We start from the raw sequence: 144,179 nt of genomic DNA on the forward strand, positions 1-144,179 counted from the left end.
AAGAGTGTAGTCTCATTAGGAGCAAGACAAGGTAACGTAGAAATTTAATTAGTAGATTGCAATATATTGTTGGAATTTTTTTTTACTTTTTCATTGTACTTTTCTTAAAAGTCATTTTAAAATCTCGTCTCGTTCTCGTAGACCCATATAACTCTGAAAATGAGTCAACCCACAGCCACTGTGCCCACGGTCAAGCATGAGGATGGTCGCGTCAGAGTCCAGGGTTTCACGAGTGCTGCTGGCACTGGGGAGCTGCGGTTCATCGAGGGGAAAGATGGATTCTAACATGTACAGTACTGTGGCATTGTGAAGCAGAAAATGAACACCTTCCATTTTCTTCTGGAAATGAATGAGGCATAACAGCATGCAGCATATCAGGCATTGTCTTTCTGATAGGAACATCAAAGCATCCGCACTTCTGTTCACTGTTCATAGATCTTGGCCACCAAAATTATCAATAGTGACAAAACTAGCAACTGTTTCTGGTCTTTTGGCGAGATAATTAAGTCTTGCTACAGTGAATCAGGGTGGTTGTGGCATGCACGAGTGCTTCCAGCACTGGGAAGCTGTGATTGATTGAGAGAAAGGTTACCAACATGTACTGTGACACTGTGAAGCAGAAACTAGGCTGCATCTATCTCCTCAATGAGCCGCAGCTCCCGTAGTGCAAAACTGGAGCAGCACTCGAGCATCCCCATACCATGAGACCACCACCACCATGCTTGAGTAGTGATACAATTATTTTGCTACTCACTTCCCAGCTGTTTAGGCAATAATGCTTTCCTCAATGAACTGCGGCTCCCCTGTCTAAGTAGCACTCATGCAGCCCCAGACCTTGACACTAACACCACCATGCTTGATTGTAGGCAAGACACAATTATCTTGCTGCTCTTGTGTTGCCAGCTATTTACACAATAATTGTTGTGTGTTGACTTATTTTCAGTGGATGGTGAATCTATACTGCTACACAAGCTGTACACTGACTATTCTAAAGAATATCTAGGTTTATTGTAGTATTATCCCTGGACAAGACAGAATAAAATGCTTGCTGAAATGTGAGAGCTGGGAGATTTTGTATGCAGTCATGTATGTGGACAAACAAGTCTGTCCTGTGTGTACACATAAACACACATTTCTATATTTGTATGTGTGTATTTATGTTCGCATGTGTAGTTTTTCTTGTGTGGTTGGTTCTGGTATGAGTGTGCACAAATAACCAGTGGGGTTCTTAGTTACTGGTATTCATCCATGAACAGCAACCACCAGTTGAGTTCTGTCAGGATACAGACATTGAGGACCAGGTCCAAATCCAAAGTGGCTTAGTCTGAGATTTTGAGGACACGACCATCAAAACGTTAATGGCAAAATGTTTTAAGGAGACCTTTCCGGTCCAAACTGTGTGTCAATCTAACTTGACGGTACATTCTTAGTTGTCACAACATCTTAAGGGTGAGAATGCAGTCAGGCGTCTCCCAGCACACCTGAGTCCAAAATTCCGACTCTGCCTTACAACGTCCAACCAGGAATGTCTCGACAGGCCCGACATAGCCCACCACTCACTGTCACGCCAGCTCTTAGACGTGGACATTACGTAAGGGGAGGGGCTAACTTGAAATTATGGGTGCTGAGGAGCAACTTGTAGCAGTGGAAAATAGTGAACACACCATGTACTAAATGTACTAAGTACGCAGTGTACTTATTGAAGTATACTGACAGAAGGATTCCATCTGAGACACAGCAACAGTGTCACAATAAAGTAAACAGCAATGAATTACATCTTTCGTCTTCCCATTCCCTGTCCACCAATCGACATGCTGCCCTGTGTCTAGCTCATGCACAATGCACATCCAACTGAGCTTAAATGGGCACTTGATTGGACCGGTGATATCATGGACCAGGGTGTGACTCCAGTATCGGTGTCGTGAGCCATCAGATATGGCAGGTTTATAAATTCCTGCTAGCAACACCTGTGGCAAAAGTGTGCAGAAGTTCAGTAGTTTTGTCTGCGTTGTGTGTCTCCTTTGCTCCACACTCCAGTGAGAAACACAAGTGTTGCACGTCTGTCCTGTGCTGTGCTGCCAAAAAGCCAATCAGGACACGTTGAGATGATTCCTGGCAACTCCTTATTCATTTCCTACTGATAAGTACTAATGAAAATGCTTGGTGGAGGTAATAATTCATCATCCAGAGCACATTTGATGGACATTTTACATCCATCTATTACGGCTGTAGGTTCCAAAATGGGCTGATATGATCCAGGAAGTGCTCCAGGTCCACAGATTAGAGACTCCTTACCAGTCCCAGCAGACGAGCCCAAGGTTGCACGGTACAAGCTACAAGTTAAGAGTAAAAATATATTATGATTGAAGCGCTTGAGGCTTGATGCATGTTGAAGATATCTCCAGCGTGCCACAGCATGTCTCAGCTGATCTGTCCTCATTTTCTATCGCCCTGGGTTAAAACTTTTTGGACCTCATCTCTTGCATTGTGGTGACTAGGAAATGATTGTCTCATGTACTTGTTTACATCAGCAACATTCAAGGTGTGTTCAAATAAAGCACCTGAAGGAAAGTATACACCAGAGTCACAATATTAGAAACATTCCGCGGTCCCATTTGTCTGTGAGTTATCCATCCATCTATTTTCTATGCCGCCTATTCTCACTAGGGTGGCGGGGGTATGATGGAGCCTATCCCGGCTGACTTCGGACTAGAGGCGGGGTACACCCTGGACTGGTCGCCAGCCAATCGCAGGGCACATATAGACAAACAAGCATTCACACTCACATTCATACCTATGGACAATTTAGAGTCTCCAATTAACCTAACATGCATGTTTTTGGAATGTGGGAGGAAACCGGAGTACCCGGAGAAAACCCACGCACGGGGAGAACATGTAAACAGAGATGCCCAAGCGAAGACTTGAACGTAGGTCTTCCAGATCCCCCGACTGCGTGGCCCGCATGCTAACCACTCGGCCACTCAGCATATTTCACATCGCTTATGATTTTGCTGCAGGTATTTTGGCTGCGTGTGACTCACAATGAGTCCTCCTGAGGTGTGTTATTAGGGTAGATGTTGCACTTTACAATCATCGCAAATGCATATTTACAATCCAAAGGCCAAACTTCAAAATAATTCCAGACTGCGGACATACTGAGCAAGCAAGCTTGTTGCTGTGTGGAGCATGTCGTCACTCATGCATCGATATCATCAGCAGCAGAAAAACTGATACCGATATGAACAGATATCTGATTTTCATGGCAACATCGACCAACAACATCGGCGATATTATGGGACGTCCCTAATATTTTATTGTTGTTCGACTTTTGGGCTTTCTGATATTGCAGAAATGATGCCAATGAAGCCCAAAATGCGGTGTGAAAGTTACAGATGGATTGCACATTCTTGCAGACGTTGCTGCTCTTGAGACATAAAATGTTTCAGAGCATGTCCGGGCTGATGTCACACTGTCTGGACATGCTGACATTTTGCAATGCATGTTGCGTTTGACACAAGCAGTGGTGGGTCCAAAAATTGAGAAGACAAATAGTCCTCTTCTGTTCTTCATGCACCTTGAAGGCAAACCTACTCTGCTGTTAAGCAAAAGCACTCATCAACGGTGCATCATCGTCATCATCTGCCACTCAACACACACACTTGGCATTTGCCAGGAAATAGATGCATCCTTCAGGAGCTTACTCATACTTTTAATCCTGAAACAAATGCACTCGGCCTGAGACACACCCAGCACACACACACACGTACAAGACAGTTGCAAATAAGTGTTTAAAGATGTCAGCTTCTCCTTTCCTCGATGCTCCGTCAGCCTGGGGCAGGCAGAGGAATGCAGGCCTGCCTGGCGTTCTCTTGGCAAAAACAAGATGTGTGCGAGAAGAGCATAGAACGAGCCTATCACAGGAATGTTCCTGCAGGAGGAGGCCGAATTTCACTAAATAACACGGAAAAAAAAACAACTCAACCAAGGATGATAAAATGTGCTTTTTATGTGTCCAATCAGTGGATGACGCCGACCTACAACAATTACACATGCAGCAACATGTGAACTCAAAAGTTGCCGTCTAGAATCATATCCAAGGCAAATGCAGTACATTAAAAAAACATGGAGACACTGTGCTGGCTCACATTTTGCCATTTTGGCTTGCAGTACCAACAGTGAGCAAACTTTAATGCAATAACGCACCCACTTGGATCATATCTTCTAAGTCCTGTGGAAGCTCCAGCGCTTCTGCAATTATCTATTTTTAGTTTGTTACAAAAAAAAATGTGCTTATAAAGTCACACAAAACCGTGGAGAATTCTGTTTTGAAAGAAGAAGAAGAAGAAGAAGGTGAGAAGACAAGAAGAAAGAGAAGAATGTAGCCGCTATCTCAATTAGTAGCAAAGTTAGCATTTTATACGATTAACAAATGCTTGACTTGAACTCATAAAGTCCCGAAGTGACGCACTGGAAACATTATGGAGTGGTTGTCATGTGACTATCCCAGGATATGGCTTCCCCAAAATGGCAGTTTGTCAGGTAAGCTAGCTCATTTCCAAAAGTTGATTTTTTGCCATTAACGCTCATTTCAAACCTATGTAACAATTCAAACGCTTTAATAGTGTGTCAAACGTGAAAACTCAACTGTTCCTACGATATTTCTGCAATTAAATCATATAAAACAAGTTTGGAAAATATCGCTATCAGGCTGTTATCTGTCACAATAGCAAGCATGTTCAAAAAGACACTTAATAAATGTCACCATTTCACTGATTTTCAACCATCATATGTTCATTTATGGTACTAAGCACAAAAAAGTACCAAGTTGACTTTTCAAACGCAGCATCATCAGTAGTATTTAAAAAAAAAAAAAGGTGTTCTATGTGTTGTATATGGTCTGTGCTATATCCACCATCATTTTCCTTTATGCAAAAATGGGTTATGGGTTAAGCTAGACAAACTGCTTTCTACACCTGTGCTACAGTAAAAATGTTTTAAAAATCACACGTGCGGTGCATCTGCCATGTAATTAAAGTTTATTGTGTTCATGTTTCTAATAGTGCTTCACTTCCTTTTACACTTGCATGACAGCTAAGAATGTGACTGAAAACATTTAACGCTTTTAGCATGGCCACAGTTTAACCCTGGATCTGATTTTTTCATATTGTGGCAGAATTTTTGTAATGGATCTGATTCGTTTGTGTTCCTAATCAAGTGGCCAGATGTCTGCAAACACATGGTGGGAAATGGGGACACACACATATGCAGCCTTGCTGGTAGTTTTCCAAAGAATTCCGTCCTCCTGAATGATGCATTCACATTGGAAGCCCACGTCTGGAAGCGTCTCAAAAGAGCACAAAGCTTCTTTTTAAGCCGGCGGGAAAGAATTTGTTGTTTTGTTGATGCTACCTGCCGGCCCCGCCCCCTTCTGGATGGAACATGTGGGGTGGTCCCCTCTCATGAATGTTTATCTTATCATTACAACTTCATATTGATCCGAAATGATGCCCATATATGGGCAGAGTTAATGTTAATGTAGTTGCTTTTGTGTTGCTGTGCTTTTTTTTAAGGCCGCCTGGTTGTGCTGGCAAAGTTGGCAGCAGGCATGAGAATGTAATTCCCTTTGAATCCAAAATGCTGAGGAATCTCCTTGTGAGGAGCAGAGGGAGCGTCACCGAGCGGCAGCCATGTTGTCCTCCTCCCAGCTGGCTAAAAATGTCCTGACTTACTGTGTAATTACCAGGCACGACTCGCCTTCACTCTCACACAGGCAACGCTCTGTTACCTGCGCACACTCCACCTTGGGCAAAATGGCTGCCGCAGGATATTTTTAGAGATTTTTTTTTTTTCTTTCCACAAACTGACTCCAAACCAACAAGAGCTGCAGGATGCCCACGGAAGGGAGACACGTCTCCCAAACCAAAAGACCACCAAGTGCAATGTCAACATGGATGTCAGGATTAAAGTAGTCAGTCACTTTAAAAAGGCACATATTACCTCATAACAACTCTACTCAATTCTTCCCAGAGGAGTGGAAGCTGTTGAAGTGGAAAAGACATCAGACATTGTCTCCACTTTTCACCTCCTGCAGCTGCTCCAACACAGCAGAACCAGCTTGAGTCAGTGCCGCTTATGTCAGCATCCTGTCTATGAGGCCCAGCTCACCAAGTCCCGCTCCACCGTGCTGTTCATATTACAAAAAAGTACCTACTTAAGTCGACATCAACATACAGGTTGGACCACTTTAGTCGACATAAAATGTGAAAGCCAAAGGAGTCATTTATGTCGATATCCTGTCTATGTCGACCATCTCCCGGTCCACGACGTTGTTCTTATTACAAAGAAGTGCCCACTTGTGTTGATGTCGACATACAGTACATGATCGACCGCTTATGTCGACATAAAATGTGACAGTCAAAGTGATTTCCATGAAAAATGGGTCAGTTTATGTTGACATCCTGACTATGTAGATCAACTCATCAGGTCCCAGGCCACCGTGTTCTCATTACTAAAATGTGCCTGCTTAAGTCGATGTCGACATAAATGGCAGACCGCTTTTGTTGAAATAAAATGTGAAAGCCAAAGGGATCATTTCCATAAGAAATGGGTCAGTTTATGTTGACATCATGTCTATGTCAACCAACTCATCAAGTCCTGGTCCACTGTGGCCTTCTTATTACTAAAAAGTGCCTGCTTAAGTCGACATTGACTGCTTTTGTAGACATAAAATGTAAAAGCCAAAAGCGTAATTTCTGTGAAAAACTAGTCAGTTTTTGTCAACGTCCTGTCAATGTGGAGCAACTCATCAACTAAAAAGTGCCCGTTTAAGTCGCCATTGACATATATGGTTGACCGCTTTTGTCGACATAAAAATTGTGAGACAAATGGGTCATTTCTATAAAAAAACGGTCAGTTTATGTGACATCCTGTCTATGTCGACCAACTCATCAAGTCTCAGGGTACCCTATTCTTATTGCTAAAAAGTGCCCGCTTAAGTCGACGTGGATATACAGGTACATGATCGATTGCTTACGTCGGCATAAAATGTGACCCGTTTATGTTGATGTGTTGCATTGTTAACTTCATCATTATCGCGAAGCAGCGTGAAACCATAACAGCAACAAAACTCCTGTCTCGTGACAAAACATTACAACATGCACACGGTGACTTCCTGTTCAGTGCAAAGTAAGCTTCAAAATAAAAGCATGGCAGTATTAACCTGGATTCTGCAAGGATCAAAATAAAAAAACGCACAGATGGAGGATGGCCCAAGTCACAAGTAAATGTGCAAGCAATGGTTATGTCCGCTTATGTCGACGTCTGAAGTGTGGGCGTAAGTGGGTTCCCACTGTAGTTTTGAAAGTGGTTTCATCAGTTCGCAGAGACATGGATGAGGATGAAGAGCAGTACAAGTAAGGAATGAAAGAAGACACCATGAAAGACTTCCTCTTGATCATGCAGACGTTCACACACTGGTTTCCTGATAACCCAAGCAGGCAGAGTGTGTTTTATTATTGTTGTATCCAAGGCAAAGCAGCCGTCTCCAAGCTGCCATCCTCCTCCTCCTCCTCCTTATTTGGAGCGACAATTTCCTGAACCCGGGCCAGGAAAGTGTGCGTCGGCCGCTGTGCTTGAGAGCCAGCGAAGGATTGTGGGAAGAAGGGAGAGCCAGTGAGGCTTTTTATAGACAGCATTGTTAGCGTCTACATGCTAACAGCACACGCATGCAGTCATATTAGCACAACACACTCGTGTCATTAAAAGTGCATACACGTTGGATGGAAGTGATGCTAAGCTAGCGCTAATGCTAAAGCTCAGTAGCTGATTGTTGACCTGAGAGCATGCTGTCAGACCGGGGGGCCTGAGGGTCCGCGATAAAGCGTTTGGCCGTGCGACAACAAAGGGCACGCTTCCTGTTAGCTGTCATTAATTAGCCACGGCCATTAGCGTTACATTTCTGAGATCGTATGGCTGATGTTCACACAAAAACAAATACGCACCACGCCTCGTTATCTCAGCTACACACTTCCCGAGTGGAACGTTGTGGACGGTCTGAGTGTTTGACAATGTGTGTGAGAATTCCTACAGTGTGAGCTCATCACACACGTCAGGTGACCTTGTCGACTTGATCACTAAGTTTGTAGTTTTTGTCCGCATATTGACGGTGTATTGCCAGCACGTCTCCATGCTAGCAACATGCTAGCAACATGCTCATCTGGCCTACACCTTTAGAATGATGGTATACCTGTAGGATTTTATGTTTAGATACATTGAACACAACACTCATCATTCATATCTGCTAAGTCAGCAGCTGTGAACTCTTGACCCCTGAGAACCTCACCCGGCCTCCCACAAGCGCTGAAGTGCAGCAAGAAAGTGTGAAATGTCCTCCACTCCTCTTTTTCCTGGAATGTTCAACAGAAGCACATGGGAGGAGAAAGACCTCCAACATGGAACATCAGGAACCACCAGCACTCCAAACATCCCATAATACTCCAACACCATGCAGATGTTTGTTATGCAGCACGCATGGAAGATGATTGCCTTGCTTTTAAACATGACCCCACCAAACCTGTTCAATAAAAGCATGGACATCTCCACTGTACTAGCATGGTGACTGACTCACCAAAATAAAAGCATGGACATCTCCACTGTACTAGCATGGTGACTGACTCACCAAAATAAAAGCATGGACATCTCCACTGTACTAGCATGGTGACTGACTCACCAAAATAAAACCATGGACATTTCCACTATACTGGTATGGTGACTGACTCACCACAATAAAAGCATGGACATCTAGCATTATCACGACTGACTCACCAAAATAAAAGCTTGGATATCTCCACTGTATGTGGCCTGGTCAAGAAAATAAAAGCATGGACATCTCCACTGTACTAGTATGGTGACTGACTCACCAAAATAAAAGCATGACCATCTCGCATTATCATGACTGACTCAACAAAATAAAAACGTGGACATCTCCACTTTGTAGTGAGAGATTCAACAAAATAAAAGCGTGAACATTTTCACTCTTTGTGTCCTATTTAAAAAAGTAAAAGCATAGAAATCTCCACTCTAACAGTATGGACATCTTCACTATATGGAGCGTATTCAACAAAATAGAAGCATGGACATCTCTACTGTACGGGCACTGATTTAACAAAATAAAAGCATGGACATCTCCACTGTATGTGACTTATTCAGCGAAATAAAAGCACAAACATCTCCAATGTACATGACTTATTCAACAAAATAAACGCATGCACTTCACTGTATGTGGCCTATTCAACAAGATAAAGGCACGAACATCTCCACTATAAGTGACTTATTGAACCACAATGTATGGCGTAGTCAACAAAATAAAAGCATGGACACTTTGTGGTGAATGATTCAACAAAACACAACAATAGACATCTCCATTTTAGGGTGACTGATTTAACAAAATAAAAGCATGGACATGTCCACTGTATGGTGACTGATTCAACAAAATAAAAGCATAAACATCTCCATGATATGTGACCTATTAAACAAAATCAAACCAAAAACATACTGTATCCACTAAATGCGACTTATTCAACAAAATAAAAGCACGGACATCTCCACTTGATGGTGTTCTCTGCCTTCAGATGTGTGCGGTGTCTGTCTGGAGTACATCAAAGTAAGTTGGGGGACATAAACCAGAACACGTCCTCTCTTTGGGCTGTCTTGTAGTCAGAGGTGTAAACCTACTGAGGAGATGGATGCACCATTTGCGCTCAAAAACAAATCAAAGCTCTCCAGTGGTGCGGAGCAGCCAGAAGAGTGTAAATATTTCACATTTGAAGCACACTTTTCCCCTAACCGACCTCATAAAATGCACAAATACTACTTTCCTCTCTCTGCTCAATGAGTCACATTTCCCTTCTTCCTCATACAAGCATGCTATGTATTTACTCAGCCTCTTCAAGCTTCACAGAATGACCAAAGTGATGTAACAAGCGCACACACACCAGACAAGCCACAATGCAGGAGGCAGAATTCCCCGCAGTTGATGTCAATCGCCACAAAAATTCACTCCAACTTTTTTTCACCTCTGGTGTGGAGAATGTTGGTAGCTGGTTGTCATGGCAACAAGATTACATAACAGAGGGATGACAGGCTCTTTCCCCGCCCGCTAGCTGCTTCACTTTGGCGGCCTGAGTGAAATGTTAACGCAATGAAGTCCACCCGTTATTCAGCTTTCAAGTTTTTGATGAGAAGAGAACAGAACGTAAGTAAAAGTGGCCTCAATGAGATGATGCAGTGGTCGTGTGACACAGGCGGCCATGTTGGATGCTGCATCTGTGATCTTTCACCATTTTTCTGTGAATTTTGAGCCATTATTGCTTCATGTTTGAACAAGGACATTGCACAAAGACTTGGAGAGCCAACCAACAGTAGATGGTTGAAGTAGACAAGGTCCATTTCTACTTTATTTTCCAACAAAAAGTCTGGATGACTGAAAATGGCTAAAATGACTTTAAAAGGGACACTTCAAACCCAAATGGCCCAACCTGTATACAGTACAGTATGGTATGGGTTCTTGAGACTTTTTTGCCAATCGGTGGCTTTTGCTAACACTTCAGAGTGGTGCTATAAGAGTGAGTTTTGGGAGGGCTGCATCCGGGACCCCTAAAATACATACATCAGAATAAATGCACCTGCAAAACGTTGTGAGTTTTTGAGTATGTCAACACCCCCCAAAAAATAATTTTGCATATTTACCAACAATTTTATTTCTGTTTTACTATAAATTGTAAATGTGTTGTCTTCAAAAAAATAAAACGTCCCACTTCCTGTGTGTTTTTGAGCATGCGTTATTGAGACTTTTACATGTGTCCTGTCATGGTGAACCAGCGTACCGAGTTCCGTGTCAATCAGACAAACTGGCGAGGGGGGCCAATTTTACTTTTACAGCCCCGAGTGTCGTTCAAACACGCCATATGCTATGTTATGAACTCTGACGAGCAAAAAAAAAATCTCAGCGGTTATTTTGATTTATGTTGTTTTGTCGGTTAGCTAGCAAAAATTGTTTTTATAAAAAAAAGTCATGCGTTGTATACTTTTCTATGTAGAACAGTGGGAGATGCATTGTAATTACATGTAGACTAAATTGTATGTACCTTGACAACCTAAGTGGTTTTCATATAAACTGGACATTTCCATTACCAGCCACCAGGGGGCGAATGGAGCTCCACTTGAGTTGATTTTTGATGGTTTCTGTTGTTTATCCAAGGAAAAGTTACATGTCAAATACGCATGAGAGGAAAAACAGACAAATTTCTTCAGCGTTATCTTTCACAATGTTATTCTTAAAGTAACACTTTAGGAAAATGTTTGGATGTGAAGCACTAAGGAGGGAGGAGGAAGGAAAGAGTAATGATGCCTTTTGCCATATGTGCGGGAATTCCGTGTTGGAAAGAGGAGAGTTTGTCAAAAGGCTGACAGGGAAACCCTCTCATTCCATGGAATTCCTTCCAAAGCCTTTCACCACAGACAAACACACACACACACACACACACGCACAGAGTGACACAATCTCACATCTGCTCTCCAACATAAAAAAGGGAAAACCCACAGAGAGAAATCGGCAAATGGGAGCGTCAAACATCTGAGGACACCCCCGCGGCCACGTGGTGGCCCCGCTCCAGATGGAACGACGTTGGAGGAATGATGTTTGTGTGTGCAGGGATTTCCTCACACGCCCTCGTCCTCCAGTTCTAACAATGTCCTCAATCCAACTATTGTGTTGCCGTCCCAGGGATGTGATTGCGTGTTCCGCTAAAAAACGACACTCCAGGGAGGTTCGCTTTTGGAACCTCGACGAGCCAGGAATCAGCTGGCTGCTTCCACGTATTGTCACTGGGAAGATTCTCTTCCACAGTCCAACCAGGAAAATATCCCAACGACGTCCGAGCTAAGAGCAAAGGCCGGAATGTTATGTTTGGAAAAGAGTCACCACAGGAGGACATCCCTGAGCCGAAATCACATCATGGAAGCCCCAGAAAGACATGAACAAAAGTATTGGGACCGCTACAGGAAGTGAACAGTTTGTAGTCTTCGCTGCTAGGAGTCAATATGTTGCACTACGTCTGTGGGACGTTTTGTCCATTTGTTGGGACAGAGGTCACTGATGGTCCATCCAATCTCTCTTCCGGTTCTTTCCAAAGCTGTTCTTCTGCCATCATAAAGAAAGTTCAAGTTGGACAAGAACAGAATGGAGAGAGTAGGCAGTGAATGGAACGAGGAGCAGGTCAAGCTCATGGAAGCTCATGGAAGCTGTCGTCAGAGTGCAAACTTTCCAAAAGCACCTGAGCGTTGGAATGCAGTGAATGTCCTGACAGGCCAAAGGAAAACAGCTGAAACAATAGCTGGAGATGAGAGACTGGCTGGGCGGGGCTCACACACACTCACACAATGGCTGTAAAGTGCAATAACACACACACACACACACACAGTTCATTCCTTGTACAGCTCCATGGTACTCGTCTTTGTGAGTCTTCAGGATTTACTGAGGACATTTAGGAGGCCAAAGTGGATCCTGATGGGAGCATAAACACTGAGCCTCCTGTTCATGTGTCCTCTTCCCCAAACAAGAATGATATCCTGACACGGAATGACGTGGGAACCTTTGGGGCGACAACACTACACCGCCATTCTGCCGTCAACAGTCTGTGAATATTACTCAAACAACTACTCCTTCAGAAGCAGCTGCTTGACACATCACAGCATATCATAGTAATCCCCAGATATCACGCACATATGTCCCCTAGTGGCTGTGGATGGCATTGCTTTTCTGTCAATGATCCACTTATTGAAAAATCAAAATACTCCAAACCCAAAAAGCATTTGGACCAAAATAAAAGCTCGCCTGTGCCAAATGAAACAAGAACAAAAAAAACATGCTAAACACATTTTCAAACAATATTACAAACAATATTACATACACTCCTGATCAAAATCTTAAGACCAGGTGAAAAATTGCTAGAGTGAGACAAAAAGCATTTTGAAAAAGTATTTCATGGAAAGCAACAATTAAACTGAAATAGGCTGTTTATCAGCTGATCAAAAGTTTAAGACCATCTCTCAAAAAATAACAAAAAAACTCTCCAAACCAGAACAAAAAATGTTCTCAGTAGGACTCAGTAATGAGTAGCTCCATCGTTCTTGTTCATCACTTCAAAAATTGCCTTGGGCATGCTTGATGGGAGTGTTTCCAGGAGGCTAGTGGGAACATTGCTCCAAGTGGTGAAGATGGCTTCACGAAGGGCATCAACTGTCTGGAACTGATGGCCATTTTTATAAACTTCCCTTGCCATCCATCCCCAAATGTTGTCTATGAGATTTAAATGCGGGGAACATGCAGGATGGTCCAAAAGAGTGATGTTATTCTCCCTGAAGAAGTCCTTGGTCAAGCGAGCATTGTGAACTGCAGTGTTGTCCTGTTGAAAAACCCAGCTGTTACCACACAGACGAGGGCCCTCAGTCATGAGGGATGCCCGCTGCAACATCTGCATCCGTTTGACGACCCTGCACCACCTGAAGCTCCAGTGTTCCACTGAATGGAAAACCACCCCAGACCATGATGGACCCCCCTTCCACTGTGCCGGGTAGAAAACATCTCAGGTGGGATCTCCTTGTCATGCCAGTAACGTTGGAAGCCATCTGGACCATCAAGGTTACACTTTTTCTCATCAGAGAATAAAACTTTTTTCCACCTTTCAATGTCCCGTGTTTGATGCTCCCTGGCAAAGTCTAAACGGGCAGTTTTGTGGCATTGAAGGAGACGAGGTCTTTGAATTTGTTTTGTTGTTTTTTCAAGCCTTTTTCCACAGATGCCGTCTGATGGTTATTGTGCTGCAGTTGGCACCAGTCAAGGGTCTTAATTTGGGTGGAAGACCGCCCTGTGTCTCGATGGACAGCCAATCGGATCCTCCGGCTCAGCGCAGGTGTGATTTTTTTGGGGTCTACCACTTGACTTTTTTGTTCCATAATGCTCAGGATCTTTCAAAAAATGAAGAATGACTGATTTACTGCACCCAACCTCAGCAGCAATGGCACGCTGCGAGAGGTCTTGCTTATGCAGCTCAACAATCCGACCACGTTCAAAAAGAGAAAGCTTCTTAGCTTTAGCAATCAGGAGGGCATTACAGTGTGAATGCCTGACAGAAAATGAACATTTTGAGCAGATTTTGGCTTTTTATAGCCTGTGGTCTTAAACTTTTGATCAGCTGATAAACAGCCTATTTCATTTTGTTTTCAATAAATTACTTTTTGAAAATGTTTTTTGTCTCACTCCCCCTTCTTGTTTTTGCATATTGTAGCTCTACTTATAACCTCATTAAGATCCAAATGTACAAAATGCAAATTCTAGCAATTTTTCAACTGGTCTTAAGATTTTGATCAGGAGTGTATTACATCATGCGATTGACCTGCTCTAGCGACCCCTGACAGGGAAAAGCCAAAAACGAGAAAAAATGGCCATTAAGGAGCTGACATTATTGGCCTTGGTGAAGGTTTGCATTCGCTTGTTAGGGGCTGAACACAGACGTCCAAGGATCCTCTTGAAACCGCTTTTCTTTTTCTTCTTCTTTAACATTTTAATTATTCAAAATCTACCTTTTGAGATCTTTACCATACTGAAAAACTCACCAAATTTTGGGCACAGTTTTACACTGGAACAGATTATTTCTTTTTCCATTATTTGCTACAGAAAAGTAAGATTCCTTAAAGTTATTATGTAAAATGTGGAAAAACAGTGATTAGGTCGGTCAAAGGAAGCAACAGCATTGTAGCTATAAAGCTAAACATCACGCTTAGGAGGTTTTTGTTCACTTTCAACCGGGATGCTTTGGATAGGACCACCTAAGGGGTCTCAAATGTAAGATATGAGGCTAGTAGTGGGCATAGTGTCACATTCTTTATGTTGTATTTCTATGCCTATGGTTGGTGCAGAATGTTCCGCCAACTGGGTCAAAGCAGTCGTCCACACCGGCAGCCCTGAAAGGGAGCCCTCCCAACCCCCTACATTTTGAAAACAGGCTTCCATTGAGCGGTCAGACAAAGTTTCCACAATGTCACAAAGCAGCATGAACATGTCGAAGTGTCCCGCCATGATTGGACCCAATTTAATGTTTTTCAGGCATGAAAGCTGGGCCTCGGGAGAACAACGTTACACATGATGTCATTGTTGTACATTTTCCACTTTTTTTTCCAATTTGCAGTGTGCCTCATGACTCACTGGAGCACTTTGGCTTCATAGCTTGGAAAAAGTGTTCCTTCCAGAGAGTTCTAATGCGGAGATGGCACCGCTTCATGACTTGAACATTCCTCAGTAATCCTGCTGACGTTTTGGCAAAGATACTCCTCACACACCCTCACGTGACTCACTCTAAGTCATCTTTCCGTCTCCAGGTGGTACCATAGCTTGCAAGTTCCGTCTCAGGGCGGTACTGCAAGATTGAGAACACACAAACTCAACACAGTCAGTGATGACATGAAGCAGCTGCGTGCTTCTGTTCTAACGCACAGTTAAGGTCAAGGTAAACTTTATCGTCCCGGGGGGGTAATTTGATCCACAGCCAGAAGTACCACATGGACAACAAACCAACAATAAATACAATATTAAAAACAAAAACAATAAGTACAGCACAAACATTACAAAGAGTTATTCAGCAGAACAATGGCTGCCGGAACCAAAGAATTCGATCCTATTGATCCTACATTTTAGGAACCGTATCCGCGATCCGATGGAAGCAATCTGAACTCATCATGCAGGGGGTGACTGGGATCATCAAGGACTGACTGAGCCTTCTTCAGAGTCCGCCTCCGATATCACACAGCTCATTTAGTGTGGTGCCAGCAATTCTACTGCACACTTTAGTGATGCCCTGTAACCGCTTCCTGTTTTTCTTCGATGAAGACTAATAACTTGGCGAAACAATCACTTCCATTCATTTTCTATACCAGCTGTCCTCATTAGGGTCCCACGTGAGCTGGAACCTATTCCCGCTGACTTTGGGCGCACCTTGGACTGATCACCAGTCAACCACAGGACACATACAGCAAAGGTGTAGACTCCAGACACATTTTATCATCAAAGACTTGCAACTCCACTTGGACTTCATCACCGAGAATGTTTACATGCACAACAAAAAAACTAATTATTGCATGAATTGGCGTAAACTAGCTTTTAAACACGCATGTAAACACCTTAATTAGATTGTGTTTGTCTTTTAAAAAGACAGATTAACAAACCTAGATTATGCGATTGGAAACTTGTTTTCTCTCTTGCGTGTGTGTGCTACTGGAGCGGAGCCGTCATTGTGCGCACGTGCTAGTCTAAGGACTCCATGGAGTTTCTTTTATTTGAGATTATATTGTTAAAAATAAGCATCACATGACTGTACTTGCATTCATCTAAAAGTATGACAGTTCTTATGTTTGTGATGCTAAAAACGCATGTCTTTCAAATCTCTGATACAAATGTGATGCAAAATTGTTTGATACCTATGTGGCCTACCTATGACATGCATTATATGATACAAGGTGGTTGTACAGAGAAAAAATGGATAAATTTAGTAGACTGGTATGTAAATAAAACTCGAGAAAGCCTACCAGAGTCGAGTTGATAAAGTGTCCTCTGCGATCTTCTCAGCCTTTTCAAGTGCAGGCTGGCTTATGTCCAAAAGAACTTGACATCCGTCCAGGATATGACCCGGAATTAATTGTGGCCAAGTGGTGTCATGATGGTGTATAAATTGCTAACTGTCCACTGTTTGCACATTGCTAGTAGCTGTTCAAGCTAGTAAACGTCCATATTCGGTGTTGCTCGGTAGCCCATGAATGTGGAGAAAAACAGACAACTATGTCTACCGTTAGTGGCTATTGAAGACATAGTACAGCACATATGAATGGAGGGAGCTAACGGTCGTACTTTGTGATGTAAAAAAGTAGCCATCACAATGTGGCGACCTGTATTGTTTCTGTACAATATGACAGTCATCCAGGTCAAGATGCTTGTCATAAATTGAATAGAGGGCAACAGTTGTGTCTGGCTGGTAACTGATTTGGCTAATCACTTCAACGGAGACATAGTTGATGGCGCAATGTAGCTTGGAGAATTTCCTTCTCATGCACATTTGCAGCCGAGACACGGCTGGTCTTGCGAGAGAAAGAGAAAGAGGCGACTAGCTCTCTGAATGCCGGACCAAAACAACAGGGAACTTGGGACATAACAGGTCAACCAAAAAAGCCACATTTTTACCTGCGCTAAAAAGGGCATAAGCGCCATGTAGCGTTTTGTGAGGCACATCTACACGTTTATTTGGGCTTCTGAACAAACTAATTGAAGTAATACCTTGTTTATTGTGGTTAAGTGGTTCCAGGCCCGACGGTGATAAATGAATGCTGTTATAAATGGAATATTTTCATAGTTAGAGCATAGAAAACTTATTTATTACACCCCCTCAACACATCAACACCCTTATAGTCACCAATACACTGGCATTACCAAATATAGCAGACATAAGATAAGAGCAAATGGGCCATTTAAGACAATACTCATGCTCATGTGTAACTGTAAATGAGGGATGGTCAGGAAGTGACGTTGGGGGTTCAGATTTGAGATGAGTGGGTAATGGCCGTAAAAGTAGCCTCTGTTATATTATTATTATTATTATTTATTCGGGATTATTGTGCCAGTTGCGAGATGACTCAAACCTGCAATTAAAAGGCTGTTGTTGGGGTGTAATGACGAGATGTGCGCCCTCGTCGATGTGTGCCACCACCAAAAACAGCTGTTTTGAGTATTGTAACCCTCAACATATGCACCTCTTTTGAAGACGAGTAGACTCTTTAGACAAAATAACCCAGCATTAATGAACCTTGTCATTTAATATACATATGAAAATACATAAATATTGGGTTATTTTGATCAAGTCTGAGCCTTGTGTGACTCACCAAATACTAGTGGCGACACCTAGTGACGAGTGTAGAATACTACATTTCATCATTGAATGCGTCTTTATATGCCTTACATTTGTATTTTAGTTCATTTAGTCATGTTTATGCTTGAAAATGCTTAATTTAGGCAAAAAATATGTACCATTTGCTTAAATATGCTTGTTTTGACTAACAGGCCATATTCAACCACAAAACAATATGATTGATTTGTTAATATAATTTTGAAAAACAGTGTGAAAGTGTGATTTGGTAAATACTAAACAGCGCTTATGACACGCAAGGACTATGGCCTTGGACCTGACTTGGACTTGCACTTCTTAACTTGAGACTTGACTTGAAACTTGGAATTAAAGACTTGAGACTTGCTGGACTGACTTTCTCCCTCCTGTGGCATACAGGATACAAACAAGCATTCACACCTGTGGACAATGTAGAATATCCCATTAACATAACATGCACGTTTTGGGAACGTGGGTACTCAGAGTACCCACAGAACACGTGCCACCCTTGGCCAAATTCGGGCCCTAAGCAGAACTAGTCAGTGGATTCTGTCCTTCCACTATAAATCTACACTGATGATGAGCTTAGACTCAAAGAATGAAAGCGCGAGGATGCTGCCAAGTCGAACCTCCATCAGAATAACATCTCTGTGGTCGAACTTCAAACATTTGAAGATTAGTGCTTCAATTTCCCACCTTCTCTGTCCAAAATAAAGACTCTGGTTAGCGTGTGTTCAAAGTGGGCTAAGCGTTACAAAAACGAACCCGTTTCATTCCTTCACCTTGTAGGTATGACAGCCACGCACTTGTTAGCCGGTTGGACCAAAACTCACCATGCAAGACTTGATGTAAGAGACACGCTGGGAATGACAAGAGAGTAAACAAAATAGTTTTAGAAACACATACTATGCACTCAGCAAACCCTTCAGTCTAAACCACAGCAGTAACGATGTAATTAGACAAAAGCAGCTACTGATTAATTAGCTGCCGTGATGGGAGAAGGCCCCAGAAGGGACAAAAGCAGTGATTACAATTCCAATATGACATCAATACAGTCCTGGTGTGTGTGTGTGTGTGTGTGTGTGTGTGCGTGTGCGAGCGTGCACATCACCTCCATGTGAGCTTCTTCGTTCGGTGGAAGTGTGGATTTTGGCACCAGCCCGAGGTCAAAGGTGGCAAGGTAAGTGCAGGGACACGAGGTGTCGTCGTTCAGTCATGGAATTTGTGAACGAGTGTGGAAGCAAGACAGAAGATTCGTTGTTCATCAACAATCTTGAAGGACAATATAATCCAAAGACTCCATGAGGGTCCGAATGATCGCCTTGTGGTCTTTTTACTTCATGATGAGCACAAATTGACCTCTTGGGTCGACAGTTTGACACTTAGCTCAAGCAAAGTATGTTAGCATGACCTCTTTTTTTTTTTTTTTTTTTACAATTGGGCTGTACAGCCCACCTCAGCTGCCCCCTGCTGTGTTGAGAGCTAACTGATCACTAAATTAAGACTTATGCACCTTAGTTGGGACATAAACTCACAGAAGTTGAACTTTTAGTATTTTTTAACCTTACTATACAGGTGTCTCTAACGTCTGGACTTATAATATACACATTATTTTGAAACTATTAAAATGATTTAATTTGACACATTAAGAAAATCAATACACAAACGATGTGTGTAACGGATGGCAGCCTGTGAGGCTGTGCAAGCACACGTTGGTAAATCTCACTCCCAATTGCTTGAGAGCTGCGCTGAACACACAGGCGACAGCTTTTGGCCATGTGGTCATCGCTCTCGTCTCCCATTACGAAGGTCGTGTGTTCGAGCCCCGGTGCGGCCAGGGCGAAGCAGGACGGGTTACATGTGCAATATAAAATATATGTTACAATAAATTCAAAAGACAATACGAATGTACTGTATATTATAACGTGTATCTTTATTTTTGTTTTTTTAATACATCTGCAAACATTTGAAAATAACTTGATGTTGTTATTATCGGGTGTTGTGTGTAGAATTTTGAGGAAAATGTGAATGAGGTTGTAACATAGCTAAATGTTGAAAACGTGATGCCGCTTGTGGGGCAGTGTCCCATCAGATCCAGCAGATGGCGCAGGATTGAAAAAAAGCTTACTGTTTAGCAGTCGACGCCCACTTTGTACCACGCATTAATGCCACCGACAGGACTGGGGTGGAACAGCAGCACCAGATTATTAGTTTTATTTATTGATCCTCCGTTTTGTGCCTTTTCCAGAATTGTTTTCCTCTTCAGACTCCTCGTTGGCTCAAATACAGGTACTAGTTATAGTGGCGTTGCTGACAGCTTGAGAATGTGTTTTTAATGTGGCACGACATTGAAATGAATGTTAGGATGTGTGCCTGTTGTCTTGTGTGGTCATGCTCGCACGCTGGAATGTGCTCATTAAAACCAAACTTCTCTGTTGGAGTGGTCAGTTCATCTCTCTCCTTTGTGAGAACGTACAGTATGAGAAGCAGAAGGGATCTTCCAGTGAAGGTTATAAAAAAAAATAGAAGAGAGGCAGCGGGCCATTTTTATGACCATACAAGGCTTCAGCACATTCCTGCCTCACTTTGCCACGCTCGTCCACTACTTCTCCTCCTCGGGAGGAGGAGGTGGTCTTATCTGGGGGCCACACTCATGGAGAGGGATGAGTGCAGGTCAACGGTTAATGAGGGCAAGTAAGCGTGTAAAGAACGTGAGGTCAAAGAAACGTGAGGGAGGGAGTGTCTGCAATGGGAAATTTCCTTCTGATAAGCAAGCTGAGGATACCAAGTTGCTGGAGGAGGTGATTTTTGCATGCGGCGGCAAGATGATTCCCTTACAAAGTTCTCATTTCTTTGCAAAATTAGTGTGTATGGATGAATTTAATGAATTATTTTGTGTTTAACAGGTGTTTTCCTTAAAAATCCAACATCCTGCACATGCCGCCTCTCCCTGTCCTTTCTCAGCAAGGACGTTGAGGGACATCACAGACCAAGACTGGCCTATTTTCATTCTGGAATTGAATGGGCTGTGGTGCATAAATAATTTGCCCGCACGATTTCTGCCAAGCAACAAATTCATTGGAAGTTTTATAATGAGTGTGCTGTCATACACTAAGTGGGGGGGAATGGTTTCAGCTTAGTCAAAAATTTTTACTTGGATTTGCACCAAAATGTAATGGAACTCTTTTTTTAAACACAACAATACCTGTCACCTTGAATCATGCCAACAGTTGCATTGTATATTGTAACTTGCACATGCACTACATCACTACACAATGGACTCACTCATCACAGCATAGCTGCTAAAGGCTCTTGAATGTATTGCTTGACTGGAGTTCCACTGCACCTTTTTTTTTCCACTTTCCATGCTTGCCAGTGCAGTTGAGACAATGGCAGGAAAGGAAAACATGTAATGGGAAGTGTGTGTGTGTGGTGGGGTGTGTACAATGCAAACAAACAGCGCCACAGTCTGGCCTAACTGAGTACAAAGGTTGCTTGTCATGGGAACACGCAGCACACTGAAACACTGATTAGTTAGCATCTGAACTTACTGTGAAATGTAAACAGTCCCAGTCATCAATTTCATTTGGAAAGAATAAAGAATGTTTCCTTGCTTACCACATCCTGTGTAGGTACGAAGCACTGTGGTAGTGTACCTAAAGGGCGGAGCTAGACAGTGTGGCGTGTTGAATGATGGACAGAGAATGGACACTTCAAAATGGGAACAACATGCTGCAGCTCTGTTTCAGGGTGTTGGCAATCTTTTTATTGCCTAGCACATATTTATGTAGCGCAACATTTATTTTCCACATCGTCAGAAAGTTCTTTGCCGTCAAGTGCCATGTTGAACTTCCAGGAACCAACATGAGAAAGTGTGAGTGATAAGGCCAAATTGAACACACCTCCTCCCCATTCCACTCGTAAGACCTTGTAACCCCAGGGAGAAAAAATGACTAATTGGGACCAATTTGTGCAATTTACCATAGGGGTGTACTCACTGTTGCCACTCCTCAGTAAGAAAAGTAGCTTTTGGCTGTCCTAGAAGTCACTAGATGATGCCATCGGCTAATTTGCATATGATGTTGTAACAGATGCTGTAGGAAAAAAAGCATGACCTCGTAGGATAGACAAAAAAAGTGATAAAAACACCTTCATTACATTTAGAACTACAAATAAACTTGATTCTTGGTTTGTTAATTTAAAATTGACCATCACTTCATCAAAATAAAATAATATTTTATCTTGGCCAGGGCCTCTCAAAGACAGCGTAATAATTACATCCGGACTCGCCTCAATGCAGTCAGGGCTACTTGTTTAATCACCCATTGAATCTCCCATCACATGTTCTGACAGACTGACAGTCAAGTGACCGAGTCCGAATGAGGCTTAGTCATTTAATGAAGATTAAGAAACATTTATGTTTTAGATCCTGCTCTGTAAAACAGGGCGTGATCCACCCCAGTAGCATCGCGCCTCACGCCTGGTGATTCATTTGCACTTTCTACACAGCCTTTCATGAGCTGGGTATTTGAGTTGGCCACTGTATTTGCAGTATAAAGTATCATTTGTGTGCTGCTTCAATGTTGGCAATAAGATCAACGTAACTTATTGTTTTACTTACCTGAGAAGTCCAGCGCAGCGCGTCAAAAATAGGGCACTCTGTACACTGTGAATCACCCTCCTTTGCATGGTATGATGGCTTTCTTTTTTTTTTTTTTTGCAGAATTTCACCTAAACTTTCAAGCGCCGTTGCACACTGTCCATGGTTGAAATGGATGAACACAAACGCTTCTTCTTCGTTGGTGTTATGCTTTCATTTTTTCCGGCTGGCGGGCTGGTCGATCACCAAAAGTAGGAATCTAAAATTTAAAAAAAAAAAAAAAAAAAGATTCCAGGAGAATCGGAATGTTAGTCCCTCGATGCCCAACCCTAACTATGCTCTCAGTGTGCCACGGGAGCTGACAGAGCACTGACCACTTGTGACTACTTTGGGAGCGGGCCTCTCAGCAGCACCAGCTCTTGCTCCTAAGTCTCCAACTACCAGAAAAGTCTCCAACGACCCCAGGAAAAGTTGCTAGATTTGTTGCTAATTGCTTTTGAGAAAATATGTTGTTAAGAGGGTTTGGAGAATCGTCAGATGTGGCAACAAATTCGCCAAGTTGACAACACTCGGTCGACTCACTATCGCTGCCAGTAGTTTAGACTTTAATGGTTGTGTGTTTATTTAAATTTACACAGTTACACAAGCTACATGTACATACCGACTACTTTACACTGTATGAAAGTGGTGTTTCTTTAGTGTTGCCCCACGAAAAAAGATATAAAATATTTGTAGAAATGTGAGGGGTGTATTCACTTTTGTAGCATAGTGTATCTGATGCTACCCAGACACGACACATCACCATTTAGACTTCCCAACCCCCCACTGGCTTGGAAGGCTTGATGAAAATGTGGTTCTCATAGAATCAGTAGAGATGCTTTGGATGAGGTGTGTTAGACATTTGTTCAACAGGTGCTCTTATATAAAACTGGGGGATTGTGGAAAAAACATTATGTACTGGTCCAACAAGCATGTTTGCAGTTCATGTACGTAAAGAGGAACATATGAAGGCTGGACTACTTTGTTTTTTAGTCCTACAGGATCATGAACATTGTTTGCACATCATGCAAATTCTTGCCAGACGATGCAAATCTTTGGCTCCAAACAATATAAAATGCAAAACTGAACATGACATCAGCCACAACAACCGAACATCACACCATACTACCACATTTAACCAACCTCTTTCAAAAGATAAGCAAGGGGAGCTCAAGTCAAATGCATACTTTGAGTAAAATACCCCTCTAAAGTCACACAAACCTTTACTTCCACAGTTCCAACCACCTACATGAACATATTTTGACATGAGCCGCTACGTGGCTACCTGTCAATCACAAGGTGACCACGCCCTCAGCCATTTCTTGTGTTATGAAAGCATTGACAGGTAAATCTCCCTGCAGGGTAAAGTTAGATGACAGCTTCTTGCAAACACCGTCGCCCCCTAGAGGCCATTAGAGTAAATGCAGCCAGTGATGGACTGCTTTGTCCAAACGCTGACGTACTGTACACTGGTTGTCATGTGGTCCAGTCACATCAGGCCTAGACATGGCGGTCCAAGAAAGAGAGAGGATAAGCAGCGGTGCAGCTTGATGCCGGGCACCATGGGAGACAATGGAGGTCGTCAGAGATGAAGCTTCCTTGAATTGTCCACCAAGAAGGTTTCCACCAAAAAGGAGAAAACACGAAAGCTCCACAGGAACCTCCATTGTGACTTATTTGACACCTAACTTAATGTCAGTGTTATGCTTGTATTTGTCCTGAGTTAAAAGGATGAATTTTAGCTTTTTTAAAAGACTTTTATTACAGAAGATTTCAATGAAAAACAGTCATCCTGTCATTGTATCGCATTTGTCTTTCATACTGTATGTACAGTGGCTTGAAAAAGTATTCATACCCCTTGAACTTTCCCACATTTTGTCATGTTCCGACCACAAACATAAATATATTTTATTGGCATTTTAGATGAAAGATCAACACAAGGCGACACACAATTGTGAAGTAGAAGGAAAATTGTACATGACTTTCAAATTTTTTTTTTAATAAAAAACTGAAAAATGTGGCGTGCAAAAGTATTCAGCCCCCTTTTCTCTGAGTGTAACCAGTTGCCTTCAGAGGTTGCCTGATGATTGCTGAATGATCAGCTGTTGACCTAATGATCAAATGGAGTCCACCTGTGTGTAATCTAACCTTAGTATAAATACAGCTGTTCTGTGATGGCCTCAGAGGTTTGCTAAGAGGACACTGGTCAGTGAACAGCATCATGAAGTCCAAGGAACACACTAAACAGGTCAGGGATAAAGTTGTGGAGAAGTTTAAAGCAGGGTTAGGTTATAAAAAGATTTCCCAAGCTTTGAACATCTCACGGAGCACTGTTCAATCCATCATCAAGAAATGGAAAGGGTATGGCACAACTGCAAACCTACCAAGACATGGCCGTCCACCGAAACTTACATGCCACAGAAGGAGAGCACTGATCAGAGACGCAGCCAAGACGCCCACGGTAACTCTGGAAGAGCTGCAGAGATCCACATCTCAGGTGGGGGAGTCTGTCCATAGGACAACAATTAGTCGTGCACTGCACAAAACTGGCCTTTATGGAAGAGTGGCAAGAAGAAAGCCATTGTTGAAAGAAAGCCATAAGAAGTCTTGTTTGCAGTTTGCCAGAAGCCATGTGGGGGACACAGCAAACGTGTGGAAGAAGGTGCTCTGATCAGATGAGACCAAAGTGGTACTTTTTGGCCTAAATGCAAAACGTTATGTGTGGTGGAAACCTAACACTGCACATCACTCTCAACACACCATCCCCACTGTCAAACATGGTGGTGGCAGCATCATGTTGTGGGGCTGCTTTTCTTCAGCAGGGACAGGGAAGCTGGTCAGAGTTGATGGGAAGATGGATGGAGCCAAATACAGGACAATCTTGGAAGAAAACCTGCTAGAATCTGCAAAAGACTTGAGAATGGGGCGGAGGTTCACCATCCAGCAGGACATCGACCCTCAACATAAAGCCAGAGCTACAATGGAATGGTTTAAAACAAAACATATTCCTGTGTTAGAATGGCCCAGTCAAAGTCCAGACCTAAATCTAGTCGAGAATTTGTGGCAAGATCTGAAAACTGCTGTTCACAAACGCTCTCCATCTAATCTTGCTGAGCTTGAGCTGTTCTGCAAAGAAGAATGGGCAAAAATTCCAGTCTCTAGATGTGCAAAGCTGCTAGAGACATTCCCCAAAAGACTTGCAGCTGTAATTTCAGCGAGAGGTGGTTCCACCAAGTATTGACACGGGGGGCTGAATACTTTTGCACCCCACATTTTTCAGTTTTTTTATTTAAAAAAAAAAAATTGAAAGTCATGTACAATTTTCCTTCGACTTCGCAATTGTGTGTCGCTTTGTGTTGATCTTTCATCTAAAATGCCAATAAAATATATTTATGTTTGTGGTCGGAACGTGACAAAATGTGGGAAAGTTCAAGGGGTATGAATACTTTTTCAAGCCACTGTACATAATGATGCATTCGTGTATGCATTAACTATAGCTGAGTAATGGCAGCCGTCTTGACTTTAACATTGACATGGTGTAGCAGGCCATGTATCGTCCTCACAATGCTTCCTGAGGAATTGTCATGAAAAAAATCCACCCAATTTGGCAAACAGTATGTGATCAGAAAGTATTCAGTCATTATGAAATGTAGAAATTCATATTTTAATCCGGCAATAAGAAGCTATAGGAATGTTGCATGGTAACAATCAGTAGTTGCCAGGGTCAGAAAGTTGTGTTGCCACTTTATCAGTGCCATTACGGTAATATGAGAGCTGAAGTAGAAAAAAAAAGTGCAGTAGACTTTAAGGCACAACGCCATTTGGCTCTTTTTGTAGGCTAACTGACATGTTTACCTCACCACGACTGTCACGGAGTTCTGGTTCCTAGTTGAGCGTGTTGCACCTTTATGAGCATCTAGGCAGCGCTGTTCTTCTTGCACTCCACGGAGCAGAAGAGGCAAGCCTGCGCTGCCATGAAGCGCTGGCCAATCAGACACTTGCTGCAGCCCGAGCACTTGAAGCACTGAGGCGCCGCGTGCCAGTGGTAGTCGCCGTACGACACACGCTGGGCTTCTGGTTCCACTGACTGCTGGCAGGACGAGCATTTCTGTCCAGATCAAAGACGCACGTCAGCAAATTCTTTAACATACATTTGACTTAAATTTACCTGTCATGTCTGAAATGATTGAAACAGCAGTTCCGTATCAGTGATGTTACATTAATCTATAAGAATGCCAATACGACAATACGAGAGTACTACAGACAGACCAAGTGCAGGGTGTTCTGTCTCTCACCACAGCGTAGTTGTTCATGTAGCAGGGCGTGCAGACAGGCTTGTCCTGTTCCATCACGTAGGTCTCTCCCGCCAGGATGAGGTCGCATTCAAAGCAGCAGAAGTGCTTCAGGTGCCAGTTGTGACCCTCGGCCTGAGTGTACTCGTTACAGAAGATCAGCTGTGGATGCACAACAACACACAATGAGTGATATAACATGCTTGCATGTTAGCGTCGCGCTAACAACATCTGCCTTTTTACCTCGTCGCAACCGGCGCAGCGCGGCTTCTCGCTGTCGCCGTAGTGACGACCGCAGTAGAGCTTGCCCCTCTTCCAGAAGTAGATCATGTCCACCAGCAGCTCGTTGCACGTGCAGCACACAAAGCACGCTGGGTGCCACAGCTTGTCGTAGCCGGCGCGCTCTGCGTACACAGCAGGGTCACCCATACGCATCGGCTGCTCGCAGTGGCGGCACGACTGGGAGGAAAGATGACAACAACATGAAGGTCATGTGGCGCTACCTTGTTTTTTTTTTTTTTTTTTACTACATTATTAAGCTTTTTTAGCCAGAAGCCTGAAGAAAATCATTTGTAGAAATGATACAATACCAGCAGTGTTCATTTGGACAGCAGTTTTTCATTTAGTTTTAGTCATTTATTTGACTTTTAGTCATACTTTACAAATTTTAATTTATTTGGTTTTAGACGACTAAATTTCACAACATTTTATTCAACTAAAATACACTCAACAAAAATATTAAAGTAAATATAAACATTTTTTGCTGTCATCTTCCACGAGCTGAACTCAAAGATACAAAACATTTTCTATGTACACAAAAAACACTTGCGACATCTGTGGCATTGTGCCGCTGTGTGGTAAAACTACACACTTTGGAGTGGCCTTTTATTGTGGACAGCCTCAGTCATGCTGTCGAATCAGCACCTTGCTATGCCACACCTGTGAGGTGGATGGATGATTTCGGTAAAGGAGAAGTGCTCACTAATACAGATCTAGACATATTTGCGGACAATACTTGACAGAAATAGGCTTTTTGTGTACTGTCTGTTTTGATTAGTTGGCATCTTGTATTTCGTCGTTTACAAAGCTATGACCAAAATTATTCGTCAACAAAATGATCACTGGTCCAGCGATGGCAGAAATAGTCAGAGAGAGGCCAAAATGCACAGAATGACAGGAAGTATCAACTAAATAACAACTAATTGTCGCTGAAAGGTTAATCACCCTAGCGGGTTGTAGTCATTGTTAGGCCACTAACAAAACGCCACTTTGGTGCCAAGAAGCACACAATGCATTGCTCACAAACAGTGCAACATCTGTCACTGGGTCAACATCAGTGTCAAAGTGGACCACTTTGATGTGGCAAAAGAAAGATTTGACCTTTCAACTTACAATCATAGAACTTCCTATTTGGGTGAAAGGGTGTGGGTTACATTGTGATCTTAAATTAGGGCTACACGAGGGAAATAATTCTGGACTGTCAAGTGGCTCCATCTCGTGTCTGCTGAGGTGACATTTACTTCAAGCTTTTTTTTTTTTTTTTTTTTAAATCACAAAATGAAACAAATGTTGAGGAGAAAAGTAAATGTTCTTACAAAGTTTTGCTGTGAGGGTCTAGTTTGTTGGGCTCCAGGGGCAACCATGGCTCCAGCGGTGGCTGCAGTACCCACAGCGCCTCCAGCTGGACTTGAACTTCCTGACGTGGCGCCAGCTCCAGTCCCTGCAGCTCCAGGAGCACCCTTTGGGCCCACTCTGCTGGATACGGCTCCAGCTTTAGGCCCTCCAGCTGCACCAGCACCACCTGGTCCAACCTGACCCGCTGCCGCCTGCACCAGAACCATCTCCTCAGGCAGCCTGACGTCCCCGATCCCCAGGGCCTCGTCCTTGTACTTGCGCACGTACTGCTGCATCTGCTTGACCTCCGCCGGGCTAAGCTGGTGGCATTTGGCGGGGTCCTGGTCGTGTTCAGGTAGCTGGTGGGCCATCTGCTGACGACGGTACGCGGCTCCTTCCGAGCCGGCCACGGGCCGCTTCTCTGGTGGGAGCAGCTCAATGTAGCGCACCGCCTGCGAAACAAGGAGAACGGTGATAAAGGACAATGGTTGAAGGACAGCAGAGGACAAGGAAAACAACTTTCTAATAAGATATGACCTGAGACTAAACAAATACAGACACCTCAGCATCTCATTATGTGGTAGCAGAGGCAAGTTTATAAATACATAGTATTAAGACTTGAGCTTTCAGTTTCTAAATGTTACTAAGTAGACGTTTAGTAGATTTTTATTTTAATATTGTCACCTAGCGCTTACTACCGTTTCTACTAAATTCCTGGTTGAATTCCGGCGCCCTCTAGCGTTCAATGACTGTCATGGTGACATGAAGCAGTACAAATATGAGAACAAAATTAGAAACTATAGGACAGATTAAGATCATTTCTGGAAAAAAGAAATAAGCTACGCACACACTGGAAACAACTTAATCTGCCTTTGTTGGGTATTACGGTCATTCAGTATGACGAATATGAACGGTATATTTGCTGATGGTGTGCAAACACTTACCACACATTTGTTTGCCACAGGGGGGGCCCAATCATACGTGACAGACTTCAGAGGCGTGTCTTTGGTGACCGGCACAACATCAGCTGTAGACGAACCGATGGAAATTGTCGCTGTGCTCACTTTGAGGGGGGTGACGGCAGCTGGGGCAAGCTGAGCCTGCCCAACGCCGGACGCCGCCCCCCCAAAGGCTGCAGCGGGTCGGACAGAAGCAGCTGCGGTGGCTGGAGTCACGGTGGCTGTGGATGAGGCTGCATGAGGCACGGCAATGGATGCGACGGCGGGTAACACTGTGTGAGCGGTGGCCGGGCTGGCTAAAGTGATAGTGACTGCATTGCCGTGGTACACGGGGACTCCATCCGTCTTGAGCTTGGTGATGAGGCCGGTGTACTTGGTGTCCTCGAACAGCTTGCCGACCTTCTTGTTCTCCTCAGAGTTCATCTGCACGTTGTGCTCCGTCAGGCCACATTTGCAATTACGACAAATTTTTCTGTAACAGACCAACAATTCTTACCACTCTTTCTTTAACTTTGTCACACTCAGCTTGTAAAATTACACCTTGAACCTTTAAAGTTCAGATTGTTACTAAGAATAAATGCATTATTGCGCTTACATTTTAAAATGAATGCTGCTTCACTTCTTCTTATACCATTAAAGCTGTAAGAACTTGACAGCAGATGTCATATTTTGTGGTGTCAGACTGTGTGAAGCATAACTGTTCATTTCTTTTTACAAACACCAAAAAGCCAAAACGAGACCAGAGTTTAATTTTCAGAAAGTGCGAGCAGTTGCGCATCGACAGCTGAGCAAGTCGAAATAACGCCAGCTATAATGATGAGCATGACTGAGAACTCCTTTACTGACACGTTTAAAAGGAACATCATGAGCAGTGACCCGTAGCGTTTCTTTGTGTTGTGACAATCACTCGAACACGGAGACGAGCCAAGTGTGGCTAACTGGAGCCCAGACAGAAGCGCTTTTTAATGTGCTACTGGCCCCAAGCACGCACGTGCAAGCGCACACCGACACACACAAACAACACAGCACGGCAACACTGTGGAATCTTATTATGCGTCACTTTTTCCTATGTGTGACACACTGTTCTGTTTAAGAAAGTACAGCCTGAAGTCAAATGTCTACACAGGTCCTGTCTTGCAATATTTCAACAAGGGTCTTGTCACTGTGTTAAATAAAGTTTGACAATATTCCCTGCACTGAACAAGCAAGCTGCTTACACAAATGCCTGCTTCAATGCTGACTTTGTACTATATACACACACTAGGCTATATTTTCACTTTACCTATTCTACTTTGTATTTATGCATTACCGGAGACGAGTTGCAGTAACACACCAGGCTCAATAAAGTATTCAGATTACTCCGACATGTTAAACTGGTACAAACCTCCAGAAGTGAAGCTCAAAGCCTTCACACTTGTCTTTACACTTCAAGCAGGCCGCTCCGGCCCCAAACTCGTGACCCAGCGTCATCTGCAACAGAAAGAGCACAAAGCAGGTTACAAGTGACAACATACAGTAGATCATAATAATGATGATGATGATGATGGAGCACACGGCTATAGTCATTTGAAGAAATTCATCCATCAATGGGAAAATCAGAAATGCATGATTGTAGGCGACCACAACGTATCCCACAGAGCTTGCGAACGCTTACATTTACACCAACTGGCCACTCCAATACGTACGCCTGCAAAGTCGACCACAGTGACTCGCCGTGCTCTCTCAATACGCTGACTCATGCTTCCACTTGATGAAGTTTCATGTGCAACAATGGCAGACAAAGTCTACTTTTTACAAGACACTTTATGAGTTAGAGTTCACAAGCCTCGCTTCCTCTTTAGCCAAAACTCACCAGCCACTTCATTAGGCAAACAATATACAGTAATGAGGTCCAATACAAAAACTCAGCATTTGTTAATGGAAACATTAATCTTACATTATGAGATAAAGAGGCCAAGAAAGACATCTGAAGAATATTTCAAACTTCACGTGTCTAAAGATGCTGAGATGTTTAGGAGGGTGATTTCCTTCATTCTTGTTGCAGATGTTCCCATCAAACATCTATTTAAGCCTTGATGAGCAACCACAGCTGCATGGATGATTATTTACACAGTATTGCATATTTTATGGATGAACCTAAGATGTCAGTGTATGAAGAAGCACAGCAGATCATTAGTCATGGCCACCAGCAGCATTTTTTTTAAGTATTTATCTCCACAGATTAAAATCCCATCTGCAGCCTGTCTGGGTCATCCAAGTCACAATAAAGCATCATCTATGACACAAAGAGCGCACTAACAGACGGGCATTATTAGATACTTTATTAATCTCCAAGATAAATTAAAAAAAAGACATTCACAAGCTGCTAAAATGGTTCTAACTGCTAACTTCTGCTATGTTTTGTGTTTTTTTATCTCAACAAAGCATTAATGAATAGAGGACTACAATTCTAGTAAATACTCTACTGTATCACAACAGATCCTAGCAATTCCCTACTGGCTGCAAAGAGCATGGCGATGACATCAGATTTGTCCAGTAATTTCCAGTGGCATCATTGTTCTTGGTTTGTGCTCTCATATTGAACCTTTCATGGGGAAAAATGCAATATTTATGGACTTTGGCTTGAGAAAAATAAAAACTATGGAAAGAACAGCGCCTTTTAGTAACAGTGTCAATGCATGTATGTGGTCATCAAGTCTTCCATAGGCTTTAAATGTATGCTATATAAAAGAAAAATGTCTGTCACCTTTGGGGTAGACAATGCATTTTTTTAATTGTTCATAATCCACACAGCAGGAATGTTTAAATTGCTATAAAATGGAGGTCGTTTGTTGGTTAAATAGTTTAACTCGATACTATTTGCTAGTTAGCTAATTTAGCTAAGTCATTTTAAATCTAACTCAGTGTAATTCAGCAAACACCAAACATGAATGTCATGTTAATTAACCACATTAACAAAGAAAGAGTTACTTTAGGGACACGTTGAGAATAAAAGTGTGAAAATTGCAACTGTAACAACTTATCAACTTATCAACTTTTTTGACCACCTGATGTTTGCGTGCGCACCTTAACTGGGCGTTGACCCGCCGGAAACTCACCTTCTTCACTTCCTTCTCGATCTCCATGTTTGCTTTTGGATACAAAGCACACCAACAAAACCGAGGTGATTCCAAGGAGGAGGACGCCGTCAACGACACAAAACACACACAAGTAGTTGGACCGGAGACGGCAGACGTGCCGGTTCGAACACAGCCTTTCACTTCTGAATATCAGCCGGCTCCGTACGCAGGTCAAGTTAGCTATAACTACAGGCAGCAACAACCGGTTTGAAGTCACAAAATTAAGATCAACACGTCGGAGCGTTGACTAAATGTAAACGTTGTACACTACAATTAATATTATTAGGTATTATACATATAATTCCATTGTGGATTTTATACACAAAGATGATCCAATGTGATTTACACTAATTATGAGTGGCGGGAGACGTTTTATTTTGAAATCAACGGCCTTTTTCTTTCGTTCCCCGCTAATAATCTTTCCGCACATTACACTCAGCAGGTCTTTGTTACTTTCACTTTGAAGCGGCGCTTCCGCATTGACAGACGTTGCTTTGAACCAATAAAAACGTGCAAGACACAGCCGTGGACTCAAAGGCAGCCAATCAGTGTGTAGTAAAGGCGGGGCCTCATCCTAACAAAGAGTCAAAGGAGTTAGATAAATTCAACCTGCAGTTTTTCCATCGTTTCTTCACCCAAACACAATTGTTTTTATGTTTTCTTCCACACGTTTAAAGACAGACACTTTCGTTAAACCACAGCTGTTGTGATGTCATTTTTTTAGGAAATCATGTGGTTTCCTTTGAGGGCGACGCCCTAAAAGGACAGATAATCATGTCAGTTGTTATTATGCAATATGATCTGTCTGCGCTGCTGTTGTGCAATTACATATTCTGGTCTCAGCTTACTAATATTTTAAACTATACTCATCATTTGCAATCGATGGTATTAATGATGTTGTAAGCAGGAGTGCTAGTTCATCAGGCAAGGAAGGCAACTGCTTAGTACCCCAACCCAGTTGGAGGCCCTCGAGGGCTGACAAACTTTAAATTTAAACTCCTACAGCAGTGGATCCATGCAAATAGTCTGTGGTTGTTTACACTCCATGAACGTACACACTGTGAAAAAATCTACTAGTAATGTCAATAATGTAAGTAATGGAAATAACATGTTGAAATAAAGGAAGTTGTGTGTCATAATGCTGTCTCACAGTCACTAGAATTACAGCAGGGCATGTCTCAGTGGGAGACAGCGACCTGATGTCCACAGTGAGCAGGTGAGAGAACATACTGATTGGTGGTCCATTTGTGTGTGTGAGTGTGTGTGTGTGTGTGTGCGTGTGTGTATGTGCGTGCGTGCGTGCGTGTGTGTGACTCTGACAGGTGTTTTTATCACCTGGCTCTCTTTGCTATATTGATATCAGTTGTCTTACATAACAAAGCTGCAGCTTGTCAGGCATGCTGTAGGTTTAGTTAACTAGGCTACTAAAATAAACTTGTTATGAGCGAGCGAAGGAATGTCCAATATTTGAACATTGCCAGTAGAAGGCAGGCGGTAAACATATATTTAAGCGTGTGTTATCAGAATGTTTCATTTGGTCCTGTAAGGAGACTCTGCCAATGGAGCACATGTTCTTTCACACTAACATGCACTCAAGGTTCGTCTTTTTTTCACCTAATTCGGACTTTTGTGTTTGAAGTGAAGCGGCGAGGCCAGAAAAGAGGAAGATGCTACTGTAGGTGTCTTCTCCTTCCTGTATTTGCTTACTTTATTTGGTCAATGAATTACTGTTGTGCATTTACTGTATGTATTTCATTTCTTGATGTTTCTGGATAATCTTCAACGGGAGTTTCCACAGTGCAGCCCCAGGCGACATTTGCACCATGCTGCTCCTTCAATCAGAAATATTTTTTAACAAAAAAACAGCAGTAATATAATGTATTTCCAGCATATTTTCAATGAAATAGTCTCCAGCATTCTTTGATTTTTCATTATGTGGCCCTCCGTGTAAAATGTTTCGACATCCCTCTGTACAAGGTCACACAATAAATTAACACAATGATGCAATATTGTTATGAATAAGTAATACAGCTCTGGAAAAATATTTTTTTATCCATTATATTGCTTATTTTGTGTATCTAGGTTTTTATCTATTGGATTTCATATTTTCTTTAATTTTAGCGTAGAATTAATATTACAGCAGTTAAGGTAAATACTGAATAAAAGCTACTGTTTTGTCTGCTAATCTGCACATTAAGAGTTGACTAGTGAAGAGTGGTCCGAAGGATCCAGATCCAGGACAACCTTGGCGCTCGAACTACACAGGTGTGCGACGTGGGAATTGGAGCAGCCGCTGACACACCTCCCTGTCACTGAGCAAGGTTGTTTATTTGGCTCACGTGACCCGCTTGGCCGGTCCATAAAGGTGCGAGCTGGGATACCGGGTGTGCTCATGTGGTCTGTCATAATGAGGGGGCTTTTTGTGTTGGCCGCGCTGCTCGTTGCTACTCTGGGCAAGGAGACGTTTGAGGGGTGAGTTGGTGACGTGTAATTATATTTGATCACAATGTACGTATACTGTACTGTATGTACAGTATGTAAACTGTATGTAGACGCCAGTACTACAATAATAATACTGATGTGTGTTGTAGTTGTGTCAAAATTGGTGTTTCTTCCTAAAAGGCATCAGGTCCTTCGCATGGTAGCAAAGGATGAACTCCAGTTGTCTCTTCTCACTCAGCTGGAAGACATGGAGGAGTTTGGGGTCAGACAACATCACCTTAAAGAAAAACTAAAAACTAGCGCCTGTTTTATTCAATTGACTTCTATTGAGTGTGTGGGTGTGTGTGTGTGATGTTGTCAGCTCGACTTCTGGATGGAGGTGACTGACGTGAACACTTACGCGGATGTCCGAGTTCCTCTCCACAGTCTGGAGGCTGTCAAGCTTTTCCTGGAGAGCAACGGCATTGACTACTCCATCATGATTGAAGACCTACAGGTGGGACAACCGTCGTTGTAGTCATTTGTTCATGAGACAGTCTTTCGTTCATACTTACTTTCATTAGTAAATGAGTTAGCTTGTTGGTCCACTGGTTAGTTGGTTGTTCATTTGTTTGTTAGTGGTTTGTTTGTTGATTGCTTTGCTGGTTATTTGATTGTTCGTAAGTCAGTCATTGTTCATTTGTTTGTCTGTTAGTTGTTAGTTCATTTGTTCCTTAATTATTGGTTTGTTAATGTGTTTATTGCTTCTTTAGTTATTTGTTTGTTTGTCAGTCAGTTCTTCAGGAGTCAGTCTTTGTTAATTTGTTTATTAGTTGGTGTGTTTGTTTTGTCCTTATTTGGTTAGTTCTTTGTTCATTTGCTCGTCAGTTTGTTAATTTCTTTGTTTATTTTTCTGTTCATTAGTTAGTTTCTTGTTGATTTGTTCATTCTGTCAGCCATTTGTCAATGAATTGTTCATCCGTTGGTTTGTTAGTCAGTGAGTCAATCTCCCGTACATCAGTCAGTTATTTATTTGTTCTTTTTTGTTGGTTTATTTGTTTGTACATTAGAGTGTTAGGTTCGGACACCATGACTTTGTAATGCACAAGTGTAGGACTGGAGTGGAACTGTACCACTCAACAGACGTGTTTAGGTTTTGTTCAGCCTTGGCAGAAGTAAGCGCTATACTAAGAGACATTGCTTGTGTTCTCTGGTCCTCAGAACATCCTGGATGAGGAGCAGGAGGAGATGGACGCTTCTACTCGTACAGCTGAGCCCAGAAACACCGACAACTTTGAATTTTCCAGATACCACAGCATCAGTGAGGTTGGAGTGACAGCAACACTCAAACTATTTATTTCTTTGCTATTACTGACTCTGAGACTGGTGATTTGGTCTTGTTGTGGTAGCTGTACCGGTTCCAGGACATGCTGGTTGCTGAGAATCCCAAACTGGTCAGCAAACTGGTGATTGGTCAGAGTTACGAGCGTCGTCCCCTCAACGTGCTCAAGGTTAACGCAACAGCAATGCAGACTGACCTTGGAACAAAATTACTGATCTTTACCTTCATGACACTGACTGACAAGCTTTCTTTCTGTTTTTAGTTCAGTACCGGTGGAAGAAATCGTCCCTCCATCTGGATTGACACTGGGATCCACTCCAGGGAATGGGTGACCCAGGCTAGCGGCGCCTGGTTTGCCAAGAAGGTGCTGTAAAAAGTCTGTCAGTGCCATTTTCATGTTCTGACAGTCGTTTACGTTGCTTTCAGATCGTGACCGACTACGGCCGTGACCCCGTGCTCACCGCCATCCTGAACAAGATGGACATCTTCCTGGAGATGGTCACCAACCCTGACGGTTACTACTACACCCACACTAGTGTGAGCTGGGAATACCCTGTCTTTCTCAGTAAGACCAACTGCAAGACTTGACATTACGTGTACGTGATGTTTCCAGAACCGCATGTGGCGCAAGACCAGGAAGCCCAATCCTGGTACCAGCTGTGTCGGAGTTGACCCCAACAGGAACTGGGATGCTGGTTTTGGAGGTAACATCTCAGATGCTTTGACTCCCAAGTAACTTACGTTTCTCAAGATCAGATTTAGGATTTAGGAATTGTTGTTGAAAGTTGTCTTAAGAAGTGGTTATGTTTTCCCTATCATGACTGTAGGACCTGGGGCCAGCGGTAACGCTTGCTCCGAGACCTACCGTGGACCCAGGGCCCACTCTGAGTCGGAGGTCAAATCGATCGTGGACTTTGTGAAGTCTCACGGCAACATCAAGGCCTTTGTGTCCATCCACTCGTACTCACAGATGTTGCTGTACCCTTACGGCTACACCAGGACCCCCGTCAGGGACCAGGCTGAACTGGTACAAGCGAAATGTTGACCGCCATGGTCTCATTTGTACTGGTGCTACTCATACATACAATAACAAGCGTTTCATTGTGTTTTCTGCAGCACAGTCTGGCAAGGAAAGCCATCACTGACTTGGCCTCTCTGTACGGCACTCATTACAGATATGGAAGCATCATCAACACCATCTGTGAGTTCTTTTTACTTCCACCAAAGAACACTTTTGTCATCATCAAGGCTTTGTTGGTGTCCAACCTCCTGTTGTCTAATTATACAATAATGCAAGTAGAGCGCGGGCCGCATGGTGGCCTAGTGGTTAGCATGTTGGCCACACGGTCAGGGGATCGGGAAGATCTTGGTTTGAATCTCCGTTGGGCTCTGTCTGTGTGGAGTTTGCATGTTCTCCCTGTGCGTGTGCTGGTTTTCTCCCACATTCCAAAAACATGCATGTTAGGTTAATTGGTGACTCTAAATTGTCCATAGGTATGAATGTGAGTGTGAATGGTTGTTTGTCTATATGTGCCCTACGATTGGTTGACGACCAGACCAGGGTGTACCCCGCCTCTCGTCCGAAGTCCGCTGGGATAGGCTCCAGCATACTCGCGAGGAAAAGCCGTGACCCTAGTGAGTTTCCTGGGAAACTCCAGTATTTTGCCCTTCTTTCTCAACGTCCTCCCTTTACCGAAATTTTTTTTAAAAATCTTCTCCGGTAGTGCCGGCAGCCAAAGAAAGCAGCGCAGCTTCCGGTCCTCTCAGCCTCGGCAATACTTATTTTCTCTTATATTCCCAATTTTCAATTGCAAATGTTGACATGTATGGCATGGATCATCTTACACATGTTCGTCTGACTCATTTAATTGAAAAACCTTTATGTTCCACTCCAGTCCTGTAGGTGGCGGTAATCCACATTACAAAATGCCACACACAGCAAACTTTTTTCGCGCCACAGCTCTCTATCTGCCTGATCTGGTGGTTCACTTGCCCAATTAATATTATTGTACATTGGTTTTATAAAGTGTTTTTTGAGATACTTAGGAACCCTTTAGTAACTAAAAACCTTTTTTTGTGCCAAGATGACAGATTGGCCATAGTATTCCACTTTAATGACATCATACAGAGAATGAATTCTTTTGAACAAATTGATAGAAAACCTGCTTTGATTTCATATGTCAACATGACAAACTGATATTCAAGTATTTATGATAGCAAAAAAAATGCTTGGAATACGTTTCATGACCAGACAATACTAAAGTTGAAAAGATATACTTTATCTACAGGAGAAATGCAGTTGCACACATTATAATGTTTCTTTCAAAATTGAAAGAACAAATACATTGAGCAAGGCGATACTTACCACACACTTCCAGGCTTTCATGGGCCACATAAAATGTGGTGGGCCAGATCTGGCCCCCAAGCCTTGAGTTTGAGCCCCGTGTCCCAGATGGTCCGTCACTGATTTCGCAGATAAGTCAATTTTTAATCCTTTTCTGCAACAGACCAAGCCAGTGGCGGCACTATCGACTGGACCTACAACCAGGGTATCAAGTACTCGTTCACCTTCGAGCTGAGGGACACGGGACGCTACGGCTTCATGCTGCCCGCCAACCAGATCATCCCCACGGCCAGGGAGACGTGGCTGGCCCTCATGGCCATCATGGACCACACCTCCAAAAACCTGTACTAATTTAAGAGCGCCATTGTGGCAGGTATTGTGACTCCTCCAATGTGATCAGACCATTAAAAAACCGCAAGTTTCTGACTGTTGGCAGTCTTTTGTATAGAAACATGGTTAGGAGTAATCAAATTCATCATCTCATGTCTCTAAAGGACATGGCCCTCTAAATATTAGGAACAGCTCTGCGTATGTTGCAAAATCAGAAATTTGCATCTTTGAAAATGTGGAATGGATAGATTTTTAGATTGTGCCGGTACAAGTAAAACATAACAGCAGGGGATTAGTGTTACAGGACATCGATAATTAGTGAAGGCCATAAATACTTTTAGGATCTGTAGTTTATTGGTTATTGTGTAAAACTGCTCAAACTATTGAGTTTATCATCCACATTTAAACAGATTGCACAAATCAAAGCTGAGAAAGATTATAAATTACCAACATGTTTCTCCATGTAGCTTCTTTTCAAAAAATATTTAATAAAAAAAAATTAAATAACCACACAATGACATCAAATGATTCCAGCAAACACTTTTATTTAAATGAGGAGACCAGGCCATTTCAAGTCCATGTAGAAGACAAAAAAGAATCACTTCTGATCACATGATCTTTTGAGATGCAAATCCAACAAGGAAGGCAGCAAGACTTTCTATTACACTGTTAATGCAGCAGTGAACCAATCACACGTACACTCATTCAAACACAATCAGTCTGCATAAAACAGCTTCATCACCGAATAAAATCGTAAAGACACTTCTGTGATATGTGAAGCACTTTATATGTGAAGTACAGCATAAAAAACGTGTCTTATCATACGAACATTCAGATTTAGGAAGGTGGCATGCGCGCACGCACACACACACACACACACACACACACAGGCGCACACGCACACAGATGTTTTGTCCCAGCTGCCAGCGTGCACATTAAATATTAATAAAATACTTACATGATCCACAGATCTGAGTAGTGACATCTTCATTGGAGTGCAAACACATTCATTGACTGTGTTAGCAGAAACTAATGCAGCCAGCAGGAGAAAATACTTCACACAGCGGTGGGGGGTTGGGTGGGGTTACTTCCAGGGCCTCTGAACCCGACCGCTGTCCCTCCCGGACAGAGAGGACATCTGACGGCTGTGAACACTGGAGGCTTTGGACAGACTGCTGCAGGTGGACATGCGACTGGACGTACGACCTGAACGAAACCAATGTTGGATGCATGAAAGTGTTCAGAAACGGTGCATGAGTGTGTGCAGAACGTCATGAGTAGTTAGACCTGTGCTACCAAGTTACCTTAAAACTAACAATTAACAAGTGCATTTACAATCATTAGTGCTGCTGTATCACTTACATACTAATAAAACATACTAATAGATGAAAATCATAATTCTCATTTATTCATCCTGTAGTACTAAACTATAGAACTGAAGAAAATGCAATAAACCATGATTATGTTCAGTAGAAAACCTACTGCAGAAAACAAATTTACAAAAAGACTTAAAAACAACATATGAATGAGGCAGAGTTTTCACTACTGACTTATTAATTTATTATTTAATATGTTGTCGCTGTCCCAAACAAAGCATCATCAGTTTTTTTTTTTTAAGTTTTAGGGAGGTGATAGTGAGGTAGATGGACATATATAAATATAAAAGAGGGAATATAAAAATATACCGTAATTTGTGGTGTATAAACCGCTACTTTTTCCTCAAACTTTGAACCCTGCGGCTTATACATTTGTGCGACTAATGCAGTATGTGGTCATGTTCTTGTGACATCTGGTATACTCCAGAACTACTACAAATTGTTTAAATATGTACTTCGGAAAATGCTATTACTAAGATCAGTGTCATCCATCATAACGGCTAAAAGAAGCTCAGGAAACAACCAAAAAATGCAGAGAAGCCCCATTTTTCTGCATTTGCTAACCCTGTCACTGGTTGAGTGGCGCCGTGTATGCACATGCTGCCGTTTACCGTGAGCAACAACAAGCACAATTTATACTGAAATCAAATGTAAATCATTGTTGGATTTGCATTATTAAATCAACATCATAAATACACCGCCAAAAATTGCAAAGCGTGTTATGTTGATAAACACAAAGAGGGAAAGCAACATATAACAGCGCGTACATATTGAATTTGCACAAACATGTCACAGAAAAGGAGCACTTGATGTGCTCACCCTACAGCACTGTAAGGGCTTTTATCAGTTATCGGAGCTATTCTTTAATGTTATTGAGTATGACGTTGTATAATTAGTAGAGTAGTATATACACTTAAATGTAATGTAGGGCAATCATTGTTTGGGAGTAAAATTATGTATTGTTGTAGTATTTCCCATAGGTTCCATAGGGTACATTTTCCAGTAAATATTTAGTCATGGCCCTCCCCTCATTTGCTGTTGTGTTGTATCGCATGAGGACATAAAAAAAGAAATATACACAAATGCTAATCTTACTGCTGCTACTCGTGATGGCAATGTTGTCCAGGTGGCCCTCGATCCTGGCAAGCTCGTCCGCAGTAAACCTCCATCTTTTCTCCGCCACCTGTGAGGATGGCGGCGGTGGTGGTGGAATGCACTTCTTCCACTTCGTCGGTTCGAGAGGAGGCAGGCAGGTAGGAGGCAAGGGCCCCGTCGTCATCCCCTCCGGGAATTTCTGCGCAATTACCCTGAGACCTGTAACGGAAGACACCACGTTGGAACAACGTTGCCTCAGTGATGTGATATGGTGACGTGCTCAGGCTCCACTTTACCTCCACTGAGCAGAAAGAGATTGTCAAAGCCTCGCTGATGCATGATGGTGGCCGCTTGGCTGGCGATGCGTTCGTCCTCGTCGTACACGATGATAATCTTGCCAGCAGCATTTTTCTACACACGCACAGGTTTAAAGGTCAAGGTGATTAAACTGAAATTTGGATTCACACGCCATTGCTGTCTTGTGAAACAAATACGGAGATTGTATGATTGGGTATTGGACAACATTTGGTTACCACTTGTTATCAAATCTAAGCTAGACTTCACACTGCTTCACTTAGTTTTACACCGATTAAGACAGTTAAGAATAGTAAAAAGAAAATTAAATGTGGGAATTGTCTTTACATCTAAATAGTAATATTGCTTCATTTATTTTGCACTTGTATGACAGTTGTGAATGGTAAAAAAAAGTTTTAAATATGCCTGTTTTGTTTTTACATCTTAATACTGTATTAACACTGCAGAACTTCTTTTTTGGTTGATACCAGGCTTAAGTCCTTATATTAACGTTGCTTCACTTATTTTCACACTTATATGACAGAACGGTAAAAAAGTATACATGCATGTTTTGTTTTTACGTCTTAACACTAGTGATGTTACGCTCGAAGCAGACGCTCGAGACAAGTGTCGAGAGCTCGCGGCAGAAGTATCACAATCAGTCGTCCCGATGTCTCGCTGGATCCGGTAGAACAGCTAGTGACGTCACGTGGAGTAGATGCTCGAGACAAGTGTCGAGCGCTCGCGGCAACAAGTATCCCGATACGTTGTACCGATGTCTCGCTTCATTCAGTGGAAAATCACCTGGCCGGGGAAGCGAAGCGTTGTGACGTCACATGCGTGTCGGCCGTGACCGTCTACGTGTCACTCAGGTAGGGAGGGGTCGAGTCAGTCAATTTGGTTCATTCAAACTCACAATGCTTATAAAACGGGGAAATATCCCTCAAAATGTTGTGGGTTGTGAGGAGAGCTTTTGTGCGCATTACGTCATATTGAGAACGAGGGAGAGTAAAGTGAAGTTAGATCAGATTACACATTAATTTGCAATTGCACATAGTATAGGCATTCATTGACACACTATACACTGATTTATATAATACGCACACACAAGTTAGTTTTTGTGTCTGTCAGTTTTTGTGTTTGTCTGTCTGCCAGTTTGTATATTTGTTCGTTTGTCTGTTTGTTTGTGTGAGAGTATTAAGTGTGTGAGTGATTGTGTAGTTGTAGAGAGTGAGGCGAAATAGGGAGAATGGAGGGATGGCCAACTAACAGAGCCAGGTCATATGTGTGGGAGCACTTTGACCTTATTGCACCAAAAAGGGTCAAGTGTCAGATCTGTGCTCAAGAGTTGGCATTCACTAATAACACATCCTCAATTTTAAGGCACTTGCGCTCTAAACACCCCGAAACAACACCCAATCCAGCTACTCCTACTGCTCCAGCTGCTTCTGGAGTAAGTAGACAAGGTAAGCCTATGGCAACTGTCGTGTATTTATATAGTATAGTCAAAAGATAAAACAAAGCTTAAAATATAAAATATACATGACGTTATATTATATTATAAGTTATATGTAAGTAACTATTTATATTGGTCACATTGTTTAAAGGACGACAGGCTGAGCTGGATGAGGCCTTGGTGGACATGATTGTGCAGGACTGCCAGCCATTTTCTATGGTTGAGGATAAAGGATTTAGAGCATTTGAAATTCTGGAACTCTAGGGCAGCCATTTATCCCAATCTTGCAGAGTTGTCAAAGATTTATTTGCATATGCCTGCCACCGCTGTGCCATGTGAGAGAATATTCTCAAAAGCTGGAGAGGTCATTAGCAAAAAGAGGAACCGGCTGAAACCAAATGCTGCTGAGATGATTTTGTTTTTAAATAAAAATGTGTGAAACACCCAAATCCCCATCCCAGTGTCACTAGCATTCTATACACCTACCATCAAGAGTTCCCTATTGCACAAGCATTTCCGTTTTTCATTTAAAAGTAACACAACAGCTTTTTTTTGTTATCGTTTATTTTTTTTTTAATTAATCTGGGGGAAGAATAAAAAATAAATTTCAAACCAGGAGTCGAACCTGCTACTGTTTGAATATTAGGCAAGTTATGTAACCACCATACCACCCACAGATTTAGTTGTTCAGATGACACTTTGTCCTTTGGTTATATGAAAGTTCAATATATTTTTGTCCAGCAGAGGTCACCACACTGAATTGTGTCAAATGCCTCGAAGCACTGAACCATTTCAACACATTTGCTTTAGTGGTACAGAAAGCAGTGGTGAAGCAGTGTCGTGACTCACCACACTGATTCGTGGCAAATGCTTCATAACACTGAACCACATTGCTTCATATTGATTCACTGCTTCAGAAAGCTTCGGTTTCTCCACTACTTAACACTGCTTCACTCATTTTTACACTTGTGTGAGTTAATGTTAAGAAAATTAAAAGTACATGTTTTGTCTTTGCAGCTTAATATTAACACTAAATTTGTTTTTGCACTTGTATGACAGTTAAGGGTAAAAAAAGTAAATCTGCGTGTTTTGTCTTTACGTCATAATATTAACATTGTTTCACTTACTTTGACACTTGTAAGACAGAATGGTAAAAAAAAATTAAATGTGTATTTTTTGGTTACATCTTAATATTAACACTGCAAAACTTCTTTTTAAACTTGTAGTTAATGGTAACAGTTAATGGTAAAAAAAAAAAAATGAAATATGCGTGTTTTGTCTTAATGGCTTAACTTAGTTTTACACTTATATGACAGTTAACGGTAAAGAATGAAATATGCATGTTTTGTCTTCATGGCTTAACACTGCTTAACTTATTTTGCGTGTTTCATCTTTACATCTGAATATAAACACTGCTTTACTTATTGTTACACATGTATGACAAGGATACATAGTCCAGTACTTCCTTGGTGTAGGGGTTCATGGTTCGCGACAGCATGGCAATGGGGAAACTGTGGGCTGCAGGGAGGATAAAAGACAAAAGTTGACATGTTCTTGTGGTAGCACGAGGAGGGGGCGATACCACCTACCGCTGATTATGTGGCATTGTTCGTACTGATCACGCTCACGCACGTCGAGCAGCAAGTAGGGGCACTCTGGGTACGGCTTATCAGCATCTGGGTCGTCCAGCGGCTTGGCTTTGTCCCCGTTCATGTTCAGCTCGCCGACACCATTGATGACGCTGCGAGAAAGCGTACGGTCCTACATCACTTAGCGTAGATGTCTCACCAAACATCAGGCAGTTCTTTGCATGTTTGCACACTAACAGGTTTTGAAACGCTACCTTAGCAGCGTGGACCTGGGGGTCTGGCTGGGTTCCTGGTCCTGTGCGCCGTGCTGAGGCTCGGACGGTGGTGACGTCTCTGTTGAGCCGTTAGCGTCTTTGGACTCCATTGCGGCATCACCTTCTGCTTAAGAGATAGTAGTCAACCTGGGTGGTATCCTGTTATTGTTAAATTTTGTGCGTTACCGTGAAGGCTGTGACACGAATCGCCACTGACGCTTTCAGTGAGGTCTGACACAGACGCCACCTGAAGTATCTGATGTGGGAAAACTAGTGTCAAAGTCAAACACCAGGAAATACACTCTACATTGACACGTCTTCACTTCTTTTTACACTCGTATAACTAAGAATGTTAAAATGTCACCTAAAACATTGCATGTACACTTAATAAAGCTTTTATGTCTTTCTCTTTTCGTCATTTCCCACGAGAAAATTAAACCAATCTCAACAAATTGGAGGTTTTTGTTGAAGATAATAAGGCTCAGTTTTTATGGACACTGTTATAACAACATGTTTATTAATGTAGTGTAGTTTGTAGTGGTGTGAAACTTCACTGCATCATAGTGAGTAATCTTTTGACCCTCTCATGTAGACAAAAAGGCAACCAAAAGCTCCCAGCACCACACTCTTTCAGACAACTCATGTATTGGATCTGCAAGTGTGTGCCACATTAGCAGGACATTGTTACTATGACTTTCATTCCAAAATACTTTAATGAAGCCTCACCAGTTCTGCAAATGTTGACACTTTAAAGCGTTTGAAGATTTCACCTCTGTTGCACTTGTAGTCTGAATGTCAAAAACAAACAAAGTGAAATGTGTCGATCATTGTCATGTGACATGACATGTACACAGCTATAAAAAACAACAACTGCGTGTGGTGCATATCTCACTCTTTTTAATGTCCTCCAGACGCTCTAAATGCTTCGTGAGGCTGACTCCTGTGTCAAGACGCAAACATGCATGTTTAAAAGACATTAGAAAACACTAACTATATTGTTATGATTATTGAAGACCAAACCTGTGTCCAGTTTTGTTTTGATGTGCTGATACTTTGCATTCTTCGGTATGCGTTTTCTCATGTACTTTGATCCAAGAAAAGACAATTAAATGTGAAAGTTTTTTGTCATTTAAAGGCTGAGCTGGGGCGTCAGAATAGTTTGCAGGTGCTCTGTGGTTGGCATGGCAACAGCTACAACGGCAACTAGCCAGCTAGGATAGCTTCTGTCCGTTAATCATCGCATTAGCTTAAATGTACACACATTCTACTACGTTATTAGCCAGATAAATATGTAAAATACAAGTACTGATAGTTCAAATTACCTGATCGCCGCCGATGCCCCTGTACAGCGACATCTTCCACTCCCAAGACTCGAGACCAAATGCGACGTTTGTTCACACCTAAATATACTTTAAAAATTAAAATAACTTTGCTCTGAAAAATTGTGCTTCAAAAGGCGATCTTGTGATTTTTATTTAAACTGTCGATTTTTTTGACCGGAGAGTTCCTTCTCTAACGTGCAGAACTGACTAACCGAAAGACGAGTTATCGCTCCACAGTCACGCTAGCCCGCGCTCCGTGATGTAAAGCGAACGTCAGCAACACAACAAGGGGACGAGGTTTTAAGACAATTTCGCCTTTACATCATCACAGTCATTACATCAACGACAACCCGACGTCTTCATTGAGACATCATGCTCGTGTCAGATAGCTTAAGCTATTATTAGCGCTTAGCTAGCTAGCAGTCAGTCCTCTCGGAAGTACGCAAACAATCGATGAAAGACACATTCCTCTCTGTAGTGTCCAAATGTCTTCTTCACCTAACATTGCAGCGTGACAAACATTTAAAACCTTTTAAAAGTCAAAAGAACGAAAAACCAAAACACGCCAGAGTGTACGATGTATCGTGTGCAACAATAGTTTAAAACAATAGTTTCAAAGGCCTCGTAAAGATAGGAAAGCTATGTGCATCCTTCGGAGAGCATTTTGGACCAAACCGTTAATACCTTAACCATAAAGTAACATCTGCAGCGTCTTTTGTAAAAGCAAATTCAACTGGGAATTTAAACGTCCAAGTCTCTTCAACTGTTGCGCTGATTGGGCAGTGTTAGCGTCTTTAACCAATCACAGACGCCGATACTACCTCACAGGCCAGTATGGTTGCTAAGAGGCGGAAAACATTTTACTTCATTGAAGATGCGGCTACATCATTTTTGAGCTGTTTTCTCTGGATATGAAGTCACATCGTCATCCACTTTCGATGATTGTGTCACTTGACGAGCCCTGTTCATTCAATTTGTCATTATGCACGAATGCAGTAGATATTGCATTCGCAATGATGACTTAGTTTTCTCGTACTTGTCTCGTGGGAAGAGTTATGGTGTGTGCAATCCACCTGCTAGCTGTCGTGAAAAGTGTAGAACTTCTACTGCAGGAATGCATTTAAATTAAAGCGCAAACACGTTTACTGGGAAGGCGTTATTATTTGATCTGGTTTCGACTGGTCTGGTCTAGGGAGTTTCCTGAGGGCGCAATGTTTGACTGTCATGGAGGAAGCGTTCAAGTAATACAACTTTAAGGCTGTCGCACGATGGCCTCAGTAATGGTAATTTTTTGGGCGTTTGTGAACGAATGGAAATTAAGTAGTTAAATGAATAAAGTAGCTGACTAAGCGACATTGCTAGCTACTGTGTGCTAAGAGGATTTGCAAAGTGGAGCTGTGTTCATGTTCCACTTCCTCGTGACTGCATTAAAATGCTGCTGGCTGCTAAATTTGTTCTGAGCATTGAACACAGTTTGTACTTTTCTTTTGCCTCCTGAGCTTGAGTGACACTAAACGGTGCACAAATGACAAAAAACATTGTAAGTATGTTTGCGTTCCTTGCAGGAGGATCCTTGCATGGAAAGGACCTTGAAGGGCCACAAAGATGCTGTTACCTGTGCACATTTCAGTCCAAGCGCTAAACAACTGGGTAACGTCAGCGGCTACCATTGTGTCTTATTTTATTATTGATTATTGATTCTATGCAGCTATAGTAATATTTTTTTTCTAGAGCATTTTCAGTGAAACTCTTTTTAAGAAGACCTGATAAGATGTAATAACATCACAAATGAGCACCACTGTGTCTTTAAATAACAGTTAATATACAGTTATTTTATTATTGATATATATTAGTTAACTTAGTTTTACATTAAATGATCAGAGAATGAACAGCTAAAAGTTTATGTCTACATGATTTACATCTGTGTAAAGCAGTGTTTCTTAGGTTTCAACGACATTTCTCTGGTGTTCTCTTAGCCTCTGGCTCAGCTGACAAGAGCTTGATGATCTGGAATCTGGCCCCCAAGGGGAGGTCTCTGCGCTTCATCAACCATCAGGACATCGTCACCGCGGTCCAGTTCTGTCCTGTGGGAAACCTGGTGGCGACCTCCTCCAAGGACAGGATGGTGCGACTGTGGAAGCCGACAATGTAGGTCACTTTAAACTACAGTATGGGGCTCCCCCAAGGGATGCAAGATAATATTTCAGCGTGTGCAAAAATTATGGTTTTGAAGTACACATAGAACACATTTTTGCTGAAATTTACTGTAAAATTGCCTGTTCTTAATTATCAGATGCTACTATTTAGTGTGCACAATGACGAGTCAAGTGAGTATTTAGAGCAGGGGTGCCCATTGTGGACCATTTGTGGCTAGCGACTTGTTTTTTGTTGGCCGGTGGAACATTGTAGAAATAAAAATAACCAAAAAAACAGCAGAAATCTGAAAAATTGAGTAAAAAGGCATACCGTAAAGCACTGTGTATTAACCGCACCCCCATTTTCAGGCTCACGGCAGGGAAAAAACATTTTTTAGTTCATAAATGCTTGCCAACTCTTTCATCTCAAATCAACATGCGTAAAGGTACTAAGCAATTTCAAAAAGAAGAAGAAAGGAGAAATCTGCCGTCCATCAATTCATCTGCAATGGAATTACATAATGCTGCATTGCGTTGTTGGAGCGGTGATGTACTTTGCCGTGGCGGAAAATTGGCCGCTCGTAATATTTTGTGCAGCTCAAAACTTTCGGAGTGGTCGGAGGGACCATCAGCGGTGGCCGAGCGGATACGCCGTTGCCTTAACGGGGTCCAACTTCTGTTAAACGGTGGTGAACGAGCGGTGATTAATTTTTTTCACCACTCCAGGAATGCTACAGCAAAGTTCAGGCGGTGTGACCGGGCTTGTAGTACGAGTGATCTTCCGCTGAAGCGTTGTAGAAGCGTTGTCTGATATTGTTTTGGTTTGTTTGGTCACAGACCTGTCATCGTGTATGAACCGCACCCCGATTTTTTGCTTCTTAGAGGTGGAAAAAAAGTGCGGTTTATCCACGGTGCTTTACGATAATGTAAAAAGAAGAAACTGAAATGTTGATACTAAGAGTGTCACAGAATCTCCTGTCTCAAGATCTTGTGAGATTAAACTATTTCTCGTTCAGAAAAAGAAGCGTTTCATGGGCACTGGGCCTGTGACCATAATAAATAAATTCAATTAATCACACAATAAATGAAAATGAACTCGATAATTTGAATATAAATTTAATCTCAATAAATTGCCATGTGGATGCATGTCTGTTTTCCTCATCTCTCACCTCCAAACAGGGAAGAAGAGGGTTCACCTGAGGTGTGGCGCTTTTGTTGCATAGAACAATGGCATGAACGGAGTGAGCCCTTTTGTCAGTCATGCTTTGTTAGTCTTTGTCTCAGTGGGTGGAGGAAGGGTTGGTCGCATACACACAGAGTGCAGAAGGGTGCAATGTAGTAGAAATTCAATTAGTAGATTGCAATACAATATATTGGCATGTATTTTTATACTTTTTCATTGCACATTTCTTACAAGTTATATTAAAATATCATCTTGTTCTCGTTGACCCAATCTTGTATATCATCTCGTCTCGTGAACTGAGTGTCTTGTGACACCCATAGTTGATACTAAACATCCATCCATCCATTTTCCTCCGCTTGTCCTGGTCCGGGTGGCGGGGGCAGCACTCTCAGTAGGGAAGCCCAGACTTTCCGGTCCCTGGCCACCTCCTCCAGATCCACCAGGAGGACACCAAGGTGTTCCCAAGCCAGCTGTGAGACATAATCCCTCCAGCGTGTCCTAGGTCTGCCCCGGGGCCTTCTCACGGCTGGGCATGCCCAGAACACCTCAGCAGAGAGGCGTCCGGGAGGCATCCGGACTAAATGCCCGAGCCACCTCAACTGGCTCCTCTCGATGTAAAGGAGCAGCGGCTCTACTCTGAGCTCCTCCCGGTTCTTTTGGCCACAACCCAAAGACCATAGGTGAGAGTGGGAACATAGATCGATTGGTAAATTGAGAGCTTTGCCTTCCGGCTCAGCTCTCTCTTCACCATGATGGTCCGGTACAGCGACTGCATAACTGCAGACGCTGTGCCGATTCGCCTGTCGACCTCACACTCCAACCTTCCCTCACTTGTGAACAAGACCCCGAGATACTTGAACTCCTCCACCTGGGGCAGGATCTCATTCCCATCTCGGAGGGAGCAATCCACCCTTTTCTGATTGAGAACCATGGCCTTGGATTTAGAGGTGCTCAGTCTCATCCCAGAAGCTTCACACTCAGATGCAAACTTCCCCCCTGTAGGTCACAGCCCGATGAGGCCCTCAGGACCACATCATCTGCAAATAGCAGAGATGTGATCCTAAGGCTACCGAACTGGACTCCCTCGACGCCTTGGCAGCGCCTAGAAATTCTGTCCATGAAAATTATGAACAGAATCCGTGACAAAGGGCAGCCTTGGCGGAGGCCAACGTTCACCGGAAACAGGCTTGACTTACTGGTGGCAATGCGAACCAGACTCCTGCTCTGGTTGTATAAGGACCGAATGGCGCAAAGTAGCGCGCCACCAATCCCGTATTCCCCGAGCACCCCCCACAAGACACCGTGAGGGACACGGTCGAATGCCTTTTCCAAGTCCACAAAGCACATGTAGACCGGTTGGGAAAACTCCCAAGTACCCTCCAGTAACATTGCAAGGGTGTAGCGCTAGTCCATTGTTTTGCGACCAGGACAAAAACCACATTGCACCTCCGAGGTTTGACTAACGGTCGTACCCTTCTCTCCAGCACCCTGGAATAGACTTTCCCATGGAGGCTGAGGAGTGTGATCCCCCTATAGTTGGAACACACCCTCCGGTCACCCTCCCTGAAAAGGGGGACCACCACGCCGGTCTGCCAATCCAGAGGTACTGACTTCCACGCAATGTTGAAGAGACGTGCTAACATCAGGAGCCTTGAGGAATTCAGGGTGAAACTTGTCCACTCCCGGAGCTTTGCCACTGAGGAGCATTTTGACTACCTCAGATACCTCAGCCACGGTGATGGAACTGTCCACGTTTGTGTCCTCAGACTCTGCTTCCTCTATGGAAGGTATGTCAGTGGGATTGAGAAGGGCCTTAAACTATTCCTTCCACCGTCCGACTATATCCTCAGTTGAGATCAGCAGGCCCCCGTCCCCACTGTAAACAGTGTGGACTGTTCCTCCCAATCACGCCCCTCCAGGTCACACTGTCATTGCCCACATGGGCTTTGAAGTCTCCCAGTAAAATGACAGAGTCACCAGTTGGGGTGCTCTCCAGCACCCCTCTGATGGACTCCAAGAAGGCTGATACTCTGAACTGCCATTCGGCGCATACGCACAAACGACAGTCAAGACCCTTTCCACAACTCGAAGGCGTAGGGATATGACCCTCTTGTTCACCGGGGTTGACTCCAACACACTGTCACCGAGCCGGGGGGGGGGGGCTATTAATAAGCCCACACCAGCTCGCCGCCTCTCCCCTGCAGCAACTCCAGAGTAAAACATGGTTCAGCCCCTCTCAAGGTGTTTGGTTCCAGACCCCAAACTGTGGGTCAAGGTGAGCCCAACTATATCTAGTTGGAATGTCTAAACCTCCCTCACAAGTTTGGGCTCCTTCCCCACAAGAGAAGTGACATTCCATGTGTCAATAACCAGATTTGGCCGCTGAAGAGCAGGTCGCCCAGGCACCCGCCCTTCACTGCCACCCAAAGCACAATGCACCAGACCCTTATGCTTTTCCCCGCAGGTGGAGGGTGGAGATCCCGTGTGGCTTGTTCGGGCTGGGCCCAGCCGGGCCACACGTGTGAGGGTCCGACCACCAGGCACTCGCCTGCAAGCCCCTCCCCCATGCCTGGCACCAGGGTGAGGCCCCGGTATCGCATGACCGGGCGAGGTGCAGTTCCCCCTCTTGTGTTTATTCATAAGGTCTTCTGAATCACTCTTGGTTTGGCCCGTAATCTAGGACCTGTTTGCCTTGGGAGACCCTACCAGGGGCCTATAGCCCTAGACAACATAGCTCTTAGTATCACTCGGGCACACAAACCCCTCCACAATGATAAGGTGGTAATTCACCTTACTATACTAAAATACTAAAAATAACACAAAGCTTTGTCTTAAAGAAATATGCATGTATACTCGGTATAATGTATGTCTTTTGTCTTTTGTCTTGTATGTCTTTTTTTAAAGCTTTTTTTTTTACAAAATAAAAAAAAAATTACTGTATATGAAAATCTCGAAGCCCCTGCACCTTCTAATTTTCAGCATGTGGCCCTCGGTGGAAAAAGTTTGGGCGGCCCTAATTTATTTTGTACAATGATTTTTCAGCATAAAGAAGTGAGAAGTTCAACGTTTGTTTTTTCATAATATGGCTTTATTCACATTTTGGATTGAGAGCACTGTCGCTGTTAATTAAAAATAAAAATAAAAAATAAAAAAACACTTGACTAACTTTAAATCAGAGTGCTGTCGAAGCCTTGAGTTCATTTTTATGCCCTTAATAGGAAAGGAGAGTCGACAGTGTTCAAAGCGCACACGGCCACCGTACGCAGCGTCGCCTTCTCCCACGATGGACAGAGGCTGGTGACGGCGTCCGATGACAAGACTCTGAAAGTGTGGAGCGTCAGCCGGCGATGTTTCATCTACTCGCTCAACCAGCACACCAACTGGGTGCGATGCGCCAGGTAACGTAACGTAACTGTTTGAATAGTAGTAATACACCATGAGGACATAAAGTATTGGATTTTAATTAGGAATGTCCGATATTGGCTTTTTTGTCAATATTTGATATACTGATATTGTCAAACTCTCAATTCTCAAAAGATGGCCAGTGGGGTGGCCGGAGAGTGACCAGGGGTAGCCACAGCCACCACTGGCCACAGCAGTGTGTTGAGGACATGTTTTCAATGCATAGTTTATGGATTCTGCTCCTCATCATTGCAGCCAAATACGGAAGTGGATGCACGTGATCGGCACTCATGTTTTAGCTCATTATATATTACCGGACATCCATAATCTTAATAGGAGTTCTGACAGCAATGTGTCAGAGAAAGTGAAAATGAAAAATGAAGTAAAATTAGACATTGTAAAATGCTCCGAAAGTGGAGAAATGCTGGTCAAAGCCACTGGCTCAAATGTTGCAACCTTCGTGAAGGATAAAAATGGTATCTTTGAACATGTGAAAGGATCTGCTCCTATGAAATGGACAGTGATAACCAAGCAGCGCATTGGTCTCATTATTGACACTCACTCCAAAGTCCATAAAGGGTCTTAATAGAATTTTGACACCATTGCCTGTTCTAGTTTTGTTGTTGTTTAAAGTGCTGATTGTGACTTTTTCCCTTGCAGATTTTCTCCCGATGGGCGCCTTATTGTTTCCTGTGGGGACGACCGCACCGTCAGGCTGTGGGACACGTACAGCAAAAACTGCATCAACTGTTTCAGCGATTACAGCGGGTAAAAAAAAACAGTACAAAAAAGACCCCAACATTTTGTCAGTTTTTGTTCCTTCAAAGCACTTCTGAGCCTTCTCTGTGTATTCTTCATATTCCAGATCAGCAACATTTGTGGACTTCAACTCAAGAGGCACCTGTGTCGCATCCTCTGGGGCTGACAGCACGCTTAAAATCTGGGACATACGCACCAATAAGCTCATCCAGCATTATCAAGGTAACACACCTGTAGAGCAACCACAGAAGAAGACTTGTTTTACATTAGTTGGTTGTCTCTCTAAGTCCACAGTGCAGGCATCAACAGCTTCTCCTTCCACCCGTCTGATAACTACATGATCAGCGGCTCCAGCGACAGCACCATCAAGATTCTGGACCTACTAGAGGGACGCCCCATTTACACCCTTCATGGACACAAGGTCAGTGCGCTAAAATAAACCCGATGACACGCAATTCAGTTCTTGCTTTGAGTGCTGCTGTTCTCATGCAAGAGAAGCACATCTTTGAGTTTGACGAAATTTATTAGAAATTAAAGTTAAACTAGACTAAAGTTTCAAGTTTAGGTTTTTGTAAGTATTTTACTGCAAGCAACCATCAAAGTGAAATAGGCTGATCAAAAGTATAAGACCATACATTAAAAAAAAAATCCTTAAATCCCCCTAAAATAAAAATAAAATGTTCAAAAAAAGGACTCAGTAATGAGTAGCTGGGCCATGCTTGTTAATCACCTGAAAAGATGGTTTGGGTATGCTTGATGCCAGTGTTTCTAGGAGGCAAGTGAGAATGTTGCTCCATGTGGTGAAGATGGCTTCATGGAGGGCATTCACTGTCTGGAACTGATGTCCAATTTTGTAAACTTCCCTTGCCATCCATCCCCAAATGATTTTCAGTTGGATTTACAAGTAGATCAGGGGAACATGCAGGATGGTCCAAAAGAGTGAAGGTATTCCTCTGGAAGAAGTCCTTTGTCAGGCGGGCATTGTGACCTGTAGCATTGTCCTGTTGAAAAAGCCAGTCATTACCACACAGACAAGGGCCTTCAGTCATGATGGATGCCCCCTGCAACATCTCCATGTGGCATGCACATGTTTAAAATGACTCTTATTGCGTCCAACCTCAGCAGCAGTGAATGCCGTGCTGCGAGAGGCTTTGCTTATGCAGCTCAAGAATCTGACCGCTTTCAAAGAGAGAAAGCTTTTTTGCTTTTGCCATCAAGAGGTCATGATGATGTGAATACCTGGTAGAAAATGGCAGGGAATGAACTGTACCTTTTTGGAATTTTGCCTGGCTAGTAGCTAGAGTTGGTGTGATGTGGCAAGATATCAATATGCCAGTAATGTAGTTCAATCGGCGTAACAATGTTAATAATTATCATAACCATGTCGTTGTAGCTTGGTTAATAAGCATGTCACATTATATTTAAATGGAGCGTTGTTGGCGCTTTTTGGAGGTTTTTTCAGAAGGCTTTATAGGCGGAATAAGTGTTCCGCATTACATGCAGTAATGAGCTGTCTCTTTTTATATGTTTTTATATCTTTAGAACGCACAGCAAAGAGAAAGACGTGTTTATGTCTCTCATAAGGATTGTGGATGATGGGCAAAATTCCCAAAAAAGTGCAGCTTTCCTTTAAAGGCTACTTTTGGGTGAGAGGCGGGGTACACCCTGGACTGGTCGCCAGCCAAACGCAGGGCACATATAGACAAACAACCATTCACACTCACATTCATACCTATGGACAATTTAGTCTCCAATTAACCTAACATGCATCTTATTTGGCGGGCTGTGCCTTCTCCGGTGAGGAAGAGGTAGCCGCTTCATGCCTGGTGGCCACGCAGCTGCGGTCAATTAACATTTGTGGCGGATAAAAGGCCAGCGCCGTCGAATGTGCAGCGCTGGTTCATTGTTGTTATTGATATTACTAGTTTCCTCACCGGAGCTGTTACCTAGATTTTCCTACCTGTTTATGTGTCAACAGAGCGTTTTCCCCTATGTCTCTTGGTTTTGCTCCAGTCTTTTTGTGAATACATGTTAATATGTGTGCACACAAATTCAAAATGGTCGCCAACCTGTCTATAGCGGCCACTTTTGCTGTTTCCCTTCAGTGGCCACTATAGACAGGTTTGACTGTATTTTTTTCCGGCAAACAATTAATCTTAATAGTCTTGCAATCTTACAATCTTAATATGTTCAATAGTATTATTATTGTATTATTGTTATTATACCTGTCAATTATTTGAGGTTTTTTTTGTTATTCTTTGTTATAACTCTTATTTCGGTAATATTATGCAGTTAATGTGCTTATATTCTGACTTTATTCTCAAAATAAGGATTCAAGAGCTTTTCAGTGCTTCAAATACTTGAGTCAGAAGGAGGTCTCTGATTTACTGTCGTATGAAATACCCAGGAGACTTTCTTTTTTTAAGGAAACTGACTTACTGAATGAAAATGTTAAAATCAAATGAATTCCTGGTTTTTGAAATCTTAATGCTTGCGTTTTATGCTTTCAGGGCGCCGTACTCACTGTGTCTTTTTCCGGTGCTGGAGATCACTTTGCTTCTGGGGGAGTGGATTCTAAGGTTGGTGGGTGTTAATGAAGACATAATACACTATGCGGACATGTATTGTCCACTATGTGGGCAAATATTGGCAGTTAATCCAAGAATGACTCAATGGGAGATTGGACTAGAGTCCTTGGTTATGCCTGAATTTTCATTCTTTGTCTTAGCAGGGCATTTTGGAAAATTGTATGAACTTTGGGGAAGACCTTTTGGGTTATTTATTATTAACATAATTTATCATAAAAGATGTTGTAATGGTTCTATCTCATAGGTTATGTTGTGGAAGACAAACTTTGACACCAAATCGTACCGGGAAGTTCTGCAGCAGCACAGCAGAAGGTCCACACCCGATCCCCCACCCCACCTGACTGACATATACCCCCGCACGCCCCACCCTCACCTGATGCAGCCTGCAGACATTCAGGTGACCCGCTGTCACCGCTGTAACGATTGTCTTTAAATATTTTTTTTATCAAAGTGAATGTATGTCCTCACAGGTCGGTCCAGGCGTGGCAGACACCCACACACCTGACCCACACGTCGTCGAGATACGGGACTCCGGTCAAGACAACATAGTGAGTCACAATGTTATCAAAGACCATATTCAGGGTTTCCCCTAGGATGTTTTGAAGCTGTGGTGGTGGGCTGCATGGGAGGCAGTGTGCCGCTGCTGCATCACTGGCATCACTGGCATATTTTTTTAAATATTTAAATTTACTGTCTGTAATAATGTTAACATTAGTCGTTTTCACAGGCTTGAACTTGAAATGCATGAATTAACTTTACATATCTTTCTCTCTGCCTTTTCTACTTTTCCTTATCTGCCAAGTGCCAACAGGCCAGACAGGCAATTCCGGTCCAAATTTTTCAAAATAAGGCATAGCGAAAGGTTTTTATGATATTTGATGTTGATATTTAAGATTTGATTTCACATTTTATTTCAAGGTAATTGTAGTCAATTTGTGCATAAATAATAGGCTATACATGTCTATACATGTCTAAGCCCCTGTGCTATATACATATAGCAAAGGGGTGCTCACACTTTTTCAGCTGTGAGCTACTTTTAAAATGACCAAGTTCCAAAGATCTACCTCCTACTGTGAGGATAGAGAATATATGTGTTTAGTATATTTATAAATATGAGTATTTATGTACATTGTACATGTATGTCAGGGGCGCACACATTTTTCATCATGCAAATCAAAATGATCTACGTCTTACTATAAAACATATACAGTGGTGTGTAAAAGTGTTGGCCCCCTTTCTGATTTCTTTTTTTTTTCATGTTTGTCAAACTTAAATATTTCAGATCATCGAACAAATTTAAATATTAGTCAATGACAACACAACTTATTATTAAAAGAGAACAAAAATCCAAACCTACATGGCCCTGTGTGACAGTGAAAAGTTAAAACATAACTGAGATTAACTGAGATCTATCAGTCTGGAAAAGGTTATGAAGCCATTTCTAAAGCTTTGAGACTCCAGCCAGCCACAGTGAGAACCATTATCCACAAATGACGAAAACATGGAACAGTGGTGAACCTTTCCAGGAGTGGCTAGCCAACCAAAATTACATCAGCGAGCGCAGCGACGACTCATCCAAGAGGTCACAAAAGATCCTACAACAACATCTGAAGAACTGCAAGCCTCACTTGCCTCAGTTAAGGTCAGTGTTCGTGACTCCACCATAAGAAAAACACTGGGCAAAAACGGCCTGCATGGTAGAGTTCCAAGACGAAAACCACCTCTGAACAAAAAGAACATTAAGGCTTGTCTTAATTTTGCCAGAAAACATCTTGATGATCCCCAAGAGCTTAGGGAAAATACTCCGTGGTCTGATGAGACAGAAGTTGAACTTTTTTGAAGGTGTGTGTCTCACTACATCTGGCGTAAAAGTAACGCCACATTTCAGAAAAAAGAACATCATACCAACAGTAAAATATGGTGGTGGTAGTGTAATGTCTGGGGCTGTTTTGCTGCTTCAGGACCTGGAAGACTTGCTGTGATAAATGGAACCATGAATTCTGCTCTTTACCAAAAAATTCTGAAGGAGAATGTCCGGCCATCTCTTCGTGAACTCTAGCTGAAACCAACTTGGGGTCTGCAGCAGGACAATGATCTAAAACACACCAGCAAGTCCACTTCTGAATGACTGACGAAAAACAAAATTAAGACTTTGGAGTGGCATAGTCAAAGTCCTGACCTGAATCCTATTGAGATGCTGTGGCATGACTTTAAAAAGGTGGTTCATGCTGGAAAACCCTCCAATGTGGCTGAATTACAACAATTCTGCAAAGATGAGTGGGATAAAATTCCTCCACAGCGAGTTAAATCTCATTGCAAGTTGTCCTAAACGGTTGATTGCAATTGTTGCTGCTAAGGGTGGCCCAACCAGTTATTACGTTTAGGGCACTCACTTTTTCACACAGGGCTATGTATGTTTGGATGTTTTTTCTCCCTTAGTAATAAAAAGTTTCATTTAAACACTGCATTTTGTGTTCAGTTGTGTTGTCATTGACTAATTGCATTTGTTTGATCTGAAACATTTAATTGTCACAAACCTGCAAAAAATAAGAAATCAGGAAGGGGGCAAACACTTTTTCACACCACTGTATATATGTAAGTATATAAAATCTAACAGGTAAACTTTGAATAATGATTAGTATTTCACATTCACAGTTTCAAAATGTACAGATTATCAGAATAGTTGATTTCATTTCAGATAATTGCACATTCCTCATTATTCCTAGTTGTGTACATAACCTGAGTAGTATGTCAGTCAAAATAGCTATGTAGCATTTAGCATACAGACACTTAATGTACAGTATTATGTCTGGTTAGCATTTGCTGGCAAACGTTACAGATATACAGTAAATGAAAATCATTATGCAAAGGACAATACACCCCGGTCCACAGTCCATGCTGTCGTACCAGCTGTGACCGCCAGGTGGTACTGCAGACCAACTTCTTAGCCCCAGAACTGTTGCCCGCAATCTACTTGTTATATACTGTACTATATATTATTTTTTATAGCTCTTATAAACACATCAGTGCTAATATTCCTCATGTTTCTGCACTTGAATACTTAGAAGTAGTTTATTTTGAGATAAATAATACTGTTTGTTTGTCTTAGAATAGGGAAATGTGTGTATAGGTGTATGTGGAGTTAAGAGCAGCAGAGGATGCAACATTTTGAATTTGATGTTCTTTATTGTTCATTTTTACGACCGACCTGTGTTGAAACATGGGGGGTGTCCAAATTTTTTCCAGTCAAGACCACATAGAGAAAAATGAAAGGATTTGGGGCCACTTTGATGCGTTTGTACATTAAAGATGTTAAAAGCATTCCAGCACCAGTCAATATATGCTAAGTTAACTGAACAAAACATGTTGGGTCTGGGTTAGAGATGACAGCAAATTTGTGGAATATCTAATAATATATTGCAATAATAGTCTATTTAAAAAAAAATTAGCTGATTAGCTGTGGGCCATTGCCTGCACTTTGGACACCGCTATGATAACGTAACCATAACCAACAACCAAAGCATATTAATTATTCATGACACAGCTACACAAATTTGCTCTTTGCTCTATAATTCAGTATGCTGCGGTACCAAACCTTTCACATTGAACAAAATAATTTGTGATCTTGTTGAATGTCTCTAAAAAGAGCGTGCCTAAAATGTAGCCGTCATGTCAGTGCTAGTTTTCCCTCACTGTGTGTGTGTGTGTGTGTTGGCCTACTTGTGTCATTGTGTGCCGTTTTGCCTGTGGCCTGAGGACAGCAGCCATGAATGGAGCGAGCCAAGTGGAAGTCATGACAAATCTCCTTGATTGGCGCCAGTAAACACACAAGCAGCCAACATGGACGCCGCAGTGAAGGGACTCATTACTGTAGCCTGCACGTACTGTAGGACCCGAATGGGCGGGGCTTTTAATTGTTGTGCATCCACCTGGATTTAGTGGCTCAGGACTCAGGCTGTCATTATAACACACTCTAGTGTTGGTGAGGTCAAAACATTTGAAACAAGTATTGTAAAGGCGAGACGTTTATTGGAAGCTGGCAATAATTGGAGAAATGAAAAAACAAATTCTATATAACAAGTTATTTCTTGAACCTTAATAATAATAGAGTGCATGAGAAAGTGGATAGGAAAACGCAGCTCTCTTTTACCACATGGTCATTTATGAACAAGTACACAAAACAGCAGCGACGGAACCAATGTTGTAGTAGTGGCAAGTGTAACATGCATGACTTTCACAACCAACAGCTGAGTAGCAACATTATTCAGCTACTGCCATTTTATGGAGTTTATATAAAAAAAACCCAATATTTTTTGACAAATCGCTAATTAGAACCCTCAGTGGTTATTTGCTTTTGTCCTTTAGTCCATGCGCCCAGCTAGTAAAGGAGATTTACAGTAACTTAAAAATGTCTTGCCAGGATCACTTATGCATTATTGGTGATAATCAAGAGATTTTAGGTATCTTTACTATGCTACTAGTGTGGTTCTAATTTTGCAGCATGTCTACACAGAGTCAATGCCTGCTAGTTGATCACATGACCATTATCAGTTTTTTAATGGATTTCTGTGACAAAGTCTGTCTTGTGCAGAAACACATCAATATTTGGTCCTTTTGGTTTGTTTGGAAACGTCTCATTGAATCTCAACTCTTCTGCTGTGGAAGTGTCTGCAACCTCCTCCCACTCTTGCTCATCCACCTCTTCTAGCTTTGAACACATCACTGGAGCATGTGAAGGCATGTGCTGCTCGCCCAGATAGAAGTGGCAAGATCACACGGAGAGATGGAGGGAAGTGGAGATCACAGTCATTCGGGGATAGAGGAGGGTGCGGGTGAGCTTGGAGGGAGGAGCAGCTGAGGGGTGCTCGAGCGCAAGAGTACACGTGCCGGTGCTCGGGCCCCCGGGGGCCCTCGACCAGCATGCAGCTGTAGCACTAGCTAATAATAGACAAGCCAGAATCTCTGACAACTGCAACTGGATGTAGTACACATTCTCACCAGGGGTGGTGCTGTCATTCACATGCAGGGACACGCATCATCCTTTTATGTGTGTTTGTGAATGAGTTTCATATGCGTGTGTGTTTGTGTGTCTTCCGTGGTTTGTGTGGACTCTTATACAGAGATCTTGCAATATAACTGCAGCAGAGTTGTAACAGAAAAGCATTAATCCGCCTGTGCCTTTTACACATAAATATATAGGCATCTATTTAGGGAGGGGTGTTTATTTGTTCAGTGGACGATGCACACCCCCAACTAATTGAGACATAGTATCTATTCTAGTCGCAACAACCAACATTCATTGTGGCATACAAAATATAAAACTGTCATATAAAACAGTATAAAAAGTGTATTTAATGTCTAGATGAAGCAAAGTACAGTACATGCATTGTAACGGTGTCAGCCGATATACAACGTTGCAGTACCGGACATGAAAAAGTGGTATTGGGTCCATCCATCTTCTATGGCGCTTATTCTCACAAGTGTTGCAGGTATGCTCAAGCCTATCCCAGCTGACTTCGGGCGAGAGGCAGAGTACACTCTGGACTGGTCGCCAGCCAATCGCGGGGCACATATAGACAAACAACCATTCACACTCACATTCATACCTATGGACAATTTAGAATCACCAATTAACCTAACATGCATGGTTTTGGAATGTGGGAGGAAACCGGAGTACCCAGAGAAAACCCACGCACGCACGGGGAGAACATGCAAACTCCACACAGAGATGCCCAACGGAGATTCGAACCCAGATCTTCCCGATCTACTGATCGTGTGGCCCTCAGTATTGGGACATCCCTACTATCAATCGAAGATGAAAAATTGGGTTGACTTAGACCCCAGCGAAGCCTTTCTGTGCCATTTATACAGAACAGTGACATGGTAAAGGCGAAAGGCAGTGTTAATAGTGTGTGTTTCATGCTGAGTTTGTGTGTCCTCAGTCACTCTCCACTCCATCCCAGCCTCTCCTCTTCCACCTCCTGAGTGCTTTCCCTTCTACCCTGCCTCCATGTTTCCCTTCCATCGCTGTAATAGTTCCCAGCGTAGGCGGATACGTGACGAGTAGCGTGTGTGTGTGTGTGTGTGTGTGTGTGTGTGTTGTATGTGGTGGGGAGGGATGGAGGAAATTGGCCCGAGGTTGGTACGTGGGCGGCCCCATTTGGGAGACCCTTCCACTTGCTGTTCAGCTGCCATAGGTCAACTTGTGTCCCCATTTATTCATGTCTAGCCTTGTTTAATCACTGATGATTTGGTTAATTGATAACGCCAGATATGTTTGATTGACGGTTGGTTGTTCAGCTAGCTAATTAAATTTGGCAGAATCTACAGTCATGTGAAAAAGAGTTGTAATATGTTCGCGTCACTGTAAATGTCATTTGTGGCGTCCCCTGTGGGTTGTGTTCAAAATACTAAGGCATGTTGGCCACACAGTCAGGAGATCGGGAAGATCTGGGTTGAGATCGGGAAGATCTGGGTTTGAATCTCCTTTGTGCATCTCTTTGTGGAGTTTGCATGTTCCCCCCGTGCGTGGCTTTTCCATAGGTGCGAATGTGAATGGTTGTTTGTCCCTGTGCCCTGCGATTTGTCTATATGAAAGGTCCTTTGTACCACGTCTCTATCCCGAAGTCAGCTGGGATAGGCTCCAGCATACTCACGACTACATGTACATGTATAGGTACTACATGTACGTGTATACATATACAGTATACGCGTATGTATGTAAATATGAGTTTGGATGCAGTAGTAATATTAAACGAGGATAATTAATGAAAAAACAATAATAAAAATGATATAATAATACATAATGATAAAAGTTATTTACCTTTGAAGAGGAGTGGTCGAGCATACGTCGTTGTGGTGGAGGAGGAGTTATTGAAAAAGGACAAATCGTCGTCGTTGTCGTTAGACTCTTCTAAAAGAGGTAGTGTTCTGGGGGTGGTGTAGAATTAAGCAGGCCTATTAACTCTTCATAAACTTTAATCACACGCTCTGTCCGGGTTGTATCATACAGCTAAATTGGAAAATTCAAATTTGGAAATAAAAGCTATTATTTTATTGGAAAAATAATATATTGTTAGAAAGTCCAAAGTTTTTACATGTTTATGTCATTTTGTTTTATTGTTTCACGGACTGTTTATTCCCAGTGGTCCTTCAACGCACCATAGTTGTGTGACGCGAGACAAAGTGGAAGTTTCTCCGATGCTGCCACAATTATACTTTTTTATTATGATATTTTACCCGTTCTTCCATCACGTCATCGTTGTTCCCAAATGCTGGTGCTGGATGTAAATGCATAAAGGTGAGCCTTGATGATGTTATTATGTGTGTCTTGAGTGCTGGTGTTCGTATTTTTTTATTTTTTTTAAGTTAATTCTGAGACTTTTCTTCAGTGTAATCAGGCAAGATGTAACGTGCTGGGCTTATAACGTCAAGGCTGGAAGCGTGTTGTTGGTAGTCGTCTTCATGTTAAGCTTTCACGTCAGTGGTCATTTCAATAAGACCCTCCTTTACAGTATATTGTGTTTTATACACAACACATAAATAAATAGCCATACATGAGACTGTTGCTTCAACATGCAAAAATGTTGTTTTGCGACTTGGCGGAGAGATGACGTTGAAGCACAACAAATGTTATCTCCAGACATCAGTGGCCTTTGCGATGAATGGACTCATAATTGCAGCAGAACAGATGAGTGGAGATTTAGGCCCTTGGCTCTGTATAAAAGTTTCAGTGACGCATGTCGCAGTGTTTGAAACTCCAAGAGGGGTGAGCCGAAAAGAAGAAATGTCAACTTTTTTGGGTTATCTAGAATTATGATCTGAATTAAACAGCAAACTGTGTGTCATTCCGGCCGAGTCAGCACTGATGATCAACTGTTGAACATTTCAACTGGCAGAGTTACGGCAACAAACTGGGACCGGTTGCAAGAAAGTAGGATTCAAACATTGACGATAAATGACTGAGCTGAGCTGAACCAACCCAAAACAAGAGCATCTAGGCTTAATTGGTTGCACAAAGTGCAAGCCAGGATGAGTAGACACGGATTAATCAAGCCAGGTGAAACCAATCCCGGATCAGCGCGTGTACACGGCTTCCTTAAAAAGACCTCATTATCGATCACAGAGTCACCGATACACCATGGTAAAGAGAGCGGCGTACTTTCCCCCGACGGAAGCGGAAATCTTCATAGAGACTTACGAGGACACAAAAGAGCAAATAAAAAAGAAAGGCAACACCGCCACAGTCATAAAACAAAGAAAGAAAGCGTGGCAAAGTATTGCAGAGATGATTTGCAATACTTTGTGCGTAAGTAGTGCACAAATACACACTCAATGCTCCACTCAAACCATCAAAATTGACATCCAAATAGTTCATTCATGTTATGTTTGTTGCTTGTTTAACAAATCAGGAACAGCGATGTACAATAATATGTATGAACTCTTTATTGCTTTATGAACACATCACCATTACTCGCTCATTGCTTCAACAGCAAGCGTTTAAACGTCCAGTTTCCCCTCGGGCGCTAAACCTCCTGGGTAATGTAGTACACATCCACATTAACCAACATAATTAATATCTCCGAAAACGTAGTGGTATTGTGATTATGTATCTGTATCTGTCTAACTTCTAGGTTAAATTGACTGTGGATGTGAGTGAAATTGTGTAACTCCATCAGACAGTATAATTCTTTTATCTTGTAAATGTGTATTTGTAATTATATGGAATGTGTATTTCATATATAGTATGTGTCTGTAAATTATCAAAGAAATGATCTAATGATTACAACATCATCTAAAATCCTTTGTTTACAATGTTTCAAATGAAGGACGACAAATTTTTAAATGACAATAATGGTGGGTGTAGTTGACTGTGCTAACAATGTGTAGTGGATAGTGGATTCATTATTGGTTTCCATTTATGAGACTCAGACTACTGACTGAGATTAGAGACGAGATGAAATGCATCCTGGACCTTAGCCATGGTCTGGAGCAACAAAATAAATCTCCATGGTAACTACATTACAGTTACAAAGCAGGATTTCGCCCCAGGATAAGTTTGAGTATGAACTCCAGATATGCCGTACGATGAAGCCGCATGCTGCAAGGTGATGATTCACTCCTGCCTCCCTTAGCCTATGGTAAGGGAAACACTGTGATGTTTTAATGCAGCTGCTGATAAGTTACCCTCCAAGCGTGTGTGTGTATGTGTATTTGTGCGTTAAAAGAGGTGATTAGTTAGCAGACTGGTGTGATTGAGTTACCCGCGCCATCTCGCATGTCGCTGCAGACGATCGCCGTGACGCCAGAGTGACCAGACAAGGTGTCCTCTAACGACCGCTCTCCTGTCCCCGGCCCTTTGCGGTTATTTGTCCTTCCATTGCGGGTATTTGTTCTTCCATTGTGTGTCTGCGGTGGAATTCTGATCTCTGTGTGTGTGTGTGTGTGTGTGTGTGTGTGTGTTCGTGTGTGTGGTTGATGCACATCAGTGTTAGGCCCTGTGTGCACGTTTACACACACTGCTGCACCTCGTGTCGAGCTTCCTGTGCAGGGGGATGTTGGGAGATTGAATTGCGCCGGAGGTTTAGATTCTATATTTAGATTCCAGAGAGGAGAGCAGGAGTGACAAGACGCGGCGGAAACGAGCTAAAGATAGCAAGCGCTCCGAGGAGGAGGGGGGGGGGGATTCTTTTTTCCACCAGGACAAGGACTCTCAGAGGCTGCACAGGAACACATAAACATGCACACAGCATGCCTCAGACTTTTAAAGTTCTCATATTCTCTCTCGAAGGTATATCTACGTTTACTTTTCAAAGTATTGTTCCTTGACAAGATAGAATAAAATGGTTTCTGAAATGTTAGGGCTGTGGATACGATACTGTATATATTAGTTCTATACTATAATACTGAATTTTACTGGCTACACTGGTTGAGGAAAAGCAGAGTCAATAAAGTTTTGTCCTGCGTGCTAACTGTTCAGCTGCAGTCTGCTGGGCCGTGAAACGTCAGCGTCTAGGAACTTGATCTTCCTCATCAAAGTTACAAAAGGAGGGCAAGCCTCATCACTAATGCAGGAGGATTCTCTCTTCAGATTCCTTTCTGTCCTTTCCCGCCCCTGCCTCACCTTACCTCTCTGGACCTTTCTGTCCCCCCCCTTTATCTCAGCCTTATGCAACACTCACTTAACAGCTTCAGAGGGTTGGGCGGGGGGATTTTCCTTCAACACAATGTGTGTGCTCAGCTTAGCAGCATTGCAAGGTGCATTCAATTCCACTGTTTCCCACAGGACAGCAATATATCTGTGGCATTGTGTGTGTGTGGGGGGGGGTGTAAATTACATCATTGTCATATTTGCATAATTGACCATGAGGCATGCACATGTTTGTGTGTGGACGGGTGAAACCCTATTTAACAGAACATGATGTTATTGACTTATGGGTGTTGGTTTCATTTCATATAGCGGTTTTATAACACAAAGAAAAACTGCTGCATGTGTGTGTTGATTTGAAAGATAACATACACACCATTGTACATCTAATACATCACTATATTGATGAACAGATGTGTTATAATTAGGGCTGTCAACGCGATAATAACGAGTTAACGGACATTCCTTTTAACGACACTATTTTTTTGCGATTATTGCACGCACGTACTGTTTGACCATCAGCCCACACCGTACGTAGTTTGTCAAAACGCAGCAGTGTTGCAGTTGATGTTGACCCACAAGTGGGAACAGATGTTGAGCAGAAATGGACAAAGAAAAGGGTATTTTGAATGGTAAGTTTAGCTTCAAAGCCCTAGCAGACGGCTGTCTTTAAAAGACCAAAGTTATTTTCATCTACTTTCGCTGTGAGTTGAATTGTCACGGGAGTATGTAAAGTCTCAAATGCCACTTGATGGACTCAGCTGGAAACAGGACACACCCAGAACCTGTTCTCATTAAAGGTGACAGTGTGGAGGTTGTCCACACCTACAAATACCTGGGAGGGCATCTGGATGGTAAACTGGACTAGACTGCCAACATAGATGCTTTGTGCAGGAAAGGACAGAGTCGTCCGTATTTCTTCAGAAGGCTGGCATCCTCCAACATATGCAAAAGCTGGTACAGATCTTCTACCAAACTGTGGTAGCCAATGCTCTCCTGTATGCAGTAGTGTGGTGGGGCAGCAGCCTCAAGAAGGACGCCACACGCCTAGGCAAACTGGTGAGGAAAGCAGGCTCTTTTATTGGTACTGAGCTGGACAGCCTGACATCTTTGGCAGAGCAAAGGACACTGAGGAGGCTCCTTTCCATCATGGACAACCAGCATCATCCAGTGCACAGCATCATCTCCCGACAGAAGAGCAGTTGAAGTGGCAGATTACTATCACTGTTCCACTGAAATGACTGAGCAGATAATTCCTCTCCCACACCATGCGACTTTTCAACACAACAGAGGGGGACTGACTAAAAACACACACAGGACTGGACTTATTAACTTATGTATTATTGAATTTGAAATGATCTGTTCCATATTTAGTTATTTATTATTCTTTTTCGTATCTCTCGTTGTTTGTTTTATTTTGAAATTAAGTTTATTATGACGCTTTTGCAGAGTTGCTGAAAATGTGAATTTCTCTTGGAGATGAATAAAGTATCTATCTACAAGTGTCCCAACTAATGACTCATTTTTTTAGATACGACCTGTCTCTCGGCTGATTTTTTTTTTTTTGCTGTGAACTGCAAGGTAAAATTTGGGTTAAGAGCTGCTAGTTACTGGCAGTTCTAGCCGAAGACAGCTATTTTGAGGACTTGTGTTCCTCAGTATGTGGGGACAAAGGCGGAAGTGAGTGAGCTCAATGAAATGGCAGTAAAGGCTCGCGAGGGAATTTATTTGTGTTTTATTATTATTTATTAGCATTTGTGCTTGAACTACTGTTTGTCAAAGAGGACAGAATAAAATTTGCATGTTGCAAGACCCGCGGTGTCATATTTCCACGCTGCTGAAGTCGACAGATCAAGAAAAGTGTGTGTAAAAGAGTGTTTGGAAGTGAAGTATAAGCTATAGCCGGACTGCACTGCAGTATACGGGCACAGTCCTAGTTCTGTAAACTACTGAATGTTCTTGAACACTTTATTTTTTGTAATTCTAACACCCTGTTTTTATTTCACTTAGTTAGTGGGTGTTTTTGCAAACTGTTATTTGTCATGTTAGTCACAGTTATATTTGACTCCACACATTTAAATGTATCACATAAAGCGGCATGCGAGCAGCATGTTCTAACACGCCAATATCTGCCCGTCGCTAAATCCAACACTTGCAGCCCATTATCAGCCTTCTATTGTAGCTTCTTAACCTGCTGACACCCAGAAAAATTAAACTTGCAGGTTTGCCAAGTTGTTATTTTATCCATCATCTTTTCTATTGTTGTGATTTTAAAATAAAACAGGCATTACTTATTACAGACATGACTTAATTTTTGTAGTATTTTATAAATTCCATCCCACTTCTTTTCATATACGTAATAAATGTACAATATATATTACATATATAAATAATATATTTGTAATGTTTTTTTCTGCATCTTGCAGATTTGTTGCATCAACCATCTTCATTTTATTTGATTTTGTGCAAGTCCTCATGTCCACCACAAAGGACAATGTAAAATTGTGGTTTTCATTCAAACCAGTCAGTCACAACCACTTGTCACTATTGATTAAACAAAAGAAAGTGATTTGATTTTAGCTGTCCTCTTCTTGCCGAGAACATTCCAGCAAGGACAGAGCATAGAAAAGCCTGGTGCTTTGCCTGTCCCTTGTGACAGTTTCATGCTTTTTTTTTTTTAATATCGCTTATTGTTTGCTTCTTTCTCATGGGAGGAGTCAAATCTCGTCATCTGCAGATTTGTCTTGACCCGCTTGACCTCTTTCTTTTTCCTGCGAAACTTGGAAAGAACATTTTGTTGTACATTTAAAAGTATAAAATTTTACCTTCTGGCCATCGCCACCTTGGTGTTTGGTAAGATTTGGGCCAAGTGGACATTTAGGCATAAGGGTGTGTTCACACTTTTGTTTCGGTTAAATCAAGCTCTAGTTTGCTCTTCTGGTGCGGTTTGTTTGATCAGATGTGAACGCAATCATTCGAACCCTGAACTGGACCAAATAAGGACCGAGAGATAATTCTAGAGTGAGGCAACTATGAATGCCAACTGCACCAGAATACACGTGGTCGCAAATTAACACTTACTGTAAGTCACTCACACTGTACACAGAACAATTCCTTTATCCCTTTTACGATCTCTTCCTGCTTTTCATCCTCACCAGCAGCTTAACCTTGAATCTTAAGGATATGCAAATTAGCACAAGCCTGACACCACATACCATCCCCTACTGGCCATAAGCACTTCACTCCTGAATCAACATGATTCAGCATGTGCAACCTGTCCATCTCAATAATGAGACCAGTATGTTGTTTAGTTATTACTGTTGCTTCCATAGGGGCAGAACCTTGAACACGCTCAAGGATGCAATCTTTATTAGGGGTGTAACGATTCAGCCACAACATAGATGTATTGATTTATATTCCTATGATCCAACTACATCGATCTGTGTTCAGCAAGTTTCCATTCCGGACGACATATATCCATCTAACATCATTTACAAGGTAATCAATCAGTTGAATCGATACTAGGAAATAAAGCCTTGGATTTAAGCACGGCAGGCTTTATATGGATGTGTGTGAAGCACATTCTGTATTTCTTTGCCACGCGCAAAGCACATACGACAACTGACTATAATAAAAGACTCTTAGCAAAACATCATGCACAGTGTGTGCCCTTGTTTAGTAACTGGCCTGGCCCAGACCCCAAAATTGCAAAAATCGGATTGGGGACCCTAGAAGACCTGTATTTCCCACTATAATCTGTATACTGATACAGTGTAATAATCATATCTACTGTGATTTATTGTGTCTTTTTATACAAAAAGTGTTATAAAGAAGTGTGTGTGTTTGTGTTTCTCTGCCTGATGTGTCCCGGTCAACTGTGTGGGCAGATCGTAGGTCTGATGGCTATGCCAGCCTCTGCAACTCATTCCAGCTGACAGAAAGACACCTTATTGACTTTTCCTACTGTCTTTTCTTATTTCCTCCCATTGAGATCTGACCCTCCCCGAAGGGCCTGGTTGATTGATTGATTGGGTTGCAGGTCAGCTGAGATGGTATTGTGCTAGAATGTGGAAAGAACTGCAGCACATGAGCTGCACTTGTTATTTTTGCGCGCGTATTTGTCCAGGTTCAGAGTTAAAGGTCTCCATTAAAGGCTCTTAACTATTTTGCGGTGGCCGTTAGCCCGGTATGTGTGGGAACGTGACGAAGGTTGGGTGGCTAGCATTGCGTCTGAGAGGCTAACCTAAAGCCTGTATTGTCTTCTTGCTGGACAAGCAACAATTAGCCATGAGCTTACTCTCAATGGAAATGAGTTTCTCACAGGTTCTTTGCAATCCTTTTGGTATTAGCAAAAGTGCTAAAGCTGATTAGGAGGCACTTGTGTGTGTGGCAATGCGGCTCAATTTAATCTCCCCCCTGGACGCTGCCACCTGTTATTGGTCATTTCCTGCAAGAGGCAGCACCTTTAGTTGGATTTCCATCTGCATTCAGCAAGGGTTGATATGCTGATTGGATAGATATTGGATTGTTTTCTGAACATTTTAGTCAGTGAGGCCAGAAGCGCTAATGAAGCCCATTTACCAATCAGCCTTGCCTACACTTCCATTCATGTCAAGGTTGGCCTTCTCACAGAGCGTTGACTCATGCTTATGCCTGGATGTGTTACATGAGAAAAGATTAACACACAGCTGTCCTACTTATAGACAGCCCTCCTTATTACTTGAAAGAAAGGGAAGCAGTAATTTAGTTTGGCAGTTGGAACACGGAAGATCAGTCTGACCTGAGAAAGGTTCTGCAATTGGTAGCTTGTTAGAAGATGACTGGACGCCGCTGCCTTAACCTAATGGATTTGAGGCTTTTTATTGTGTTTGGACTTTGTGCTGCACCATCTTTGGAGCTTAGCTTGTCTAAACCCTGCTTGACTTGTTGATTAGGAAGCAGAGGTAAAAGCACAACATGTAAAAACCAAGGTAGGCTGCATTTGCACTACATGTGCATGTACAGTCCCTCATTTATGGCAGTTAATAATGAAAACCGTGATAAGTCAATTTTCGCGGAGTAGGATTCCTTATTTCTAAATGGAATATTTTCCTAGTTAGAGAATAGAAAACCTGTTCATGACCTACTAAATACAGTTTTTGACATTAGAGCCCTCTTGACATGAACTAACACCCTTATAGTCACCTTTACAATTGCATTACCCAAGATAAGCCATTTAACACATAAATAAGACTCGTGCTTATGTGTGTTGCTATAAATGTGTTCCCTTGGGAGGAGAGGGAGTGGAATCACAAGTGGAATTACATCTACGAGTCATTTTGGAGTATAAGACATCAAAATATCAGGAGAATCTCGACTGGGGTGAGTCGCGCCAGTTCAAGATTTCAGATATTTTGTAGGCTTGTCACTTATGGTCACGTTATGGCAACGGGGCAGTGACGTCATTGTTTTCAGAAAGTAGCAATTTGCTTGTCTACGACAAGCTGGCATTTTCAGATTGTCCCACTCTGGAAGCCATTTTCAAAAAATACCAATTGAGGACACCCAGAACCCAAGTCAAGCAGGGTTTCCCTGTGGATGAAAGACCAAAACGATAAAATAGTTCGCCATTTTGTCCTGAAAATATTTCCAGGTGGACAGCCCCTGAGTGTGGCAAACAACATGCTGGTAAAGGCCTGTTGAGCAATTATCAACGGGCGTGCAGCATTTGATGGCTCTGCCCCAGCAACTACCAAAAAAGGGTACTGCAAAACAAGGGAAAAAAGCGTCAGCAAGACCAACAAAGCAGGAGCATGACACCTAAAATGTCGGCTGGCAAACTATCTCATTTGAGTATTACTGTCAACTACTGGGCTGGAGCAAAAATTTGTCAGCAACAAAAAATATTAAATAAAAAGATGCAATTGGCAAACGAGTTGCAGTCTGGAGCCCTGCACAAAGCTAAGGCGTGGCCGTTTTGTTCAGATAGCTTAGCATAGGAGTTGTGTTTGAAAAGTTCCAGGACTGTTGATATTCATCGCATGCTTCGATGTGAGGGTCGTCGTCTTCTGCAAGTTCCTACAACCAACACGTCTACAAAGAGATCCTGAGGCGTTCGCTTATGGGGGGGGTCATCACGGGGACCCGTTTTGAAGATGTGGACTTCATGCCTTGCATGAAACGACTGGGAAAGTGCGTTAGAGTCCAGGGGGATTATTTTGAACGGGAAAACTTGTTTGTAGTTTGAATATGAAATATATCTTTTGTGACACCAGTCCTGGAACTTTTCTGACACACCTTATATTGACCTACATTGGATTTTAGCATCTTCAGTGGACATAATGTACCAGAGTGTCCTGCTGTGTCCATCAATTTTGTTTGTAAGCGGCCCTTTATGGAAAATTTTGGAAACCTCTGCTTTAATGTAATATATTTACATGATTATTTGTTTGACATATATTGAAAGTCAGCACACACTAACAACATTTTTGTGACAGCGAGTATTTGCTCATCATGCAGCATCAACAAGTTCTCTTCTCTGTGTGATCAGCTCATTATTCACAAGGTTGTTTGTACCAAACGGTGTCGTCTCCAATTGAGGTTCAAATTGAACAGTCCTTGTAAAAATAACATTTTTAGAATCTATTTCTGTTTATATGTAACAAACTCAGTGACTGAGCCAACACAGTCTTGTGAACATGTGCTCATGCCACATTGGTGCTGCAAGTTTCCTTGTGACCAGCAAACATTTGCACTAGTGAGTCTAATGAAAGGAAGTCGGCCATTTATATTTCTGTCTACAGTTCAGCCTTCATAGAAGGTCCCTTTTGCTTCCCTCACAAATGGATTGCACCATTCCAAAGACTCAACTCCCTGACCGCATGAGACATGACCGGAACAAGTAGTTCTGTCATGATTTTGACCTAAATGAGGATCAGTGTGTTTCTCTTCAATTATTGTGTTCTCTGCAGTCTCATGGTGTTCTATTATGCTGCAGTATGTCATCTGATGCCAGCTGCTTTGGTGGGAAACACTCTGTTTCATTCCTGGACTGTTCCATCATAAGTCTCTTCCAGGTTTCTTTTTTTTTTTTTTGCATTCTTCAATATACCAGAAAAATTAAACATCGGAATGTTGGATGGATGGGCCCTGTTGACTTTTAACAATGTTCGTTACAAGTTGTCTGCTGGCTGAATTCAAATGTACGTTTCTTCACGTCATGTTGGTTCCATTCAAGTTCTGAACTTTTGGCCTGGTTTTGCTGTGGTCACTTTAAGTTTTTATGGCTTTTTGTGTGTTTTTGCTTTAGCTTGCTTCGTGTATGTCATTGGTTTAGTCCTGAGCTGTGATCTTCTGTGTCTGCCAATGAGCTTCTTACCTGACCTTGTGTTTGGCCCAGCTGTGTCATCTTTGTAAATACGGTAAACTGAGTACATTGTTGTCGTCATTGTCATTGCTGCTGTTGTTTTGCACTGATTGCTGCTAAAAATATATAAATATTAAAATACACAAAAAAAAAATACAAAAAGTTGTGGGCTTTTGTTTGAAATTTCTGGATGAAACTACAATAAAATGCACTATAACTAAGGATTTAGCAGCATCATACAGTGCAGTGTAGCAGCAGTCTACCGAGAGAGCAATGCAACCGTCCATGATGGTATTTAGCCTCAACGCCCACATGAAAACCTGCCTTTGATTCCAGAGGAGGTGGGCGAGCGCCAGGGTTAGCAACTAAGTGCTTTCTCTTCCAGCTAATCTGTCACATCTCCAGAAATCCAAAAGATAGATCCTCCCCCCATTCACCGCCTACCTTCAACTTTCAAGTCTGCACAAGCCACTGAAACCACCTCTTCTGCCCATTGATTGATGCACCTCTCGCTTTGAGGTGGACTGTGACCACTCATTCAATGCGTCAGTGGTGCTGCTTTGACAGAAATTGGCTGAGTGCATCAGCATTTTGTGCCCTTGAGTGATCAGCTTTGGACACAATGTTGTTAATCTTGTTAATCACTCATGTTTTTGGCCAGCAGGTAGCGCACATACCATGCAGGCTTAAACACTTTCCAGACAGGACTTACTTTACAAGTAAACTCAACTAATCCACAGCAACTGCTTGAATGTGTCTCTATATCCTTGTGTCCTATTACCTCGGACAAGCAGGAATGATGGTTGTTTACGCTGTTTATTTCGCAACAATGTCCGCAAAGTTTTGTGTAGTGGTGGTTCATGGCACAAGGAAGAAGCCATTGCATTTTGGTGCACATCCAGATACGTAAAGCTGCAGATTGTGGAGTTTATTTTCCTCTTTTGGCATGTTGCAGTCTGCTTGCACTGGGGCCAAGTGGGGCAGTCAGGGCCGCCACTGGCCAAATTGGGGCCCTACGCAGAATTTTATTTGGAGCCCTCACTCCCAACACAATATGACTGTATCACGAACAGGGTCACCATGAAAAAAAATCCCGGCGCCCTCGGGCAGCTGTGGTCACCACATCTAACTGACCAATTAATAGCTATTTTCATACTATTTGACTTTAACCTAAATTTAGTTAGTTTTGGAGCAATGTGAATACATGGGAAACAAATTGTTCAATAAATTATTTTTTGTGCAAAATAACGAATCAACAGAATAAAAGAAAAACTGTCCAGGGCTGGGATCGAACCCACACCTTTTGCCTTAAAAGGCAGAATCCACCAACATGGATGAATTCTGTCATTTCATTTACTACTCCTTTTTTTTTTTTTTTCCTCTCCTGCCCCTTGCGCTAAATTGGGCACCTCGTGGATTGTGGGACCATATACACAGGGCACTTTCTGCATGTAGGGAGGGAGCATTGCCCCACCACATCCACCAGGTGGACCTGTGGTGGAAAAAAAACTTGCAGTTTTAACCAAAACCAACCATATGCACGTTTAGGATTGTTTTGCCTTGGCGGAGGTCTGAAATTGTAGTTATTGTCGTAGAACAAGAGCCACTGACCGGGATGACCTGACACCCTTCACACACTTCCTGCTGTTCTCAGGAGATCTGTCACAGTCATCCTAATGCATCACATTGTTTCATGTGCTAAGTCTTAGCAGTGGATGCCAGCCTAATTTAGCTCATCCAGCTGGGATCTGACCTGACCCCTTTGTGTGCTGCCCCCAGGAGATGGACTTTCAAGACGAACACGCACTGTAAAGGTTGTACACATGTATTTATTTGTTGTTGTGAGTTATGAATGAGTCTTCTAGTAATTGTTAATGTGGTTGTCTTCCTTCTTGTTGCACTGTGATATACCAGCAACGTCTTATATGGTTTGTGGCAAATTGCGAGTCCAACAGAAGATGACTGTGCATAAAGCAGTGTTGGTTTAATTGTACAAGTGCAAGTTTTGACCTGATGATGAATTTGGACACTCTCAATTGGTCCAGTTCTAAAATTACAATATTTACATTTTTGACAGTGGTTGTGCCAGTCATGAATTACAATTGCTTGTATTGTATAAAAGTATTGCAATATAGTGCACCTCAGTTAACTAAGTCAAGAATTGGACTACCAAACTCCCAACTCAGAAAGCAGTTTGTTGTTCATGAGATGCATGATGGCGCTACATGAGCAGCAATGACAGACCACAAAGCCCACCTGTGGCTGTGAGCGCACGGGGGCTGCTCTCTCCGCGCCCTCATGCCTGCGCTGTGAAGGCCAAAGACGCCACACGATCTCTAAACCCCCCAGTGCTGTGGCTGCCACTCAAGTCGCCCTTCCATCCATCACTGCGACCCAGCACAGTGGTGGGCGTGCTGGCTGGCCCTGCACGCCGATCAGCAGGCCACTCTTGTCATTCTTCTTGCCACCTGCTAGTAGCATCCCACAGGTTGGCATTTTGGAATGATGAGTGCTGGCTTTGTCTCATAGCCGGCCAATTGATCATACAGTAGTCCTCTTATAATGGCTCCCCTATCTTTATGCTTTACATGACTATTGCCAATGGCAGTGTTGTTTGAGTGACCTTTTCAATGTCACAGGTCACGTTCTTAGGCCTCTGTTCAATTTAGGGGTCCTCGATTATGCAAAGGTGACTTTTTAAAGATGTTCTAACAGCAATGTGTCCATATAGTCTGTTTATGAACACCAAACAGGATAAAAAAAAAATCAATCTTCTCCCTCACTTGTTTGCTCCACTTTTGAGAGAAGAGATCCCACCCCGTGTACTGTACATGCTCACTACTTTGTACAAAAGCAGGCTTCACTGCACATCATAAAATGAGCTCTGCCAACTAGCCTTCAGGGACCTAACCTGCCACCTTCACTCAAACCTTGCAAATGCTGTTGTTTTCCAGTGGAGCAAGAACCCTATTTGAGTTTTATTCAATTGCAAATGCTTGAATTCAAGTTAAGACCAATGCATATCTTTAAGAGGTGATGTGTTTTTGTCAGCTCTTACCTTTTCAGATTATTTAACAAGGTGGGATAAGTCAATCAGTAAGACGCTACAGAAAAAACCTTCCCCATGGACCTGACCAGCCCCTAGCTAGATGAGCCTGCCCCGTTTATACGCCCACCACAAAGCAGGCTTTGCCACACATCTTAAAGTGCAGCCCGGAGTTTTGGTAACTATTCATGTTTTGCTTTCGCGAATAGGCTAACCTTGAATGATGAACCTAGCTATGAATCACATAGCTATGCTAATGTTGATAATATTTGTGGCCTCCTGTCCCACTCCTTGATGTTACGTTGTTGATTATGACCATGAAACAACAAATCTGATCTTTGTGTTTAGACTTTTGCCCTGCAAGATTTGTTTTTAAGCAAAACATCAGCCTCCTGTCACTGTATTTGCATTGCCACTGATTTTAACTTACACCTGCTGTGTGTGCGTGCGTGTGCGCGCAGGAATGTCCGTTAAAATGCGAATAATGTGGGTAAAGTCTTACTTAGGAGCTTTAAAATGGGCTAATCCCATGCAAAGCCACAATGACGTTCATTCACATCTTCAATGTGAAAGGATTCGCCTCCACTTGAGACTGGGTGGGTGGGAAAGAAACCGAAGGGAAGACAGAAGAGAAAAAAACTGAGTGACTTAAAGTTTTTAGTATAAGCCTCATTTGTGCTCGAGTCAAAGAAACTGAATCATTGCTGGAGGTTGTGCGATGACATCATAAATAATTTACATGAGACTAATTTTGAACTGAAGACAAATATATTATCTTTCTTATTACCTTATTCTGGCCATTGAAGGTTATTTTAATAAGCACAAACAGTTCTACATGCGTGGGCATGTAGTAGTATTTCTTTTCAAAATGACATCGCCAACTGCTTGGCTGGCGTACACATTACATGTTTGAACCTTGTGTGAAACTTCTCCAAACCTGTGAAACTTCGCCAAACCTCAAAGAACCTTTCAGGTTCCAGTTGGGTTACCCTTCTAAATTTATCCTAAGAGAACTGGCAATGTGTCAGCCCTGTGCAATTACTTGTTATAGTTTTAATTGTAGAGGGCGATTCAGGATTTAGGAAAAAGGCCAAAATGACCTCAGCTATCTCATTGTTCTGCGGTCATATATCATTTAAATATACACAGGTGGTGGTTCTGCCTGCTTGGCATTTCTGCCTGTTGCACCTCCGATGGTGCCACTGTGTAGGCTTCTCGGCCAGGGGCCACCCTTCATCAATGTTAGATGTTAGGAACATCTCCCTACCCCGTCCTACAGCCTGTCTTGGATCCTTCTTTTCCACCACGCCTTGCCCTTCCTTCGGAGCCAGAGCCAGAAGCTCCCTTGATCAGTGTCCTGAGCAATTGGTTATGGTGAGCCTGCTTCCTGTTAAGGCCTATGACTTTGAGGGCTTTGAGGAGCGGATGTCCCAGTAAAGCCTCTACACCTTCTACAGGTGATTGGGGTCTACCCAGCTTGTGAGCACGTGATGATATGATAGTATGCTAATAGAGCCGCATACTTGTCCTTCTTTCGCTCGTATGCAGCCTATTCTTCCCATGGGACGGACAGTTCTACCATGATGAGTGTTCTGGCAGGTGCTGGCCAAAGCACAATGCCTGGGCGCAGGGCTGTCATGGTGACCTCTGCAAGGAATTTCAGCTGGTGGTTGAGGTCGGCTGCTTACTGTCACTCGCCTCCTAGTGTCTTGGTGCAGCGCAGTGCTGTAGTTGCTTTGGCGCCGTGGTTTGGGTTGTTCCTGTTAACTTCCTGTTTGCGGGCCTCCTGTATATCCGCTAGCTTGCGCAGGACCCTGCTGTGCAACCGCCCGACCCTGCCCTGAGACAGCACTGTCAGATGGTAGGGTTCTTCTGTGCCATACCAGGTGTATAGGTTCCGGCGGCTGGGGATTATGTCATAGGTGGCCCTAATTTGAAAGCTCAGTCTCACCTGGGGTGTTCTCTGCATGTCAGCCCAAGTGATGGTCCTGTTGGCCTCCCAAGTGGCCCATCTGCCTTGCTGTTGGTGGCTCACTGCTGTGATCTTGTAACTTTCCGCGTCCGTTTTAGTAACTTCAGAGATGACAAGATCTTTGCTCTCATTCTTGGTGGATTTAGACCAGGGGTGACCAACGTTTTTCCTTGTGAGAGCTTCTTTTACAAAATGAAAATGGCCAAGAGTTACTCATTTTTGTAACGTTTATTTTCAGAGCTTATTTTAAACCCAAACAAAGTGAATATGCTTGTTTTACCTTAACATTAACAAAATGCTGGTGTCCACAACTCACATTTTGTATTTCAGAATGCATTTCTTTCTACTGTTCTTTAATTATTAACTGAAAACCTGAATGAAAAGCAGGCCTGCGGGCACCTCATGTGGTCGTGTGGGGCTCCTTGGTGCCTGCGGGCACCACGTTGGTGACCCCTGATTTAGACCATCTCTTTGCCACTGCTCCCCATCATAGGCCAGCTCTGCCTGGTTGTATGAGCTTCATCGAGCTTTAGCCAAATTATGACCTGGACTACTGCTCGGGTTGCATTCCATCTGTGCCCTGTGCTAATCTGTCAGTTCGCAGACTGGATAGGTGCTCCGTTGAGTCCTTCAGCTCAAAGAAGAGTCTTACTTTCTCCTTTTTGTACCCCAGGCTGATAGACTGCAGAGGCAGCCGCTGGGTGTTTCTCCCAAAGAGTGCCGCACTGGAGAGGCATCGAGGGAGGCCAAACCATTTTTTATTGGCTTTTGCCTCCAACTTCAGGACTGTTGCCAAGGTGATGTCGCTCAATTTCAGAGGTCATATTAGGCGGTGGTAGCCTACAGTGTAAACTCGTAACACCCCTTGTAGGGGTCACTGATCTATTTTGTGCAGGTCGTCCTGCGTGGAGTTGAGTTGTGACAGCTGCGGTCATGTTCTTGTCAGAGAGGTTGGCCGTGTACAGCCTCCCAAGACTTCTCATTGGCTCTCCTGCTAGGAGGGGGGAGTCCTCCACCCTTTCCAGATCGAATTAATGAATGTCAAAACAATAGTCCCTAAAGGTTAAAAAAACATCTACTAGTCTCTACAAAGTCCCTTTTCCCAGCTGGGGCTGAAATACTACGTAACATTTATTGTTTGCCGACGAGAACACCTACAGGAAGCTTTAAACTGACTAATATTTGAGTAGGACAACAACATGCCTTTAAAAGCTGCAATTTAAGATCAACCAAGTGTTATCTAATTCTGAATATTACTCATGTCCTTGAATATTAGTGTTTCTATGAGCTGAATGAAGGAGGAAGTTTAAAACGCTTAATATTTTGTCCCGATCCGTCACCATGGCGACGACTGCAGACATTGCTGACATCAACATATTTTGTGATGCATGTTGAGACGGATGTGTCATGCATTGTGATGATCAATAGACGGCAACTCTGTGGTCATGTCCACGACTATACAAGGAATTAGGTTAGACATGAAGCGTCTGTGTATCATAGCGCATACTGGAGTGATAACACAAGTATATAGAGGAAGTGTTGTGTCAATGACAGTGATATATATGTAACAATAAAGGAAGTTGAGTTGATGAGTGACTGACTCATGGAAGAGGCGCCACAGATAACATGAACTGAAAGTACACTACCCCCCATCCCACAGTTTCATATCCTCCACGATGATAAACATCCTTTGGCACGGAGCAAGTAACAAAAAAAACATTTGTTTGTTCCAGTGCTACTGCCCTTTCAAAAGCCACATGTCGATACAGACGATTCTTTAATAAACAATGTTGTATTAAAGCACGATAACTCCATACTGGATGTACAAAGTTGAATGAGATTAGATGCTTCTTTTTTGAAGCGACAATGGCTGCTTTTGCCACTTTGTCTCGGGAAGCTGTGATACAGTTTCACAAAATGAGAGGAACTGACACGCATACGACTGCCAGGTGCTAATCCATGTCAAAGCGATTATTTAGTCTTTGCAAAACAAGAAAAACATGTGACTCATAATCAAAGTAAGTCCAAAATCAAGGAATATTTTCAGTGAAAAACATGTTCGTGACTGACTGGTCACTACGATTGAGGCCTTGGGCGTGGCCTCATCCACGTCGGTTGGTACCGTGCCTTGAAATACGCTTGTTTACTTACTAAACACACTATCAAAGTTGCTATCACTCCTCTCCCTCCAAACTCTCCTGCATAGTAGGGGTAGGACTCCCTAGCCACCTCACCATTCGATGCAATTACGATTCAGAGGCCTGTGATGCGATGATAAAACGATTAGCGATGCATCTCGATGCATCCTTTTTTGTGATCAATACTTTGTCCATTTTTTTCAAGCATAATTTTTTTCTATATATAATTTATTTTCACTCACTGTGTACTGCTAAAACAAAGCATATTTGTAATGATCCACAATTAAAATAAATATGAAACAGATTAATTTCCTGGAGCTTTTTGACATTTCTAAAAAAAAGAATATAGATATATAAAGAAAAAAGCAACAGCATGGGAAGTCGTTGGCAGCAGAGTAAACATATTGGGTAAGTTTACATTAATTTAAACAGACATTCATGTAAGTTTATCTTTAATACTAGCAAGATCCGGTACTAGTGAGTACTCGATCAACACCGGCCGCTTTTCCTCCTCTGAAGTACTTTGACAACCCCAAATTCCCTCCACATCTGACAGCAAATCAAAACCGTGGGAGACCCGTACAATTCGCCCTGGATGTGAACGCATCACTCACCAGTGTAGCTGATCACCGCCGCTCATCGCCACTCGTGTGCAGGATTTGCTACGCGTTGCCGATGAGTTTTCGTCAATCGCAGTTGTTTGTCGCCCATTCCACTCAGGTGCACCACCATAAACTGTCCGGGTGGTACTTCCGTTTTCCGTCTTTTTGTTCCACTTTTTTGTTCCGTCAGCATCGATTATTGACATTAATGAATCGATTAATAATCAACAATGTCCGCATCGCGATGCATCTAAGAATCGATTATTTCCCCCACTCCTTTGGCATAGCGTGATGTCCACCCACCAAAATTTGCAATAAAAGCGACTGACACATCAATTAGTTCTAGCTCAAATAACACTCCCGTCCTCTCTTTAATTACTGTTGTTTGCCAGTGACAAAGGAAGCTAACAGGCTACATTGTCGACGAGTGTCATGGTTGCTCATTGAGCACAGCACGCATTGAGCACCAACAACTTGGAAAGGTTCATGACATAGTAACTACGCGGAAGCATGAACCAAGCTTTAGCCTGCTAGCACTTCGAGGCTACACTAACAGCGAAAAACACAACATAGTTACAGTATTTAGGGATGGCAAAATCTTTAGTGTAGCATCAAAGCTACTTCTGTTCCCCTCAGCTCCCAACAAATGCTGACTTTTTGCAGCGTTCATAGGTTGTGCAATAGAAGATAATTATAAGCAATGGTTAGCATTGTTAGCATCCTGGCAATACAGTTGCACAATAATTTATTATTGATTTTATTTTTATTTTATAGCTTTTTCAAGACAGTTATGTAGCGTGTCTGCTGCTCATTTACTGTATGTTGCTTGAGTGTAATTGAAGGTTGTTATTGCTTGCTTTTTTAATCTTTTTTATCAAATGTTATTGCGCATGTTTATTCTGTGTTGGCTGGGTGTGTCGCCGTCCTGTTTCACAATCAGCGGTGACACATTTAGAAAGGTGGTCACGCTCAGCCTAAGCTTTACAATGGAAACAATAGAATGTTCCATTGAAATAAAGCTTGGCCATAACTCGTCTGTGCCGAGTGAAGCCCTGAAAGCGAGCGAGGTGATGTTGAACGATGACAGAATGGAGGCTATTCCTGTCTGGAGCAGCTAGCATTCTGCTGATCAAGTTACAGCTGCACCAACTCATAAACAAGGCAACACAAGAGATGGCTGGGAGTTACATTTGGGTTTAATGGTGTTGATGAAATGATTGCAAACACATTTGATAAAAACGTCATTTTGCAGACATAGGGTGAAAAATTAAGACGGCAGCTGTTGTAGCGTGGTGCAGGTGCTCCATTGAGGCCTTAATAAGATCTCACTGGTAGCCAGCCAGGTGTAAACACAATTCTGCTTGGTGGGAAAGTAAATAGAAATAAAAGTGTGTCTGGCTTTTAAAGAGGAAACCCCACCTGTTTATATATATTATTATATATTATTATATTATATATATATATATATATTTATAAGAACACCAGGGATGAGAAAAGCGGCAGTGTCACAACGTCGCGACCCATACACAGCACACAAATACACTGCACGCTACTGACAGTTGCACCTTTAGTGCATTTCATCTGTTTGAAGTACAGTGAACACAGGTGATGTGTCTGGGTGACATCTGATCTGACCTGTTGCTGACCATTTTTCTACTGAAAGGAAGAAAAATAAAACCTAAACATTCCAAGAATTGTGCAAAGTTTAATTCAATTACGGTTTGTAATTGTTTTGATGAGAGGCTGTGCTTAATTTTGCATTTAGAATGTGCCCTGGGCCCACAAAATATTAGCTGCAGCCCGCAAATGGCCACCTCGCCGGACTTTGGACGCACCTGCAGTAGATGATATCAACATGACCTTAAAATGTCTCAGTGTTTAATATGGTTTAGAGTTTAGAGCAAAAAAAAGGTGTCACCATTCATTTAAAATGATGACATTTTAACGATACTTGAACTGTGGGTTGTGTATGGTAATTTAAATACTTCTTCAGTAATATAAATAAAATAACTCAGTAATAAATTCAGAATTATAAAATAAACCCCACAACAAATTGTCATAATTATCACAGCAAAAGCAGCAGCAATACACAACACACGGAATGTGCAAAAAAACCCCGACCTGCTTGTGTTGACGTTCAGCATTCCGCTGTTCATGAATGCACCTTGCCCGCTGTGTCCTTTGCTGTGTTGCTGTTGTTGACACTGACAGAGAAATGTGATGCTGGGACTGAGCGCTGCTCTTGGCGTGTTAAGGTTGGCAATAAGGTTTTAAAAGAGCGTCAAACTCTATGTACGTCTGTCAGGACGCATGTGCAATATATGATATTGCGCAATATCACCATTAAGCACTTGTTTCAGGAGGCTCATGTGCGTAATAATTTAGCACCAAAATGAGGCACCGATGGCTCCAGTTATGACTGCTTCCATATGATACCGAGTTTCGGTATGCATTCCTACTTATTATATTGTTTTAACAATATGTTTACTTTACTGTGTCATTCACAGAGCTGTTTCCAATACTTTGACCCCGTCATGTAGCTAAAAACTTGACAGTACTGTGCAAAATGTTTTAGGCTGCTTAAAATATGTTGCATTAACATGTGCAAAGCTGTAACGATCATATTGTAGTACTGGCATGTTTAATTGCACTAGATCCCTGCAACTGTTTTATTTCCCCATGTTCACTGTATGTGGGTCCTTGTGACACTTTAAGAACCGCAAATCTCGACCATAAAAAGAAACATGCAGAAAATGCAGTAACAGTTGAAAGCACTGCAAATGGAAGTGAAATCTTAGTGAGTGCAGTAGCAAACGTGGATGTGGATATGAAGACTTTTGCACGTGAGTGTATTAAAAAAAGCAGCTGTCATTAGATTGTGTATACAGGGCACTATACAAGTAGACAAAAATATTCATGACAAGAGGCACACATGATGAAGCCAAGCTCTTCATGTGTTGTGTTCAAATGAAGCAGCTCTCCAAAAAGAGAGTTTGTGTGTCGCACCGGCATCACGTCCGATCCTTTTTTTTTGATCCAGAGTCCAATAATGAGGACACTCTCCGTCACGACTCTCGGCCTCTTCAAGTGAGACAATCCACCGAAGGCTTCTTCATGGAACACAAGTGGCAAAATTGAAGAGAGGTTTGCAAAACAAAACACTCCAGCGCGCTCGTCGCCAAGCCAATGCTCCAGCTTTTTTCATTTGGAAGATGCTTTCATCTGAAGCCCTCTCTTGTTAGCAGGATATATGATAAACAACACCTTTATTAACCTTTAAAACCAGAGGACACCGGTACTGGGGGCTGGGGATGGGTACCGAATTTGGTACTTTTATAGGCACCGACGGAATTTTGTTGATACTACAGAGCACCGAGTCATGTCAAATCAAAAGGTACAAAGTTTCCGTACTAAACGCCAGTCTCTGTGTCATGGCGGTGATCCTAACAACTTTCAGTTCACAAAAGAACACGGCGGTAGATAGTATAAGACACGAGAAAGAACATTCACAACCAACGTCTTTAGTAATTGTGTAACAGTGTTTGCGTCACTTTCATTTGCAGTTTGTATTACTTCAATTTGTAAAATATTAGAGTTTTATTTTTACTTCAACCTCTTTTGCTCATTTGTTTTAAACTTATTTGCCATCCATAGACCCGCTTCACACAAATTTTCCGTAGGGGAAAGGAAAGGAATAGAAGTACCTAGAGCTGGGTTTTAATTGTAGTTAAGGGATTTCATGTTGAAGAAATTTGTGAAACAACTGCGATGTTGCAATGCTAACAGTTGGATGTTGTATTGATATATTTGTTCAAGTTTGTATATCGAGAGATAAATATCCCAAATTGAACACCATATAATTAAAGCAGTAAATTAACATTTATTACCACACAAACACACAAAACAAAAGAAAAATTATATTTTTTAAATAGAGTACCAATTAGGGATGAACGAGTACACCCCTATCCGTATCTGTACTTGGAGTGAGCGGGGCATAAACCGGAAGTGGGCGTGGCTTAACAGGAAATGGTTGGATCTTAAATCTGTACATTATTTTAAGTCTGAACTGGATCTGTCAGCCTTGTTCACTGTATTTTTCTCAAAAACACCGCGTTCAGTAATACGAGCAAAGTTTTCCAACTGACTTTATTTCACCAGCCAAATTAGAAGCAAGCAGATGGAGAAAAAAAACACCGGCAGTGACCGACGCAACACAAGCTGTTTACAGCTCTGTCTTGTCATATGCACTGCGTACGTAACAAAAAAAAGTCTACCAGCTAACTTTAAATATCATACAAACCAAAATACAGCGAAATAGAGAACGTGAGCTGGAGTCAAGCCAAGCAAGCAGAGAGTCACTGCCTGTATTGTTCTGTGAGTGAAAGAGTGAGAGGCATGGCTCCTCTCTTTGACTGTAGCAAGGCTGTCTAGGGAGGGGCGGTCACTGTATGTGACTGGCCAATCACAGAGCGTGGAGAGTGAATAGATAAGTTGTTATCCAATGAGGATTTTCCTTCATCACGACTATGGATAGTGACGAGCTGTACTTGTTTCATGCTTATACTCAGCAAAAATGCATCATCCATCACGGATACTCGTCGGCTCATCCGGCTCATCCCTAGTACCGTTACCGAGGGTGTTGGTACCGTATCGGTTCAAATGTGAACGGTACCCATCTCTACTGGCGGCTGCTGGATTGTGTCTGTGTTGCTATGGTAACTGCTCAATATCAATAAACACATATCCACGGAATCAGAAGCTAAAAACAGACAACAATCCAAACTGCAACCACTTAAATGGGCAAATGTCCATGTATGTCCAATGTACGTGCTCGCAGTGGAAGAATGTGTAGGTGAAAGACTACATAGTCGCCCTTTGCTACACGTTTGTTATTTTTAGTTAACTTTTTTCTTTTCATTATGTCTCCCAAGCGTGAGGCAGACCCTGCGCCACAGAAAAGGAATGTGGAAGCGAAATTAAATGCTCAGAAAAAATTTTATTAAATTAAAATGCTCAGAAAGTGGAGAAATGCCGACCAACATTGGCCGCATGCCCAGTCCAAGTCGCTCAAACGCTACGACCGTCACAAAGGATAAAGAGGGTATGTTTGAACATGTGGCAGGATCTGCTGCAATGAAATGGACAGTGATAACAGTGTAGTGGTCTCATTATTGAGACTTCCTCCTTCCAATAAACTAGTCTCTCTCTCCCTTGCAACACCCCTGTTTGTGTGCAGGATATAAGGAAGGAATTTTTCAGTCTTTTGTTCTGTTTCATTTAATTCTTGTATGTAATCTTTATTACTTACAATCTTTATTTTATGTGTCCTTTATGTGTTCTGTTAGCGACACAAGTGTTAATTTAGTTATGTCATGAAGGTATTTAGTTATGACTAACATTAAAACTCCACCTTTTGGGAATGAAACCTCATACATAGACCAAGGATCCCCTGTGTATAAATATATGTACAGTAGTACCTCGCATAACGTAAAACTCCTTTTACGTAAATTCCACTGAACGTAAAGAATTTATGTACATTTTTCGCATCGTATTAACGTAAAGTGTCAAGTCTGTGCAAGCGACAGAGAGACTAACAGAGTACACTTGGTGACGCCTTCTGGCTTCACGCTCTCAATAGCTGATTATCGGGGCACCGCCTACGCTCTCATCTCATTGGCTGATTATCGGGGCACCGCCTACGCTCTTATCTCATCCAGGGTGGACTCCGCCTCTCATCCAAAGTCAGCCGGGATAGGCTCCAGCATACCCCCGCGAACCTAATGAGGATAAGCAGCATAGAAAATGAATGGATGGATAAAATGAATGTTTATGAACTGTTCAACCTCCAGATGATTATTACTGTCCCTGTCAAAACTCTTTTTTCATGTTAGACTTTTTACACAAAAACTAGTGAAGTGACGAGCACGCGGTTACATTCTGGGGATCTTCTGACAGTTTGTCCTTGGTGGAGTTCTGTGCTGTCATTCTGTTGTTTTAAATCATATTCAAAAAAATACTTGAAGTCAAAGATCAGACCACTTAGCACACTTGTTTCTCCTGCTCCCAACCCTTCATTGCATGCTCTTGACCTACTCTACACCACAAATGATTCTCTCAGTAATAGTCTGGCCTTGAGTGCAGAAATACATTGTTTATTAAAAGAGCACTGTTGGCTGAGCCATCGCTGTGTTGCAAGAAGGCCTTGGCTCAGGTGCCATTCATGTGTACACCAAGCTGCTTGTCGGCTGTCATTGAAAGGCCGCCAAGCAGGATGTTTTGGTACGAGCGTGGGCGGATGTTAGAGACAGACCAGATAGCGGAGCCCGAAGGAGGGGAGGGTGACGAACACAGCGGGTGTTTCACTTCCTCAGCTAGATCTCGTTGGCTTCCAAACAAAAGAAGACACACCTTGTGCAAACATTTTGTTTACTCCACTGTTGTTGTGGCTGCGACCGCCTGCAGGTGTTTAGTCTGCGGTGCTGCGGGTGTGGCGCCTCATGTAGGTGTCACACGCCTCACTTAAAAAAAAAAAAAAATGTAAAAAGCCTTTTAGAACTCCTGCCAAGTGAGCTGCCACCTGACTTCCTGTCTGCTCAGACGCTTGTCACCACCACAGCATCACATGTCTTCATGCACACTCTTTGTTGACGACTTGTAGCAATCGTTATCTATATCCTCTTCAGGATCAAGGGGTGGGGGGCTGAGTCTGACTTGAACCTACCTGTCAATCACAAAGCTATACACAGCTACATTAACGTATACGAACAATTTACAGTTTTCTAATGTACAGGTACAGCTTTTTGGAAATATCCAAGACAACTTCGTCTTTAATGAATCTAACATCTATCCATCCATTTTCTATGCCGCTTCTCCTCTTTAGGGTCGCCAGTTAACCTAACATGCATGTTTTTGGAATGTTGGAGGAAACCGGAGTACCCGGAGAAAACCCACGCACACCCAGGGAGAACATGAAAACTCCACACAGAAATGCCCAAGGGAGAATCGAACCCAGGTCTTCCCGATCTCCAGGCTGTTACTGTGTTGGCCAACATGCTAACCACTAGACCACCGTGCGGCCTCTAACATAAAAATATAAAAACATAAAATACACTTTTGAGTTGAAGGGATATTAATTTATATTAGTTGTTTTAGATGGAAATGGTGGTCTAGTGGTTAGCATGTTGGCCACACAGTCACAGTCAGGAGATCGGGAAGCATGTTCTCCCCGTATGTGTGTGGGTTTTCTCCGGGTACTCCGGTTTCCTCCCACATTCCAAAAACATGCATGTTAGATTAATTGGAGACTCTAAATTGTCCATAGGTATGAATGTGAGTGTGAATGGTTGTTTGTCTATATGTGCCCTGCGATTGGCTGGCGACCAGTCCAGGGTGTACCCCACCTGTCGCCCAAAGTCAGCTGGGATAGGCTCCAGCATACCCCACAACCCTAATGAGGAGAAGCGGCATAGATGTTTGGATAGATGGAAACAATAGAAGTTGCCAAAAGTTTATAAAAAAAACATATAGAAATTTATTTTCACCTTGCGAGTCAAAGATCCTATAGTACATGACATTAGCACTCCGCTGTTTTTAGGGAACTACTGATTGCAAATCAAAGATTCCTTATGTAACCGGAGTGCTCTGCTGCTGTTTTTAGGGACCTGTTGCTTAAACTCTAGACAAAGATCCCCTATATGACAGGAGTGCTGTTTTTAAGGACCTACAACAATAATGCGAGTCAAAGATCCTCTAAATGACAGTAGTGCTCTGCTGTTGATAAGAACCTGCTGCAAAAATGCTAGCCAAAGATCCTCTACATGACAGGAGTGCTCTGCTGCAGTTTTTTAGGGACCTACTGCAACAACACTATAGTAGTAGATCCTATAAACGACAGGAGCTCACTGCAGTCTTTAAAGACGTGCTGCAAAAACACTAGTCAAAGATCCGCTTCATGAAAGGAGTGCTCAGCTGTTTTTAAGGACCTAGTGCAAAAAATCTACTCCCAAGATATCCGTAATGAAAATTGGAAATCTTTTTCATCTCTACCAAGTCTTAGTCTTTTGCCATAGTATGTCATTTCCAGCTAAAATACAGCCATTCAGCAAATTATAATTCACTATAACTCAAAATGTTTACTTTTTACCACAATTGGGCTTAACTGTACATGATTTTGTAAACATTGAAGACAATTTAATGTTCACCCAACCAAGGCAAGTGTGTGAGCAATATAAATGCGTGCACGTGTTAGATGAGAGGTAAAACTTGACATGAATGTGTCTGTGTTTGCATGCTGACAAGTAGCACTGTCTGCACTCGTCACCGCTTGTATTTACTTAACGTGTATGTGTGATTGTGTGTATGTGTGATTGTGTGTGTGTAAAATGAGGAACGTGAAAGGTGGTGGCAAGGTAAGCTCAAAACCTCCTTTTGATTTTTAACAAGGACTCCCGTGTCCCCCCCTTCTAAGACGGACCCTGGATTATTAGAGGCCTTCAGGAAAAACCTACCTGCCTTCACAGGACTTGTTTAAATGTCTGAACACTGCAAAAAAAAAAAAATCTGTGAGGTCACATGGCGGCTGCACTGTGAAAGGTTATTTCAATAAACTAACAACTAGAAAGAGTCCGATTCACTGTGCACTTTGTCAAACGTTCTCCTTATGTGTGTGGTTCCGGTAGAAGTGGCGACCCACTAACACAAACAAGATGACTCGCTGGTCCTTATCTCTCATTGTTGTGTCATTGTGACATGCTAGATAAGAAGGTCAGCAGGAAGTAGCTCATGCTGATGTAATCAGATTAAAAAGAGGCCTGCGTTTGAGGAAATACCAGCATGTACAGGCAGTCCTCGTATTACGACGTTTTCGTGGTTACTTACACTCACCTATGGATGCACAAACAGAAAAAAAGAACTCGTTAGACAGACTCTTCTGATGTCAGTGCATTAAAGAAAGGGAAAGCGAGAAGTGAAGTGAAATTAGACATCGTAACATGCTCAAAAAGTGGAGAATTAAAGTAACAGGAGATCAATTGTTACTTTTTAACGATACTTTTCACTTGAATTCATTGATTGAGGGATATTGATGTACGAGGGGTGCTTAAGAAGTTTTAAGCATGAGAAAAACTAAAAGGGATAAGGGATTTTTGATCATTTATTTTTCAACATAGTCCCCCTCAAGGGCTGAACACTTGCTCCAACGGCACTGAAGCGCTTTTATCCTGGTGTAGAAGAACTCTTTTGTTTGGGACTCAAGAAACTCCTCAACTGCAGCTATGAAATCTTCATCACGGGCAAAATGGCGACCAGCCAAGGCTTTTTTCCATTTGGGGGAAAAGATGGAAGTCGGGGGGGGGGGGGGCCAGATCTGGCGAATAAGGTGGATGGGGAACAAGTTCTGTGTATGTACTTTATTTATCCCACAGCGGGGAAATTTACTTGTTACAGCAGCAAGCAAGCAAGATACGCAAGTAAAGAGTACAGTGTAAAGAATGCATATTGACTACAACATGGTTCAGGTGGTGCAGGTGTTGTAGAGCTTGACAGCGGTCGGTATGAAGGACCTGCGGAACCTCTCCGTCTTACACTTCGAATCCACAATCGTGAATTGTTGCCATGGCAGCCACTGAGTACACTGAGCCACTGCACAAATTTCTGTTTTCTCCATTTTTCACTGAATCCTTGACTTTTGCTTATTCAAAAATCTGCAAAAAAAAAATACAAGAAGCATGTTAGAATCTTAAAATTTGGCAGAAATACTTACAAAAGGTTGAGCTTTCAAAAAAATAGGTTTGACCATGCATCAACGCTTCTTATACACCCCTCGTATGTTGATCACGATAACACTGCTCAGATGAGTTTCAAGTTTAAAGATTCAAGAGTGTTATTGTCATATGCACAGTAAAACAGGTAGTTATACTATGCAATGAAATTCTTGTTCTGTTCATTCTCCCAAAAAAAGAAAAAGAAAAACACAAGAAAATGAATAAGAACATAAGAAACATTAATACCAATAAATTAAGCAACAACAACAGAAGAGACATTAGCTTTTCCAAAATGGGGTCTTGGAACAGCCTTCAAAGCACCTTTCATGCTGCTGTAGACTTGGTACAGGATGCTATTTGCCCTCGTGGGAAAGAGGAAAAGTTGTACCCTTGTGGAGGTTTGCGTGGATGGAGCTCAAGATGTTTTTGACTTTAGACAGTGAGCGAGCTTGCGAGTTGAGACAGAATCAAAAGTGCCTCTGCTGGTTGCAGCCAAGTGGTCGATTAATAGGCTGTTATGCCTGTCACTTGGTGTACCGCCACCTGTTGGCAGGCACCTGAAAGCTTGCAAATGCATTTTCAGGTGAACATACGTGTTTTTCATGTACTTATGTTATGTCTTAGAGTTAAGTTGCACTAAGCTTATAAATGAGGATGCCTTGGCGGCGGCGTTGAGGACCAGTGCGAGGCTTCAGGTGTTTCACAACAACATCAGAGAGACCCTTGAGTCGACATCAAACAGCTCCTCCATGTCAGAGGTCTCCTGGCGGCCAAGACTGCACGGCTAATCCTAGCCTGCATGCTAATTAGACGTTTGATCAGACATCTGTGGACGTTGGCTTTCCAAATGAAGGGGAGGGCTATTTTAAGACTTTTTTCTCTTTTTTTTTTTTGGTTACCTTTTTACCTTGTGATCACAGACATCACAGTTGACCGTTGGACAGATGGACAGAGCTGCGATGTCGTCGCTCAGTATCACACCAACGTTGATGAATCAGTTGGCATGCTAAGAGACAAGCATTCGCACTACGTGAAATAGAAAAGACAATCAGTTCCAGAATGCTGGAGTCGTCCTGCGTGAAGATGAGATGATGCAGTGATGCCATGGCATTGCCAGAAGATGAAAGACCACAGGAGCTTTTTTTTGTCTTTGTGTTTGAAAGGTTTTACAAAAAGACAACAGCAAAACAATCTTGTTCAAACACAACTGTGGCAAAAACTGTAATGTGCAATTCCAGGCCAGTAGTTGGCAGCGTGCTCTCAAGTCTTACCCAACTTTTGATAACCGGGCGTATGCATACGCACATGCACTCGTGCAACATAGCCGAGTCGTAGAATGACTGTAATGGGATCACTCCGCCTTCATGGTACCTGACACAATTCATCATAGAAATAAAATACAAAGAGTCAAAATAATCCAAAAGTCAAAACCCACAGCACGCTCGCACACCCGCCACTGTTTGTGTGTGTGTGTGTGTTAAAGATGTGTCATTTTATTAAGCTGATCGATTCTCTCGCAAGTAATTAATGAGCCGCCACCTTCCACTGTCGAAATGATCAGAATGACTTGAAATCAGGATGGAATCAATCCTCAAAGTCAGAGAAATTGGAGTAAAATAGAATAGATGGGACAAGCTAACGGGTCGTACCATGAATGATGCGTTTGCTAAAACTCTGCTCTTTGCTTGGTTAGCCTCATTAGCTTGCAGTGTGTTCTTACGTTGATTGACACCCGGCACGGCCTGCTGCTGCTTATCTGTTACCTCTTAAATGTTTGATTGCACCCAAACTTCCTGTATGGAGGGGGGGGGTTTCTGGATCCACTAAGTGTAAATGAGCTGAACAGATGTCAGCCAGATGTGTTGAAGAGGAGGAGGGGAGATGAAGAACAGATAACAAGCGAGAGAGACACTGACAGCTTTGTTCACCTCCGCCTAATACCTTCTCCTCCTCCTCCTCTTCCTCTACTCCTGTTCCCTCCATCATTAGACAGCATTACACCGCCCTCCACACACACACCACCACCACCCACCCCCAACTTCTCTTTGAATACAAGACAGTGTGCAGGAAGGAACGCCGGAATCGATTGCTCCGTGCATTATTAGGCCTGGAATGTGTGACGCCCTCCTCTTCCTTCCTGTTTCATCCTCCCCACACAACCCTCACTACTTTATGTGTGTGCGTGTGTATTGTAGATTAAACTGTGTACACTCACTGGACACTTCATTAGGTACACAATCTAATGTTGAGATAGATACTTTATTGATCCTGAGGGAAATTCAAACATCCGGCATCTGACATTGATGGTAAGTTAATAAATCAGGAAACACAAAATGAGGAGAAAGCAAAATAAGGTAAAAGTTAAGTAAAATAAGGTAAAGTATAAAATAAAAGTCAATAATATGTTAGTAAGATGTAAAAGTACCATTAAGTACTATTTAAGTGTCATGATTAAAAAACAGCACTATACCCACAGTCCTATATAATTATCTCAAAATCTACATGTGTTCAATAATTGCAATAAAGTATCATTTATTATTTACATGATTACAATTAATAATGCTATTTAATTACAGTCGTCCCTCGCCACTTCGCGGTTCGAATTCCCTGGCTTTATCACGGTTTTTCAAAAATCTATTCATAAAGCATTCTGTTTTGTCTTTGAATACGGCCTATTAGTAAAAAAATGTGCGTATTTAACCAAATGTAACATATTTTTTGCCTGAATTAAACATTTTCAAGCATAAAAAAGACTAAATGAACCAGCATACAAATATAAGGCATTGAAAAGACTCATTCAAAGATGCTATGAATGATATGTAGTATTCTCCACTGCTCACTAGCTGTCAGTAATGTCCGGTGAGACACACATACCAGGCGTGATTGCCGGAAGCAACAGGCTTTTTTTGCAGATTTCAATTATCTCACAGCAGGCACAATAGTCCCTAATACAAACACGTGCTACTGTTGCGGCCTAAACCCACGGCAAGCTGAAACTCAGCTCTGAACCCTCGACGTCACTTCCTGTGCACCACTCACTCTGCTCACTACGGAACATATTTATAGCAACACACACAAGCATGAGTCTTATTTATGTCGGAAATGGCTTATTTACGCGTATTATGTCTACTGTATCAGGTAATACCAGTGTAAAGGTGACTAAAGGGGTGTTATTTTGTGTCTCAAGGGATCTAATAATGTTAAAAGCCGTATTTAGAAGGTCGTAAACAGGTTTTCTATGCTCTATGAAAATATTCCACTGATAAATATAAAATAAAATAAACAAACAAATATGCTACGCTATAAATATGGTATAATAGTCGTTGATTAATGTACCATTAAAAAACACTGTTCTGTATTTGACTCGATGCTGCAACTGTTTCCTGTGTGCAACTTCCTGTTTACTTGCACGCTATGTGGTCATGTGACTCCTTTTCTTTGCCTCAGATATTGACAAATTAACCCACAATAACTTAGAACTAAATAGACGGCTGCTTCCTAACTCGCTGATGAGTAGGAAGTGATGAAAAATGGGGAAAAAAAATGTTGCTCCGTTATAGTGAAGTATTGATCTATTGCTATGTATAAACATAGCAAAGTCATGTATTAGTAATACCAGACCAGGGAGCAGCACTAAAAAAATATATATTTTCCCATTTTCTTCACCTGCAGCACCACAGCACCGTCCACGCCCCTGATGCGCCGTTTCACCATCCTGCTGCCGTGACAGAAGATGACGACAGCACAGAGGAAGACACGACCGAGGAGGACAGCAGCAGTGAGGAGGCAGAGGTAGAAAGCTACAAAGCTAGTAGACGAAAACGACAAGAGGACACGACCAGAAGGGACGCCCGAGCGGATGGTGAAGGAAGTCGAGGAGAGCGGAGAGAGGACAAGGCCAGGAAGGACACCCGTGTGGGCAGAGACGGAAGTAGACGAAAGCATAGGGAGGAAGAGAACAGGAAGGACACTAGTGTGGTCAGAGGAGGACGTGGAAGAAAGCATAGGGAGGACAAGACCAGACGGGACAACCATGTGGACAGAGAAAGAAGTAGACGAACGCATAGGAAGGGCGAGACCAGACGGGATATTCATGTGGACAGAGAAGGAAGTAGACAAAAGCATAGGGAGGACGAGAACAGAAAGGAAGCACGTGAGGAGATAGAAAGAAGTAGACAAAAGCGAAGAGAGGATGAGACCGGAAAGGGACGCGGGGTCCCACCAGAGGACACCTCAAGTCCTCCGCATCCTGATGGTCATCACATTGTTCAGCCTGCCCTGAACTCCATCTTGGAGCACATCGTTCAACAGCTGGATGTACTCACGCAGGTCCGTCCCACTCGTTACTGTGTAAGATGCTTGAGGTAGCTTATGTGTCTCTAAATGTGTCCACATCGAATGTGTCACAAGTCACTAAAAACAACAAGTTTGGGTTTTTTTTCATTGTTTGTGTTGTGGTGGTGGTTGTTCTGCTTCAGACTGTTTCACTGCTGGAGGACCGTCTCACCATGACAGAGGACAAGCTGCAGGAGTGTCTCCCACCGCCGCAGCAAACACGACGAGGAGACAGCGGCACGACAGACAAACCGCCCGAGGACCACCTGAGATGAGACACGGGACGGTCCGAATATTAGATGTTCACATCAGCTGCCCTTTAATGGGAGGCTTTTTGTGTTTTACTCAGGAAGTCATGTGATTACACACAGGAAATTCTGGACATTGATGTGATTCTGTTTTCATGTTTCGACCTCTGGAAGCATGAAAACAAGACACTTTGACTTTTGGGACATTTGCAAGCTTTGCCTTCACAAGTAATTCCCCAATTACAATTACACAATTACATTCTCTTGAAAATATAAGTTATGTAAATAAAGGTCATTTTTATCGAACTCAGTATGCCCACAGTGTGGAATTATTTCCAGGTTTTGTGTTCAATATGCAATTTTCTTTCTTTTGTGCGTAATGCCTCAATAGTAGCCCTGACTACCAATGAAAACCAAAATAAGAGCACAAACCACGTGAAAACTAAGGAAAACCAAAACTAAAGTCCAATCTGGCATGCGGAACAGTGCTGGTTATGCAAGTGGGGAGCAAGGAGGCTTCTTTCAATAATATCACACCTCAGAAAAATATAATCACTCTTGAGTCACATGAAGAGTTTTGGCACTTTTCCAAGAACTTGAATTGCATATTGCAGTTTTGTTTGATTTTGAACAAGCAACTATGGATTTGTGAAATGCATCCAGTAGAGTACATTAACAATGTGTTTCTTACGCCACATGAGTTTTATCCAAAACACATTTATAAAATTTTAAATTTTTTAATTTTTTATTTCAAAAGCATTACTAAAGTTTTTTTCCCGGATTGAAAAACATAAAAAAATGGCTATACATGCTTTACACTAGTGATGTCCGATAATATCGGCCACCAATAATTATAATTATAACGATGTTGGCATAAAAATGTGATACTGGCCAACATCGGTATCGTTTTTTTCGCTACAATGTAAGCCGTTATAGATCATTTAGCACCAACATTGCAGAATTGCAACATTGCTGAAACGTAGTTATTATTGTGGCGCTCACAAACCTCAAAAAACCATATACGTAGAGCAGGGGTCGGGAACCTTTTTGGCAAAGAGAGCCATGAAAGCCACATATTTAAAAATGTATTTCCGTGAGAGCCATATCATTTTTCAACACCGAATACAACCAAATGTGTGTATATTTATGGAAGACCAACAATTTTAGAATATAAATCTCTGAATTTATTCTTTTTAATAAAAATGTTATATTGAAGCTAAACAATAATACATGACTTTTTACCATTAATGCAACTTCTGCTGCTGCATGGTTTTGCGCCCTACTCCGTATCTTTCTTTCCCTTTTTCGTCAAAAGGGTTGCACAGTTAGCTAGCTGACTATTTGATTAAAGGAGGGACGACCCCAATAATCAAGTTTTGGTGTCTGACACTGGAAAATGGGAAGGACAGCTGGCATTGCGCTACAAAATCAAATGGATTAAAATGCATTAGAGTGCGTATTTTAAATGTTATTTTTTAACACTGATTTCTGTAATGTTTTACTTTAAAATGTCAGGAAAACAAATTAAAATAAAACACATTTTATGGTGTTAAGAAATGTCTGAGAGCCAGATGCAGTCATCTAAAGAGCCACATCTGGCTCCCGAGCCATAGGTTCCCTACCCCTGACGTAGAGCCTTACGTCAACGTCGCGGCCATATTGGATGTGGCAAGGCTGCACTGTAAGTGAATACAAATAAATGTATTTACTTTCATAAAGCACTTTTCTACAAAGATATTTAAGTTAATGCCTCTCGTTTATACATAAACACACGCACTAATATACTTGGGAAACACCAAAAACAATGTATTTGATCTTCTCAGATGGCTAAGATAAGAACTTGATTGATCCCACACAGTAGTAATTCACATTACATCAGCTATAGAGCACAAAGTAGTGCTGAAAAAACATACACAGAAAACAACTTAATGAGCCCCAAGATCTTTGGGAAAATATATATATATATAGACCACCGCACGGCCAGAAAACAACCACCGTATATATATATATATATATATATATATATATGTTCGATTCTCCCTTGGGCATTTCTGTGTGGAGTTTCCATGTTCTGCCTGTGTGTGTGTGGGTTTTCTCCGGGTACTCCAGCTTCCTCCCACATTCCAAAAACATGCAGGTGAGGTTAATTGGAGACTCTAAATTGTCCATAGGTATGAATGTGAGTGTGAATGGTTGTGTTTATATGTGCCCTGCGATTGGCTGGCGACCAGTCCAGGGTGTACCCCGCCTGTCGCCCGAAGTCAGCTGGGATAGGCTCCAGCATGCCCCCGCGACCCTAATGAGGATGAAGCGGTATAGAAAATGGATGGATGGTCTGACGAGACAAAAGTTAAACTTTTTTGGAAGTTGTGTGTCCCATTACATCTGGTGTAAAAGTAATTAATTTCAGAAAAAGAACATCATACCAGCAGTAAAATATGGTGGTGGTAGTGTGATGGTCTGGGGCTGTTTTGCTGCTTCAGGACCTGCAGTTGTTGCTGCAAAGGGTGGCCTAACCAGTTATTAGGTTTAGGGGCAATCACTTTTTCACACAGGGCCATGCAGATTTTGAATTTTTTCTCCCTTAACAATAAAAAGTTTCATTTTTAAAAACTGCATTTTGTGGTCAGTTGTGTTGTCAGTGACTAATATTTAAAAAATGTTGATGATCTGAAATATTTAAGCGTGACAAAAAGAAATCAGGAAGGGTGCAAATGCTTTTTCACACCACTGTATCTCCATATTTTTTTATGCGAAAAAGCAATTTTGGATGTTTTTCAGATAAAAATGAAAAATAGCACAACATGTAATCTAAAAAAATGCATTCAAATGTGGATATTTATGGCTGTAATTGGACAATAATGTTAACAAAACCATCATTTTGAATCATATGGTGGAAAATATGTTTTAACTGATGTTATGCAATGGAGACAAACCCTGAAATATGTTCTGGACATGCTTTAACGTTTGAGGACTGGTTAACGTCTCTTTCGTAGGCCTGATGTAACAATGCCAATATGACCGCAACTTGACGCTTGTGTGACTTGTCCTGACTTCTCATGGAGGAGCTGTGGCGAGCGTTGGCAGGAAGCTGTAAAAACCAAAACCTCTCCACCACATCCTTCACTTCCTCTCCGGCTTTCATGGTTTTCCTCCTCCACCCGCTTACATAAAAGCCTAGATCCGGTTCGCCCACGGAGACGCTGGCCTGTGAGGGAGGACGAGATGTGTCATGGCGCACGAAGCAGATGCGGTGGAAAACATGAAACATGAGCCTGGAAAGGCAAGGAAAACCTGGCCAGCTGCTTGTTTGGTCCACCAATCAGCTGTCAGAAACATGATCCAGGTAGAAGCTTCCCAATTGGAAGGAAGGAGGAAATATGTTCCGCAATGGGATCATCTTCAGGGAGTTTCCACAGAACAGGAAGAACATTGTTTATGGCAGAAAACTTAATGGCCACTTCACAATGAGCTCCTACACAAAAACCTTAACAAGGATAGCAACACTGATAGACTGATGTATTCATTCAACATGGTTGTTATTGAGGTTGGTTCCCAATATTTTGACCCCTCCTGAGTCGCTAGACAAGTTTTTGAGAGGAAACGAGCTCTCACTAACATGTCACGTGCAAACTGTTAACTTCCCACCTACACTTCCATCCTCTTCAGTACACACAGGCCTCCTTTTACACACACGCACACTAATGCATCGTGTTGTGTTCTTGTAACAAGATAATAGCTTCCTGGAGGTGCTGCGTGTTGATTGAAAGGAAGGCGGCATGAGTTTGTATTCATGTTTGTCCTTCAAGCTAGTTCCAGTCCGCTGTTGTCTCTGAAACTGCACTTTGTGTGTAGTGATTTACCCTAACAAAACAAAAGGCTGAAAAATAACACTTCATTTGTAGTAAACATTGCAGCTTTGCGTTGCAGCTGCAGTGTACATGCCAGGCCACTAGTTGGCAGTATTACATATGCGCATACGCATAAAGACTTGACACATGATGAGGAAGTATGTTAAGCTTGAAAAGTTGGCATTGTTTTTGTTAATTGTCGTCCTTGTTTTTGTCCCTCAAGGCCCCACCCCCCCAATCCCACCCCAAACGAACATTGAGAAAAAAGTTGCTGTTTTTAACCATTTTCATGTATGGTCAACAAAGACAATCCTGTTCATTCTCTCACAGAGCTGCGAAGAGGAGTGCACAGATTGTATTATGGAGTAATAAACTAATAATATGTACAAAAAGACAAAGACAGGAATGTTTCACTTCATTCGCACTGCTGCATGAAGTACTGAAAAGGGAGTGTAATGTTCATGCCAGGCCACTAGTTGGCGATGTCACTGTTAAGTAACAAATGTCACTACGGTTAAGTAACTAAAACTTTTTCATCTGCTTTCACTTACAGTCGCTGTCTGAACGGCTCTTTTAACTCCCACAGAGTGAATCGACTCTTGATTCCTTGTAGTTTGGTGGCTCCACCAAACTGTCATCCACCCGGGTGAGTTGGACCCTGCACCCGGCCGTCCGTCCACCCCACGCAAACCTTTAGTGTTGCAGACAGGAAGTGATCTCAGTGTTGGATAAGTGTACTTTGTCCAACGCCTGTTTGCACCTGTTCAAATAGGAGGTTGCATGCATGTGTGTGTGTGTGTGTGTTTGGCAGTGGAGGTTAGCCTTCAGGGCTTCTGTTTTTCTTCCTCCAAGGTACCCATTGTCCACCTCGCTTGTACATTTTGTACAACAGGAAGTGACAACAAGCCTGTGATTGCATGCAATGCATGCTAGGACATCCTCACAAAACAAAGAAAAAGTGAACGGGAAGACATGTTAGTTGTCATGGTTCTACTGTATGTTGACCAGGATCTCTGACAGGATGCCCCCCCCCCCCTGCTCTGGCCAATAAAGCATTATTTGTTTGGCCTTTCACTTCCTGCATCATGTGCACATCCTGTGTCCTGACAGTCACATGAGGTGTCTAACCAGGAAACAAACATGCCAAGAAGCGGACGCGTGGCAAACGGGGCCGCATGATGTTTGTGCTCGGGGGATGAGGGCCTTCCGTCCGCTCTCTTTAAATTTGAGTGGAAGCGTACAAATTGTACACAGGAAGTCCACAAGCGCCTCAAAAATGGATTTCCAATATCAAAAACTTCATTCATTAGTGTCAACTTGCAACTCCAACATTGGCTCTTACAGTAAAAATGTAATACAAACATAATAACGTTAAAATGTATCAATATTATAAATAGAAATAAAATAGAAGTAACTAATACATATAATTATTATACAATGATGTTGATTTAATTTAAATATACATGGTTACAGTGCACCTATATAGTGAATTAAATTATAGTTGCAACTTTGGAAAAACAATAATACAAACATGCATCATAAAATATAACTTATGTCTTATAATATAACTTAAGTATATAATAAAGTTATAAAGTATATATCATGAATATAATATATTATATAGCAATAGTTAGAAAATCAATAGTAAAAATTTAAAAAATCCTAAAATAACTCAAGTGAAAAATAAAATATATTCATTACATTTAAATATATACTGTAGCTATAATTAATTAGAAAGTCACAATAGCAAAAACAAATAGAATTGTTTCATAAAATAAAACTCAATAACATAATGCAGTACTAATATATAATATAATATGCAATCATATCACAAAATAAAAATCAAGTAATATAATAAATCTCTGCTTTCAAGTGTAAAAAAATAAAATATTTAATAGAATAATTATCATTTAATTTATATAAAAGTATTAATATCTTTAAATTGTTAGAGTTACAAAATTCTAATAGTAAAAACGACAAAAACATGTCAAATTAAAAAATGACCAGTCATAAAGTAATATATCACGATAAATAAATAAATACATTATAAATATCCCAGAGCCTTTTTGTCGTACCATGAGTAGCTGTGCCACAGGTTATTGCCTCCGTGGGGAAACTAGATGTAGCGCACATGTTCCACTTTACTGCCTGGCATACTATGAAATGACTGAGAATATTTACTTATCATTTTGGAAATTAAATATTTCCATGTACCCCCTGCAATTTGCTTGCGTACCAATACGGTTACACGCACCCATGGTTGAACATCACTGGTTTAAAAAAAAAAGACAAAGTAAAGACAGTCATAAAGATCATGTGTTAAATATATAATAGAATAATAATATGAATATGATCAATTGACTTTAAATATGTATATATCATTCACTAAATATAATACCAGTAGAAGTGTTTGAAAAAGAACCACAATAAACCACCTATTTAATCAAATGTGCTCATTAACATTACTTCGAGTATTTTTACAATGGTGGTGTCCAAACATTGCGTGCACACATAAACAGCAAAAGTGCGCCACCATCCTCAGTCGGACGCGCCAATGCCAACGCCTACGCCTACGCTACGCTTCCCCTTTTGTTTCATCCGCTTTGTGGAAAGAGGAGCGGAACGTGGGAACAATCCATCTCTGTTCCTCAGATAAGGAAGTGTCTGCATATCCTGCTCGTGTAGGTGAAAGGTGATGGGATCACAATGTCCTTCCTGTCACGCTACACTGTTTACTCTTTTGGTGTCCGATTGAAAGAACATCCAAAGTGTTGGCTTGATACATGAACTATCATTACCGGTTATGTTAGTAGTTGTATGAACAGCAGTACTGTTTGTTTTGTTGTAAACATTATGGTTTAATGGTAGAGAGTGCTGTGTAAGCCTTGGAGGAGGTCTCGTGTCTCCTGAGTGACATCGGGGTTTAAAAGTTGACAAAGTAAATGTAAGGCGTAGTAGGTGCGGCCGTTTCCAGGCGAATATCCTCTTTCAGCCTCCAATGAGCATAAGGAGCTTTCGTGCACTCAGGCGTTCATGCCATTGATCATCACAACAAGCATGGCGGAGGAGGGGAGGGGCCAGGCTAAGACAACCTCCTGTCTTCTCTTGGCGTGGCGTCCGTGTGGAGGACGGCTCACACTCACACGGCTGTGATGAAAGTGTTTGCTCTAAGCCCCGCCTCACCTCCTGGCAGCGCACTACAACAACAACAACAACAAGATCAGTCAGCTGCTTGCTTAATTTGTCCCTCAATCCTCATTCTTCATTCGTCCAACCTTGTGGGAAGGTCCTTTTTCTGTCTCCAGTGCACGAAGCACGTTCCATAAAGTCATGTTTGGGGGAGTTCGGTGCGGAATATCACCATGTACAAGCCAGGCCCTCTCTCAAGTCCAACATCAGTGACCCCGGACCTCACAAATGGACAAAAGGCGCCATATCTGTCCATTTACTGTCTTTATCTTGTGAATGAACCGGTGGTATAGACTGCAGTGTGTCTTGTAGGTCATGTCCCACAATGCACTGTTGTGCAGCTACGTGACTGCGGGATCTCCTGTCATCTCTCCTCTTGTCCTCTCTCATCTCTCCATCCTCTCTTAATTGGATTGATGGGAGCGCCGTCTGCTTTCACTCCACCCGACCTTCTTGACAGAGCAGTGGTGGACAACTTTACTGAACTGCGAGATTCTCCTGACTGACTTTCGTCATCACAGGCGAGCGTAGCTTAGTCCAGTGTAACACATCACACCATAAAAGACAATTACATATTGATAAAATATAAATAATTAAACGAGTAACAACAATTTTTTGTAATGTTTTATTTTGTAATCCAGAAAACAAAATGACGTATAGTATGCAAACTTATTTCTAGACTTTTTAATTTAATTTTTTAAACATAAAACCACAGTTGTTATTAAAATGCCAGGCCACAATTACTATTTTATTATTTTATTTTTATTTCTTTTATTATTTTATATGAGTTTATTTTTTATTACTATGTTAATATTTTTAATTGTATTTTTACTTTAGTTTGTAATTTGAGTTTCAATATTTAAATTGTATTTATACTTTTTTTAAAATTACATTTTAATTTTAATTAATTTTTTTAATGTTTTTAATTTAAAAAAATGTAATTAATTTACAATTGAGATTTGTATTTATTTACATTTTTGTTATGTATGAATGTATATATATATATATATATATATATATATATATTTTGCATGGTTATTCCTTGACAAATGCATCCTTCATTAGAAGACGAGGTCAGTGGTTTGGAAAATAAAAGACATTTCTGGCCCATCTTTGTGTCTCTCATGGCTAACATCTGTTAGCTAACTTTCTTTCTTTCTTTGTACATAGAAGACAAACACTTTGTCTGTGGCTGCTGTTGTTGGCTCTCCTTACACTTCCTTTCCTCCGTCTGCTGGCACCACCTCCCCCTTGTTCTTTCCTGCCCTGCATCCGGACGCCCAGGCTCCATCTGTCAGCATGTCTGGAGGAGACGCAAATTGACACACGGGTGGGGTGGGGGGGGGGGGGGGGGGGGGGGGGGGGGCACCTACTATTGTTGTATAGTGTTGTCGCTGTAGCGGCTGTGTTCATCTCCCAAATAACAAACTTGTTGTTTGGTAGTTGCTCAATTTTTGTGGACAAAATGAAGAAGCAAAAACGCAGAATGGGACATGACTGAAGTTATTGTCCAATGAGATCCTTTACCAACAAATAATCATGCTCGCTTTTAAGTGACGCTGTACCAAATGTTGTGGTGAATGAGGCTCGCCAGAGCACAAAACAAATCAAACTTGTTGTATAAATTAGTTGTGAAGTGTACTTGTGGGTTCCTGTTTGTTTTTCTGCTAAAGAAGAGCAGGAAATGCTTTAAAAGGGAAATGTGATCCAAGAGCTTGTTGGACGGAGAAAGGAGATCTTCCCACTGGGACATGAGAGAAGGAGGAGGAGATCGTCTTCCTCTTTCCTCTATTTCACGCATCATCAGTGGTGACCCTCATGACCCCATAGGAAGCCTTTGTTCCTCACTTCAAAGGCCGGTCCCGGCGGAGCAGCGATCCATCATGAAGGAGATTTCACCTGTTTGGGGATCCCTCAACAGTGTGCCCTCAGGACGGGATCTTCTCTCTGTTGGACTGATGGACCTCGTTGTCCTCCTCTCACTTTCCCACGTGGATGTCCACAATATTCCTTGCAAAAGTGACTCACTTTAAATAGTCATATACAGCCTGCTTGCGCAACATTTGACGTTATGAAGGAAAAACCTCCTTCCTCGTGGACATGATACTGCATCTGACCCGCCCCTAGCTTGGTGAGCTTGCCTCATGTACATGCCCCACTTTGTTCACAAACAGGCTTTGATACACATCTTAAAATGGAGCTCTGCAAACTATCCGTCAGTCAGCTACAGATGTGGGAGTTATAAGTTTGATTCCTTTGTTTTTCTATAGCAAATAGGCTAACCTAGCATGATGCTGCTATTAAATATGAGTGCAATGTTAGCGCTGTAGCTCACATACAGTAGATATGCTAGTGTTGCTAACATCTGAATTCATTTGTGATGGGGATTTGAAGTTATGATAGACTTAAGAGGCATATCTTTCTGAAAATTTGGGCTGTGGTATTTGATGTTAGCAGTTCCAACTGTGTTTATTGGCACGCTAGCAAGATGCTGCATGTTCGAAGGCCGCTCAACTGTGATGTCTTTGGTCACAAAAGACGTCACAGCTCAGCATCGTCACGATGGTTCAACGTCTGACGCTTTGTTTGACTTCACAGCAGGGGTCGCCAACCCGTCAATCGCGAAGTTTTAGTCGATCTTTGGGAGTTTGACAGTCGATTGCATTAGAAAAAAAATGTATTTTTACATCAGTGCCCTCCCCTCCCGGAGAGTGATCAACAGGCATGCATTTTGACTACTGAACACGCCCGTATGCCTTGCCGCTCTCCAGGCACGCAACCTGCAAGCGCCAGCCAGGAGCCCAGTCCGCCAAACTCGACCGGAGGTACCATGAGCACACACACGTACACCGGCTCGCCTAGTGCTCACAGGTTGAGCGACAAGGAGAGAGAGACTGACAGAGCGCAGCCATGTAATTATTGCATGTTGCGGCTCAAAATCAGACTTTGCTGCCTCAAAATTAAGGCACAAATACAACGCCATGGACGCTGCTCATTAGGACTGAGCCAACAAGCCGAATAGATCTGTAGTTTGCTCATAGAGTCCACGCCACAAGCCTGACCTCGACAAAGAACCACAAAAGTAGGGGTGCCCGAAGTGCGGCCCAAAGTAATTGGTCATTGCATCACTGCAAAAACAAAATACAATTTAAAAAACAGCAAAAATGGTAAAAATAGAGCCAAAGGCACAATGGGAAAAAGGTGAAATGTTGACACCAACAACCAATAACACAAAGCTTTGTATTTAAATACATAAATATGTTGTATATTATATATGTTAAAAATATATATATATTCCAGGCATATATTAGGCACAAAATACTGAATGTATACAATGACGTCAAGAAGGTTTCACTGCACATCTTCAAACGGAGCCCTGCCCACTATCCGTCAGCCACCCACAGGCGTGGGAGATGTAAGCTTGATCTTTTTCTTCAGTGAATTAGCTAAGCTAGGATGATGTTTCTGTTAAAATGTGAGTGTAATGTTAGCACTGTAGCTCACATAGCTACACTAATGTTACGCTGTTGCATGTGATATATGGCAGTGATCTCCAACCCCCGGGCTGCGGCCCGGTACCGGGCTGTGGGTCATTTGGTACCGGGCCGCACAGAAAGAAAAAATAATTTCCATTATTTCATTGTTTTTATGTTTTATTTTGAAAAGTGGCCGGATTCTCTCTGTTCCATCCGTCTCACTTGACGCATGTCCATTGTGCGTGTGCTAACTTTATCTCATGCCGCACAGATAGACTACTACTGTATTTTTACCATTTTTCTTTCACCTCACATTTGGTGTCAAATGCTAATACTATGTGGGAATGCATAAAGGTAAGTTTTGATGACTTATTCAGTGCTAATGTACACATTTGTCTCAAGTTAATTCATGCTAGCACACTGCCTTTTACCACACACGTCAAACAGCGATGTAATAATCTCTCTGGAAAAACTTGGCTGGAACTTGAACTGGTGGATGGTGGGTCGGCATTCATTTTGTGCTTTTAATTTGATGTTATTCATGTCTTAGTTTTACACAACACATAATAAATAACATAAATTAGATCGCTATAATGTACGAACCCACCCCACCCCCCACCCGGTCCGCAGGAGATTTGTGGGAACACAAGCCGGTCTGTGGGTCAAAAAAGGTTGGGGACCACTGCTATAAGGTACCTGTTACATACAGTGTATATGGAAAAAGTGGATAAAGTGCACAATAGCGCTTCTGGGAGACACCCTGGACAAACAAAGCTCATTAGCATTAAAGCTACAAACTCACAAAATGGCATGTTCCTAGGAGCACTTTTAATCTGCAAATTGTGGTCAGAAAAAATAAATAAGAGACATTCAAATGTATCTTATCTTGACAACATGTACGCCTCCATCTTGGATGTCAATCCTTTGAACACACCGTGACCTCCTAACCTTGCAGGTATTCCCGGACTCGGTGCGGAAACAGGAAAGAGGCCCCTCCTCCTCTCCATCCTTCCATGTTGCGGCTGTGTTCCAGTCAGGCGCCAGGAAGGCAGGAATGTAAGCATTTCCGTGTAAACACAAAGATTCAGCACTTTTTGAAGGAAGTATAAAGAACCTTCTCAAACAAAGTAATGGGCTTCACTATCAGAGTTAAGAGGCTTGAAAAGTTATAACAATTATGTTGTTTAATTGTTTATATTCATGACATTTTGGAGCCTGGAAACAAGTCCAAAAAAACCCTTATCATTTCGGTGCAAGTGTGACACCACCAACTAGGAGCCTGGCATGCACATGACACTCTTTCCTCTCATTTAACGCTGATGGTTGTACTTTCCTGTGTTTGCTAGGTTGTAACATCTTGCCCATCATTCTGGCCTTACGTTGATCTTAAAAGATGCGTCGTCGGCGCTGAGCCTTACTCCGCTGAAGAGCTTTGGGCCTAAGTAGCTTTGGGAGCAGGGAGATCTTTTAAGACGCTGCAGCCCGGCACGAGACCCGCGGGCAGCTGTACATGCCATGCCCACACAGTAGGTCAGGTCAGACGGGGACTCGGGAAGGTGGAAAGAGTAAAGACAATTGATGCCAGTCTTCAAAACGATGGTCCTCATTTGCGATCTAGTCTTAAAATGTTCTCCAAACACACTGGAACCTTTGGCGCCAGCGTTAGCGTCATTCATTCGTTCCAGAAGGTCCGACTATAACCGAATACATTTTTCCCATAAGAAATCATATAAATCCAATTCATCCATTCCAGAAAGTCCACAATGCTAACAAAAAAACAAATTTTTACAAATAGTTTTACAATTATAGTTTTACATGCAGATCACTGAAAAAAGGGGAAATGTTGAGTTTTTGAATTTCCAAAAGTGAAGTTAGTAAATGCAACACAATTAATTTAGACTTTGCTTGTGAACACGATTTAGTTAAGTAGACGTAAGTTGTTTATAGATAATGTTGAACATGCTAATTTCTTTCATTTCGACTGAAATTGATCAAATTTAAAAAACAAACTCAATGTCATAAAGGTCAGTTTTGTCAATGCAATCAGTTTGGATTTTTGCATTCGAACACTTAGTGGTCTACAGTGCAACCACTCACCGTGGCTGAGTGGTTAGCATGTTTGCCACACAGTCATGGGTTCAAATCTTGGCTTGGGCGTCTCTGTGTGCATGTTCTTCCTCCCACACAGTATGACTGTGAGTGTGAATGGCTGTTTGTCTATATGCGCTTGACTCGCCACCAGTCCAGGGTTTTCCCCCGCCTCTCACCCGAAGTAAGCTGGGATAGGCTCCAGCATACCCCCGCGACCCTAGTGAGGACAAGCGGCATAGAAAACGGATGGCATTGTGAGCATAAACCCCTGATCGGAGCATCCCTAGTAAGTTCCTTTTAATAAAATACTCCATAAATGTCAAGGTTGTTTAGAGGGTAAATCTGCATTCCCCTCTACTGGTATCGGTAATGAAGTGCATTCACTTGAAATCAGTTATCGGTAAGACAGGCAAGACTCATTTTTAGCACTTTCTTCCTCTCTTACCATAAGGATTCACCCTGTAGTAAACTAGACTGGAGTCTTCAGTTTTTGTGTAGACCTAAAAGTAGACCGACTCCCAAAAAGCGCAAACTACAGCAGTTAATTTGACTCAGAAGGAAAAACTGCAGCCCCACGAAAAGCGCAAACTCGCAATTGAACCGACAGCTCACATTCACGAGTCTTTCCTAACAGGATTTCTTGAAGGGGGTCCTTCCAAAGTTCAGCCTCTCCGACTGCGGAGACCTCCGGATCACCTTTTTGTCTTTGATGTCATCTTTGCAGCAATTAATCTTGAGAGGACGCTGTCTTCAAGAAGTCTCCAACATTGTTTTGTCTTTGGAGGTGTGGAACACTCCCCTCATTGTTCCTGCTCCACTTCCCCACAAGCTTGGTCTTTGTGAGGAGATGAAGAGGGGATGAAGAAGAGCAGATCCTGTTCCTCTGGACTGACTCCAGGCATTGCAACAATGGTGATGCAGTGCGTGGCTGCTTGGGTGGTCCCCAGCTAAAGCAAAGGAGGCTAACGAGGTCAGGTTAAGCGAGAACCAGAACCACTCAACCCTTTTGCTAACATTTAAGGAACCCAGCCCAGCAGAGTGAGGACCATGAGTCCATCCTTCCATCAATAAGTGAAAATGCTCAAAATGGTCCCCTTTTTGCTCCCCATCACATCATCCTGATCTCTAAGGGGGTCTTCACCCAAGATGTCCTGGGGGCCTCCTTCCTTCTCCTCCTCCTTCCTTTCCCAGCCTTGCTCTCCACATTCCTTCCATACTTCAGGCCCGACTTGCACGGAAGTCTCCAGAAGGTTTTTGTCAAACATTTCTGTCCTGACCTGTCTGTCTCGACTCTTCCTGGACTTGTGAACGCCATGAAGCATACCTGTCAACATTTGCATTTGAAAATAGAAGAAATTTTAAATAAAGGGAAATAAGGGAAATTCCGGTTTTCCACCAGAATTACCGCCAGGTTGTTCTTTTCCTATATTTAAATGGTGCGCTTGTTTTATTTTGAAGGCCTGACGTTACCGGCTACAGGATGTGTCACGCCAGTGTTGCCCTAGTGTTTCTAAGGGGACTGGAAACTGAATTTTTGAGAATTTGAAAATTGGAGGGCGCTGGAAAAAAGGGCAAAATACGGGAGTTTTCCAGTGAAAACGGGAGGGTTGACAGGTAGGCTATGAAGGCCAAGGACAAAATGTTGGAATTTAGTCCTGCGGCCAAATATACAGTATAAAACTCTGTGTATATATACTGTAGGTGTGCAAATCTGTGTACTCACAGAACAGGAAACATGCATACGCAGTCTTTCCGTCAGGTGTATAAAACTCCACTCATATATATTCCCACGTGCTTTTCATCAATCATCAATCATACTGAAATTGTGCGCACGTGAACGAGTCTTCTGAACATGCACATAATTCACAATAGACAGCGTCCAACACACACCCACATTTAACTTTTTTTCACATCAATGGACAGGATTTTGTTTCATTTTGAGTTGAGATGGCGGAAGCAAGCAAAAAACTGAAAAAGAAATCGACAAGTTCTGAGATGAGAACTCTGGAGGAGTTTTTTTTCAAATGGTCCAATGTTCAAACATTAAAAGAGAGGCAAAAAAGCGCATTGCTGCACACAATAACAACGTGTGTGACACTTGAGGAGCACAGGGAACCCAGCGCTCTCTCCACTGGTTGAGCGCATGGCTTCCTTTCGAAGGGAAACTGCCATCAGGAGCATTGTATCGGATGGCATGGGGGACACAGTTAAGCCCGTGGGTAGGCTCCAGCATACCCTCGAAACTGAGTGAGGACAAGCGGCGTAGAAAATGGATGGATGGATTGTTCGATTTTTTGAAAGTGAATGGTAGATTTGCAAAAATGACATTTATAGTTGATGGCGTCAGTTACAACAAACGAGCTCGCAGCTCAGCCTCATTTCCGGAAATTATGTCATCGGGGTGACACCTCTCAGCTAAAGCAGAGTAAACAAACCGTTCTCAAGGTAGATCGTCGACTTGGTTCAGTATATTTTTCATCAAAATAGTAGTAATGCAGAAATGTTGTGTTGCTGCTGGATGTTCATCATATCCGAGTCGTTCTATAAGTTTGTTTTCTTTCCAAAAGAGGAGGGTTTAAGACAAAAATGGACAAAGCAAGTGCAAAGAATGAGAGACAGATGGACACCCACCTCAACTTCTGTTCTTTGCAGTGGTCATTTCACTGATCACTGCTTTGAAGGAAGACCTTAACAAGAAGAATTTGGCTTGAGAGTACGGTATAAACATTTTGAAAAGTGATGCTATTCCGCCAGTACACAGGAAAAAAAACAAAACAACGAAGAACAACCACTACGTCCACTAAGTTGGCACAAGAGATGTCTTGTTTTCATAATGTCTTCTAACACTATTCCATGATGGCGACAAAGGCTGCAAAGCATTATACATGTTATATAAACATCTTTTGACAGCGATATGTTTACTGTGGGGGGCAGGGGTGATGGCGATGCCAAACATTTATCCTCAACATGCGGCCACATTTACAATCAAACAGGCTATAAAAAACACCCCTTTATGCTCATTAAGAAGCCAATTTAAAACAATAATTGAAGGATAAGAGACTCCAAGTTCTCTATTCCATCTCCAAATGTTTCTCTCTCCTCGAAAACTATTGACACATTGCTGAAATCTTCGCTATTATCACTGTAAACATCCTCTGTCTCGTACACCGCTATGTTTGTTTATCTGAGTGACAGTACCCTGATGGCGCCACTTGCGGAAATGAGGCTGAACTGCGAGAGCTAGTTCAGTTTAATATTTGCGAATTTACCGTTCAAAAATCGAACAATGTGGAACATATTTACAAATAATGTATAACATATTTAAGCAAAGTTGATTAATCATGTCAGGGACCCTTTAAAACTTCAAAGATATCATGTGATATCTTTGAAGATATCATATAACGCTATCTCAAACTACACACAGAGATGCAACTTTCATCTTTATTATTCCGACTATGGATAAACTGTGGATTTTTATACATTTGGAAACATACTGTACGTGGGAAGTGGCACTGTGAATGATGTGTACCAGTACGCACATTCTCACCACACATGGATTTTTAAACATTTGAATACATACATGGGAAGTGGTGTACACATTTTTATGCGTATACATGGTTTGTACATTTGGGCAATGGTCTGGACCTGGCAGGAACAGCAGGTGTACTTTAAAGCACCAAACAACCACTTCAGAGTGGTTAAGTAACATCTGTCCTGTCTTCTCCTAGTCCTTCTCAGAGTGTGGACTCAGGTCTGAATCTGGACCCTGAGCCAGTTTGTGATGGATTAAATGTGTCTCCTTCCTGCTTTCGGTATGATTTGTTTTGTCTTTTTGGACTTCATTACAGTATTCCTGGTAGAAAATTATGGTGAAAATGAAATATTTGAAGTTTTCCTGTCCATTGCCATGACAACCAGTGATGTAATTGCATGTTTAGTCGTCCCACCAGCGCCTGCTCCGAATTTGCTGACAGATGAGGGCCTGGTACTCTCCAACACTCCCCATTTTTCCCGTATTTCATTGCCATCTCACATCTTTTTCTCCGCATCCAATTTTTCCCAATATTTTGAGTTGCTATGGTAATCTTCACCGCTAACATATCAACCCAGACAACAACACGCACTAATAACGTCATCCCCAATAATATCGACGAAAGAGAAGCGAAAGAGAAAGAAAAACACCACAAAACAAAAGAATAATCATGCAAATTTCAGCTGTGTCTGAATTCTTTCTGATTTCTTCACACTTTCACTTCCTCTAAATGAACCAACACCAACAACAACACACACGGTGCAACATTGTGAAATACCCATTAGCACTTCCACTTTTCTTCATGCATACATCATCTTTTCTCCAGCAGACTGGTGTTTGTTTGCAGGGTTGCTCTCAGTGGACTTCATTCTCTGTTTGAACTTCCTGTTTTCACTAAACCAGCAGAACAGCATCAAGGCGCAAACACCTTCACGGCTGCATCAGTTGCATCATGTGTTCATGAAACTTACAAATACAAGCGGCCTTTGTGTTACGACGTCTCGTGTCATGACGTTTCATGTCATGGCATTAGAGAGTAATAAAATCCACTTTGTGTCAAAAAGGTATTTATGACATGTCTTGATTGATTTATGGCACCCTGTCATAAAAGTTTATGACATGGCAATAAAACAATAAAAGTTTATGATATGGCAATAAAACAATAAAGCAATAAAACAATAAAACATCAAAGCGTTTTCACACCTATGTGTCAGGGATCAATAAAAGTTTATGGCATACCAATAAAACAATAAAAGTTTATGGCATACCAATAAAGCAATAAAACAATAAAATAATAAAACATCAAAGCATCAGGAAGCGGACATGCGGAAGTCATAAACGGACATCTGGAAGCCATAAAACATCAAAGCGTTTTCACACCTATGTGTCAGGGGTCAAAGCATCAGGAAGCGGACATGCGGAAGTCATAAAACAAACAAACAATCATAAAATCATTCCCACGTGACTGTGTTTTCTTCCGGCTGCGTGTGGGGGAAGCCCCCATTGCCATACCCCTCCTTTCCTAACGACCCCCCCTCCACCCCCACCACCCCCAAGACATCCTCCGGCCTTATCTGGGTGTGTCTCAGCATGTGTGACTGGGGCCCCCAATACCGCCCCCGCCGGCCTGTCTGTGTGTCAGGTTGTGTCTCAAACATGTAGTTTTCTCATTGAAACAATACAAGTAATACTGCTAAAACAGTCAAAACATTGCATCCTGAGCTCACACGTCCCCATTCAAACCATTTCAATCAGCCAATTGCAAAGACAGTCAAAACACTGAAAAGACTTTTTTTCCACATTCTCATTGAAACAATAGAAATAATACTGCTAAAACAGTCAAAACATTACAACCTTAGCTCACACGTCCCCATTCAAACCATTTAAATCCGCCATTTGCAAAGACAGTCAAAACACTGATCAAAACAACAGTCAAAACACTGAAAACACTTTTTTTTACCATAGTCTCATTGAAACAATAGAAATAATACTGCTAAAACATTCAACACATTGCATCCTTAGATACCAGTCTTTCTACTATAGCTATTTTGTTAAAAATTATATTTTCGTAAAAAATATCATGATTACCTGTCAGCCGTCCATCCACCAGCCTTGTTTCTTCAATAGCAAAGTACAAATGACCCATCTAGGCCACTCCCTCCTACATCTAGAACACTCCCCCCAACCGGCCGATAAAGGTCATGGGCTGAGGAGGTGGGGGTAAAGGAAGGAGGCGTGACTTTGTTATTTACTTTAGAACGTGAGTAATATCTTAAAGGGCGTTGATGGGCGTGGCGAACGTGTTGGGGGTGTGGAAATGTGTGAGATGTCTTATATAACGAGGGGTGTTTGAGTCAAACTATGAGTGATTGTTCGAAAAAAAATGGCGGTGTTCAGGAAAAAGAGTGTGCATCTTGACGGGGGACGCCTGGTGGTTTGTGAGTTTAGAGGCATGGGAGTAGTCCCCTTTGTGGATCTATACAGTCATGAATATATGGAACCAGAGGTTACGCAGCTGAGAATCTATTCTACTGAATTTGAAAAACTGAAGAGCTCCATTCAAGATTTCATCGTTTACATGCAACATGTGCACGACCAAGGGGATGTAGGACTTACGAGAATGTTGCCAAGTGTAGCGGTGAGAACGGATTCGCTACTGCGTGAAGAGGGTGGATCTTTTCTCGTCGATTGTTCGAGATCACACATCTGGCTGCTGGTCAGATATGCCACCTCTGCTGCTAATACTGCCAGACCAAGGACAGTTCTGGAGAAAGAGCGGGATTTCCCAATTCACCTGGCGTTCAAGGCGGTAGACTTCCCAAAGCTGCCTGATCTCTTGAAAGAAATTAGTTTGTTTTTCACTCAAGACAGTGTGAAGCGGAGGCATGCCCTGCTGGGGAAGAGGTTAACCACTCGAGCTGAAGACAGTGTTGGAAGACAGAAGATGACTAGTGATAAGAGGCGAATAAATCCGATCACCGTTTTTGACAGAGAACTGGAGGTTGATGGTTTGGTCGGAAGAGGGCCTGTTTGTGAATTAGAGACTGATTCCGTGTGATTCTATCACACATGCTGGGCTCCACCTTCTACAAAGACCTACCAGAGCCCAGCCTACCAGTACCGCCTCCCACAACCATCGTCTCTTTGGGCGAGAGGCCTACAATATCCTGCAGACTGTGTACGGATTTTATCAAGCCTAGAATTAACATCCCTGCGTGCTTTTCTCGATGTAAATGTTGATCATTCAGTTTTATATCAAGGTTTAATGCTTATTAAGTAAATAAAATATACATTTGAATGTGGTGTTGTGTATTTTTTTTTTTTGCCTCTCCCACCCCCCTGATCGTGTGTGCGTGCGTGCGTGCGTGCGTGCGTGTGTGTGTTAAAGTGTTACTTTTATTTATTTATTTCCAAACACAGTACCGGTATACTGCAAGTACCCAAATACAAGAATGTACTATATTTTATTTATTTATTTATTTCAAACGCAGTACCAGTATACTGCAAGTACCCAAATACAAGAATGTACTATATTCTATTGATTTATTTATTTCAAACGCAGTACCAGTATACAGCAAGTACCCAAATACAAGAATGTACTATATTTTATTTATTTATTTTGAAACGCATCAGTCTTTGCCCCCCTTACCTAGTCTTTGTGAAGCTTTGATCAACAGGGCTCCTCTTGGAACTTCTTCTCCTGGCTTGTTTGTCATGAATGAACACCCTGACTCGGGTCCATTTGGTGTGACTTCTCTCGGGAGTCCATCCTGGCCGCATCTCCATTTGGTCTGCTTTCTTATGTTAAAATGTTTTGCATCTCAGCATGATGTATTGGACTTGTAGAGCTTTCCTCACACAGCCATGCTCTCCCCGCAGCGTCTTATCTTTTAATCAGCACGCTAGTGTTATGAAGGACTAAAGGAAGGTAGACTTACAACCATTTGGGCTCTGTTAATAAAAATAAAAAGTCTAGAACATACTGTATAAAGGTGATCTAAAACAATAGATAGTGACTTTGTTAGGTATGTGTCCTTCTGAAAGCCTTTCCTACAAAGGAGTGTCTTGATTGAAAAGTGTGAATGTTGGTCATTAGCAAACCTGATTGTCCTGATGCGTACATTTGACATTACAGGGCCAATTCCTCCCCCTACAGTGGATGCAAATACTGTACATACTGTATGTTGGCTAACAGAAAGACACGCATATACTGTTTACATATGACCAATATTATATTTATTATCACTATGTATATATTGTTAGAGGTTGTTATTATTGTTATTCATTGTCTAGTTGTCCAGATATGATGTTTTGTTTGAGTTCTATTTATTATTTTCATTGTGTCCTTTTTAATCACAGTTAATTAGTACATATGTGTACTATTCATTTTGACTTCTCTTTTACTTCTTTCTTCATTTTTTCTTTTTATTACAGTTACAACACGGCGTTCAAGGGGTTGGTAATGACACAATATATGCATGCTACCCGTGCATTCTGTATGAAATCCTACAGAAGTACTGATATGATGCTACTTCAGTTACACATTTGACGAATACATCACTAGCAGCAACTTTAAAGGTTCTTTCAGTTAGATATGCGTATGTGCCTGATAGGACAGGATGCTCCATTTGTTGTATAATGTATAATCATGTCATTCTCTCAGCAGGGGTCGTAAGCACAATACGCTTTTTTATTTATTTAATTTCCAAACACATCGCCAGTATACTGTAAGCATTCAAATACTAAAGCAGAGACATTATTTGATTAAAAAAACAAACCAACAAACATGCCCTGACTTGTCTCCAGGACATGGGGGGCCTCAGGAGGCAGGCTATGCTTCCTCAATCTCCACCCCCTTTCGACAGATACCCGAAAAACCATCCGCTGTACTCACAACATTCTACTGTCATCTGGAACTTGATTGAGAGAAGGAGACTCTTTTTCCCCCAACCCTTATTTAATTCAACATGGCGCAGCAGAGGTCTTCAGGTAATATTCACCCTTTACTGATGACCACAAACCCATCATCCATCATTGGAGAACATTCCTATCATAAGAAAGTCCTATGTAAAACACTATTGTCTAAACATTGACTAATATTTGTTTTTAAAGGGTGTTCATTAGATATAGAATATCATGTGTAGATATATATGTACTGTATGATATAGATTTCCTTTTCATCTCTGACATTATCTTCAAATATGCTTGATACTACTGTGTTGCCGGGCAAATTCGTAAGACTACTGGTAAACAACAGATGCATTACCCATAGCAAAACATACTTTCTCATCAATACAGTTAATCTTGTTGTTTGTTTTATTTCTAATGTCATTATTTTCTTTATAATCATACAGGAATCATCAAGGATCCACACAATAAGACGGCTGAATGCACCAACCTCGACAATGTCCCTACAACTTGGGGTTATGCCGACAATGAATCGACCTACGTGCCCGTTTATCGGCACGACGACGTAACCCCGTCTGAAGACGTTGGAAGGGCGACAAGATTCACTGCAAACATCATCACCCTCTTCCAAACCTTACTGAAAAAATGTTTGAATCAGGTAGCGTGGGAAATAGCACGATCTGAATGCAACGGCTGCATCATAGAACATCCAAGCCAGTTGCAGCATTCCTGTCTCAATGAACGAGGAAGAGTCATTTACATCAACCACTACAGCAGGGTAGTTGACAGCGTTTTCCGTCCTACCCTGACAACCGCACTTCAGCAGCTGTCATGTGTAGAACCAGGATACGTTGTTATAAGTACAGAGAGACTTCTTGGTGCTGCTGAAGCAATAATACACGACCTGATGGAGAAAGCATGCTTTGGTCGCACTCAGGACGACGATGAGGAGCAAGGAAACGAGCCCTCACATAGAAAAATATCCATGGCTTTCTTGACATGGTTACACTAAAAACCATGTGTCTTCTTTTGTTTTTATTAACTTTTATATCTCTTTTATACAAAAATGTACATTTTTATATGTAGGATTACCTCACTTATGTACTTCAAATGACAAATTTATTCCTTTGTTTTATCCTGTCACGGTTAGGTACTGCAATGGGGGGCGCTACTGCTCCAACGACCTATTTCCCTTCCCCCACTTCCTGCTCAGCCATGGCTGCTAATTGTCCATTGTTTTTCCGAGACTGCGTACACGCGTGCGTTCCTGTGCTTTCCCCTTTTGTTTCTTTTTTCCTGGCTCAAACAACAATTGTTAAGAATATAGATTTTTTCTGCGTGTTTGCGTGTGTACAGTTTTCGCTGGTTGGTGTTCTTATATTTTTGGGTGAAAAAGCATCATTTACATCCAAGGATGGAGACCACCTTTAACCGTCAATAAAAGAGTTCTTTAAAAACTATGCCTCTATTTCCTCATTCGCTTTTCAATAAGCACAATCTTCCAACAACACGTCTTCATTGCATTATGAACACGAACATTTGTAGAGTGACGACGAGCGTCGGACAGTACAGTGACATAAAAGGCTTTGCAGAAGTATGAAAGAAAGTGTGAAAACTAACGTTTGCCTTCCTTACTGTGTTACCAATGCTAACCAGGCTACATAGAAAACCAATACAAATAAGTAATTACATTTCTCAATCAAAAACTATGACATACAACTGCAGAATGAACTTGATCGGTACGTGAAATCATTTGCTGCTCAAATCTGAACGTAAAGAATGAGAAGTGCTGTGTGTCACCTTATCCACAGAGATGAATACATCAACTGTTGGCAACTTGGATTGCATAAAAAAAGAAAAGTTTAAAAACCTTGTCACTGTTTTCTGACCCATTATTAAAATGTAATGTGCACTTTTTTATTATGTACTGCTTTTTAGGATGTGTGAGTCCTGCTTTCAGTGCATCACAATTATTGAAATTCACTGACCTGCTACAACTCCTATCCAAACTACCCTCTACTACTACAATATTTTTTTCTCAACGGCGAAATAAGAGGGAACAATACTACTACAATATTTTTTTCTCAACAGCGAAATAAGAGGGAACAATTGTACTTAAAATATTTGCATGCAAAAACAACACAAAACCTTGTGTGACACAATAATACCACTGATGTACCTTTATTTATCACATTTAAATGTTTATAATGTCTTTTCAATAGTTGTAGAGTAATTGCACCTTTTAAGTCTTCATCTAAATTATTCCATAGATCCGTACCTCTCCGTGTGACACATTGACTCTTAAGGGTTGTACGTGTACACTGTACTTTCAGACTTTGTGTTCACCTTAAGCTATATTTCTCATTTCTATTGGCAGACAATTGTTGGATGTTACTGTGGGGCTGGTTCTTTTTAGTTTTGTATATTACTAACAACGTTTTTAATTTCAAGTCCTCAGTTTTAAAGTGTTACATTTTAAGAACAGTGCGTTGGTACGGTCAGTATAACTGACATTGTGCACAACTTGTCACGGGGTGGCACACAGCACTTCTCATTCTTTACGTTCAGATTTGAGCAGCAAATGATTTCACGTACCGATCAAGTTCATTCTGCAGTTGTATGTCATAGTTTTTGATTGAGAAATGTAATTACTTATTTGTATTGATTTTCTATGTAGCCTGGTTAGCATTGGTAACACAGTCAGGAAGGCAAACGTTAGTTTTCACACTTTCTTTCATACTTCTGCAAAGCCTTTTATGTCACTGTACTGTCCGACGCTCGTCGTCACTCTACAAATGTTCGTGTTCATAATGCAATGAAGACGTGTTGTTGGAAGATTGTGCTTATTGAAAAGCGAATGAGGAAATAGAGGCATAGTTTTTAAAGAACTCTTTTATTGACGGTTAAAGGTGGTCTCCATCCTTGGATGTAAATGATGCTTTTTCACCCAAAAATATAAGAACACCAACCAGCGAAAACTGTACACACGCAAACACGCAGAAAAAATCTATATTCTTAACAATTGTTGTTTGAGCCAGGAAAAAAGAAACAAGGGGAAAGCACAGGAACGCACGCGTGTACGCAGTCTCGGAAAAACAATGGACAATTAGCAGCCATGGCTGAGCAGGAAGTGGGGGAAGGGAAATAGGTCGTTGGAGCAGTAGCGCCCCCCATTGCAGTACCTAACCGTGACAGGATAAAACAAAGGAATAAATTTGTCATTTGAAGTACATAAGTGAGGTAATCCTACATATAAAAATGTACATTTTTGTATAAAAGAGATATAAAAGTTAATAAAAACAAAAGAAGACACATGGTTTTTAGTGTAACCATGTCAAGAAAGCCATGGATATTTTTCTATGTGAGGGCTCGTTTCCTTGCTCCTCATCGTCGTCCTGAGTGCGACCAAAGCATGCTTTCTCCATCAGGTCGTGTATTATTGCTTCAGCAGCACCAAGAAGTCTCTCTGTACTTATAACAACGTATCCTGGTTCTACACATGACAGCTGCTGAAGTGCGGTTGTCAGGGTAGGACGGAAAACGCTGTCAACTACCCTGCTGTAGTGGTTGATGTAAATGACTCTTCCTCGTTCATTGAGACAGGAATGCTGCAACTGGCTTGGACGTTCTATGATGCAGCCGTTGCATTCAGATCGTGCTATTTCCCACGCTACCTGATTCAAACATTTTTTCAGTAAGGTTTGGAAGAGGGTGATGATGTTTGCAGTGAATCTTGTCGCCCTTCCAACGTCTTCAGACGGGGTTACGTCGTCGTGCCGATAAACGGGCACGTAGGTCGATTCATTGTCGGCATAACCCCAAGTTGTAGGGACATTGTCGAGGTTGGTGCATTCAGCCGTCTTATTGTGTGGATCCTTGATGATTCCTGTATGATTATAAAGAAAATAATGAGATTAGAAATAAAACAAACAACAAGATTAACTGTATTGATGAGAAAGTATGTTTTGCTATGGGTAATGCATCTGTTGTTTACCAGTAGTCTTACGAATTTGCCCGGCAACACAGTAGTATCAAGCATATTTTAAGATAATGTCAGAGATGAAAAGGAAATCTATATCATACAGTACATATATATCTACACATGATATTCTATATCTAATGAACACCCTTTAAAAACAAATATTAGTCAATGTTTAGACAATAGTGTTTTACATAGGAATTTCTAATGATAGGAATGTTCTCCAATGATGGATGATGGGTTTGTGGTCATCAGTAAAGGGTGAATATTACCTGAAGACCTCTGCTGCGCCATGTTGAATTAAATAAGGGTTGGGGGAAAAAGAGTCTCCTTCTCTCAATCAAGTTCCAGATGACAGTAGAATGTTGTGAGTACAGCGGATGGTTTTTCGGGTATCTGTCGAAAGGGGGTGGAGATTGAGGAAGCATAGCCTGCCTCCTGAGGCCCCCCATGTCCTGGAGACAAGTCAGGGCATGTTTGTTGGTTTGTTTTTTTTATCAAATAATGTCTCTGCTTTAGTATTTGAATGCTTACAGTATACTGGCGATGTGTTTGGAAATTAAATAAATAAAAAAGCGTATTGTGCTTACGACCCCTGCTGAGAGAATGACATGATTATACATTATACAACAAATGGAGCATCCTGTCCTATCAGGCACATACGCATATCTAACTGAAAGAACCTTTAAAGTTGCTGCTAGTGATGTATTCGTCAAATGTGTAACTGAAGTAGCATCATATCAGTACTTCTGTAGGATTTCATACAGAATGCACGGGTAGCATGCATATATTGTGTCATTACCAACCCCTTGAACGCCGTGTTGTAACTGTAATAAAAAGAAAAAATGAAGAAAGAAGTAAAAGAGAAGTCAAAATGAATAGTACACATATGTACTAATTAACTGTGATTAAAAAGGACACAATGAAAATAATAAATAGAACTCATACAAAACATCATATCTGGACAACTAGACAATGAATAACAATAATAACAACCTCTAACAATATATACATAGTGATAATAAATATAATATTGGTCATATGTAAACAGTATATGCGTGTCTTTCTGTTAGCCAACATACAGTATGTACAGTATTTGCATCCACTTTAGGGGGAGGAATTGGCCCTGTAATGTCAAATGTACGCATCAGGACAATCAGGTTTGCTAATGACCAACATTCACACTTTTCAATCAAGACACTCCTTTGTAGGAAAGGCTTTCAGAAGGACACATACCTAACAAAGTCACTATCTATTGTTTTAGATCACCTTTATACAGTATGTTCTAGACTTTTTATTTTTATTAAAAGAGCCCAAAGGGTTGCAAGTCTACCTTCCTTTAGTCCTTCATAACACTAGCGTGCTGATTAAAAGATAAGACACTGCGGGGATAGCATGGCTGTGTGAGGAAAGCTCTACAAGTCCAATACATCATGCTGAGATGCAAAACATTTTAACATAAGAAAGCAGACCAAATGGAGATGCGGCCAGGATGGACTCCCGAGAGAAGTCACACCAAATGGACCCGAGTCAGGGTGTTCATTCATGACAAACAAGCCAGGAGAAGAAGTTCCAAGAGGAGCCCTGTTGATCAAAGCTTCACAAAGACTAGGTAAGGGGGGCAAAGACTGATGCGTTTCAAAATAAATAAATAAAATATAGTACATTCTTGTATTTGGGTACTTGCAGTATACTGGTACTGCGTTTGAAATAAATAAATAAATAGAATATAGTACATTCTTGTATTTGGGTACTTGCAGTATACTGGTACTGCGTTTGAAATAAATAAATAAATAGAATATAGTACATTCTTGTATTTGGGTACTTGCAGTATACCGGTACTGTGTTTGGAAATAAATAAATAAAAGTAACACTTTAACACACACACGCACGCACGCACGCACGCACGCACGCACACACGATCAGGGGGGTGGGAGAGGCAAAAAAAAAAAATACACAACACCACATTCAAATGTATATTTTATTTACTTAATAAGCATTAAACCTTGATATAAAACTGAATGATCAATATTTACATAGAGAAAAGCACGCAGGGATGTTAATTCTAGGCTTGATAAAATCCGTACACAGTCTGCAGGATATTGTAGGCCTCTCGCCCAAAGAGACGATGGTTGTGGGAGGCGGTACTGGTAGGCTGGGCTCTGGTAGGTCTTTGTAGAAGGTGGAGCCCAGCATGTGTGATAGAATCACACGGAATCAGTCTCTAATTCACAAACAGGCCCTCTTCCGACCAAACCATCAACCTCCAGTTCTCTGTCAAAAACGGTGATCGGATTTATTCGCCTCTTATCACTAGTCATCTTCTGTCTTCCAACACTGTCTTCAGCTCGAGTGGTTAACCTCTTCCCCAGCAGGGCATGCCTCCGCTTCACACTGTCTTGAGTGAAAAACAAACTAATTTCTTTCAAGAGATCAGGCAGCTTTGGGAAGTCTACCGCCTTGAACGCAAGGTGAATTGGGAAATCCCGCTCTTTCTCCAGAACTGTCCTTGGTCTGGCAGTATTAGCAGCAGAGGTGGCATATCTGACCAGCAGCCAGATGTGTGATCTCGAACAATCGACGAGAAAAGATCCACCCTCTTCACGCAGTAGCGAATCCGTTCTCACCGCTACACTTGGCAACATTCTCGTAAGTCCTACATCCCCTTGGTCGTGCACATGTTGCATGTAAACGATGAAATCTTGAATGGAGCTCTTCAGTTTTTCAAATTCAGTAGAATAGATTCTCAGCTGCGTAACCTCTGGTTCCATATATTCATGACTGTATAGATCCACAAAGGGGACTACTCCCATGCCTCTAAACTCACAAACCACCAGGCGTCCCCCGTCAAGATGCACACTCTTTTTCCTGAACACCGCCATTTTTTTTCGAACAATCACTCATAGTTTGACTCAAACACCCCTCGTTATATAAGACATCTCACACATTTCCACACCCCCAACACGTTCGCCACGCCCATCAACGCCCTTTAAGATATTACTCACGTTCTAAAGTAAATAACAAAGTCACGCCTCCTTCCTTTACCCCCACCTCCTCAGCCCATGACCTTTATCGGCCGGTTGGGGGGAGTGTTCTAGATGTAGGAGGGAGTGGCCTAGATGGGTCATTTGTACTTTGCTATTGAAGAAACAAGGCTGGTGGATGGACGGCTGACAGGTAATCATGATATTTTTTACGAAAATATAATTTTTAACAAAATAGCTATAGTAGAAAGACTGGTATCTAAGGATGCAATGTGTTGAATGTTTTAGCAGTATTATTTCTATTGTTTCAATGAGACTATGGTAAAAAAAAGTGTTTTCAGTGTTTTGACTGTTGTTTTGATCAGTGTTTTGACTGTCTTTGCAAATGGCGGATTTAAATGGTTTGAATGGGGACGTGTGAGCTAAGGTTGTAATGTTTTGACTGTTTTAGCAGTATTATTTCTATTGTTTCAATGAGAATGTGGAAAAAAAGTCTTTTCAGTGTTTTGACTGTCTTTGCAATTGGCTGATTGAAATGGTTTGAATGGGGACGTGTGAGCTCAGGATGCAATGTTTTGACTGTTTTAGCAGTATTACTTGTATTGTTTCAATGAGAAAACTACATGTTTGAGACACAACCTGACACACAGACAGGCCGGCGGGGGCGGTATTGGGGGCCCCAGTCACACATGCTGAGACACACCCAGATAAGGCCGGAGGATGTCTTGGGGGTGGTGGGGGTGGAGGGGGGGTCGTTAGGAAAGGAGGGGTATGGCAATGGGGGCTTCCCCCACACGCAGCCGGAAGAAAACACAGTCACGTGGGAATGATTTTATGATTGTTTGTTTGTTTTATGACTTCCGCATGTCCGCTTCCTGATGCTTTGACCCCTGACACATAGGTGTGAAAACGCTTTGATGTTTTATGGCTTCCAGATGTCCGTTTATGACTTCCGCATGTCCGCTTCCTGATGCTTTGATGTTTTATTGTTTTATTGTTTTATTGCTTTATTGGTATGCCATAAACTTTTATTGTTTTATTGGTATGCCATAAACTTTTATTGCTTCCTGATGCTTTGATCCCTGACACATAGGTGTGAAAACGCTTTGATGTTTTATTGTTTTATTGCTTTATTGTTTTATTGCCATATCATAAACTTTTATTGTTTTATTGCCCTGTCATAAACATGTCACGTAGGTGTGAAAACGCTTTGATGTTTTATGGCTTCCAGATGTCCGTTTATGACTTCCGCATGTCCGCTTCCTGATGCTTTGATCCCTAACACATAGGTGTGAAAACGCTTTGATGTTGGGGGGTGAGGGGTGGGGGGGAGGGGCATGTCATAAACTTTTATGACAGGGGGTCATAAATCAATCAAGACATGTCATAAATACCTTTTTGACACAAAGTGGATTTTATTACTCTCTGGCATTTCCTGTTATGTTTCATGGTATGCCGTACATACGCACCCCCATAAATTATTAATCCTGTAAAAAAAGAAAATAAGCCCATCTCCCTCTCTCTTGCAACACAACACCCCTTCAAATGTGCATTGCATACTGTATTATATGGCCTTTGTGTGTTCTGTGTACAGTGTGAGTGACTTTGGTGTTGTCATTGTTTGAATATCCATCCGTTTTCAATGGCGCTTATCCTCATTAGGGTTGTTTGAATATAAGAAAGTAAATATGTACTCTAGAAGAAGACAAAACGAACCTATTTGAGCTGCTATATTGATCAGTTGACCCGCCTGCGATGTATTAGCAGCCCAAATGGAGCTCCCCCAGGGGGTCAATTCACCCCAAAATGGTGACATTTGAATGAGGTCTCCAAAAAGGAAGGAGAGTCTTTATTAATGTGATTGTGACTTTACACACAAATACAATAACAATGGCGCTCCTAGTGTTATTATCACATCCATCACACTGTCTCGACGGTGTGTGTGTGTCTGTGTGTGCTCGCCCCAGGTGATGTGAATGTGTAGTATTAGCATGTGAATGCTAAACGCATGGCGCTGGAGACGACAGCTGTCCCGGTAGCAGACACTATGGTGTCACATGACCATTGTTGTTTGTCATCAGTGTTTGTCTACAACAACGGACCACAGCTGTGTCGGCCATATAGTTTGTCATTGGAGAGAGTTCAAAGGTCAGCGTGTATCAGTTGTTGTGTTGTTATCAACATGTTGATGACATCACAGCACGCTCGTTTGTGTTAAAAGTTGTTATCTTACAGAGTCTCATCAAACGTTATCGCTCCCCTATCATAAAATAAGCGAGCATGTTATCGCTAGTCTCCGTCCACCCACGCCGACATTGGATCGCCAGCGTAGGCGCAAGGACAGGAAGTCCCAGCTGGAATGCCATGTGACACCTAAATTCATGCTACACTTCCTTTTTGCAACACAAGACGCTAACTTTGCAAAGTTGGCTAACGCGTCGTCTGTGCTCCTCACACACTTTATTGACTTCCTGTGTGTGCGTGTGTGTGTGTGTGTGTGTGTGTGTGTGTGTGTGACACAAATTTAGTGCATGTAAACGTACTGAGTGACACGCACACACACAAGACTACGCCCGCTCTTCTTGTCTCAGCGGCTAATCTTGTCTCTTTGCCACCGGCTGCTCGTCTCAGACGGGGAAGTCTTTTGTCCTCAAACAAAAGGCTCACCAGGTTGGGGGGCGGAGGGTGGGGGTGTCATGATGGTCCTTGTTATGTGATTTTGAACATGAGTTGCTTTATGCTGCTTTAGAAGCTGTTAACTGACCTCGGACCAGCCATTAAGTCCATAATAATGTGTTGGGATAGGAATGGGGCGGGGGGTTCATTGTGCGTTAGACCTCAAATGAACCGTGTAAAAATCAACTGATGTGCTCACATACCAACAAACGCATAGTGTACTTTTAAAATGTAAACAAGACATTCCAAAGAGCAAACGCTAAGAATATGAACAAAACTACTGCTGCTCTTGTACGTCAATGCACGAACCCTACTGATTTGGAAAGAAACCATAAATGTCCTGTCTAAGTGTCTTTGCTACAAGTAAAAAGCAACCTTTTTTCAGGGAGTTATATGTCATATCAAGAACACCTATTGGTTTTTAAGGCCCAAAATAGGACAGTGGGTGGAGTCCGAATAAAGATCACTACATGTTTTTGTCAGCACACATACATGCTTGTCTTCAAACTTGCATTTTACTTTCTTTATACATTTTGTGGTGCCCGTTTTACATCATAGCAAAAATCACAGTTCAAAAGTCAGAATGACAGGAAGTAAGAATCCTACTGATGTTAACAGCTGCACTTTATTTACTTCTTCAGACTTTCAAAAACGATCACTGTTGTACTGTATGTGATGGCAAGAACCCAAATTATTTTTAACCATATCTATTTCTGCAGCACGACCCATGTCAACTGTAAACGGATGTGGCTCGCTGCTGATCACTGATGGTTGGCTGGGTCTGCACCTTCCTGTGACCCAATTGAACCCAGTTCTGACCCAAAATCTCCAGTTTTCCCGTGTCTACATCACTGCTTTCTTCAAGCCAGTAACACACAACAACATCAATAGTTTACACTCACTTTGCACCATTTATGTGACAAGAACTTTGGTCCAAACCCTCGATCCTGTGCTGAGTGTGAAATAAGAAGAATAGGCAGTGAAAGTGTGAGCAGGAGGCTGGCAGACAAGGTCAGCAGCAGTGAAAGAACACTATTGATTTGTAGGTGAATGAAAACAGCTTGGTTCCATTCACTCGGGCTTCTGTGGTGGAGGGGGGTGGTTCTGGTCGAGGAGGGGTTAACAAGCATCAGTGTTTGAGCTGGAGCCGCTTCACACTTCATATGCTAACACACACATGCACAAAGATTCAGTTCCCTTTGGCTCGCAGCACTTTGTTGTCAGCGCCATGTTGTACCCGCTCAGTGAAGCAGCCTATCTCTGGACCGCTTTAGAACCGCATGAGCCCGCATCCTGCTCCACCCAATGTCTGGGACGTTGTGCCCTCTGACCTCTGAGGCTGCATTTAGGCATGTTCCTACAAGAAGCAGCGCTTGCTGTGACCATGCGATGTCATCACTGTGACATAGTTACTCACCTTGACCAGTCTATATGTCGACCTTTCACCTGAACTACCTGTCTAGAACCTGGACATTCTCATTTCATTGACGATTGAATGCCATTCATCTCTAAATCCTCTCAGATTCCTAACATTACACAGCATTAAAATCACTGATATTTAATTATGAATGCTTATTTATGACTATAACAAAAAAAAACAACTAACGGGACACTTTGTTAGGTACACATTTAGTGAAATACAATACATTATATGTATTAAAGTGTGGATTTTAAAATACAGCTCTTCTGTTGTAACACATGGTGTTGTTTCGATGTATATAACCTGATCTAGAAGTTATCAAGTGCGTCAGTCCCGCCTTTATTTTGAATTTATTTTGAGTCCGTCGCACATTTCCTCCCAGTGGAAATATCGTTGTAATAACAACGTTTACATTTATAAACAACAGCAGTAGCATTTTAAAGTGAATATTTCACCGTCTTTTGTTTGCTGCTGACCGTCTTCATTTATATCCATTACAATCCATTAGAAGACTAAGTTATTTTCAGTCCATCTGAACTATCACTTCCGGTTTCCTCTCCTGGCTGGCAGCGAGTAAACAACTCACCACTTTAAACTAATTATCACCTCATTAAGGGGGTATACTGTGAAGCCAGTTCAGTGGGTTCGCAAAGTGTGTTGAGTCTAAAGCCAGGCTAGACTTTACAACAAAGGTGGCTATCTTTTAAAATGGCTATATCTCCATGGTAACTTAGACTAAACACATAACCTCTTCCCGACCAGGTTATGTTCAGACTTTCAGCGTATTATCGGCTATGAAAGCACTGCTATTTCACTGTGTATCTCATTCGGAGATGGCATTGCCATTTATTGAGAACTTGGTGGAACCCAAGTGCAGGTAAAAGTCCGTCAATCCATTTTCTATGCCGCTTGTCCTCATTAGGAGGGGGTATGCTGGAGCCTATCCCAGCTGACTTTGGGCGAGAGGCGGGGTACACCATGGACTGGTCGCCAGCCAATCACAGGGCACATATAGACAAACAACCATTCATACTCACATTCATACCTATGGACAATTTAGAGTCGCCAATTAACCAATTGGAATGTGGGAGGAAAGCGGAGAACCCAGAGAACATGCAGACTCCACACAGACATCTCCATGCCGAGATTCAAACCCAGGTCGTCCCGATCTCCTGACTGTGTGGCCAACATGCTAACCACTTATTTTGTGCGGCCGCAGGTAGCAGTCTTTAATTATAATTTCAAAAGCAGAACAGAAAGCAAGAAAGCTTGCAGAAAGCACGTAACTGAGATGTACTTTATGTACTTTATTTATCCCACAGCGGGGAAATTTACTTGCAGGCAGGTAACAGACGTGTAGCAAGCAAAAATAAAAAACATACAGCAAGCATGACAAAAACAAGCAATGTGCAGACCCCAGATCACCTGAGCTAAATAAAACGAAACTAAACTAATCAAGAAAGTAACGGTGGAGGAGAACAGAGCAGAAAAACAGGAAGTATAACAAAATAAGGGCAAAGAAACCGGAACTTAGGCAATCACAGAAACCTGCTGTCACGCCAGAAGTAGTGCGGAATAACTTTGAGCATCTGAAAACAATATAGACATACAGTATTTCAAAGATGAAAAAAGACAGTTGTTGCTCCAGTGTATTTATTTTTTTAAATTGATATGCGTTAATATGTCAAAGTTGCACAATGATTTCATGAATGAAAAGATCAGTAGGGTATAATAAGTATAATAATCAGTGTTAACTTGCGGAATTTACACGCTCAGCATTATTTTGCCAGGGTCCTCCCTCGCTCTATTGGCGGCAAAAGTGTTGCTTTTGGCAGGGCTAATCTTTCTGAACTCCTCATAATGCTTCATAACAGTTACTTGCTCATGTTGCGTAAAATACACCGGCTGAGATTGCTTTGTTTTTGCACAGGAGTAGAATATTATGACATCAAACACCCCGTTTTATGTGAACACACACTGAGCACAAAACCGAGAACTTGACAACGTAAGTTGATAACCACCATCGCAGTACTGTTTAACTTTGTTTGGGGAATTTAGGTTTTGTTGAGCTGCATCTTGAGCACAAAGCCCAGATTTGTTGAGCTACTTTCGGAGTATACCCCCTAATGGAGGAAACCTTCACCTGCAAATGACTTTTAGAGGTGAGCTAAATAATTGTTTGGATTTCCACCAAAGTCACTTCACTTTAATTTGCTTGCAGTTTGAAGCTAATTAATTTGAATAGATGTAAACAGCTGCTTCATTAAAAAAGGGCGTTTAGAGCAATTGTGACAAATAAAAGCAGCACTTTTGTTAACCTTACTGGATAATGTGTTTACATGACTGCTTGACCGCTATGAACAAGCAATGGGTACCTTTTAGCAAGTAAGCTAGCGAGTAAACAAAAAGGGTGCACTTTTGTAATGGAACAATATAATATCGAATAGCACGGTACATTAATATGTACACAATAATTTTCCTTAAATTATCCACTTTATGTCTCCTGAAACAACCAAATTTAACACTATATAAGTATTATGGATCTTTTGTTTGTGTGCTTGTCAATAAAGTTCAAAACGTGATCAGGCCGTAATGCTTTGCAGAAAAGAGCAACAGAATTCATTTAAAGTTTATTTTTCTGTGTATAAAAGACCAATGAGGCAAAGTGGTAGGAGTTCATTTAAAAAAAAAAAAGTTGAAAACATTTGGGACATTGTGTATGATTATTTACATTTCCTGTCATTACCACACAAAGTAGCTACTCTTATTATCTGCCAATCATCAGCGATAAGGTGTATGTACATTTAGAAGGCACTTTATTGTGTACATAAAATCATGCCTAAAGGGTGTGAAAACAACATATGAAGTGTGCAATAGGCTTGTAAGCATACATTTGCATGTCTTCTGCTATTGTTTTTACTTATTTGTTCGACTTGTGCAGCCTCATACACTAGTCTAACAAAACACTGAAAACACTGTGTGTGCGTTTGTGTTAGTCCAGCACACTCAAGTGAAAGGCGACTCCCCCCTCCCTTTTATCCTCTCTCCCTCCTCCCTTCTTCCTTCCTTAGTTCTTAGTGTGTTTTCGCTCACTTGATCCGGAGCGGAAATTCCTCTCCGTCTTTTTTGTGAATGACAAACTCATTAACAATTCATCAACACTGGGAGACGGGGGGAGGCGCTCCTTCCGGCCCTCCCGTTGCCAGAGCGACCGCCGCGGGGTCCTTCTCTGATTGGCTGTCCGGGGGAATGCGAGCCCAGGCCACACCCCCTCGGGTTCCGCCATTCAGGAGCATCGCTTTACTGTGGGCTTCAGTGAGCGCGAGCACGGTTCTAGTGAGGACGTCCTGGCACCACAAGAACTGGTCTAAGCTTCTGGACCATAACACTGTTGTTGAAGAAGGAAGGAAGCCCCGTATGGACTAGTTTAAACGGACTCATTGACACATTAGTGCATGAATGAGCGGCAAGGAGATTTGATTCATTGAACCTTCGCAGCTCGCAAATCCACACGGAACCAAGCCTCCAAGCCCAGGGTGCGTTTCTCCGTGGACCCGTCTCAATGCTGGACAAGTTCAAGCCCGTGGCCCATATCGAGTCGGTAATGGCGATCAGCAAGACGGTAAGCTGGCTCCGGGAGCAGCTGGACGCTCGCCGGGACTGTCTGCTGGTGATGGACTGCCGCAGCCAGGAGCTGTACGATTCGTCGCACGTCCCCAGCGCAATCAACGTGGCCATCCCCAGCCTCATGCTGCGCCGCCTCAAGAAGGGCAACCTGCCCGTTAGAGCGCTCCTCTCCGATGGGCCGGATCGGGAGAGGTTCGTTCGCCGCTGCAAGAGCGCCACCATCGTCCTCTACGACGAATACAGCCGAGACTGGAACGAGAACCTGGACGGAGGCTCCGTGCTGGGGCTGCTCCTCCGCAGGATGAAGGACGAGGGCTACAAGGCCTACTATCTGGAGGGTCAGTACATCCACACATGGTTATTACGAAGCTTCATTTTTCCACGTTAGTTAGAATAAACGCAATTATTATGCTAGCTAGATTGGGAGAACTAACAAACGAAACAGCCTGAGCGCACCATAAAAGGTAAAACAGGTCGTTATATATTTGGAATTTTTGCGTGATAAAACAACAGTAAGTTTCTATTGTTTTATTGAATTAAGATCTTATTTCTTATAGGAAATAAACATGTTTGTAACATACAAGTTGGCTAGTACACTAGCATAGTTTGTACTCCTGTTTGCAATATAGTATCTGATTCATACAAATATAGCTACTGGGGTTGGGTGGGGGGTGTCTTGCTCAAGGACATGTCAGGAACAAGTTATATTTATTTTTATTATATTTTGTTTTGGGGCAGGGATACATATATTAACATGTCTGTCTTGTGTCCTCAGGCGGCTTCAGTAAATTCCAGTCTGACTTTCCCAACCTGTGCGAAACCAACCTGGACGGCTCCTCCAACAGCAGCCCCCCCACGGCCCAGGTGCTGGGACTGGGCGGGCTTCGAATCAGCTCGGACTCATCAGACATCGAGTCCGATGTAGACCCGAGCAGCGCCACCGACTTGGACGGTAGCCCGCTGTCCAACCAGCAGCCATCCTTCCCCGTGGAGATCCTGCCCCATCTCTACCTGGGTTGCGCGAAGGACTCCACCAACCTGGACGTGCTGGAGGAGTACGGCATCAAGTACATCCTCAACGTCACTCCCAACCTGCCCAACCTCTTTGAGAACGCCGGGGAGTTCAAGTACAAGCAGATCCCCATCTCGGACCACTGGAGCCAGAACCTGTCGCAGTTCTTCCCAGAGGCCATCGGCTTCATCGGTAAGTCCACTTGGACCGAAATGTTTTTTAAAACCAACATTTCCCATCAAAATCATTTAGTGAACTTTTAAAGACATTGTCAGGCTGTTAAGTGCACGCCAAAGCAACGGGGGGCGCTGTAATGCGACTTGAAAGACTCGTTTAGCCAATCAGAAGCTTGAAGAAAGTAGTTTCCGAAAAACAACTGGAATCATACGTGTGTAATTTGAATATCGCTCCTTAATAAAAAAAAAACTGAAGAAAAGACACCACTTTTAACACTAAAATCCACAAAGCTAGTACAAAAATATATTGCCACTGTCCCATGAAAAGTACATATTAGTTTGACATTTTGGATGCAAAACCACTCACAGAATGTGGAGATGTGTGTTCTTCATTGGCCAGGGATGATATACATTGTGTGAAAGGATCAACAGTTGTTATCATCACTAAGTTGGCACAGGAAGTTGTGACCTTTGCCTGCCTGGATACTCTGGAACATTTTTGCTTTGAAGCGCTATCTCACTGGGAAGTTGTTGGCTTATCTGCTGCGCCTTATCAGCCAAGGCTGTTTGTCACAGGCAGGCAAAGTGCACCTCTAGTGGCTAACTCGCGCTACTGCAGAGAGAGGACACCCTCCCTGACCCCTCTCCGGTGCCCCCCCCCAGGCTCTTGTGTAAGTCAGGCACAAAGGGACACACTGAAACAGGAGGAAGTGGAGGGCTGGCTGGTCATTTGAGCGCAACAGGAAGGAAGCGCCATTGAAAGTAATCTAGGACACGGCACCCCCCTCCCACCCCCCTTAACTGCCTGCACTTTACAAAAGGAGCCATTTACAAGCCCTGTTGACATCCTGTTGGCCTTGACAGCGCGCCGTCATGACTCCTGCCTGTACAAGCCCAAATGGCACCATTGTCACAGGACCTTGCTTTAATGGCGCTAATGGTCCACTTCCCACTGGGACAAAACAACACAGGAATGTTGTCTTTATGAGGACACTTTGTCAATAAGCTTTCTGTTTATGACTGCTAGCAAGTGAATAGTCTTTGTTATGTTGATGTTTGTTTGACCTTTCTTTTTCTTCTTCCTTTCCTGGCAGACGAAGCGCGGGGTCAAAAGTGCGGCGTCCTGGTCCACTGCCTGGCAGGCATTAGCCGCTCTGTGACGGTGACGGTGGCTTACCTGATGCAGAAGCTCAACCTGTCAATGAATGATGCTTACGACATTGTCAAGATGAAGAAGTCCAACATCTCACCCAACTTCAACTTCATGGGCCAGCTGCTGGACTTTGAGCGCACGCTGGGCCTTAAGAGCCCCTGCGACAACCGCGTGGTGTCCCCCAGCCAGCCACTGTACTTTACCACCCCCACCAACCACAACGTCTTCCAGCTGGACCCCCTCGAGTCCACGTGAGAACTGCCGGCGCTGCCCCTGCCTCTCTCTTTGAAAACCAAGGTTTTTGTGGGCCTCTGAGGTCTGGAAACGCTATGAGAAGTTTCTCTTTTTTGTCCTGCCGCCCGCCATGCGACTGGGCTCTTATTGACACAGCTGGATGCAGGCGACAGCTGCTGAGCGGTTCTGAAAGGCAGAGGAGGTCCCGTTCTAGAAAGACGACAAAGTGGACAGTTTTTGTGTGAAAACTGCACTTGGCTCGATGTGCCAAAGATTGTTCAAAGTGGACATTTTTTTCTATGTTTGGTTCTGGACTCAAGCAGCTCCAGGACGTCTGGACTCGTCTTCTGTGAAGACTTGCCTGGGTGGGCGGACTTACGCCAGTGTTAAGATGGCACAATGTGGACCCGTGGAGTGTTTTTCTCCTACAAGTGTACATAGCAGAGACGGGTGGACAGTGGACACAGCAGGGACTCCGTGTTTGGTCTTCTACATTGACGTGTCCATTGCTATGTTGATTATGCCAAAAAACAATCATAAAGGCGTGTACATGTGTAACATATTTATGTCATGTCAGCCAATGGGCCTTGTTATTGCACCCCCTCCTTCACAAATCAGTCTGATACTGTTAGTTTGCCTTACTTTCAACCTCCAGGGGACGCCGACCATGTGCACTTGTCATGTGACCCCTCCTCAACCCCATGCAGAGAACTGGTGGTGATGGTGGTGTGGGTCCCTGGGGGCAAACAAGCAGGAGGCTTCTTCAGGAAAAATGTGTGTGTGGAGATGATGAAAGTAGAAGAATGTGGATTCTTCCATGGCCCCGCCTTCTCCTCCTATGAATGTAAAGAAAAGGATAAGTTATTATTAATAAATGGGTATTTTGTCTACACGTGCTGGTGTGTTTGTGTTTTTGAGAGTCTTTGGTGTCTCGTTGCAAGTTCCACAGTCTTTCACAAAGAACAAAGTGACTCGCTGTAAACATGTAGACTGGTTGTTCCAGGTTGTGGTCCAGGTGGAGCTTTTTTAGCTGCTGCACACACAAACAGACACACCCTCAGGAACTTCCTGCCATCAAAGGACTACCTGCGTGTGAGTGTGTGTGTGTGTGGGAGGACATACACCTGCAAGGGGGAGGAGGTGTGTATGTGTTTGCACGCCAGCAGAGTGGCAACACACGCATACGCTTTTCCCACAGTCAAGTCACCTTGAATTACAGCTATGGTATGCTGTGTTTTGACACAAATACAATTAAAATAATTATCACATTGCAAGAGATAAACAATTATTTTTAGTAATTATAGAAAACTTGCAGAAAAACATGAAAGATCACATGCATTTTCTTTTATTATGCAGTCTAAGTACTAAAATAAATACCATTAATATGCATTTCAAATTCTGATTAGACAAATACTAGGACACAGTCATATAATTAATACAGCACACATTTTTAATCATTATTTGTAACGTGTATGTTATCTGACTTGTTATATGTGCACATTTATTTTTTATACTTATTTTTTATGTTCCTTTTAGATGGCACAATGGTATATCAATTACAGTATATACAGTACAGTATATATAACATATTATAGTACACATTATCAATACATGTTCATATAATTGATTTCAATAAGTCCATCCTTCCATCTATGCTGTTTTCCTCACAAGGTATTAGGTATTTATATATTAATATAATGATATTATGTTTATATTAATATTTGTCTCAAGTTGGGATACCCAATATAACATGTATGTAGTAAAGAAACACATTTATCTATCTAAATGGTTTGCACATTATACAAATGCAGTATTAATAAGCATTGGTATCATTCAACAAGCTCAAAGCAACACACGCAATTTTATCAATTCGTTGTGTGTGTGCGATGTATCAGCATACTTTGTTATGTAAGAATGATAATAATAGAAACTATAACTACAGTATATGTTTCTGACAGTGGTGATAATTACAATAGTACTTCATCATGTGTTGGTTAGACACGAGTGCATGGACACATTGGCAAAGCCAATAATGACACATACTCCAGGTAAAGCTATAATTAACGGCAACGAGAGCTTTAAAAATAATTAAACTCAATGACAAACTACGTGTGTTCTTTTTTTAAGGTGCGGCCTGGAAACAAAGCCAGTGAATCATTGACGACGTCACAAAGTTTTGAAGCTACACACGCGCACATACATGAGTCATAAACACACTTTCCACTGGTTCTGATATTTTACATTTCCTGGCCAATCATTTCAAGCTTGAAAACAGTGAATGGTGACCAAGCAGCAGAATGAACTTCATTGACACTCCGTCACCCTCTCAGGCCAACATTAGCCTTGGTGATGTCACAGCCAGGCTGTGATTGACAGGCAGGGCCGGTGTTGCGGGGTGGGCGACGAAGGGAACGCGCGGCATGCCGCGCAAACGTTCGCTCTTCCTGTCTGCGGCTCGCTCGGGCCTTTGCTAGTGTCAGAGTCGAGGATTAAAGGGCACAGGAAACGACGGTCACTAATTTTAGGTTGGCATGTCGGACGCTTGGCGGGCGCCATCAGCACCTCATCACTGAGTCACACACTGTGGACCATACCTGCAGATAGAAGAGGGTTCTTTTAGGGTGTGTGGCCTCTATTTTTGTGTGTGTTTAAGGATTTCTTGTCCTTTTCTGAGGTTAGAGGTCACCAAAGTCATCCAAGCATGCCTGTATGGACCTTAATGTACGCGTTATTGCCGTTAATTCATTTTTTTCTTTGATGTTTTAGCATAGATGTTTTGTACAGTTTGATGTTTAAATAAATAATTGGGGAATGACGGGCCTCTAAAAGTGGGGGAAAAAAGCTGGGGTGTGTTTGTTGCGTGGGCTTCATGTTGGAACGCAGCCGCTCCCGCTAAACTTGGCGCACCTGGTAATCCTCCGCTAACACTTCCTGTCCCACCGACTCCCCACCCGGACGTGTTGACAGCTGGCCCCGCCCCCACTTCATTTTTTTTTTTTACCTCCATCAGCTCACACCCTCCTCCCCCACCCACCTGTCTCATGTCACATTGCCCCCCGCCCCCGCACCTCCATCCATGCCAGCAATTTCCTGTTGCCCTCTCAGATCGCGTTGCAAGGTCCAAAACGACAAATACACACACGTCGACTCTCACAACCCACACACACACATACTGTTGCATGCCAGCCATGCTATCATCCTTGTAAGCTCATCGCTGACTCTCTCTGACACACACACACACACACACACACACACAGACAGATTATTAATCCCACTCAGGGAACAGGCTGTGACCCAAAACCTCATCGGAAGCAACAGATGGCTCATAAAAACAAACAAAAAAAACAAAAAAAGCAGCAAACACTTCCTGCCTTCACACACACAGACACACACACACACACACACACACACACGCACGCACATATTGACTTTGACTCCAGCAGTTGTTGTGACCTCATCTTGACCATGTGCCAAAGCGATGACACTGGAAACATTCCGACCGAAACCTGTTGTGGTTTAATGTATTGTTTTCTGTAGTTACCATGCAGATATGCCCTCTAGTGGCTGTGAGTAACATAGGATGTAAGTGCTATGATCTTCTGGACACCATGATCGCTTTTCAGGAAAACTCTGTGCCTCGTCACGTCGTTCAATTTGGAATTCAACCCACAATCTTTGGGAAGAAGAAACTTCAAACAAAGCTTCTTTTTACACGCGTTTGACAAGCCATTATCAGCACACCTTGACCAAAATTGTCCCAAACCTTGCCAAAAACTATTTTTGGTCACAGTGTTCACTTAAATAGAAATATAAATATCAAATACTTGTTATATTTTGAGTCTTATAAAACCTTAAAACGTGTATTTTTAGCTTTTAGATTTTTTTTTTTTAATTGTAGAAACAAACAAAAAAAGATTGAAAAAGTATTTTCTTCTTTTTCTTCTTTTTATTTTTATTATTAATAGACCCTGACATGTGTCAGTGAGTGGCAGCAACACTGATTTTCATGCATTGTTATTTTTCCCAGAGTTAAAACAATATCAAGGACAAAAAAAGTCACTTCCCAAAAACTGCAGTGAAAATATTAATATTGTTCTCCACTTTAAACAGGTCAATGTTTTAAACTACCTCAGCCTTAAATATACAGTACCTACCACACACAAATTTTACTCAGGGGACTTTAACCCTTTGCAAGGCTTCTTTTTTCTTCTTTTTTTTTTAATACCTCCCTTCACTGGTTTTCATAGAAAAAAATAGCAACACACAATTGTTTTTGTGTGCAACATTAATAGCAATACACATATTTCAGTAGCGTGGCACCCTTGCAGTAAAACGTGAGAAATTTTGCTGCATGCTTTGAATGGGAAATCTGGTGGACAAATATGGAAATTCAAGACTGAAAGCTAGTCGTCCAAATTGGAATCTTTCCATGAAGGATTGCATTGGATTATTCTTACAAATGTATGACCAACTGTGGTTTTTCAACAGGATGTTTTTGGTTACGAGGAACTGATGTGTCACTATTTGTGTAGCTTAAGAACAGATGACATTTGAAAAAGTATACATAGCCATTCGACACAGTTTGAAAAAAACCCTCAACGGCACAAAATGTCCCCGCGATCTCTGAATGCTTCAGAATTGTCACACTCCACATGACAGGTTGGACTCTTGGTTTGTTTTTCTCTTCTGTCATTAGTTCCAGTTTGTTTTATTTTTCTGTAACACACTTGTTAATGAGGAACGAACCGACCAAACTCTAACCCTAACCATTAGTTAGTCATTAGTTCTTCATTACCGGTAGTTCCTCGGTAACTACTCTAAATGCATGTGCCTTAGTTCCTCAGTAACTACTCTACTCATTAGTTCCTCTTTAGTTCTTCATTAGTTTGTCAATAACTAGTCAAAATGTGTGTGCCTTAGTCATTAGTTCCTCATTAGTTCTTCATTAGTTCCTCAGTAACTACTCTACTCATTAGTTCCTCATGAGTTCTTCATTAGTTTGTCAATAACTAGTCAAAATGTACGTGCCTTAGTCATTAGTTCCTCATTATTTATTTATTAGTTCGTCATTAACTACTCTACTCATTAGTTCCTCATTAGTTCTTCATTAGTTTGTCAATAACTAGTCAAAATGTGTGTGCCTTAGTCATTAGTTCCTCATTAGTTCTTCATTAGTTCCTCAGTAACTACTCTACTCATTAGTTCCTCATTAGTTTGTCAATAACTAGTCAAAATGTACGTGCCTTAGTCATTAGTTCCTCATTAGTTCTTCATTAGTTTGTCAATAACTAGTCAAAATGTCTGCGCCTTAGTCATTAGTTCCTCATTAGTTATTCATTAGTTCGTCAGTAACTACTCATTAGTTCCTCATTAGTTATTCATTAGTTCGTCAGTAACTACTCATTAGTTCCTCATTAGTTCTTCATTAGTTTGTCAGTAACTAATCTAAATTTATGTGCCTTAGTCATTAGTTCCTCATTAGTTCTTTATTAGTTCCTCAGTAACTTCTGTATTTCTGTGTACTGTAAAGTGTTACCTTATTTTGTTATTTCTTTTTCTTGTTTGGCACTGAATGCTTCATCTTTACTCTTGTTTGAGGGAGGTAGGAGCGTACCTGTTTGCTATTGGTAACTGGGGCTCTATTTAGGTTGAGCTGTGCCTTCAGCTAGTTGCACTTTCATTTGATTTGGTTGGATTGCTGTTTTTGCTTAGACTTGTACTTCGCTTTTGTCGTGCTTTGCTGTGATTTTGTGTAATGTTGCACCAGGATGCAAGGACATGTTGGCTGATGCAGTCAGTAAAGTCTTTTATTATGAAACAAAAAAAAGCTTAGGTACACGGAGAGGCATAACAAACCAAAATACAAAGTAGCAAAATAATGAAGAAAAGCTAGGTGCTAGGTCTAATGTAAAACCCACCACGGGAGGTGGAGACAGGAATACGCCCAAAAAAGAGAAAGGAAACATGGAAAAGTGCTAACGGAGATACCGATGGGGTGCATCAAGCACACAAGTAGCAAGAGTCCAAGCACAAACGAATATCCAAGGAAAGCAGCTGAAGCCTCAGCTCAACCTAAATAAAACCCTAATTGCCAATCAAGCTACCTCAGACAAGACTAAAGGTGAAACATACAGTGCCAAACAGGAAACAGAAAGAACAAAATAAAAGCACTTAACCAGAAATAATGACAGAACAGAGAAAAAATAACCCGAGAGACCAACTTGTCATGTGGAGCGTAACGAGAACGATTAAATACAGAACAACTGATTTCCTATTGTGAGCAAATCAGCTTGTGTTCCACTGAAATAACTCACTGGACCCGTTAGAGCCTTGCATGGTGTTCCTTGTATGAGTTAGAGAAACATAGACGACACTAAAAAGTTGATCATTCATCTTTTTCATAGAAGGTTAACACATTAGAGCTGTAGGGGGAGCCAGTGAGCCAGCCCGGTTGTTCCTGACTGCATCTTTACTTGCTGTTAAAACCATCGCAGATGCATCGGAGCCCACCTACGCCCTCCGGAATTCTGGGAAGGAATGTGAGCAGTAGGACAGTCAGAATGAAGAGCTTTGTTTTGCAGTTCTGAGTGGGTTCTTGTGCTGTAGTGCAGTAGAGTAGTGGTGCAGCCCACGCGTGTTCCACAGCGGTCCAAGTAGAAGAACCTTCACTTGGCTCCCAAACTGTAATTTTCCAACATTTTCTGCTTTAAAATCACCGATAATTAAGGATCTCGGACAGAACTTTATTACATTATGCACAAAAAAATGCAGACTAGTCACTCTGGCTCGGTGAAGTGAAGAAGCGAGCCTCGACGTAACCTGTTAGTAGTGAGTCATGATGCAGAATTATGAAAGCTTTTCATGAAAAACTATCTTTGGCTCCCTCATCAACCTTGAGTCACCACGTCCTGCCGCCCACTCAGCGTCCTCTTGGAGAGACCACAATGGCTAAAGCACTGAAAAAGGTGATCTGTAATGGCCCTGAATCATGTGTGCTGTCTCCGTCCAACCCACGCAGCACCACTGCCTGAGTATTAATAGCTAGCAGTGCTCAAAAGACACTTGGAAGACACTCCAACACCACAACATGGACAAACAAATGGCAGAGACAGACATTTTCTATGCTTCTCATGTCCAAATTCAAAATCAGTAGCGAGGTATTGTAGGTATATGGACAGGTAGGCACTATAAGTATAGTATTTTACCAATGTGAGTGCAACCCTCTATACATACTATACAACAGTGATTATCAGGAATAGGGGTGCTTTTATTCTGAAGGGGACTTTTTATCAGATGGAATTTTGTCTCTTAATACTCCTATAGGTGGCGATAACGCTCTGTAGTGCTATTTGAAACCCGCGGTCATAAAAGAAGACCACCTTTTGTTAAAACTGTAATGAACTGCCATTGAGATGTTGGATGTGCCATCCTGTCTCCTGTTGAGCCTTAGAAAGTATTTTCCTGCAAGTAGTTTCTGCTTATTATTAGGGCTGTCAAAGTTAACACGTTAATGACTAGTGAACAAAAATTCTCTTTAATGCCATGCTTCGACCCACTCCGTAGTTTGAGAAAACGCAGCCGTGTTGATGTTGAGCCACAAGCGAGAACAAATATTGAGCAGAAATGGAGAATGAAAAGCATATTTTGAATGGTAAGTTTAGCTTCAAAGCCCTGGCAGATGGCTCTCTCGACAACACCAAAGTTATTTGCATCTACTGTTGCTGTGAGTTGAGGTGTCACCGGAGTACGTCGAGTCTCAAATGCCCCTTGCTGGACTCAGATGGAGAAACTGCTGGAACACTGCAGGTTTTTTTTCCCATTTATACAGCCGTACTTTGGCATGCGAGTGTCAACTAACAAGTGTTTTTTTTTTTTTTAATTAACAAGGCGTCTCACGGCTGCGAGCTAAATTTTGGGTTACGAGCTGCTAGTTACCAGCAGGCATAGCCAAAGACAGCTATTTGGAGGGCTTTTGTTACTTCAAGCTGAATACCAATTGTACCCCTCACCCCTTATCTTAGCCCTTACCCCTAGGGTTTTGCGTGTTCATGAGAATCAAGTGGTGTCCCAATTGTCCTTAAGTCAAGGGGTAAGGAGTAAGTGCTAAGGCGTGTACAACCCTAGAAACCAAGCATGGTTGGGGACCAGACTTGAAATGAAGGGGTAGGCGGAGGGGGTAGGCAGAGTGGACTGCTGAAGAAGCATGTAAGTAAATGTAAGTAATTAAGCATAATTATTGATTTTCACAGTAACTTCACTCATCTTTTATTAGCTCTTCAATCATTTGCTATTCCACGTATATATTGGCCATGTTTTGAATTGCTGGTTATACTGTCATTAGCCGGCTAACACCGATATCTAACTTCACTGCAATCTCCTGTGTTTCATATATGATTAGATAGCGACCACATTAGCCTGTCAATTGTAAGTTGCATTTTAAAATCGCTTGCTAGCGAGGGGAATCTACATTACTGAAGTGTACAGTGACATTCGAGTTTTATATCAGCTATCTAATCACTCATGTAACACAGTACATCGTAGTGAAGTCTGTTTGCTGTGAATTACAGTATAGCCACCCTAGTCCACCAACAATCCCATGGTGACATATGTTTATTGTATTCAGCATACAGTATGTAATAAAACATGTAAACAACATGGTCATATGTGGACAGAACACCACATTATCAAAGTTTTTTCAACTTTTGGAATTTAATGTTGTCCCATCTCTCTTTATTTTTTTTTACCACTACTCTATATTTGTTTGCAGCACACTATTACTATTATTATTGTATTTCCAATGAGTTAATAGTTGTACTCCATCAATCATGCATGTGTGTCATTCCTGCAGGAGATGCTGAGCCAACTGAAGTCAGCCCTCTGCTACACCACACAGCACTCCAGGACCATTCAAAAGCTGCAATCCCAGTATGGAAAAGGCAAATGCAACAAAATGCCATCCTGTTGTTTGGCGATTAATGTCACCGTAAAAATGCATTTCTTTTATTTAAAAAAAAAGGTGTTGTGAGGTAGGCTATATAACAATTCAATAATGTAAACATGTATGCACCTTACTTTATGGAAACATTTATCATAAACATTTATTATGAACAGCTTAATTGTCTCATCTGCCTAAGTCACAGTCATCAAGCAGTGAAGGGTGATGATGTAATGACAATCAAGGGGTGTTCTTAGTGGCTTCTTCCCCTCGGCCCTTGGTTTTAAGGTGTAGGGGAAGGACTAAGGGTTAGAATTGGGACTCAGCCTTAGTATGTGGGTTGAAAAGCAGAAGTGAGCGAGCACACACAGTGCTCAATGAAATGGCAGGAAAGGCTTGCGAGGGAATTTATTAGCGTTATTATTATTATTATTTATTAGTATTTCTGCTTGAACTGCTGTTCGACATCTTTTATGTTCAAGAATTGCCAAAGACGAAAACCAATGCTGAACAAAAAGGACATTAAAGATCATCTCAATTTTGCAGATAACATCTTGATGATCTCTTCTATGTATGAGGTGTGTTATGAAACGAAACCAGTAAATGTTGGAGCTTTTAAAGTTGGTGCCCAGCCAAACACAATGAGCGTAAATGGGTGCAGACAAGTCTGAACATCTCCGTGTGTTGATCTGACTAGTCTTAAGCGACTGTGATGAAATGTAGAATGACATTGTAGCATGTAGAACGACTACCACTTTTGCTTGGACATCAACAAGCAGCTGTTTAACTCCGATGAAAAAAAACAGCCACACTTCACTCACTGACGCTGGCACTCGGAACACCGA

At 42.1% G+C, this 144,179-nt stretch overlaps 5 protein-coding genes and 1 long non-coding RNA gene across 6 annotated transcripts; 4 read left to right on the plus strand and 2 right to left on the minus strand.

Moving 5' to 3' along the window:
• Positions 1-24,542: 24,542 nt before the first annotated feature.
• tes (testis derived transcript (3 LIM domains)) lies at positions 24,543-32,760 on the minus strand. Its single transcript, XM_054776385.1, has 7 exons — positions 32,587-32,760; positions 30,873-30,958; positions 29,474-29,960; positions 28,511-28,981; positions 27,159-27,374; positions 26,919-27,077; positions 24,543-26,731 (listed from the first exon to the last, which is right to left on the minus strand). Exons 1-7 carry the CDS (start codon positions 32,611-32,613, stop codon positions 26,540-26,542), a joined length of 1,638 nt encoding a protein of 545 aa, XP_054632360.1. The 5' UTR covers positions 32,614-32,760; the 3' UTR covers positions 24,543-26,539.
• Positions 32,761-34,876: 2,116 nt separating this feature from the next.
• Positions 34,877-39,137, plus strand: cpa5 (carboxypeptidase A5). Its single transcript, XM_054777613.1, has 11 exons — positions 34,877-35,079; positions 35,230-35,311; positions 35,411-35,545; positions 36,250-36,354; positions 36,438-36,539; positions 36,633-36,734; positions 36,797-36,907; positions 36,984-37,074; positions 37,198-37,397; positions 37,487-37,571; positions 38,878-39,137. The coding sequence occupies exons 1-11, from the start codon at positions 35,000-35,002 to the stop codon at positions 39,063-39,065; spliced, it is 1,281 nt and encodes a 426-aa protein (XP_054633588.1). The 5' UTR covers positions 34,877-34,999; the 3' UTR covers positions 39,066-39,137.
• A 443-nt stretch (positions 39,138-39,580) lies between these two features.
• On the minus strand, positions 39,581-47,188 carry cep41 (centrosomal protein 41). Its single transcript, XM_054777614.1, has 11 exons — positions 46,431-47,188; positions 46,129-46,192; positions 46,001-46,048; positions 45,835-45,896; positions 45,295-45,364; positions 45,109-45,232; positions 44,855-45,006; positions 44,716-44,783; positions 41,812-41,926; positions 41,516-41,734; positions 39,581-40,250 (listed from the first exon to the last, which is right to left on the minus strand). The coding sequence occupies exons 1-11, from the start codon at positions 46,461-46,463 to the stop codon at positions 40,129-40,131; spliced, it is 1,077 nt and encodes a 358-aa protein (XP_054633589.1). The 5' UTR covers positions 46,464-47,188; the 3' UTR covers positions 39,581-40,128.
• A 69-nt stretch (positions 47,189-47,257) lies between these two features.
• poc1b (POC1 centriolar protein B) lies at positions 47,258-96,392 on the plus strand. Its single transcript, XM_054777397.1, has 12 exons — positions 47,258-47,713; positions 47,996-48,080; positions 48,407-48,578; positions 52,967-53,146; positions 53,811-53,918; positions 54,016-54,131; positions 54,197-54,330; positions 56,420-56,488; positions 56,742-56,894; positions 56,968-57,045; positions 95,181-95,837; positions 95,987-96,392. Exons 1-12 carry the CDS (start codon positions 47,699-47,701, stop codon positions 96,116-96,118), a joined length of 1,899 nt encoding a protein of 632 aa, XP_054633372.1. The 5' UTR covers positions 47,258-47,698; the 3' UTR covers positions 96,119-96,392.
• A 10,074-nt stretch (positions 96,393-106,466) lies between these two features.
• On the plus strand, positions 106,467-108,372 carry LOC129181782 (uncharacterized). The gene is made up of 3 exons (XR_008570497.1): positions 106,467-106,546; positions 107,563-107,663; positions 107,954-108,372. It is a non-coding gene; the product is annotated as an uncharacterized LOC129181782 (long non-coding RNA).
• Positions 108,373-131,476: 23,104 nt separating this feature from the next.
• dusp6 (dual specificity phosphatase 6) lies at positions 131,477-135,291 on the plus strand. Its single transcript, XM_054776383.1, has 3 exons — positions 131,477-132,162; positions 132,600-133,028; positions 134,107-135,291. Exons 1-3 carry the CDS (start codon positions 131,760-131,762, stop codon positions 134,418-134,420), a joined length of 1,146 nt encoding a protein of 381 aa, XP_054632358.1. The 5' UTR covers positions 131,477-131,759; the 3' UTR covers positions 134,421-135,291.
• The last annotated feature ends 8,888 nt before the right edge of the window (positions 135,292-144,179 follow it).

Source organism: Dunckerocampus dactyliophorus, chromosome 5 (assembly GCF_027744805.1).
Source record: "Dunckerocampus dactyliophorus isolate RoL2022-P2 chromosome 5, RoL_Ddac_1.1, whole genome shotgun sequence".
Lineage (NCBI taxonomy): Eukaryota > Metazoa > Chordata > Actinopteri > Syngnathiformes > Syngnathidae > Dunckerocampus > Dunckerocampus dactyliophorus.

What these genes read in the sequence shown, in the direction of transcription:
- tes (XM_054776385.1), bottom strand. Translation starts at nt 32,613, where the DNA reads ATGGAGATCGAGAAGGAAGTGAAGAAG. An exon ending in TCGAGAAGGAAGTGAAGAAG is followed by an intron (nt 30,959 to 32,586) that starts GTGAGTTTCCGG and finishes TTTCTGTTGCAG; the next exon opens with ATGACGCTGGGTCACGAGTT. An exon ending in CTGTGGCAAACAAATGTGTG is followed by an intron (nt 28,982 to 29,473) that starts GTAAGTGTTTGC and finishes CTTGTTTCGCAG; the next exon opens with GCGGTGCGCTACATTGAGCT.
- cpa5 (XM_054777613.1), top strand. Translation starts at nt 35,000, where the DNA reads ATGTGGTCTGTCATAATGAGGGGGCTTTTTGTGTTGGCCGCGCTGCTC. An exon ending in GTCCCCTCAACGTGCTCAAG is followed by an intron (nt 36,540 to 36,632) that starts GTTAACGCAACA and finishes TTCTGTTTTTAG; the next exon opens with TTCAGTACCGGTGGAAGAAA. An exon ending in TCAGGGACCAGGCTGAACTG is followed by an intron (nt 37,398 to 37,486) that starts GTACAAGCGAAA and finishes TGTTTTCTGCAG; the next exon opens with CACAGTCTGGCAAGGAAAGC.
- cep41 (XM_054777614.1), bottom strand. Translation starts at nt 46,463, where the DNA reads ATGTCGCTGTACAGGGGCATCGGCGGCGATCAG. An exon ending in CAAAACAAAACTGGACACAG is followed by an intron (nt 46,049 to 46,128) that starts GTTTGGTCTTCA and finishes GTCTTGACACAG; the next exon opens with GAGTCAGCCTCACGAAGCAT. An exon ending in TCTCTTTCTGCTCAGTGGAG is followed by an intron (nt 41,735 to 41,811) that starts GTAAAGTGGAGC and finishes CTTCCGTTACAG; the next exon opens with GTCTCAGGGTAATTGCGCAG.
- poc1b (XM_054777397.1), top strand. An exon ending in CGACTGTGGAAGCCGACAAT is followed by an intron (nt 48,579 to 52,966) that starts GTAGGTCACTTT and finishes TGCCCTTAATAG; the next exon opens with GAAAGGAGAGTCGACAGTGT. An exon ending in TGTTTCAGCGATTACAGCGG is followed by an intron (nt 53,919 to 54,015) that starts GTAAAAAAAAAC and finishes TTCATATTCCAG; the next exon opens with ATCAGCAACATTTGTGGACT.
- dusp6 (XM_054776383.1), top strand. Translation starts at nt 131,760, where the DNA reads ATGCTGGACAAGTTCAAGCCCGTGGCCCATATCGAGTCGGTAATGGCG. An exon ending in CAAGGCCTACTATCTGGAGG is followed by an intron (nt 132,163 to 132,599) that starts GTCAGTACATCC and finishes TTGTGTCCTCAG; the next exon opens with GCGGCTTCAGTAAATTCCAG. An exon ending in AGAGGCCATCGGCTTCATCG is followed by an intron (nt 133,029 to 134,106) that starts GTAAGTCCACTT and finishes CTTTCCTGGCAG; the next exon opens with ACGAAGCGCGGGGTCAAAAG.